The sequence below is a fragment of the Mixophyes fleayi genome, chromosome 4 (genome assembly GCF_038048845.1).
Source record: "Mixophyes fleayi isolate aMixFle1 chromosome 4, aMixFle1.hap1, whole genome shotgun sequence".
NCBI lineage: Eukaryota > Metazoa > Chordata > Amphibia > Anura > Limnodynastidae > Mixophyes > Mixophyes fleayi.
In genome coordinates, this window is record NC_134405.1 from 313,564,634 (window position 1) to 313,708,488 (window position 143,855).

The window sequence follows — 143,855 nt, forward strand, 5'->3', positions numbered from 1 at the left end:
AGGAGACCACGGGAGAGTTGAAGCGATGTAGCAAAGCTGGAAGCCGAGGAGCGTAGACTCGATGCAACAGGCGAGTTGACACAAATGGACACACTGTAGAAGCAGTAGGCAGCGGGTCAGCTGACGGCAGGTAGAATGCAGACTGGAGCGCTGAGACGAGCAGACTCTGTAGACACGCTGAAGTAGCTAACAGGAATCAGCTGGAACAGTAGCGATGTAACACAGGAGAGTTTGCAGTAATCTGTAACTGCAGATACACGGAGGCAGCGGATGGGAATCAGCTGCTGGAGTCACGATGAAACACAGGAGAGTTTGCAGTAATCTGTAGCTGTAGATACACGGAGGCAGCGGATAGGAATCAGCTGCTGGAGTCACGATGAAACACAGGAGAGTTTGCAGTAATCTGTAGCTGTAGATACACGGAGGCAGCGGATAGGAATCAGCTGCTGGAGTCATTAGGAACACGAGGAATAGAAGTGGTCTGGAAAGCACAAACGGCAAACAGGAATCAGCATCAGCTGAACACACGAGCAGGCACTGGAACACCTTCAGAGACTCATGAGGAATGAGACTCCATGAGACTCCAAGATCAGGCCACGTGGTATTGACCACAGGTGCTTAATATAGGGAGTGTTGCCTGATCAGCCAATTAAGTTAAAGGAACAGAACTGAAGGTTAAAAGGGACTGCACATGCACAGTACCTCATAATAATGGACGGACACGGTTCCTAGCTACCTTGGAAGTAGCACTCAAAGTCCGGTGAGTGACAGTACCCCCCCTTTTAAAGGTGGGAACAGGACACCTGGAACCGGGTTTGTCCGGAAATTTGGTATAGAACTTTTTCAAGAGAGCTGGAGCGTTGAGATCTTCAGCTTTGATCCATGAACGCTCCTCAGGACCAAAGCCTTTCCAATGCACGAGGAAACGAAGAACTCCTCGCGAAATTTTAGCATCCAAAACCTGAGTAATCTCAAAGTCTTCCGCCTGATGAACTTGAAGTGGCCGAGGTGCTGAAGGAGGGACCGAGAAACGGTTGATGATGAGAGGTTTGAGCAAGGAAACATGGAAGGCGTTGGAAATACGAAGACTCTTGGGAAGTAAAAGTTTGAAGCAAACTGGATTAATAACTTGAATGATCCTATATGGACCAATAAAACGGGGAGCAAATTTCATGGATGGAACCTTCAAACGAATATTCTTAGTAGATAGCCACACCCGGTCTCCGACTTTCAATGGTGGAATAGCCCGTCTCTTTTTGTCCGCAAAAGACTTATATCTGGCAGATGTCTTCTTTAAACAGGTTTTTACCTGAGCCCAAATATTTTTGAAGGTTTGACACAAAGTCTCAACAGCAGGAACTTGGGTGGGCGGGAGGGCAGGAAATTCCGGGAAAGACGGATGGTGACCGTAAACCACAAAGAATGGAGTTTTAGATGATGACTCGTGGTACATGTTGTTATGAGCAAATTCAGCCCAAGGAAGTAATTCTACTCAGTTGTCTTGATTGGCTGACGAGAACATCCTTAAGAAAGTCTCAAGATCTTGGTTGACTCTTTCAGTTTGTCCGTTCGATTGGGGATGGTAGGAAGATGAGAGTGCCAACCGTATGCCCAAGGTCTTGCAAAGGGCCCTCCAGAATCTGGAAACGAATTGTACTCCTCTATCTGACACGATCTCGGACGGACATCCATGGATACGGAAAATTTCTCTAATGAAATGTTCAGCCAGGGTAGAAGAAGAAGGTAAGCCAGACAAGGGAACGAAATGCGCCATCTTCGAAAATCTATCCACCACTACCCAAATGGTGTTGCAATTCTTACTAGGAGGAAGTTCAGTAACAAAGTCCATACTAATATGGGTCCAAGGCTTAGATGGAATGGGTAATGGCTGAAGCAACCCCGCTGGAGTTCTGCGGGGGGTCTTGAACTGGGAGCATAAATCGCATGCTGCGATAAACTCTTTGACATCTCTCCTCATAGAAGGCCACTAATAACTTCGAGAGAGGATTTCAAAGGTCTTGCGTTCACTAGCGTGTCCAGAGAAACGAGAAGAGTGAAACCATGAAAGGATTTTTTTCCTAAGAGCAGGAGGCACGAGGGTCTTCCCAAATGGTAGCACTTTAGTGGAAGAAGCAGCCAGAGAAACACATTTGGGGTCTAATATAAAGTGGTTAGGATTCTCTTCAACGTCTGAGGACGCCACGAAGGCTCGAGATAGAGCGTCTGCTTTTTTTTTCTTTGTAGCTGGTTTGAAGGTTATGATTAGATCAAAACGGGAAAAGAAAAGAGACCATCTTGCCTGACGAGGATTTAAACATTGAGCAGACTGTAGGTATGACAAATTTTTATGATCCGTAAAAATTGTCACCGGATGACGAGCTCCCTCTAACAAATATCTCCACTCCTCCAATGCTACTTTAATAGCCAGCAACTCCTTGTCCCCGATGGTGTAATTCTTCTCCACAGGCAGAAGACCCCGAGAGTAAAAGGCACAAGGATGGAACTTTTGTTGCTCCGATTTCTGGGAGAGAATGGCTCCTAAACCAACATTAGAGGCGTCTACTTCTAGGAAGAAGGGAAGCATCACATCAGGCTGTCGAAGGATGGGAGCAGAGGAGAAGGACTCTTTAAGAAATTGAAAGGCTTGGAGAGCCTCAGATGACCATTGCTTAGTATTGGCCCCTTTGCGAGTTAGAGCCACAATGGGAGATGCAATTGAAGAGAAGTCTTGAATGAAGCGTCTATAGTAGTTGGCGAAACCTAAAAAACGCTGAATGGCCCGAAGAGTGGTTGGCTGAGGCCAAAGTAACACAGCATTCACCTTTTCTGGATCCATTTGTAGACCAACTCCGGAAACAATATAACCCAAAAATGGAATCTGGGGCAACTCAAATGAACATTTTCCTAATTTACAGAATAATGAATTTTTCCGGAGTCTGGAAAGAACTTCGGCCACGTGTTGGTGATGTGAAGGCAGGTCTTGGGAAAAGATGAGTATGTCGTCCAGATATACTACGACACATACATATAACAAGTCCCGAAAGATCTCATTAATGAAGCCCTGGAAAACAGCAGGGGCATTACATAACCCGAAGGGCATTACTAAGTATTCATAATGCCCATCTCTGGTGTTAAAAGCTGTTTTCCATTCATCACCGGACCTGATTCTAATCAAATTGTAGGCACCACGAAGATCCAACTTAGTAAAAATCCGGGCTCCCTTGATCCGATCGAACAACTCAGTAATCAGAGGAATGGGGTACCGATTTTTGATAGTGATAGCATTAAGTCCACGAAAATCTATGCAGGGGCGTAATGATCCATCTTTCTTCTTCACGAAAAAGAACCCAGCTCCAGCGGGAGAAGTAGAAGGTCGAATAAATCCTCGCTGGAGATTCTCTTGGATGTATTCAGCAGTAGCCTGAGTCTCAGGTAATGAAAGTGGATAAACACGACCCCTAGGTGGAATCTTGCCAGGTAACAGGTCAATCGGACAATCCCATGAACGATGAGGGGGAAGACGTTCAGACTGAGCTTTATCAAAGACGTCGGCAAATGAAGCATACTGAGGAGGAAGTCCCGGTGAGGAAGGTGACATGGAGGTTTGCTGTATTCTACGAGGAACAACACGAGAAAGACAATGTTGGTGACATTCAGGTCCCCAAGACGTAACTTGAGTGCGCCAGTCAATCTGGGGAGAATGACATTGAAGCCATGGAAGGCCTAAAACAATCGGACTTGTAGTAACAGGAAGGATTAAAAACGAAATTTCTTCTCGGTGTAGAACACCAATCTGAAGGGTCACTGAAGACGTACTTTGGGTGATGAGACCGTTGATAATACGTGATCCATCGATAGCAGTCACCGTAACAGGAGTCTTCAGGGTAATCACTGGTAGGGACCATTGATTTGCAAGGGATTCAGAAATGAAATTTCCCGCAGCTCCTGAATCAATTAGAGCTTGGGACTCAAAAGACTTAGTAGCAAATGAAATGGTAATGTCAAATGCACAGATTTTTGATCTCGTAGAAGATGGAGAGGACTCCAGGGACCCTAACTTCACCTCTCCAGAACTAGTTAGGGCCTGGCATTTCCCGATTTTTTTGGGGCATGCCTGGAGCATATGTGTGGCATCAGCACAATAGATACAAAGTCTATTCTTAATTCTTCGATTCCTCTCTGCAGAGGTTAGTTTGGAACGTCCAATCTCCATCGGTATTACCGGAGGTGAAGCAGGACGAATCTGAGAAGTGGGACGAAGAGATGTTTCAGCTGAAGTAGTTCTTCCAGAGTCCCTCATACGAAATCTGAGATCCACACGATGACAAAGAGAAATCAAATCTTCTAAAGACGTAGGGAGTTCTTGAGTAGTCAGTGCGTCTTTAATTTTGTCCGAGAGCCCCTGCCAGAAGGCGGCAATTAACGCTTCAGTGTTCCACTGAAGCTCAGAGGCTAAGATCCTAAATTGAATGACGTACTGTCCTACTGTACGTGAACCCTGTCGTAAACGTAGAATGCTGGAGGCAGCGGCAATAACACGACCTGGTTCATCGAATACATTACGAAACATGGAAATAAATTTGGCACTATCCTGTAACAACGGATCATTTCTTTCCCACAGAGGGGAAGCCCATGCGAGAGCTTGTCCGGAGAATAATGAGATGAGATAGGCCACTCTGGAACGATGAGTCGAAAAGTTTTGAGGTTGGAGCTCAAAATGTACTGAGCATTGGTTGAGGAAACCTCTACATGTTTTGGGATCTCCATCATACTTTGACGGAGTTGGCAGGTGAAGCGTGGAAGCCGTAGACACCTGGGATGGCACTGGGGAAACGGAGGAAAGCACAGGAGCATCAACAGAAGGTGTAATATTCTGCCCAGACGTTCTTTGGGAGACTAACGTCTGGTAACATTGTAGTAAAAGTTGTTGACGAACATCCTGTTGTTCCACACGGGTGACCAGATGCTGCAGCATCTCTTTAGCTGTGGGTTCCGAATCTGGGTCTGTCATGGCCTGATCTTACTGTCATGGGCACTAGGAGGCTTTACCCAGTATCACCCGCTGATGGTCTTATCAGAGCAGTAGAGTTGGTATATGATACTCTGATGGCAGGGTGATAATGGAACTGGAAACAGCAGATGGTTAGAGAATGCTCAGAAAGTCTATGACTAGCAGCACTGGTAAACAATAGGTAACTGAACACGAGGATCTGGATGGACAAGGACACGTGAGGGTAATCAGTGGTCTGCGCACGGCAAGTTGTACCACTGCTATAGTGAGAAGAATGTCCAGGAGTAGAAAGGAGGTGGAAGTCAGCGGTCTGCGTATGGCAAGTTGTACCGCTGTCTGTAGTGAAGGAATGGAATCCAGGTGAAGGTAACGGGGAAGTCAGTGGTCTGCGAGTAGCAAGTTGTACCACTGCTATGTGAGAGGATATATGCAACTGGTGACACAGGGAAACAGGAATCAGTGGTCTGCCTCTAGCAAGTTGTACCACTGAATATATATGTGAGGAAGGACACGAGGAGATAAATGCTATGCAGAGTCTACACGGGTACACTGAACTTGCTCCCACGTTGAACTGCACACAATGATAATAATGAATGAACAGCACTGCACAGATAAACAAAGTCACTCAAATAGTCCAGCAAAGGAAACACAGTCAATAATAGCAATAGTCTCAGAGGATGGAAACTCCGGAGGAGAACAACTCAGTCCAGATGGATATGCAATACACCAGCACAGTCAATGAGAAGTATGCATACCGTGGTTCAGATGAGCAGGCTGTTAGGGATAACTGCAGGGATACCTGAGCGGCCGGGAACAGACGAGATGCGAAGTCCTTGCAGAATGGAAGCGGCAGGTAGGTGCAGCGCACTGTAGGTAGGCCAGCAAAGATGACAAATACTCAGGAAGCAGTAGTATATTGAATAGAACAGCAGGAGACCATGGGAGAGTTGAAGCGATGTAGCAAAGCTGGAAGCCGAGGAGCGTAGACTCGATGCAACAGGCGAGTTGACACAAATGGACACACTGTAGAAGCAGTAGGCAGCGGGTCAGCTGACGGCAGGTAGAATGCAGACTGGAGCGCTGAGACGAGCAGACTCTGTAGACACGCTGAAGTAGCGAACAGGAATCAGCTGGAACAGTAGTGATGTAACACAGGAGAGTTTGCAGTAATCTGTAGCTGTAGATACACGGAGGCAGCGGATAGGAATCAGCTGCTGGAGTCACGATGAAACACAGGAGAGTTTGCAGTAATCTGTAGCTGTAGATACACGGAGGCAGCGGATAGGAATCAGCTGCTGGAGTCACTAGGAACACGAGGAATAGAAGTGGTCTGGAAACCACAAACGGCAAACAGGAATCAGCATCAGCTGAACACACGAGGAGGCACTGGAACACCTTCAGAGACTCATGAGGAATGAGACTCCATGAGACTCCAAGATCAGGCCACGTGGTATTGACCACAGGTGCTTAATATAGGGAGTGTTGCCTGATCAGCCAATTAAGTTAAAGGAACAGAACTGAAGGTTAAAAGGGACTGCACATGCGCAGTACCTCATAATAATGGACGGACACGGTTCCTAGCTACCTTGGAAGTAGCACTCACAGTCCGGTGAGTGACAAAGATATAGGTAAGTACCGGTAATGACATTAAATAAAAGTGGGTTTCCTGAGTATATCAGGTATACATAGTCATAAGTATGTTCAAACGGGTCAAATATGATACTATAGGGATTTGTGTTGGTAAACTGGGTGCTGGGAGACACTTAACAAATGCTCAAAAGAGGGGGATTCGTGAGTGGCAGGAAACCAATAAGATCAAAGGATGCGGTGTTATGAGCTGTGACAGGTAATTCCTCACAGTATATGTCTTCCACCACAGACAGCCAGAAACACAATGTATGTACAGATTCAACCACTACAAGGCAGTGGAAACCATTGTGTGTTGCAATTAGGACAAAAGGCCACAAGATGACAGCAGTGAGTTCCGAACTTACAGTCTTAGAACAACGCTGTGAAAAATGCATGCTGAAGACATCCAGCAAGTGAAAATGAAAATATGAGGTGACAGGGGTTTTCCCAGTTATCACAATCTGTGTAATGGGAATCCCAATGCTGGGTAATTGATGTGATTTGACAGGTAAGGAGTGCCGATGAGTAGACTGCAGCCCTGATGCTAAGTTGAGTGCTGTGAATGTAGCCTGTGTTAATGCCAGTGGTGGTAAAGTGTCTTACCTGTCAGGCAGATCCAAAAAACGATTTCACAGGTCTGAAAAGCAGGTCTGGCACAGCTTGTATAAGCAGCCTCAGCAGCTGCAGAGTTGACAAGAGATAGTCTCACCCCGGTCCAGCCGTCGGGTGAGCAGCCTGTGTACCTGGTCTTCAGCCAGACAGCCCAGCAGGTAGGTAAGATCAGGGCCGCAGAGAGAGGAGAAGGGGGGGAGGGGGTATTAATTACCCAGGGGCCCGGGCACTTACTGCCGACTTTTTTTTGTTTGTTTTTTTAAAAACTACTTTGCCCTAGAGGAAGGATGGATGGGGGAGGAGAAGCCAGAAGTAGAAACAGAAGGAGCAGTTGGCGAGTTAGGAGGTGAACCATGAAAGGACAGTGTCTGAGAGGACAATGGTGTCAAGGGTGTGGAATAGGAGAGGGTGATCCACAATGTCAAAGGCCGCAGAGAGGTCCAGGAGGATAAGCAGGGAGAAGTGGTCCCTGGATTTGACCAAGACAAGATCATTGGTGACTTTGGTCAAAGCAGTTTCTGTGGAGTGGAGGGGGCAGAAGCCAAATAGGAGAGGATAAAGGAGGGAGTTGTCAGAGAGGTAGCTACTGAGTAGTTATTTTGGAGGCAAAATGAAGAAGAGAAATGGGGAGGTAGTTAAAAAGTGAAGTGGGGTCAAGATTGGGTTTTTTAAGAATGGGTGAGAATAGCATGTTTAAAGGATGAGGGGAATATTCCAGTAGAGAGAAACAGATTAAAGCGGTAATCAAGGTGGGAGTAGACGGCGGAAGGGGGGGGGGGGAGGGAGCAAAGGAGGTGAGAGGGGATGGAATCCAGGGGGCAGATTGAGGGTGGATATGATAATATAAGAGAATGGACCTCATCACCTGTATTGGGGTGGAAGGAGCACGAGAGGTGGTGGCTGGAGGGAGAAGAGGGTGGATTGGTAGGGGTGGAAGAAGATATTTCTTATCTGGCAGTCAGGGAGGGGAGGAAGGGGGGTAAAGGAGTGTGTTGAAAGTGACAAAAAGGTGTCAGGGATTGGAGGACTGTGATGAGATGAGAAGCTTAAAGAATTTTTATTGAGGGAGAGGGCAGAACTGTAGCATGAGAGGATTTCCTCTAGTTGTGTTCGGTAGTATATGTGAATTTTTGAAAGAACTGTGTAAATTTGGAGTGCCAAGGTTGGGGACTAGAGAGATGGTGAGGGTGTAGTTGTAGAGAGAGGCTTCCTGGTTGGGGCAGGCCAGGGTTGATATAGGGCAGAGGAGATTTCAAGCGAAGAGGCAAAATTAACAGGATCAAGAGCATCAAGATTGCATCTAGAAAGGGTAGATTTGTGCGTATGGAGGGGTGCAGGAGATGAGTAAGAAGTGGATATGGTGATCAGAGAGTGGGAAGGGAGAATTGGACAACTCAGAAAGAGCACATTGATGAGAGAAGACAAGGTCAAGGGTGTGACTCAGACAGTGGGTGGGGGAAGAGGTTCATTGTGAGAGGTCAATGGAGGAACAAAGGGCAAGAAGTTTGATGGATGCTGGGTCTGTGGGGTTGTCAACGAGGATGTTAAAGTTACCTAGGATGATGGAGGGGAGGCCTGAGTAGAGGTAGTGGGGAAGCCAGGCAGCAAAATTATCAATAAATTGGGAAGTGGGACCAGGGGGGCAATAGATGGCTGAGGCACGGAGATGGGTGGGGTAGAAGAGATGGATAGAGTGGACTACAAAGGAGGAGAATAAAAGGGAAAACTCAGGAGAAATGATACGAAATTATAATTGGGGGATAGGAGGATTCCCACTTGTCGCCTGGGTGGCCATCAGTTATTTTAGAGTGAAAGAGAGGAGCCCTTTGGAGAGAGCAGTGGGGGAAGCAGTATCAGTCGAAGAAAGCCAGGTTTCTGTGATATCAAGAAGGTTAAGAGAGTTGGAGATGAATAGGTCATGGATAGAGGGCAGTTTGTTGCGGATGGATCTGGAATTCCAGAGAACACAGGAGAAAGGCAGAGACAGAATTGGAGAGATATGGATGACATTGGTGGGTTTGCTGGTGCGTGGGGGTGGGCAGGAACTGGGATGGAGATGAGGGCAGGAACTGGGATGGAGATGAGGGCAGGGTGTGAGGATGGGTATTAGACAGGAGTAAGGAGACATAGTAAAAGACTAAGGGAGTAGGGAGAGGAAGGATAGAAGAGGAGAGGATGGACTAGCAAATGAGTGAGCGAAGTGTGTAGGGGTATTCAGAAGGGGATCAGGGAGAGTTAAATTGTGTTATGTAAAAAAACAAGTACAGTAGAGTCCCAAAGTGTTGCTTATCCACATAGTCTTACATAATAATAAAATTTAGACTAAGGGGCATATTTCTTAATGGCTGCATTGCCCCTTTATATAATAAAGCCATTTATTAAAAAATCAGTGTATCGATAAGATCTGAAGTTCCCTCTACTGCGACGCTCTCCCCATAGGGCAGAACGGCTAATGCCTTCAGATGACGTTGGCCATTGGGGTCCAGCTCCGCAAAAAGCTGGGCTTCTCGAAGCTTGATAAATTGGCCCAGACTGCAGTCCCCATTGAGAATTATGGGGACTGCGGTTTAATGTCATGCTATAGATCTATGATATCTCTGAAAAAACTGTTTCTGCATGGTTTAAGGTTTAATAAATAGACCCCTAATAGTATATTTAAAAGAGTAAAATAGTTTTTACAGTAAAGTAGCATTTTACCTGTGGTGAAGTTAGCTGCATCTGCCACACGGTGTGTGTTTCAGGTATGTTCATGACTGCAGTAAATATACATTTACTATAGAGACAGGAGTTCTTTCTACAACCACTATGTGGGCGATGTCGCTGACTGAACTGCAGGTAAAATGCTCTTGTTTTCCGGTTAAAATGTTACCTAGGGTGTTTAAACCTGAGAGGATATACTGTAAATTTATACATTTACAATCAGTCAATATTAGTTACTATTTACAACTTACACATATAATAAAAAATACATACCCATGCTTGGTGGTGCCATCACTCACCATAAAAGCAAAATAGCTTGTGCAGGAGCTATTGACTGGACTGGGAGTCAGGCACACTGACAGGACAGACAGACTGGACTGACAAAACAGACTGACAGGACACACTACCAGGAATGGGAGACGGACATATAGACACATTGGGCCTGAGTCATTAAGGAAAGTAAGGCAAAAAAAATGGAGTAAATGTTCTCCGGGACAAACCATGTTACAAAACAAGGGGTGCAAATTTGTTTATTATTTTGCACATACGTTAAATACTGGCTGTTTTTTCATCTAGCACACAAATACTTGATAGCTTTATTTTTACACTGAAATGTAATGTTGATCTAGGACATGCCCTATCACAACTATAAATCTGCCCCCACATTTTAAATTTACCTCCCCCTCCAATGCACATGGTTTTGCCCGGGTGCAAAGTTACTCCTTTTTTATGTTTTGCTCTTCTTAATGACTCAGGCCCATTGACAGGACTCCTCCTCTTCCCTCTGCATTTCAGGCAGCTACATATTGCCCTCCTCCCTGAACTGTGTGCTTGGCGTAGAGGATACACTCGGCTCCGGATTGGTCTGTTCTGCTGCTGGCTGGTCCTCATATTCAGCATCCAGGTGGGGATCTGGCCAACAGGAAACCCCCAACTAAGGGCATCCCTGTTGAGTAGTACACAACCTTTAATATATATTAATGTCAAATATTGGCTTTACTTGATCTTTATTAGCCAATTTGCTTAAAGTGCTGTAATTTTAGTATTTCACTATTTTGGGTTTTAATGAGGGTCCCAGGATAACAGAGATGTCTCTGATAATGGATCACAGCCTAGTTTCATAGTGCAGAAAACTCTTTTTACTGTGTTTGGAAACTAATTAGTTTTGGTAGGTACTCCCCACTACATACTCGGACCCCCCCCACAAGACCTGCTGTTTTGGAGATGCTCTGTCATCTAGACATCACAATTTGCCCCTTGTCAAAGTCGCTCAGATCTTTACACTTGCCTATTTTCCCTGATTCCAGCATATCAACTTCAAGAGCGGACTGTTCAATTGCTGCCTAAAAAATATCTCACCCCTTGACAGGTGCCATAGTAACAAGATAATCAATGTCATTTAGTTCACTTGTCAGTGGTTTTAATGTTGTGGCTGATCGTTACATATTCTCTAACTCATCCCTTTTTTTCTCTTGTTGGAATTGCTCAGAGGCAGTAGTAACATCACATAACCGTGGGCTCGAGTAACAGGGAACTGATAAAGCTCTGAGGCTATAACATGACTAGTCCCTAAGGAACTTGGAGCACCCAGGCAAGAAAAAGCAAATATAATAAAATAAAATCATATTTTTTTTTCCAGCAAAAATGTGTAAGAATTGAATAAGTTGTGATAGAAATGTTTGCCAGGATGGGTTCTTTACAAATGTTATTCATGGCCTCTGCCCCTCCCAGGGAGCACATTAGCTCTCTGTTCCTTGTGCAGAGTTTGGAAAGTGGTGTGGGAAAATATCTTTTCTGGACTGATCTCCTTGTTGGAGCTGACCGTAGGGGCTTGTGGAGGGCACTGGTAGGTGGGGGATTCAGAGCTGAAAAGAAACACCAATTCTGAGAAAGTCCAGCTAACTTCATGTGCCTGGGGGGTCTCTGCTGTATCCTTAGCGTGCCTCGTTCTGGACCACTCCTCTCCTCCTTATACGATGACTGCCAATCTCCACAGACTAATGCTCACAAGACGCCGAAAGTACAGTAAGTCTTTTACCTTCTGCACCTCCTATATACATTGTAGCTCTATTTTCTGGCTATGTCCCTCTGACAACTTGTTGAAATTGTTCTGTTCTGTTTTGTTCAGCTCCGATCTATCAGTATTTAGTCTTCACTGGTTTGCTATGCATTCTACCATGGTCCATAAAGCATAGATTGAGCTGGGTCAGGGGCTTTTGATGAATTTATATCCTAATCTGTCCCCATAGAGGTCTATGGTGACATTGGAAGATAGGTCAAGACCTTAACATATTGATGAACTGGACAAAATGCTGCATTGTCATTGTAATAATAATAATAATAATAATAATAATAATAATAATCATCATCATCATTATCCACAATGAATATACACTAATATTTGTAATTCTGTAGACCAAGTCCATTGCCTAACACACCTTCTCCATTATCATTTTTTCGCTGCCTCTTGGTTACTGCTGCCCTAGGCATGTGCCTACTTGATGTATAGTGTAAATACATCCTGATTTATCAGCTATGCTATGTCTAACAATTTATGTTATCACATTTTGCGTTACCTTACATAAAATATTATTCATAAGTTGCTCAGTCCGCCATTCCACATTATGGGCCTGATTCAGACGCAGCTTGCATGTAACTTGCGTGTAAAAAAACAAGTATGGAATGTGCAGGTAGTTCCCACTCTATTCAAATCCAAGAAGATCTCAAGATTCCGTTTGAATTTGGGATAAGTACACTCTGGACAAACGTTACTTGCTGTATGTTAACGGACAGAACAGAGTGCAGCATACTCGCATGCATAGGTGCAATATAAAGTCCAAACAGAATGCATGAGGAATAAACTAACAACTTATAATACTATAATCATTAATAAAAATGTGTTTACAATTTTTTTTTTTTAAGAAATACATAAATCAGGATGTTCTTAATGATTACATACAACGCATTTTTCTATTCTCTCTTACTTGGTTCCCTCCTCCCCGCTTTCCTACACCGGGCTCACAGCTTGCTATCTCCACCTTTCTTGTAGTTATTAGTACAAAGGCGAAGCTGTGACAGTCATCACTATTAATCGGCACTTACATGTGCCCTTTAGCTGGTGCAAATGATACAGCTAAAAAAAAATCATTGTTTCGAAAAACGAAGGACTTGGATAGGCCTCATCTGCACTGGCATGATCCCCGTCACACCATTACTGTACATTGCCTATGTTTGTCCACCCCTTGCCTACCCTGTTCCGTCCTTCTAGTCATAAGTGTCATTTGCGTTCTGATATGAATCACACGGAATTGCGTTCATTGGCGTAAGGTCTTTTTCTGAACATCCCCAGAGCAATGTCACACAAGATACGACACGCAAAGATACTTATGTTGAACATTAATCATGTTATTTAATTGACAAGTAGAACACAGCTTTTTTCTATCTCAGTATACTTTGCTATAATTATTGATCATGCTCACATGTATACCTTGTATAGTACAGGACATGAAGTGGGACAGTAATCAGTTTTGTGGTAAATATAATTTCTGGTTAATTCACTTCAATAAGTCAGTTGTTGCCAATGGTTTAATTGCTGTTTCTTTAACTTTTCTTCTACCAAAGAAAATGTTCTGCCCCCTCATACACAGTAACAACAAAAGAGACCATGTCAACAATTTGCTGACCATTGCGGCTTATTGCTGGCGGAGGCGAGACCTGTGGAACATTCTTAAAGAAAGGAGATTATGAGATTTGAGAAATACAGTTCGTGGCAAAGTTTGAATAGCTCTTCAGTATTACGCTGGGCTGGCTTGTTACATTGATTTAACCCCTTGCTCCCGGCTGTCCTGTTTAAGGAAGGACCATCAGCTATCCAGATGTCATGACAGGAACGGGGTAACTAATCTAACGTCTACCTGTCATATTATGATAGAGTAAATGACTGTCTAACTTAACTATCCCATAATACTGGCTGCTGGTCCAGTACAGTAAGGGTTAAGGTATTACAAATTAGTAAGTCAGGTTTAAAAGGAGGGGGAAAGGATTTCAGAATTAATTTAGAAATACTTTCTTGATCAGGACGGATCAGTGCATACATTTATACAGCCATTTTATTGGAATTGCCAGGTTGCGAGGACAAGAGTTCAACTTTAAGGTAAGATAAAAATGTCACTGTTTCTCTGTCATCATTTCACCAAATATTGTGTCACCTATTCCTTTGCCATTGATGAAAAAAAGATATTGGTGATATAAAATAGGATAACATACTATATGTTTGTAGTTACATTTACTGCTTGCTGTGTCATACTGAGCCTTACGATTCGTTCCCACAGGTGACTTTTTAAATGTCCCTTCATTGCAACGGAATGCACACAGAATTAAGCAGTCCTAGGAGGATTAAGGATCCCTATGACAACTCATTCACTCGCACAATAAAATGTGCCTGTTAAATAAATTTATCTATGTTATGTTATGGTTTCAACTTAAAGTCAGTGCTCCCATCTCAACCACCTGGGTTCATTTCTTATTACTATACTACATTACTATTATTATTATTGTTATGCAAATTGCACATCTGCTACAAAAGCAGGTGATGGGGTTTCCCCAGGAACAGTGAGGGTGGCTTACTCACTGATCCACTAAATAATTGGATTGGATGCCTTTCTCTCAAGGAATGGTCTATACCACCATAATTAGTAATAAGCCGCATTAGTGTGACTACCATTAAAGGTGGTTACCCAAAGGCACTAAGTAAAACACATGCTAATGTGATTGTGTTTGACATGTGCGGTGGTGGAGGACAATGGAGGACACTACATGGATTCCTTTGCATTCAGATGTAGAGAACATGAGTGAATAGAGCTGGCAGTGTCCAAAAGATGCTACTGCCACCATACGTGACTACGAGCGGCGTGGGTATCAATATGTACCATCGCCATCACTGTTTACATGCTTTGTTGTTAACATGCTAGTAAAACACGATTTTTAACACCAGTGTGTAACTGGCCTTAGTATGTCTGTCCCCTAGGGTGGGACAGTAAGGGGTGTGTCACAATGTGAATGAGGGTGTGGTCACATCCTGGCTGGGGTGTGACCACACCCCCAGAGGGCTGACTAGCGATGTAAAGTGCTAGGCTGCCCATTAAATACCTCCATGCCCCCAACATTCCCACCTGCGGGACAAACACAGAGCCATAAATTCAGGACTGCCCCGCTGAAATCGGGTCAGTTGGACGGTATGGCTTAGTAGTCTGGAAATTACTATTATTATTTTTTCCTCTGTGAAATTACATCAACAGATTCCTTGCTGGGGTGTTCGTTTTGTCTTCCTCTGGATCAACACAGCTAGGGGCATATTCAATTGGCCGCATTACTGTTAAAAGTAGCGCAGCCTGCGCATTATTACCGTTATTACAGTAATAGTGCGTGTAATTACCGTTATTACGGTAGTTCTAACCCCCTTGAGTTCACAAAAGGATAAACTTGTGTGTTTTCCAACTCTACAGGCTGTGTAATTGCTGTATGCAAATGCTTCTTATATGTGCAACAAGCTTAATTAAACTTCTTGGCTCACTGTATTTACTGAATACTTCTCGTACAGTTCTCCACCAGGTTATAGGAATACAATTCTAAGTTGATCATGCCCAACGGTGCATTAACCCTCCTCTAAGTATCTAGCCAGTTACACAAGAATGTTTTTGTAGTACAGTGGATTTTGCATTTACTAATAAATATAATACTATATGTTCTAACTTTATGGGGTAAATTTATCAGGCTGCGGGTTTTAAAAAGTGGAGATGTTGCCTATAGCAACCAATCAGAATTTAGCTGTCATTTTGTAGAATGTACTAAATTAATGATAATTAGAATCTGATTGGTTGCTATAGGCACCAGCTCAAATTGTTCAAACAAAGGCATAAGGGGAGGGCTGGCAAATTTTAGCCCGGGGAGAAAGACTCGACTCAGCAGCCTATTTTTTAAAGGAAAAAATGCAGGCGTCCCAGTGACCCAGCCCCAGGTTGCCCACTATGGGACGGGCCCGGGGGGCAGATTCCCCCCTGCCCCCCAACCCAGCCTGCCCCTGAAAGGAACATTAGACTTCTCTTAGAGCGTTACATTATCATTGTATCACAATACTGAATCTACTGCAGCCTTATTTTCTCTACAAGTTGTAGGTTCCAAGAAAGTTGTTTTATGTTTCAATCAACCAGTGCCTTTTATTTAATATTCTAGTCCAGTGCTGCATATGAGAGTGTGAGAAGTAACAGAGCTGTTAATCACTGCTTGATGTGAGACACATCCCTTGGTTACCAATGGAAGACTGAATCTATTAGAACCAGAACCCAGCCAGTTGTTCCTATAACTGTCTAGCTTTGCAGCTGTTTTGTTAGTACAGTTAAGGTCATTAATGAATGTGCAAAACGCGCAGAGCATTTCTGCTTGCACAAATGTACCCAGCGCGTTTATAGCATACTTACCAACTTTTTACTCTTACCCTCCAGGAGATCCTGGAGGAGAGGTGAAGTATGAGGACCGAGGGGCGCGAGGTGTGTCGAATCGCATCATTTTTGGCCCTGCAGGTGGTGGAGCCAAAATGACGAGATTCACCACGAATGACATCACTAGGAAGTGGGTAGGATGCAGCAGAATGGCCTGGGAGTCTGGGAGACCTACTTGGACATACCGGGAGATTCCTGAGAGAAGGGACATTGGGACTGCCATTATTACATGTCACTGTCCTGCACCTAGAAATGTGCTTTGTCATAAGAACACACCTGAAAGGTGTCCCATTGAAAGTATACAATGACTCCTGATTTCTGGGACCTCCTGAGTCTTTGTAAAAGTAAAGTCCTTTTGCCTGGAGGAAAATGTTGTGCAGCCCCCTATTAAACAGGGATGCTCCCCCATGTGCCTTTTCCACCCCTATATCCAATTTAAATTTCTTCCACAAAATTTAATTTCCGTTTTGAAGCTATAGACTGTAAACTTGTGAGCAGGACACTATTATGTCTTTGTCTGTTTGGTACGACACAGTGTTGTTTATAACTGTATTTGTTTCCAACTGTAAAGCGCTATTGAGTGTACTGAAGCTATATAAAATAACTGTCAATATTACTAATAATGTAGGTGGAGGGTATGGTGGCACAGCAGTTAGCATTGCTGCATCACAGCCCTGCGGCCATGGGATCCATTCCAACCAGGAGGCTATATGAGTGGAATTTGTAGATTCTCCTTGTGTTCATATATCATTCCTGTGCTCCAGTTTCCTCTAACAGTCCAAGAGCATTGTGGTAGGATAAATGGCCTCTGACAAGTGTGTGTGTTCTTTTGGTTCAGAATTTAGACTGCGTAGTAAGATAGAGCGGGGGCCTCAGGAGGGTGGAGCAGCATAGTCAGACCCCCTCCAGTCCCCATGATAGCTGCAAGTGGCAGGAGTGCCGAATTAAAGCAGCTGGAGGCCCTGAGCTAGGAGACGTTGGGAGGCTCAGACTTAATAGCATGAGAAACAAAACCCTGTTCTCTTCTTTATCTACTCAATGAAGGTAGAACATTGCTGAAATGTTAGCATTGATAAAAAGATTATTTATAAATTTAGAACCTTTAATAAGTTTACAGAAGTATGGAATTAGTTAAGACGTTCACCCAGGACATTCATGGAGGAGTCATAGCTATGTTATAACATTACACTATATTCAAAGTCAGAAAAGTTTTTTTTTCAAGCTTTTTGGATGCAAACTAATCAATTATATTGTTAAAATCAGTAAGTCTCAGTTTATCATTTTTTTGTGCAGAGAATGCTTAGAAAACAACAGATTTTGGGACATTGTTGACCGTAGATCATTCTTTATCCTGTTTACTCTAGAAGATGATCTTTTGCCAGCACAGTTAGTAACCATTAAACACAGGAACAATCTGAAACTTGTTTCCACATTTGGAAAAGCTGTTCAAAATTTCTCCTAAAATATTATTTGATACATATCTTGGTGGCTGAAATGTTCATTTTCAGTGTGAGCTTGTTTGACGTACAAGTGGAAGTGCAAGAATCCATTGACTTTGGATACTCTTGCATCAACATCTCATCCATGAGAGGATAAATGAATTGCCCTAATATTGTCTCTTGGAGAAAGTTTGTCTAAGTCTTCAGATGGTGTCCCAACATTGTTTTGTTTTTATCACACTCTCTGTCTTCTTTTGACAGTTTTGTACTCTAAATCTGGTACAGAATTTTTTTTTGCTGTTCAATTTCGGCAAAATTAGTGTTTGATATGAACTACAACAGCGAGCTGTAAATATTTAGACATCTGCTCAATGAAATTTGTGAACTTTAGAGTGCCTTGCAAGCTTGGTCTAGCAAATGTGTCCAAAGGTGAAGAACGAAAATTAATTCAAATTCTTCTATTCTCTGCAGAAGATGTTCAGCCTGTCTAGTATCTCCTTTTTTAGGTTCATCACAGGAAATATGACTGTGGGCTTCAACAATGTTAGCAACATTTTTGTTATTAGCTTCAGTAGCTTTGGCGCCAGCCTCCCATCCTGTGCCTGATAAAAGTTTAGGAACTTTTAGCACTGCCCATCTTTATGTAGAAGCTGAGAAAAAACAATAAAGCTCATTTTTTTTGTGCCAACAAATTCACTGCATCCAGGCACTAGTGAACTACGGCTTGTCCAACTTGATTTACCGAATGTCAATTGAATTGACTGATATACTAAAATAACCTGCCTGTTTGATGTCGCTCAGTATTGCTTCTCGAACTTTAGCCATCAACTGGATAACTTCTTCACATTTGGTTTTAGAGAAGTAGGATGGTTGACCAGAGCCTTTACTTCCATACTGATTTATGTGAGCTCACAGGAAGGGATCAGATTTGGCAATTAATTCAAGCAATCTAAGATTATATCATTGTTTGGTGAACCCAATGTTTAATCTTTTCCCCTAAATGCCACCAGTAATCCTGCTCTGCTTTGATTGGCTCATCCAATTTTGATGTGCGTCACGCAAGGCCCGGGCTCATCCCCGGCCTTGCGTGCCGCACCTCTCCGCCTCGTGTGCCTCTTCTGGGTGCCTCTTCTGGGTCCTTCCTTCTGCCGGATCGACCTGCACCTGTGCTCCAGCTGCTCTTCTCATTGCTCCTCCCAGCGACGACCGTCCTTCTCTCCGCTCCAGTGCTCCCCGGACTGAGCTACACTGGCCTGCTCCCGCCGGTCTCCGTTGACTCCGTCCTCCTCGCTTCCGCTGCCTCTCCACTCTTCAAGTTACCCTCCGTTCTTCCTCCACCCATGCCCGGACTGTCTCCATCGCTCTCTCTGATGCCCACGGACCCTCCATCCTCGCCCGGGACTGTCTCCATTGCCATCTCTGATGTCCACTGATGCTGCCCCCCTCCTCCGATGTCTCCTGGCTCTCCACTAACTCTCACCCATGCACTCCAGGTACCGTCCATGGTCTGCTCTTTTGTTTCCATGGACTATACTACTGGCTTTTTCCCTGACTGTTCCCTGGGATCTTGGAATCATCCCCTGGCCTGGCTTGGCACTCCGGCTGGCTCCTAGCCACGCTTAGGCAACCTTTGCTCACTGCCATTTATTGCCTGTTTTTATTGCCTCCACTTTTATTTTCCTGTTTTATTGCCTGTTTTCCTGTTTTATTTTCCTGTTTTATTGCCTGTTTTCTGTTTTATTTCCCTGTTTTATTGCCTGTTTTTATTGTCTCCACTTTTATTTTCCTGTTACCTTCTGCTAGCTAATGCTTTTCATTGTCTCCATTACTCACTGTTTTGTCTCCATTATCCATTATCCACTTGTCTCCATTATCCACTGTAATTCACTTTTGTCTCCATTATCCACTGTAATTCACTCCATTATTTTGTCTCCATTATTCACTGCTACTCACTCCATTGTTCACTGTTTTTCCTTATGCCCTCCTGCCTGGTTTTCTTTGCCACACTTTTTCTCCCTTCCACTTTTAAGCCTCATTACTGACTGTTTTTGTCTCCATTATCCACTGTAATTCACTACATTATTTTGTCTCCATTATTCTCTGTTATTCACTCCACTGTTCACTGTTTCACTCCCTTGCTCCTCTCTGCCCTCTCCCTTCCGCGTCTCTCTCTCCTCTCACTATGCCCCCCTGTCCACGCGCCATTCCCATCCTCTCCCGGGGCTCCACCTCACCCTCTTGTCCCTGCTCTCCCCAGCACTCTGCCCACCTTGCCAACCTCATCCCTATCTCTCCTCTTCCTTCCTTCCCCTTCTCCTGTGCCCTGTGGAATGCCAGATCCGTCCGCAACAAACTCACCGCCATCCATGATCTCTTCTTGTCCAACTATTTTAACCTTCTTGCCATTACAGAAACCTGGCTCTCCGACTCTGACACTGCCTCCCTCGCCGCCCTCTCCTATGGTGGCCTCTCCTTCACCCACTCTGCCAGATACGGAGCCCGTCCAGGCGGTGGTGTGGGCTTCCTCCTCTCCCCCGCCTGTACTTTTCGTGTCATCCCCCCTGAACCCTCCCTTTCCTTCTCCTCTTTTGATGCCCACTCTATCCGTCTCTTCTACCCCATCCACCTCCATGTCACTGTCATCTACCGCCCCCCTGGTCCCACCTCTCTCTTCATCGACAACTTCGCCGCCTGGCTTCCTCACCACCTCTCCTCTGACCTCCCCTCCATCATCCTCGGCGACTTTAACTTCCCCTTTGACAACCCCACTGACCCTGCGTCCATTAAACTGCTCACCCTCTCCTCTTCCCTTGGCCTCACACAATGGACCTCCTCCTCTACCCACTGCCTTGGTCACTCACTCGACCTAGTCTTCTCCTACCTCTGTAATCTCACTGACTTCTCCATCTCTCCCTTTCCTCTATCCGACCACCACCTTCTCACTTTCTCTCTCTCCTCCTCTCCTGCTCCCCTCCCCATGCCCACTCCTACTCACTCCAGGCGCAACCTTGACGCCCTCGATCCTGCTACTCTGTCCTCTACTCTTGACACTCTCCTTTCTCCCCTTTCCTCCCAGGCCTGCCCCAACCTGGCGGTCTCCTTCTACAACCACACCCTCACCTCTGCTCTTGATGCCATCGCCCCGACCCACTCTGTCAAACCCCGTTGCTACAAACCCCAACCTTGGTACTCCAAATTCACCCGTTTCCTCCAAAAATGCTCCCGTACGGCTGAACGACATTGGAGAAAATCCCGCTTCCTGGCTGATTTTCTCCACTTCAAGTTCATCCTCTCTTCCTATAGCTCCGCTCTCTCTCTCTCGCCAAACAATCTTTCTTTAAATCCCTTATCTCCTCCCAGTCCACCCTTCCCCGCCGCCTCTTCGCCACCTTTAACACCCTCCTGTCCCCCCCGCCCCTCCTCTCCCCTCCTCCCTGACCACCACTGACTTTGCCTCCTTCTTTTCCTCTAAAATCGAGGCCATCCGACTCAAAATCTCCTCCTCCCCTCCGCCGCCCGCCCCTCCCACCCTCCATCCCTCTCCCTCTAGCCACCACTCCCTCTTCTCCTTCCGCCCCACTACGGGAGAAGAAGTCCACTCTCTCACTTCATCCTCTCCTCCGTCTTCCTGTCCCCTGGACCCCATCCCCTCCCACCTCCTTCGCTCCCTTTCCCCCGCCACCTGCTCCCACCTCGCCCACCTCTTCAACCTCTCCCTCTCCACCGGCATCTTCCCCTCCTCCTTCAAACACGCTCTTGTATCCCCCATTTTTAAGAAACCTAATCTCGACCCCACCTCTCTCTCCAACTATCGCCGCATCTCTCTTCTCCCCTTTGCCTCCAAAATACTTGAGAGGCTCATCTGCAGCCGCCTCTCCACCTACCTCTCTGATCACTCCCTCCTCGATCCTCTCCAATCTGGCTTCCGCCCCCTCCACTCCACTGAAACTGCTCTGGCCATAGTCACCAACGATCTCCTCTCTGCTAAAGCTAGGGGCCACTTCTCCCTACTCATTCTCTTGGATCTCTCAGCGGCCTTCCACACCGTTGACCACCTGCTCTTGCTCCACACCCTCCAATCCTTTGGCCTCTCTGGCTCCACCCTGTCCTGGTTCACCTCTTACCTTGCTGACCGTACCTTCTCCGTCTCCACCTCTGGATCTATCTCCCCCCCTCCTCCCTTCCAGTAGGGGTCCCCCAAGGCTCTGTTTTCGGACCCCTACTGTTCTCTCTTTACACCTCTTCCCTGGGTGAACTCATCAGCTCCTTTGGTCTCAAGTACCACCTTTATGCGGATGACACCCAACTCTACCTTTCCTCTCCCGATCTCTCTCCCTCCCTCCTCTCCAGGATGTCCACCTGCCTCTCCGCCATCTCCTCCTGGATGTCCTCTAGATTCCTCAAACTTAATCTCGCTAAAACCGAACTTATTGTTTTTCCCCCCGCTCACTCCCCCTCCCCTTCCGACCTTTCTATCACCGTTCTCAACTCCTCTATTTCCCCTGTTTCTCAACTTCGCTGCCTCGGCGTCACCCTGGACTCCTCTCTCTCCTTTGCCCCTCATATCCTCTCTCTTGCTAAATCCTGCCGCTTCCAGCTGCACAACAGCGCACGCATCCGGCCCTTCCTCTCCCAAGATGCCACTAAAGCTCTTGTCCACTCTCTTATTATCTCCCGCTTGGACTACTGTAACCTCCTCCTTACTGGCCTCCCCCGCTCTCATCTCGCTCCCCTTCGCTCCGTACTCAATGCTGCCGCTTGGCTCATTTTCCTTTCTCACCGCTCCTCTTCTGTCTCCCCCTCTACCAATCCCTCCACTGGCTCCCCATCCCCTACAGAATCGTGTTCAAGCTCCTCACTCTTACTTTCAAGGCCCTCTCCAACTCCACTGCTCCCTACATCTCCAACCTTATCTCCATTCACGCTCCATCCCGCCCTCTGTGTTCGGCTAACGACCGCCGCCTCTCTTCCCTCCTGGTTACCTCCTCCCATGCTTGCATCCAAGACTTCTCCCGCGGTGCCCCCTCCACTGGAACCAGCTCCCCTGCTCCATCAGAACTTCCCCCAACTTGTCCAGCTTCAAACGGGCCTTAAAAACCCACCTCTTCCTTAAAGCCCTCCAGTCCCCCACCTAATTGACCTCCTCTCAGTCTCCCCCTACCCCCCTCCCACTCCTGCCCTCCCTCCTGTCCCCCTCTTACCTCCCTCCTTTTCATTACCTCCCTCCTTTTCACTCTCTTCTCCCCCCCTCTCCGTCTCTGCCTCTGTTCTCCCCATTCCCTCCTCCTACCACTGCATCTCTGTCCATCCTACCCTCCCCTTAGATTGTACGCTCCTTCGAGCAGGGCCTCCTCTCCTTCTGTTCTCCACCAACTTAACTCTGCTCTCCAGCTCCTTGTCTCTTCTGTGAGGTCCTCCTGCCCTTCTACCCCTCTCTCTACCCCGCTGGGGGCTCTCACCTCTCATCTACCTGTACATTGAGCTTCTGAGTTACTGTGCTTTTTGTTAACTGTACCGTGCTGTCTCACCCTGTATCGTGTTTCTGTCTGTCCCTGTACGGCGCTACAGACACCTAGTGGCGCCCTATAAATAAAAATTAATAATAATAATAATAATGTGAGTGTTTGACCACACTTTCTTGTTATGTATGTTAGCATAGAGTTTATATAATTTTTTAGAGTCTCCGTGGGTTTGATAAGTGATGCCAATCCTCAAATCCATTAGAAGCTAAAGCTGTAGTTGAGGTAGTTTGGTTAGAGAAAAGTTTGCACACAAAACAGTAGACTTTTCTTTTTGTGGGAGAATATACTAGCCATTCTCGAGGGTAAGTTCTCCAATTACTTTGGTGGAATGGAATAAATGATTTGAGCAGAACCGGGCTTGGATTTGGTATGTTCTATTCAAATTGGTTAACATTCCATCCCAGTGCCGACATTCCGTTGGGCCTTTGTCAATCCAGAATGATGTTGCCTCATTATTCAATGTGATCCATAAACCTACGTCATTATGGTCTCTGAACTCACTAGTAGCATGAACTGTTGGTATCTTGTATCTGCAATGCTAAGGCATTTAATGAGATCATATGCTTTGTTTTCCAAGTCTTTAAGACGGTAATGAGCTTGAACTGCTTTTTTTGGTGTAGCTATCTTGTGGCATGTTCCTTTAGCGCCTTGTGTTAATTCTTTGGCTGTAGGCCCTGTCACCTCATTGTCATACTGCTTAATCATTATTATTTGCACAAAAAGTTACATTTATATATTATTGTGATTCACAATGATATAAAAGAACCCTCACTTGTTCTACTAGATAGTGAAATCAAGGATTCAAGTGTGAGTGCGTTCGACACTCTCATCAATGTGTTCCTGAATTTTGTGCTTACGCATAATATTACCCTAGGTACTCCCCTGATTGTTACAAATAAAATAAGATGAATAGTAAGTTTTAAAAAAAAAAAATTGGCAGATGGCCGAGGATCCCCTAGATTATGAGCCCCTAGGCTGCAGCCCGCTCAGCCCATATGTAAATCCGGCACTGAGTGACAGCAGCCCCACCACTGCTGTTAAGCACTTTATAATACGTAGGCACACTATATATAAATGATAAGAATAATGTTAGATGCAGTAATGCACCTAGCCTGCACTCATCAAGAATTTGTCCAGCTCCTCCTATCAGAAAATGTAAAATCTTGCAGCCCCCAAAAATACATGCATTTCCCATTGAAACTGAGCAAAATAGTTTCATGGCATGACATCATACCCACTGCACTTTTTCACAATTGTAAATGAACCTTAGGGGTATATTGACTAAACTGTGGGTTTGAAAAAGTGGAGATGTTGACTATAGCTACGAATCAGATTTTAGGACCTGATTCATTAAGGTCAGTATTTAACTTATGTGCAAAACAGAATACTAATTTGCACCTCTTGCATTGTAACATGGTTTTGTCCAGGAGAGTTAAATGAGAAGTTTCTTAAGTTAAGATCCTTAATGAATCAGGCCCCTAGTTATCATTTATTTAGTACATTCTACAAAATGACAGCTAGAATCTGATTGGTTGCTATAGGCAACATCTCCACTGTTTCAAACGAGCAGTTTAGTAAATATACCCCTTAGTGTAGTTAAGCAGCTAACATCATTTTGATCCAAAATCTTACACCAGCTTCTACAACTAACAGACTAACACAGTGATGGGCAAACTTTTTCAGGAGCGGGCCAAATAAAAAAGAAAAACTTTAGGCAGGTCAATATAATTTATTAAAAAACTCAAATATCGAAATATATAATACAATTATTTTAAAAACGAATGTGGTGAATGAAGCTGTGACTGCATTTCTATAAGTTCCTCGTATCTATTTTTTTTATTTAAATATAAAAACAAATAATTATATTTTAATAATTTTATGCATATTTTAATGAAATTTTTTAAAATATTTTGCGGGCCGAATAGAACCTCAAAGTGGGCCGGATCTGTTTGCCCATGACTGGACTAACACAAATGATAGTTGCTGGTTTGATGTGGTTCAATGTAGATTTTTGCACTTATTTGCAATGTCTGTAATTTAACCCTAATGGGTACACTTTGTTCCTAGAATACTCACTTACAATGTACCATATTTGCTATTACTTGCAGATGCCGTCCTATCATGTTCTACACAGCTTCTACCACAGTCTGACCAGAACAAAGAAAGTGACGTTAGAGGGGACGGAGGGATCTGGTCTTTGCCGCTGTTTGTCGTTACTGGACCTGGTGGCGCTGGGCGTAGGAAGCACACTGGGGGCTGGAGTGTACGTCCTAGCAGGAGAGGTGGCCAAGGTGGTGTCTGGTCCAAGCATCATCTTATCCTTCCTGATAGCCGCTCTGGCATCTATGCTTGCTGGACTGTGTTATGCTGAGTTTGGAGCTCGGGTACCACTAACGGGATCCGCCTACCTGTACAGCTATGTAACTGTTGGGGAGTTCTGGGCCTTCGTCACTGGATGGAACCTGATGCTTTCCTACATAATAGGCAAGGACTAAATTGTCACCAAGAACGTTCCACACAGATGAAACAAAACACAAGTGCATACATCCCTTTCCTTCCACTTGTGTTGTACTGATTTCTTTTTGTATCTCTTTTTTCTATTATGCATTATTAGATATACACCATTTCAACATTTAAAGCATGCCTTCCAACACTTGAATAACAAGAGTCGGGACACAATGAGCCTTTCAAACGCCTTAAAGTTCTGTTCAACCTAATCCACAATCCCCACTCAACCATGTCCGCATTTAAACTAAACCAGCGCCCCATCCAGATAGTCAGTCCACTTTTAAGTCTGGAAAGCATGATTGTCCCAACAAAAGCAGGACTATAGTGATACCACAAAGTGTACCTGTGGCCGACATATAGAGGAGAGGCAAATACAACTTATAAATTCACTATAAACTATGCGCAATGTCAGTGAATAATAGTTTGCATTCTGATTACTATCGCTGCACTTTAAAGCTGTCATTTTTTACTTAAAAGGAAGTAACTGGTACGACAGATCGATGACCAATGCTCTAAAAAAAAATAATTCTGACGACCAATTTTCTGTGCATTTGTTTCTTTTTTACACTTTCTACTTTGTCCTTTGTTTTACTTACTTGTTTATCCTTCTCTTCGCTGCTTCTTTTGCTCGTTCCCTTTCTTTTGTTTTTCCACTTTTAATTTGACTCATCTTTCTGTTTTTTTTAAATCTTTCTCTCTCTCTCTCTCTCTCTCTTTTATCCAACACTGCCATTCCGTGTGTTTCACTTGTGTTTGAGAATCTATGGTACTTATTTTTTTCTATACATATCTGTGTGTAAGTAATGTGGGGCTAGGCAGGGAATGGAATTCTTTAGTTATTCATTAATTAGAATGTTTAAATGGCTTGAATAGCTTATGGCCAATTAGAGTATTTTAGAAATGTCTTTCAATATAAGTGAAAGAAAAGCTAATGTACAATTAATACATATGTGTATACATATCTTACAGCAAAATAATAAATATTTGAAATATTTTTAATATTTATTTGAATATTTGAATGTTTTCATTATTTAATAGTCAGATTTATACCTGATATAACTGACACTCAGGGGCATATTCAATAAGCCACCGGGATCGCGGCTACGCGTGGCCGCCTCCTTCCCGATACCGATACACCGCAGATTTCCCTTCGCACCCGACAGGGTGTGGCGGTAATTGCACTTTATGTGCGCGGTCGTACATTGCCGCGGTCCCGGAAGCTATCTGAATATGCCCCTTAGAATTCTAAAGACAGACATGTATAATTGACATTTATATTTTTATTAATGTATTTTAATTTTCAAATTATATTAGTGATTATTTTTTCAATTGCAAGGGAGAGTGTAGAAGGCCTCTATATAAAACACAATCCATACAGCCAACTTATTTTCATAAAAACCCCTCTTTAAGCTTTTTCTTTTATATTACCAACCCCGTTTACAGTAATTCAAAATTGTGACTGTTATATGAGATAGTCAATGAGCAATTGCCTGCCCTAGATCCCATATAAAAAAGTGAATGTTTTTAGTTCAGAAGAAGGAACATAACTTTATAGTCTTCAATATATAATAAAAGCAATGATGTAATGAGCAGAGGGGTACAGGATACACATTTCCTTCAGTTCCCTGGTGTTGCAATGCCAACATCTTGTCTGCTTAGAAAAAAAAATTATTTAATCTTGCCGAGTTCATTCAGTATACATGGTTCAGGCAAGCTGTGTCTCTTTGGATGTTGTGGAGCTAGCATATTGGGACTAGGGGGTATATTTACTAAACTGCGGGTTTGAGAAAGTGGAGATGTTGCCTATAGCAACCAATCAGATTCTAGCTCTCATTTTGTAGAATGTACTAAATAAATGACAACTAGAATCTGATTGGTTTCTAAAGGCAATATCTCCACTTTTTCAAACCCACAGTTTAGTAAATCTAGCTATAGATGTTCAACAACAGACGGAAAAACCACAGGATGCCTACCTCTGGAGAATATAATTTCAGGGGGAGGAGCTTGTTTTAAGGGTGCTTGCACCAAGACACACATGTAGAAACCATTATTGCAATAATGCCTAGAAATTGCATCTTGTCTTGTAGGCACTTCCAGTGTTGCCCGGGCATGGAGCGCTACTTTTGATGAACTGGTGGGAAAGGAAATTGGAAATTTTTTCAGAAGGACAATGCCTATGGACATACCAGGACTTTCAGAATATCCTGACATATTTGCAGTGTGTCTCATACTCCTCCTTGCAGGTATATTCTGTGCAATTCTAAAATTCGAAGAAGGTTTTTGGTGACAACTGAATTGGAGGAATTGGAGGGGGGGATTAGCAGTTATTTAGATCAAAATAGATATGCTAACCCAAAATATCCCAAATCATCTTAGTTTCTACTTAAACAACATAACTTAAAGTGTCCACACATGTTGCGATTAGACCTAATTGGCTGCATGTGTGAGCTCAGACTGACCCCGGACCTGTTCAGCATCGGAGTTTGATTGGAGCTGACACAAAATATGGTAAAATGATGACCACAATGTCATTGTGTATGTGGTCATCATCTGACCAAACTAGTAGTGCCCTATCTCATTGGATGGATCGTTCCACAGTTGTGTAGCCAAATTGGATCTGCATCGGGCTGAATTTGGGTTGAGCGGATATTTCAGACTATAGGTGCTCATGTATGGTAACCTATTCTATTGGACGCTAGTTTGGCAAATAGATCCACAGGTCACTGTAATTTTCCAACTCCTTATCAATTATTTTAATAACAGCTACATGTGTCTATCATTATCTACAATTGTCCGCCTACTTTATTGTAGTGGCCAAGACATACAGGAAAATTGGGGTCTCCAGCAAGTTGTTAGTGTATTTAAGCATGATTATTCACTAGTGGCTTGTCTTAGCTTACTTCATTTATATTCCTTGCCAGGTTTTTTCACCTCCTTGCAGCAGGTTATCTTTTTAAAAGGGAGATGCTTCTTTAAATAAGACAGCAGTATGTGAGTGACATGCTTCCAGTCTTGCACTGTATGGATTGTTGGATTCATACATAGGAGCAGGGCCAATGTTTACACAGCAGCTTAACTGACTGAAAATTCTTCACCTGTATTAGATCTCTATAGTGCACTCTCATATAGATGTAGTATGTGGCTTCAAGTGTCTGGAATGAAGTGGGATGATAATATTTGTTAACAGAGCTGCATGTTGTGATTTAGTGGTCTTTTGTTTTAACACAAACAATGTAGGATAAATTACAGATGTCCATGCAATGCAAATTGTGTCTGTCATAAATTTGGCTTGTCACGTTTTACTTCCCAGGTCTTCTTTCCTTTGGTGTAAAAGAATCAACCACAGTGAACAAAGTCTTCACCACCATCAACATAATAGTCCTGGCGTTTGTTATAGTCAGTGGGTGTGTCAAGGGTGACCTGAGGAACTGGGAGATCACAGAGGAAGAGCTAGGTGACGCGATTCAGCGCATGAGGTATGTTTTGTGTTCCTCGTCTGCATGTGTACAAAATACAAGCTTCTCCATGTTTGTGACATCACACCAACTGGTGGAACCACATGAGGTAGGTAGTGTCCCTTGTGTCTCTCACCTATTCTTACTAAACGTGGGACAAGACCGCAGGATGAAGCAGGCAGAGCTCAAGAGCTTAAAAGTCAATAGCAAAGTGCCAGTGGGTTGAAATAGAAAATTGTAAGAGAATTTCAAATCAGAGACAGCAAACATAGTTGTATTTTCATATGCAGTAAATAATACATATATCCTTTTGCCCACCAAATACATTCCCATATCCACAATATACAGAGTAATTCCAACCTAACAGTCTGATGCCTAACCATGTTCCATGCCCATTGCAGTTCTATACCCACCCAACACTAGCACAACAGCCTTGTGTCCACTATAAATAATCTAATTAACTCCTATATACAGATTTTTGTCAGAATAACATCCACAGTCTTATATCCAACATATGCAACCCTGTGTCAGCATAGCAAACCATTGCCCATGCTGAGTACTACTCTGGAGTCTATCTAGATCTGCTGCTTAGGCACCAGATCCACTGGGAGAAACGAATATGAAGGAATCTGGACAGTTATTGGTTACAGTGGATTCAGCACATTTTAGGTGTAGGTGTCAGAGCACCTGTAATATATGTTTTGCAGCTCCTGCATGTCATCTGTGTATACCCAGTTTTGAAGTGTATAAGGCTAGTACAACCTGTAACAAGGGCGTAACTACCATAGGTGCACAGGATTTTGTAGGTCGTAAAAATAAGTCTGCCAGTTACCCAGACACAGGGTCATAGCTCTCAGCATGTTAAGTGACAGCAGAGAGGGATAAAGGAAGGGGAGTACACAGTCCACAGAGCAGACAGAGCTCAGAGGGGTGTTCCAAAGCCTTCCTGCTCACTACTTCATGTGCCATGTGACTGTGGTTGTCTTGGTATTACATGACACTGTGCAGAATTATGCATTAATTAATAGCAGCCTGAAGAAACAAACCAAGGGAAAATGGTAAATTCTTCATATATGCTGCTTTAAATGGTCACAGAGAAGCTAATAAAATGTAATGACAAATTAGTGCAAATCTCCTATAAGTCTATAATATAATAATCAAAAATGACACTGGCCTATCAACATTATACTTGCAATGCCTTGTCATTTCAATGCAGAAAAAAGTATGCAGTGGTCAAAAACAAACTAATCGTACATCATTAAATCATTAATACAAAAGCACATTTAGATATTAGATATGGGAATAATGTTGTTTCATTGAAAAACATGTTTTAACCATCATACCAACAGTAACCATTCTGCAGGTGGCAACATGACTGGTAACTTTGGCGTTGGTGGATTCATGCCATTTGGCTTTAGTGGCACCATGGCGGGAGCTGCTACATGTTTTTACGCCTTTGTTGGATTTGACTGCATTGCCACTACAGGTATATATATATATATACATTTGGGAAGGGGGCTGCATGAAATTGCATTATGGGAATTATAATGATTCATGTGACCATGTAGATATGTATGAATTAAACTCAGCCAAATTATTTTTAGGAGAGGAGGTAAAAAACCCACAGAGAGCGATACCATTGGGAATAGTCGTGTCTCTAACCATTTGTTTCCTGGCATATTTCGGAGTTTCTGCTTCTCTTACGCTCATGATGCCATATTACCTCCTGGGCTCTGAGAGTCCGCTGCCAGCTGCTTTTGAATACGTTGGTTGGAGTGTTGCCAAATACATTGTCGCTGTTGGGTCTCTCTGTGCCTTGACCACAAGGTAAGATGGTAAATACTATTATTTTTCTTAGTAATCATTGGTCACATGCTGTATAACGATGTGTAGTATTAAACTCTATATACTAACAAATCTCTGTATTGTTTAAGGAGTGCAGACTCTTCCCTATTTTATTCACTGATTGACGTTATACAATATATAATTCCTTACCTGAACTTGTGTCATGATGTGACTGTGTTGGATTTAAGTAAAAATGTGAATCTTCTCAGTTCATATTTTGTCCCTCTTTTCCCCATTACTTATGTAACCCTGTCAAAGTGTGTAACTCGGGGTTCAAAGGTTACACGTGAACCTCCTTCTCAAGCCCTGGCTAGCTGATGGGCATGGGTGTTAATGGCCAGGGGGTCCCTGCACATGCAGATATTTTGCTACAAACTCTCTTTATAAGTAGTGGGACACAGGTGATGTCACTTTGTGGTGCAGGGCAATAAAAGTAAGAATAATGTGGGCGCCAGACCATCTATATCACAAACTGAACTCTTTATTTACACTCCTCTTCCTCCAGCACGATAATCATAATGGCTGCAGCAATACAGAAATATATATACAGCGCCTTACTCTCTCCAGCACAGCTCTTAATGAGCAATATGAATATGGTTGCTACTCCTGCACACATCTTACATTGATGGTGTTGTCACAGTACATACCAGGTGTTCCTGGTTATAGTAGTTCCATAGCTACTCACAGTTCAGGCTCTGTCTGTTTCCAGTATACACACAGTCACAGTGTTGCTCTGACACTTTCTCTGTGTTACTCTAAGCTTAGGCTCTGACACTCTATCTGCAGTGTACTTTAAGCTTAGGCTCTGACACTCTGTCTGTAGTGTACTCTCAACTTGGACTCTGACACTTTATCTGCAGTGTACTCTCAGCTTGGACTCTGACACTCTATCTGCAGTGTACTCTCAGCTTGGACTCTGACCCTCTGTCTGCAGTGTATTCTAAGCTTAGGCTCTGACACTCTGTCTGTAGTGTACTCTAAGCTTAGGCTCTGACACTCTGTCTGTAGTGTACCCTCAGCTTGGACTCTGACACTCTATCTGCAGTTTACTCTAAGCTTAGGCTCTGACACTCTGTCTGTAGTGTACCCTCAACTTGGTCTCTGACACTCTATCTGCAGTGTACATCCAGCTTGGACTCTAACACTCTATCTGCAGTGTACTCTCAGCTTGGACTCTGACCCTCTGTCTGCAGTGTATTCTAAGCTTAGGCTCTGACACTCTGTCTGTAGTGTACCCTCAGCTTGGACTCTGACCCTCTGTCTGCAGTGTACTCTAAGCTTAGGCTCTGACCCTCTGTCTGCAGTGTACTCTAAGCTTAGGCTCTGACACTCTGTCTGTAGTGTACCCTCAGCTTGGACTCTGACCCTCTGTCTGCAGTGTACTCTAAGCTTAGGCTCTGACACTCTATCTGCAGTGTATGCATGCTGACACTTCCAGCAATCCCCCCTACTCTCCAGGGGTCTCTGCTCTGGGGACTCTCTCCCTATTCAGGGCACACACTACTTGCCCCTTACTGTAGTTGCTTGTGCTCCCAGGCAAGGCTGGGGAAGCCTGGGACATCCCAGGTCCCCAGCTATATCACACCACCTCTCTTCTTTCACTGTCTCCTCTGTATCTCTGTATCTCCTCCTTTCTCCTCCTTTTCTTTTGCCCACTTTTTACAACCCCTTATTCTTCTCAGTCACTAGCAGACTGGGCTGGTTGTCACCATAGCAACTGGAAACACCTAACTCGCCCTCCTGGTGACCCCTCCTGTAGTCACTGGAGTGCATGGTTTACTAAAATGCCACTAGGGGTGTTACACTTATTATAATTAAAAATGCCATAGGTCAGCATAGGGACATGTACGTACTCCTACTTTTCCACTACGCAAACTGGCTTACATCCTACTCCGCATTAACTCCATAATGTATGAATATATAAAAACTCTTTGGCACATAACATTTGGCTGTAAAGTATTAATAACTTCAACATTTATTTTCAAACAATGCTCTGAGTCACTTTTGCTAGTATAATGCAGATCTGTTCTCCTTTTGATAGCCTTTCAACGCAACATAGGTAACTAAAAAAAAAATCTTACATTAAAATAGGAGATGGAATTCTTTGTCAGACATGCAATACTGATTTCAAATGGCAGGTGGTGCTTATGTGCTATGTTACTGTGTTATTGTTACTGTGCGTGTTTTACAAGACTATTGGACAGAACGTTTAGTTTGAGCTGCTATTTTTTGTTTTCTCCATCCAGTCTAACAGTGCTGTGATTTTGAGGTTTATCTCTGACAAACTGAACCATACACAGCTTTCTCCTTCTATTATCTAAATAGGGTCTGCGTGGTTTGCTTTATACAGATATTCTAGTGCTGTATCTAAGGCTCACATCGGGATCAATTCTACAAAATGTGTTTAAGAGCTGTATTCTTGACCCCTGCCCATGACGCCTAAACAGTAAGAAAGAATAAAGCAACACATATGATTCTAAAGGAAACCTTAATTGAATAAAAGACACTCCAAACCCTTGTTCACCAGTATATTAAACATAAAATAAAACCTTGTTTTTGCTCTCTTGGTCCAGATTCTGTAAGTGTTACACAGGGCTCTAACAGTAACCTCCAGCCCTTCTATTGGTCATTGTAATTACAGATAAAATCAGGACATGCATGGTAGGTGTGGCAAGGACTGTCATGGATCTAAGATTGATAGCGGTACTATATAAAACTACAGGGGTGAATGGGTCACCCAGTGGATTCATTATGCATTGCAGCTCATCATACAGATGACAGTATGGTGCGACAACGAATTGATGTTTTGTGCAACAGAACTGTCCTTGTCAGAATTTGTACATAGTTAATGGACTCACATCTCACATCCAGTCCCTCTCACTGGCTTGTTGCCTCCTCCTACACAATATTGACAAAATATGCCCCTTCCTTACTGAGGAAGTAACTAAAACCATGGTCAACATGCTCATTATTTTCCCGCCTTGACTACTGTAACCTCCTCCTCACTGGCCTTACCCTCAACAGCCTCTCCCTTCTACAATCCGTCCTAATGCTAGACTAATCTTCCTCTCCCCTCTCTCCTCATCCACTGCCCCACTCTGTAAATCCCTTCACTGGCTCCCAATTCCTTCAAGAATTCAGTTCAAGCTGCTCACCCTCACCTACAAAGCCCTCTCTAACGCTTCCCCTTCATGCATCTCTGTCCTTGTCACACCCTAGTTCAACCACTCCACTCCACCTCTCACCATCAACTCTCTTCCCCTCTTATAACTTCCTCCAACACCTGTCTCCAAGACTTCTCCTGCTCTCCCCCCACCTATGGAACTCCGTGCCTTTCTTTCCAGAATCTACCCTATCCAACAATTCTCCAAATGTTCCATCAAAACCCACCTCTACATGCTGGCCTCTCCTACTCTCTCAAAGTCCCTCATGTGCTTTACCTCTATTTCCTCCATACCCCATAATCCACTGGTGTCCCATTTGCATCTACTGTATTTCATTACCCCTCCCTCTAGAGTGTAAGCTTATACGGGCAGGTTCCTCGCTACCCTATGTCCCATGTATGTCTACCATGTATATCCCTGATGTCATGTTTTATGCTGAAGTTTTAGCTGTTTGCTTACTCACACGCATGGAATTCGCCGCACCTGTACCCATGCTTGCTGTAATTGTTAACTCATGATTGTCCATGTATGTGTTATTGTGCTGAATTGTATTAGTGTATCAGTTGTTATGTTTGCTGTATTCATGTATGTCTGTAAGATGATGGTACTTCTGAAGACATTATTTGCAGATTCAACACACCATGAACATTTGTAATGGGGACATGCACCTAAAAATGCAGTTTTTGTTGTAAAATAAGAGCAGTTTATAGCTTTCAAGAATGCACTGCAACCTCTGTTTTATATTGTATTTATTTCACTGACTAAAAAAGATAGTTGTGATGTATTCTGTTTTATGTTATAGCCTCTTGGGGGCCATGTTCCCTATGCCACGGATTCTCTTTGCCATGGCTAGAGATGGATTACTATTCCAGCCACTGTCTCGGGTCAGCAGCCGTCACAGTCCAGTCATTGCCACAATGGTATCGGGAGTAGTAGCAGGTGCATTTTTTTATTTCCAGACTTTGAAACCTTCCAAGTTCTCTGTCTTATGAAAGATAATGAAAAGAGCATGTGCTATTCATGTATGAGTGACACAGACATTTAATATATCACAGAATTGTTATCAAAAACAATTATTTAGCATGACGTGTAAAATTAAAAATGATGAAATACCTTTTGAGTAGTCTTCTCACCTATTCACACCAATAAACCTACCAAGTATAGACTTGAAATGATCTTATCTGAATTGGTAACACCAGGCTTACTTCAACGTCTGAGAAAAAATAAGCTGTGTGCTCGGTATATCTCATAGTATATATGGTGCCAGCTGCATGGCAATATAAATGCCCATAGATGTATATAAAAAAAAAAGACAGTTGTCAGCTGTTATGATTCCTAGTGAATTCAGGACATGACAATAGCAGTAGAAAAACCAAGTGTCTTTAAGTAGGCAAGAAGAAGGATTGAGTTTGTGGAATATGCAGATTTCAGGTAGCAGAATAAACGGGTGTACTCCAATACACAATTATGAACTGGTGTGATGAATGGCAGGAATAGTCCACAGAAGCAACAGGTTCCAAGCAATGACAAATACAGTTTAAATGCAGGGACAAATATAATGAGTTACCCAATTGCCAGGGGCACGAGGCAGTCCAGGGAAGCCGACAGGCTAGCTGAGTCTAGTGACCAGGCAGAGGTCAGGGCAACAAGTGTTCAAGCAGAATCCAATAGCCAGGCAGAGGTTAGGGTCACAAGCAAATAAGCATAGTCCAGTAATCAGGCAGAGGTCAGGGCAACAGGCAAACAAGTAGGGTCTGGGAATCAGGCAGAGGGTCACAACAGGAGATCAGACAGCAGCAAAGCAAAACTGGAACAGGAATAAACAGGAGACAAGCAGCAGCCAGGTAAAAACGATGAACTGCACAGAGCACAGATTGAGGCAGGTATTAGAAACTGTGAGACAGGTGCAGTTCTAATCAGAAAAGGAGATTAACTCCTACAGGCATAGTGTAAAGTTCAGGGGCAGAACAGCAGCACCTCTGGTGGATTTGAGGTACTGCTGCCACATACAAAGTATAGGCAGAGTAGTAACATCAGCGCTTATTCTTAACACTGCATATCTGTGTGTACCTACCAAAATAAAAACATGAGGTATTAGTTCATATTTTGATCAAAACATTTAGGCCTGAATTCCAGCTTCAAGGGTACCTCATTATATGCAGGTCCTACAATGACCTATATGCTTTAAACACCATTAAAATGCAGTGAAAAAACAGATGCACTCACCTCCCAGGTATAGGGGTTTACATCTTGCAAGGGCTGGCTTGTGAGCCACACCCAAATGTGCCTTAAATAGTCTTGATGGACAGCTGCTATATATTTTATATTTTGAAACAAAACCAGAGGAAAAATAAGCCTGCGCTCAGTATGTCCCATATTATATATGGTACCAGCTGTCTCAAGTACATACATCAAGGCAAGCTCCAAATGAAGCCCCAAGAGAACATCAACTCTACATTGGCGCCATATGGGGTGTAGTAGTCTACTGAACGTTCGTAGATTTCCACTAGCAGGTTTTCCCCTATACACCGCTGATCAAAGAAATGTAGCTCTTCCATTAACATTTTAGCTCTCTCATGTAGATTAATTATTCTCTGACAATGATAATGTTTTCATTATCATTTTATATATGTGTTTCTAATCTTATTGGGAATAAAATAGTAATGAATAAATAATATTTTTCCCTATGTTTATTTCCTATGTTCCATAATGAATCAATTATACATCATACACCCTTGATGTTTGATATAACCCCCATTGTTAATAAACTCAAGTCTATACTTGGTACGTTTCTTCATTTGAATTGGTGGGGACACTGCTCATAATACAGTTCAGAATTTGGGCACCTCTGTTTGACTTTTACAGGAACTGGCAAGTAATCTCTGCCCTGTCTAAAGGGGGAGAGAGACATTTCCAGCTGTGTTTTTATTAACACCAATTATTAACTTTATCATTCTTATTTTACAACCATGTGACTGTTGTAATAGTCATACCGATATTGTACACATTCTTCTTAAACCCTTCATTGTATATTACCATAGCGCCTGTCCAGTCTACCTTCATATATCTATTACATTCAGTTTTATGTAAATAATTAACCCCTTACCTCAATGACCAGAACACTTATTAGTTTTGCTGTGTATCAGATAACTAAAAGTAATTTTGAAATGATCACTTTATGTACCCTAGTGAATTTAACATTGTCTTCCTCAAGAGAGATACAGTCTTATTATGGTAGGACTGTGCAGTAAATATCATATGTATCTATTTAAAAGCACTATATAGGCAAAAATATAAAAAGTACTTCTGATGAGCCTTTAGGATCCTGTGACAGATCCAATCTACAGCACCCTAAGCTTCCCTTTACTGGGGGAAACCACAAGGAAATCTTGTGATCAGCAGGGATGCCCAGGCTTCCCCATCTGTAGAGAGATTCTGAGTATGGGGCCGTTATAATTAATTAGAGGGCTGGGAGTAAAACCGGGCAACCATAATCAGTAATCTACGCATGTAGGTCCTAAAGGGGCTGAAGTGTATTTTGATTTTTTTTTAAAAGGATATTTTCTAAAACGGTAAAGTACAAAGTGTGATGATCTTTGGTTCCTCAGCAGTATCTAAAAAAATTGTGTAATTACTGTAGTCGAAAAGCAAGATATGTAGAGATGGTCAGGCCAATTATTCTACATCATGTTGTTACAAAACTAATTTTCATCTTGTCTAGAGTGAACTTTCCCCTGTTTAAATATTCATGGTCCTACTATCACTGTCTGGTAAAATATGAAAAATAACATGTTTCAATGAAACAATGAGAAGTGTTAGGGAGAGGTTTACGTTACTCCCATGTGACAATGTCTATGCAGAACAATAGATTTCTGGGTAATGCCATTTACATAGCAGCCATTGCATCACTGTTTTACCCACTATAGGATGACATGGGCTTGTGATGTCTTTATGGCTTAATGTGTTGACCAGAAGAACTTATCCTGCGCTGAGGAGTCTGAAGAAGGTGGAAACAGTCTGTCTGTACATGGATAGTCAGTGTTGACTCAAAGGACTGCCATGTCAATAGCATTCCCAGATGTATATTCTCCTTAATAGGAGTACTTTATTAAATAACAACACTATCTGTAATCAACAACAACCAGACATGTGTGGTCAAATTGAGCAATGATATTCTTGCTTGACTCTTGGGGTTTGCAAAAGAATTGTCCACATCTACGTTGCTACACTAGACTGATCAAACCTACAGTCTGATTGCTTACAATGTGTTGAAAGATCTAATCATGCAAATAACATAACTACAGTAGTTAGACTGTAAAATATAGTACTGGTACACATACATAAGTCTCTTTTATGTGCCTTCTGGCCTACAGCTGTCATGGCGTTCCTATTCGACCTGAAAGCCTTGGTTGATTTGATGTCAATCGGAACCCTGCTCGCCTACACCCTGGTGTCGTCTTGTGTCCTGCTGCTGAGGTACACCAATAGCAAAATTTAAAATCTGAGTGCCAGTATATATTGTACATTTTAAATCATTTATAAATTATGTTATTGGTTCATGATTTCAATAGGTACAAGATAGAGACAGAAATTACACAGACAAACAACGGAGAAAGTCACGAACATCACGATCTCGGCATACGGAAGCCACCAGTTACCAGACCAGCACATTCCTCGATACTGGTGACACGGAGTGTACTAGCATTAAGTTAGTGTCAATTACATTTTATTCAGAGAGGGAAGGTTTGGGTGAAGTGGATGTATGTGATGTCATATAATAGTGTGATATGGTTTAGCAGTCTGAAGTAGCCGCTCATTCTGCCATATTAGTTGGTGTGCCCACCATGAGTAACGAGTGTTAAGTAAATATAAGTCATTGCTGGGCACAGCTTAATCTCTATAGAGCCTGCCCACCTCTCCAATACTACTGATTTAGAATGCTGACTCAGGAGACACAGTGCCCTGTCCAGCCCCGTTATTACAATTCTAATTTTATCCAGATACTTCATGTTAGTATAAAATGGTAAAAAGTGACCCCGTAGTTGACCGGTACATTGTTTGAAAAAAGGGAAAAATGTTAAAATGGCACACAAAAAAAAAAACTCTTTGCAACCAAATGTTATATCCCAAAAAGGTTTTATGAATTTAGAAATTATAGGACTCATGTAGAGTTGGATGCATGTGGGCCCTGAAAAGATGCACATATTATAAAGCATTGTTAGCATTGTAGAGGGTGGTAATAGGGTAATCTATGGAGATTAAGATGGTGGTTGAGGAATATCATAAGCTTGTCTGAAGAGGTGGGTTTTCAGTGAACGTTTGAATGTTTGAAGACAAGAGGAAAGTCTTAGGGCTAGATTTACTAAGCTGCGGGTTTGAAAAAGTGGTGATGTTGGCTATAGCAACCAATCAGATACTAGCTTTCATTTATTAAGTACCTTCTACAAAATGATAGCTAGAATCTGATTGGTTGCTATAGGCAACATCCCCACTTTTTCAAACCCGCAGCTTAGTAAATCTAGCCCTTACTGTGCGAGGGAGGGAATTCCACAAAGTGGGTGCAGCCCGGAAAAAGTCCTGTTACCGAGAATGGGAGGATATGATGAGAGTGTAAGAGAGACACAGATCTTGTGCAGAACGGAGATGTCGAGTTGGGAGATATTTTGAGACAAGTGAGGAAATGTATGTCGGTGCAATTTTGTTGATGGCCTTGTATGTTAGTAGAAGAATTTTATATTGGATTCGTTGAAATACAGTCAACCAATGTAGAGACTGACAGAGTGGCTCAGCAGAGGAAGTACGGTTTGCAAGGAAAATCAATCTAGCCGCTTCATACAAAATAGATTGTAGGGGTTCGAGTCTGACTTTGGGAAGACCAGTAAGGAGGGAATTGCAATAATCGATGCGGGAGATAATGAGTGCATGAATTAAGGTTTTTGCGGTGTCTTGTGTGAGATATGTACGTATTCTGGAAATGTTCTCCCGAATGTCTCCCTTATATCTTCCATGTTACCCTTTTTCTTTCCCTTATCTGTTTCCTTTCTCTGTTCCAATGTGCCCCTATCTTCATTGCAGGTATCCCCCTCTCTCCCCTACCTACCTGCTCTCCCCTGAGCCTCCATTCTTCTTCTATCACTCCTCCCTTACTCCTTGATCCTATCTATCATTGTTCTGGCTCCTATTATTCCCTCTTACTGTGCCCCATTCATCACTGTGCACCCTTCATTACATTGCTGCCCCATTCACCACTGTGCACCCTTAATAACACTGGTGCCCCCTCATTCTTTACTTACCTTCTTATGACCTTCTTTTCGTCTATTTTCTTCTCTGCCTCTTCTGTCTTCTTCTCTTCCATGTTACGGCAACCTCTCTCTGCTGCTCCTCACTGACAGTGTCTGGACGTGATGATGTCACTCCCGACAGTCAGTGAGGAGGGCACCGGGCGTTGTCGGCACCTAGTATGTATTTACAGGGCCAGTGGACAAGCGTTGCCTGCAAGGAAGGGGTGTGAAGAAGTACCAGTATGTCATATCGGTACATACCGGCCCACTTCAAGCACTGGGTAGAACCATATCCACAGCCATGTATGTGACCATGATAATCCTGGAATTGAATCATTATATATATTAGTATTTTGATAAAAAAAAACACATCTTAATTATCTCCAAAAGTATTACCATTGAATGTTAATATTGTGGTGGCATTATTGGGTTGTTAAGACATGATGGGAATGCTTAATAATTCACACTGTCATTTGGTTTCCAACATAAGCACTTACAATGGTTATAATGCCAATATCCAAGAATTAGTCGTATGTGATTGATGCAAAATAAGATGGTAAAAAAATAAAAAAACAAAACCGTAACTACAGAGAAAGTTATCTACTTTCAGCCATCCTGGTCTGCATAGCAAGCGTGGTGTCTACGGCAGGATCAAAGCATGTGCTCTCCGGTAGATTTTGGTGTATTACTCCGCTTGTCCTGGCTCTCTTTGGAATAGCTGCCGCCACTCTCTTCATCTGGAAACAGCCACAGAACCAGAGTAAAGCAGCTTTCATGGTGAGTGCTAATAACCACACACATACATTGTGCTATTATCATTAGTTATATATCAGCACTTTCACTGTCATTATATCCAAATTGAATTGTGAATCATTTATATTATTAAGGGCTATGTTGACCTTTTGTAGATTTTTTTTTTTTAAAGACAAGAAAGTATGGGGGACAACGCATTGCTTTCACCTTAATATTCACCATAATGTAAGAACAGAGTACATATCTTACATGTATCGTACAATGTGTTACCTGTCCAAGGACTGAGTGTACACAAGTCTTAGACAGGTGGTGGGGCCCACTCCTCATTCCCTATTACATATGGCAACTTAGCCCACCTAGTCCAAACACGTTCACATTTTATTACACAGTTTCTACCTGTGTGAACACATCCCTTGTGCTAACAGTGTAAATCAGGGGTCAGGGAACTTTTTTTTAACCTTTTACCCCCAAATATATTTAGATACACCGACGTTACCCCCTTGATTTGAAAGGAAGGAAATCATATATTATTAATTATTGGAATTCAAAATTTTATTGAATCTAGTCAAAATTCCTTTGAAGGCTTCAACTTCAAAACTTCAGGTTTTGGAGAAATGATGTTGCTTCATTTTTGATATGAGAGCATCAATATTTGATGTCAGAGCAACTTGGATACAGTCTTCAGCGTCCAATCGATTTCTCTGCTTTGTTTTTATATAATTATTCGAGTGGAAAATCCTTGTTCGCAAAGGTAGGTTGTTGCAAAAGGCAGCAACTTTTTGACTGTCTCCTCATGTGCAATTTTGAATGCCTTTGCAGCTGTTGACACAAAAATATGACAGATCTGCTTTGTTTTCAAATGCAATACGTGCTTCATTATTGCATCGAAGCTCAAGAAGTGCCTCTGCCAACCCTTGAGGCTCTTCTGGTACAACAGCAATTTCACATTTAAAGGGACTACACTCCAACTGACAGCATGTGAATCGGCAGCATTACCCCCAGGAATTAAATTTTTACCCCATTTGGGGTCATTTACCCCTGTTCCCTGTAAATTAACTAGTGACACCCAGTTCTAGAAATTGGGCACTTCCCAAGCCATCCCTGATCTCGCTATACTTACTTTAACCAAAATATCTTTATTATATATTGCTGTATTGTTTCATCTACAAGTCTCTTTAATGTTAATGCAAATATACAAACCCCAGGGGTTAGTAAGGGAATAGAGTATTGCTAATACAACATGTTACGGCATACATAAAGCTGCCAATTAACCTACCAGTATGTTTTTGGAGTGTGGGAGGAAACCAGAGCACTCGAAGGAAACCCACGCAAACACGGGGATAACATACAAACTCCACACAGATAAGGCCATGGACGGGACTTGAACTCATGACCCCATCGCTGTGAGGCAGAAGTGCTAACCACTCAGCCACCGTGCTGCCCCATAGACAGCACATCACTTAATCGCACGCATCAGCTAAGACAAGCAGCATGCCATCCACTTAAAGGGCTATAGTATCAGCCTGGTCTCTCACTACAAGCCCATGTATATTTGGGTAGCTACTGGTGAGACAGGTCTACAGCTCCACAGCCAAGAGAAACAATGTCGGGGATAGCGGATGATCCTTATACCAATGTAACACAGGAGCAGATAACAGCAACCATAATGGATCTATACCCTGTAACTCCCCTCTAGCGTCCAACCAATCACAAGCAGCATGCAGTGTGCCAGTGTATTATTTCTCCTTTGGTATAACAGGCTGGTGTCTTGGGTGTTAATCTGACAGTGGGGTGATTTACAGTGTGGCAGTGGCACCCTACGCGATTGGTCTCCGTTATAGCGGAAACCAGCTCAGGCTGTTTAGCACTGGGGCTGGTGGAGGATTTATGGAAAAGAACATAGTGCTTTGTTTTTTTGAATAATTATATTTATTTTATTTAGTAAAAAAAAAGTAAATAAACTATGCATGGGATCAGTCTTTAAGTTATATTATTACTCTGTACCTGCAAATGGGTGTCTCTACTGAATTGCAACATGCAGGCACCGGGTCTTGTTAAAAGTACTAGATTAGACACGATCTCCACCAGCTCTGAGTTATTGCACAATTCAGGCTCCTGAAAATGCTCTCTCTCCACCTCTTTGTCTGGCTTTTGCACTGCTCCATGGGTGTCTTCTCCATAGTCCTATAGCTACTTTGCCCAGGTCTTCCCTTGTGCCTGTGCAAACTGCTGCTCCTGTGTAAATGTAGTTGTCCTTCTCCAAGGACCTTAGTGCCCTGCAGAAATAAAGGTGCACAGCAGTTTGCCTCTTTGCACTGTGAAGCCGTTGTTTTGCGCTCCATAAATTACAGCCTCTGTTCTTAAAGTGGTATCCAGACTCATACATCCACGCATCCAAAAGTGTGCCATTAACTCAATATCAGCAGCTTAAACTGTAGATGATGAAGGTGGACATAGCCTTTAATACATGTAGCTATTTAATACTATAGACGATTCATAGTATGACATTCACTCAAACTAGTTTTCGGCATAAAATATGTGGATATAGACCACTTTCTGCCATAAGTTATTGTATTGAAACACTGCTTCAATAATTGTCTTCTTTGTAGGTTCCATGTCTGCCATTTGTACCTGTGCTCAGCATCCTAGTTAATATATACTTGATGGCTCAACTGAGTGTAGACACGTGGCTTCGGTATGCCATCTGGATGGTTCTTGGTAAGTTAACCCTTCCCCATTTGCTTATAGAATTAAAAATTAAACCAAAAATTTTGCTTATCAGAAGAAACATGTATAAAGTACACTTAATTTTCAGGAAAGAAGCATCCCCTGAAAACTAGAATTTACAGGAGATCTCCAATTTATTGATTTATATTTTCTGTGGCATACACAATTCCCAATTACCTACATTGTTTCCCTTTAAAATGTTTGGAATAGGCTGATTCCAGTTGCCCCCCCAGGCTAAAATTTGCCAGCCCTCCCCTGGATCCATACTTAGGAGCCCTCTTGTTCAATAAATACTCACTGCCACTGGCAACAGCATCCAATGCTTCTTGAAGGCTAACATTAGGGGAAAAATTAATTGTAAGCAGTACAATAGCTAGCCCATTATTTGAGTTCAAAATGGGGGCGTGACTGCACGGACCAATAGCACAGACCTAGCATCTTCCTATTGGTCCATGCGCCCAGTCTCTTAAGCTGCATACACAGCATTGGCTTGTTCTTAATACAGTAGTAGAGAAGTTCCTGGGGACATCTGCCTCGGTGTGCATGCTCCACAGACACAACATACATGCATACATTAGGTGGTGAAAAGCAGCAACACGAGTCAATGGGGACTGGCAGAGCCATTTCTGCACCAGGGCCCAAACTCCTTTTCCCAGCTTCCACCATTATCAGACCAGTAGTTACAGAATTAAGTGACTTTTACAAAAATCTTCTGCATCATTCAAATCCAATTTTTTTTTTTTTTCAATCTGTGTTCAATTAGATTATTGTGTTAATTATCACTGGAATAGATTTTGGGAACACACTGATGCATTCTTCTGTGACCTATTTCCCTCACTTTCTGTTTGAATGACTGAAGGATTTGTGCAAGCATTCCGTGGGACTGTACAATTATTTTCTCCAGTTCAGAAACTACAAAAAAAATAAATTACAATTTCCCACTTGTAGCGTATTAAACAGATATATTGGTTGCAATCATAATGCATTAACTTCATTCCCATACTCTAGTGGTGCTAGTACAGAAAACAAACAATAAAGTGTAGTATTGTCTCTACAGCAATGCATAGCAGCAGATACATTGGATAAGTGTGACTACTGGTAGCCCATGCAACTATACACTTATAGTGCCCGAGTCATTAAGGAAATTAAGACAAAAAAAAAAAAAAAAAAGTGCAAATGTTCTCCAGGACAAACCATGTTACAATGCAAGGGGGTGCAAATTAGTTTGAGTTTATTGTTTTGCTATAAGTTAAACTGTTTTTTCTTGTAACACACATACTTGATAGATTTTTACACTGACATTTAAAGTTACAGCTAAGACATGCCCTATCCAAACTATAAATCTGTCCCCACATTTTAAATTTACCTCCCCCCTCCAATGCAACATGGTTTTTGCCCAGATACAAAGTTATTTTTTATGCATTACTCTCCTTAATGACTCAGGGCCTCAGAGCAGCCATATATCTTCCCCAGCACAATCCACGAAGGAGGGGCTCCATATAATGGTTTAGACATCTGACAGATGGTAAAGGCTTCAGACAGGGGCGGATCTAGACTTTGTTTAGGGGGGTGATTTTGCATAATCATGCCCCTCCTTTGCCCTGATTGGCTGCCCCGCATTAATCCCCGCCTTCCGCCCACAATTGGCCCCACCCCCTCCCAGTGTGATCACCAGCTGGGACCTAGCTTTTTGCTGCTAGGAGGGGAGGGGGGGGGGCACGAAAGCCCCGATCGCCCCCCCCCCTGGATCCGCCATTGGCTTCAGATTGGTTTCTTCATGTTCCATGCACTGTGATTGGCCCAATTCCCCAGGTTGTGCTATTTATGTAGCAAATTAGGACCAAGCTGGAGAGCTGCTGAAGTTAGGACAAATTAATTTGTCAATTTGTACTTAATGGGTGTTCTATTGACTTTATTACCTAAATATGTTTTTTTCCATACTATATTCTCTGTGCTATGTTATCTCTTGCAGGTTTCATTACATATTTTGGCTATGGTATCCACCACAGCGCTGAGAGGTTGAACAAACCGAGTACAGCGATTCATGAAATGGAGCCCACTGCTGAGCATATGGGATCTAAAGCACAGTTCTTTGATGTTCAGCTTGCTCAATAATTATGACATCAGTTAGTAAAACAGACAGCAGCGCACTTCCAGCAAAAACCTGTTTCTTATAAATAAATCATTTTATTAATCTTAAGCAATGCTTAAGATGTAATATGGGAGGGGCCACCAAAAAGCATTCCACGGGCTAAAGTTTTTTGGATTGTATTGTTCTATGTACCGACAAACATGTTGTGCTTAGCGATAAGTGTTTCATTCCGCTATCCAGGACAAGGAAGTCAAAGGGCATTTGCCCTATGGCCACAAAAGAGTGGTGAAAGTGGGGGTGTATACCATACCTCCAATTCTCCTAATGCCTTCATTGTGAAACTATCATTCCATTCCCATTACATGTTCCATATTGCAACTTCTAAATTTCTACCATGACCACTACAATTCATGAAGAATAATTTAGAGTAAGAAATTTGACAGAAAAACCATTGGTGTTAAAACCCTGCTTCAAGTTCATCATGGAAACCAAATGAAGGGTAGTGTCTTAACGGAATATAAAATGGAACATTGCTCAATAAATGGGTTTACTTTAATTGTCTAACTTAGTTTTTAATGGACTCTCTAGTTAAACATTTTCTACAAGCTCTTGACCATTCCCAAAACCATCTTGATATTGGAGATAATGGTGAATGGAAACTAGGGCACATATTTGTTACTATTCTTTTGAGCTCCTGTTTTGTGGTGTGATTTGGTTGACAAACTTCAGATATTAAGTTATTTTGTACAAAGTAATTTTACAATAGTTTGAGCCACTTTTAAGCATGGATAAACCCCATATCATGCAGATCTCACTTGCGGCTATGAACATCAAATTAAGTGGACATCTTTAAAGTGGACCACACAGTTAGTGGTCCATTACAGGTTGATTTAACACTTGTACACAGTATTGTGTTGGTAATAAACACCTTTAAAATCAGTCAGACCAGAGACCAAACATCATTCAGCAGGTCCTAAAGTTTGTTTAATGAGTTTTTAAAACCTGTTCCCCCTGTCAAACTAGCTTAGAACTACTTGTTGGACACATGTATGTGTATTAATGTCTGACAACAATCTATGGCTGTCTCTTCAGTCTGACATGGCCAATAGCAGCCGGGGGCTACAAAATGTGAATCCATTCCACTGCTGGTCTAAGCACCTTTCAGCTTTCATGAGCTGCAGTCCATCTCTTCTGCCTGATGTGACTTCCGTAGTTGAGCTCCTAGCCAAATACAGTTCAGGAAAACTAGATAGAAGCATCTCTTTAACATGCCAGAGCACGCAAATTTTTCTGGCCCATGGGAGCCAGAGTCCTGCTAAATTTATAATGAATATATATATATATATATATATATATATATATATGTCACCAATGACCTCCTCTCTGCAAAAGCCAGGGGCCACTTCTCCCTTCTCATCCTCCTTGACCTCTCTGCAGCCTTTGACACCGTTGACCACCCCCTCCTCCTTTACACCCTCCAGTCTTTCGGCCTCTCCGGCCTAGTCCTGTCCTGGTTCACCTCTTACCTTACTCACCGTTCCTTCTCTGTCACCACCTCTGGGTCTCTCTCCCCCCCATCCACCCTTCCAGTCGGGGTCTCTCAGGGCTCTGTTCTGGGACCCTTACTCTTCTCTCTATACACCTCCTCCCTGGGTGAACTCATCAGCTCCTTCGGCTTCAGCTACCACCTTTACGCTGACGACACTCAACTATACCTCTCCTGATCTCTCTCCCTCCCTCCTCTCTAGGGTGTCCGCCTGCCTCTCTGCCATCTCCTCCTGGATGTCCTCTCGATTCCTCAAACTTAACCTTGCCAAAACTGAGCTCATAGTTTTTCCTCCCTCTCATACCCCATCCCCTTCTGACCTCTCCATCACTGTCGACAACACCTCTATCTCCCCTGTGCCCCAACTTCGCTGCCTTGGTGTCATCCTCGACTCCTCTCTCTCCTTTGGCCCCCACATCCTCTCTCTTGCTAAATCCTGCCGCTTCCAGCTGCGCAACATTGCTCGCATCCGGCCCTTCCTCTCCCAAGATGCCACCAAATGCCTTATCCACTCTCTGATCATCTCCCGCCTGGACTACTGCAACATCCTCCTCACTGGCCTCCCCCACTCTCATCTCGATCCCCTTCGATCCGTCCTTAACGCTGCAGCTAGGCTTATTTTCCTCTCTCGCCGCTCCTCTTTTGTCTCCCCCCCCCCCCCCCTCTACCTAGCCCTTCACTGGCTCCCATTCCCCTTCAGAATCCTCTTTAAGCTCCTCACACTCACCTACAAGGCCCTCGCCAACTCCACTGCGCCCTACATCTCCACCCTCCTCTCTATTCATGCTCCATCCCGCCCTCTCCGTTCTGCCTCTGACCGTCGCCTCTCTTCCCCCCTTATAACCTCCTCCCACGCGCGTATCCAAGACTTCGCCCGCGCTGCCCCCCCTCCACTGGAACAAGCTCCCTCCCTCCATCAGAACTTCCCCTAATCTGTCCAGCTTCAAACGGGCCCTAAAAACCCACCTTTTTCTTAAAGCCTTTCTGTCTCCCACTTAACTTCCTACCTTATCTTCTGCCTCTGTCCCCCTACTCTCACTCTCTCCCCTGCGTCTCTGTCTGTCCACCCCTCCCCTTAGATTGTACGCTCCTCTGAGCAGGGCCATCTCTCCTCCTGTTTCCACCACTTCTAACTCTGCTCTCCAGCTACTTAGCCCTCCTCCTCGAGGGTCCTCCACCCCACGTCCACTCTCGCTCCCTCCTCCCCCCTGGGGGTCTCCCTGTCTTCCGCGCCCTCCTCCCCCTTCCCCGCCCTCTCTAGCTGTGCATTGAGCCTACTGAGTTGCTGTGTTTACTGTACTGTGCTGTCTCCCATTGTAATGTGATTTTGTTTGTCTCTGTACGGCGCTGCGGATGCCTTATGGCGCCTTATAAATAATAATAATAATAACTCACGTTTTCAAGACAGTTATGTTAAGCTGTAATCCCCTCCAACATAGTATCTAAAAGGAAAGTTAACATTGTCGGGTGACAAAGCTGATTCTGTTAAAGTTTGATACCATCTGATTCTATTAAGCAATTTATATTTTTCAGAGTTATGCGATTATTGGAGCAGCCTCTGCCCCATCACCTGACCAAGGAGTTTTCTGACAAGCAGCCATATAGTTTTACCCCAAAGGGAACTTATGGAAAGTGGTTTTATTCAGCTGTATGTTAAAGGGGTACAAAACATCCTATTAAAATAAATCTCTTGATCGCATCTTTAAATAGGTTTAGTATAAATGACTACACACACACACACCTTGTCCTGGACCCATCAATGCCTTAACACAGCCCTCTAATCAACAAGTGTAAAAAAAAACAAAAAACATTATCAGACTTAATAGGCAAAGCTTGCAAGCCAAGTCACCCAACTCAGTTTATCTGCAGCCAAACCACCATTTAACTACCATAGAATAAGTGACAAACATTACAGCAGAGTTGTGAAAGCCAGTTTATTCATTCAGTAATTTACATTGTGCTTTTTACAATGTTTATTCCTATGATGAAGCCAAAGGCCTAAAATAATACCAGTCACGAACACAACTACTCCAGCAGCACCTATTGCTCTGACCAAGTCCAAAGAAGAGTATTCTGATTGATGACCTAAACGAGAAATGAAGTTGAAACAAGCCATTTAGTAGGCTAGTTGCATGCATCTAAAGGCAGCTCATAATTTGTTAGTGTATACGTCTAGTTTATGCACACTATTCCCTATTGCACACATTGGACAGTACGATGTCGATTACCTTCCAGTTTAATTGTTTCCTTCTCAATGGGAAGAAACTTCACTGGTCCATTTGAAGTCACCATACTGGTAAGAGGCTCCAGACTATGATGTTCTGCCATTCTCCCTGAGAAGATTAGGACAATTCAATTATTAGCAGACTTTTTTTTTTTTTAGCAAACATGTACCCCCTCCTCAAAAAAAAAATAAAAAAAAAAATTGTCATGAATATACCTTCTGGAGTAGAACAAAATACTCACGCTTCTTCAGGCCACAATTGGGCATGCAGTTATCTGTGGTGGATGGGACACATACAGAAGCACTACAGTGAAGATAGACCTGTGGAAAGGTTTGTTAAAGTCAGGACATTCACTGGTTAGTTCTACACAGGAGAATTTCAGGGCAGCACAGAGTATTATTTCAGTTTACCAATCCCCCAAGTGCAAGCTTGGTGCTTGGGTCCACAAAGGTGAAGGTGTTGAGGATAAAGCGCTTGTAGTGGGTTGGGAATTGAATATTTAGTGTGGGGCCTTCAACAGAAGCCAGCCGGCTAACATAGTTGTCTCCATCAAAAGGGCATCTGAACACAAAAAGATTATACTAGTCAAAGGCACATATGCTCCAAGAGTAGTTCTAGTATAGCTTGTTCTGTTCGCTTGTTACCTATTCAACAAGATGGGCCACTGGGGATTGCTTGTGGAGTCTGCAGAGTTGGTGGCCCAACAGCTATTTAAGATCAGGACAAGGCTTGGGTCTGTTCTGTGCAGAAGCTGGACCTCCACGTAGACTGGCTCTCGAAGCACTTTGACCACAGGGTACTCATCTTTAGAATAATATGATTCATAATCCATATCTGCAGGGAAGATCAAACATCAGGCGTTCATTATGCTGACAAACGTTACAGCTAGCCAATATAACTAGAACTTCAAAAATGAAACTCAAGAACTACTTAGGAGACGTGTACATTTCTGAAGGTTTTTTTGGGGAATTACAGTACTAAGCATTTTAGTCTTAAAAGGAGACATGAATGAGCAACATAAGACTTGGACAGTATAATAAGTTTTGGAACTGTGTCTTAAAGCCCAAGAAACACAACGGTCTAACTTTTTAAAATACAATCACCTCGGGCAATCCTCATTTCTAGAAACAGAGGCCCAGATGTTGTAACAGGAAGTGGTGGCGGCAGAGTCGATACTTGAACTTGGATTGGTACAATACCTAGATGGGAATAGCTGCAACGTACAGTCACCCTGGGGAGAAAGATGTACATTGTATTAAGAACAGCAATACTAGCTTAATACTACATATGCAAGAATGACAATGTATGTTTGCTCACCTCATTGTACTATCACGTGTGATGGAAGATCCTTGCCATGTGACAATGTTCCTTACAGCTTCAATTGTATTCTCATAGATTATTGGACTACCAGACACCTGTGAAAATACATTTTACGCTATAGCATTTGCATGTTGGCATATAGTTAAAGAAACAAAATCTCAGAACAGAAAGTATTAATTCTCAGAGCTAGTCAATAGATCTATGCAAATCTCTTATTGAGCTTCATGTGCTTTTTGCAACCTTTTACTATCCATCTGTATCTGACTGTATCCATGCTAGAAAGACAATAATCTGATGTATGGTGAGCCAATAGGGGCAAGAAAGGAATCATTTACATCTTAAATAAAATTTACCTTAGGAATCCAAATACACTCTAGTTGGGAGAATACTGGTAACCAATACTAGTTATTATATTGTTTTTATTGATCTGTAAGGCACCACAGTGTCAGTAGGGAAAACAGGATGTGTATATAAAAATCAATGTAGACATGAAAATAAAAGGTAGGGAGGGGTCTGTTCACAAGAGCTCACATTCTAATTGGAAGAGTGCACAGCTGAAGTAAGGAACAAGTGTGGCTCAGAGTGGGGACTGGGATACGTTGTGATGGTAGAATACTGTGTTTAATGGTTCTTTCAGTATTTCTTAGTGAAGTGTTCTTAAGACCTTTCTGCTCACCTTACTATAACCATAGTGTTTATTGCATGGGCATACACTTAGAAATCCAGCAAGCTATCGTATGGCCCTCAGTTATTTAATGATAGTATCGCAGTGTCATCCGTTTCAATCATGACATTCTTTCAATTCCTCATTTCTAGTGTGAAGCTAATGGACTTCACTAGAAGCCGACTGCTTTAAATTACAGTAGGGCATCTCTGAAGAATGGACAAGGATTGATTGTCTGCAGACCTAAAATGGAGCTGGTCAAACAGAGCTTAGTAGCTGGATCTGCATCAGACAAGTCAAATATACTTTACATCTGGCCATTCTGCACTAGGTCACAAATTCACATGGTCAGATGTTCTTTTCCCACCAAACTAGGAACAACTAGATTTTGAACAGTGGTTTTGAGCCCATACAGTTGGCATGTGCTTGTGAACCAATTCACTGGTACGAGATGCAGGACAGTCCACCCTATGATTTTTACCTACCCGATTTCTTCCTCCACAAGACAACGGGAAACTGAAAACCACAAAGAAGTTACTCTTAGTCACCGACAACCCTTGGCAAGAAGAGTCCAAGCCAACCACATGGACAGAGTCCAGAATTAGAGATGGCACGGTCAGATCTTTAGAAACTGCAATCGCCATGTAGTTATCACTTGTGCATTGTGTAGTCACTGTAGGGAAGAGAGAAGTCTGCACTTTCACATGGGCATAAGGCTCAAATTATAACGATCCAACCCAGGATCAAGGAAGGAGCCAGATATGGAATCCTAATGTAATTATTACATTCTTGGCTATTCATGATTGCAGAATATGTCAAAATATATGACTGCACAAATCAGACCTAATCTGTCCAATAGAGATGTGAAGATAAATCGAACATAGAGATCATTGCCGCTTCTTGATTAAAAACACTTCACCAAATGAAGGACTACCCTATAAAAGGGCATTGTAGTTTAATATTCTTACTAGGAAGCAACCTGGGAGTTTGCCCATATCAAAGCTTTACATACATTCATGAGGGCAAGTATCAAGCTGAGAGTTTTCTGGCGGGTTTGAAAAGTGGAGATGGTGCCTATAGCAACCAATCAGATTCTCATTTTGTAGAATGTACTAAATAAGTGATAGCTAGAACCTGATTGGTTCGTCAAACATGCCGAAAAACTCTCAGCTTGATACATTTACCCCATGGTGTCATCTAGAGGTATCCTAATCTTTTCAGTGCAGGATAGACTATGAACAAACAAACATTTTAATTGCAACCTCCATCCTTTTCCTTGCACCAGTAATTTTATAAACTGCACACAAACTTGTATGCAACCATAACCACACAAGAGGGCAATATATAGACAGACATGTTTTACCCTTATTCCCCCTCATGTTTCCAAGCCCCCTTTTCGTCCATCCAGTCACTGCCCAGTTGCCTCTACTCAAACCTCACTACCGTCTTCCAAAGCATATTCCTGACCACATCTAAGGCCTAGACCACATAGGAGCAGTAAGCTCACATGGCAGATACATGGACAATTAGTGATGGAGCTTACTTCAGAATATGGTCAGTAGAGAAATCCATCACTTACAGGTTGGCAGCCCACTAGTTGAGATACAGTTTACGCTCTTTAGCCCTGTTTGTACTTCCCACATGAAGTTGGGCAGCAGACAGTACTTACATTTGTTTCCATAGTAACAAGGCATTGTAGAATCAGCCGGGGAGAAGCAGCAGCCAACTTCCTCACAGATGTCTTTTGATACCGGCATATTAGCACAGGATAGCCGGTCTGCTTGCTGGATAGCAGAACACACGCTTGGGCTGGGAGCATCCATGGCTATAGTATGAAGAGGGCATCATTTAGTCATGAAGCTTGTTAAAGTACAGAACAATTACATAAAAGCCATGTTGTGGACAGAAGCAGTATTCATGACATAGCAGCCTCACTAGGAGCCAGTGCCTCAGGCCCTTAGGGATTTGTAGGCTTCAGTCTCATGGATATTTGTTCAGCCCCCAAAATGGCTGCCCACACTGTAGTCAACAGGTGTACTTTAAAGGATCATAATAAAACATCAAAGCATTCATTTTCTAGAACCCCTGTAGCCCAAATGTCCAAAGCTCTGGAATGCTTAATATCTGGCTATGGCATTCATGTGAAGAATATTCTATTTAATATGTGAGAAATACATGGTAAATCAGGTAAAAACACCAATACCAGGAAACTGGAATGCTCACGTTATGTGTTAGGATAGGGATGACCAACAGGTAGTCTGGATGTGGACCTTAATTGTATCGCTTCTATTTAAATAATCCTAGACAACTGGATTGAGTCTGTTTGGACAATTAAGTGGTCGCATAAACATATGAAGACAAGCCATGGGATAACTTCATGTGTCTCATAGCTCCATTAAATAGTAGTAGTATGGCACCCTGCAAAGGCATTTTATAGGTTAAATTCTGTTCTATACAAGACTAGAGTTGGAGAACCATTCTATGGACAATTCAGATAAAGTATGAAGGCACCAAGCTTAATGGTATAAGTGATAGGCAGTGACAATTAGATTACATTACCTGCCAAAACTGGACACTTATTTTCCATCTTATATTGCTCAACCTCTCCATTTACGCTCTCTTCTAGAAGCAGAGTCATCACATAGTCTCCATCCTGTTAAGACAAAGGGACAGGAAGATACAAGAGTCTCTACATTTACCTCCAACACAAGTGTTTTTTGTGCAATTTGAGAAAGTATGAAGTTACTTACTGCAGTGGGTCCTAATAGGATGTATTGTATATCTGACAATAAGGGAAACAGGATTTAGGAAGCCACTTGTGGTCTCAGCCATTTAGGTTACACACCTCTGCCTAGGGCTAGAGCAGGCCTGGGCAAGCCAGGGCTGTCCAGGGGTTGTGAAACTACAAGTGCCAGCATACCTTGCCAGCCATCTGCTGGGAGAGCATGCTGGGGTTTGTAGTTTCACAACACCTTGAGAGCCACAGATCAGCCAGACCTGTGCTAGTGGGACACTTCCAGCTGTGGCTTATGGTGTTTAGGAGTTTCATGTGTATTTGGTCATGTACGTAGGAGGATGGTTCCTGAAATCACTTGAAGGAACTAGGTTTCTTCAGAATTAAAACAATTCAGGAAAGGGTTGTGAAATAAATATTCAATTACTTGCCATAGAAAAAAAAAAAAAAAAAAAAAAATTGGGGACCACAAATTGATCATACTACAAATCTCTATAGGTTTCATTTTTATTACACATTCGAGTCAATAGACATTTCAGACTACTAAAAGGGACATGTGATTTTGGAGTTTACCGTGTACACAGCAGTCAATAAATACAAGAGGCCAAAGCATATTTTATCTGCCGAGTGATTAGCCAGTAATGCAAGTTAAGGCGTCAGATCTAGATTTTGAACACAAGTTAGTTTATTTAGGTCTACTTTATACCCAAATGATGTACACTTTTGAAGCAAAGAACAGATCAGAGGCACAAAATATTACATTTGAATTCTAACATTGTCCTACTCGTCTTGTATCTGGGGATACTGTAACTTTGGTTTCCTGTCTTCTACAGTCAGTATTGCCTGGGAAAAATTAACGCTAACCAAGTTGTTTAACAGTACTGCCTTTAATGGCAATATTAGCCTGAGCAAGGATGTAAACGCGAGAGCAGACGAGCCTCCAGCGGTGTAGGAGGAGCGATTGCCACCCAAAGTGTTTGATGGTCGTGTTCTGCTCAACTGAATGCTCAAAAGTCTCAAGAAAAGATCCATAACAAAAGTCAAGAGAAAACCCAATGAAGCAAGGATGACTGAGGTCAGAGCATATGGAAGCTAGCTGCAGGCAAGTATTAAGATGCTCTTAATACTTAAGAGCATCACTCAGAAGTGCCAAAAAGCTTCAGGAGTGCACTTTTGAGTCTCGACTGCAGTTGAAACAACTAGGCACATATATGTAACAACTATACAGCAGAAATCAGAGTGCAAGCAAGCACCACTGCGGTTAAGTGTCAGCTCTTCCGCCACATGCTGGGTTCTACCGTGTACTGATTAGATAAAGTGATGAGACCACAGTCTATTTTAGCAGAGAACTATGCAATAAAGTGATTAGCACCATGAACTATACAATGTTTTCTTACCTCCTCAGTTACATAGCACCCATCATAAGCAGCACCAATGACCAAGGTGTCATTAAGTCTCTGTCTTACCAAGAAACCACAAGTAGATGTATTGTCAAGGCTGTGAGGCTCTCCACGGAAGTCTAAAGGGAAAATAAAAAAAATTGACAACATTAAGGGTTTTTATTAAAGAAAAGTCACATCTGGAGGTAAAGTAAGACTTGTACTATTTAATGGTAAATTTTATGATGTAGAAAACATTCCTATGTTTTGGGAGGAACCTACCATTATGGGCAGAGATTGCAGTCATGGAGAACTAACATTGCCCCCTACAGACTTCCCAACATCATTTCCTGATAATATATATTCCTGCTCTATTAGCCATACCTGCCAACTCTCCCTGAATGTCAGGGAGACTCCCTGAAATAGGGGTGATCTCCCTCACTCCCTGAAGAGTCTGGCATTCTCCCTGATGCTGAGCCAGTACAAGACACGGTTGACTTCACCATCTGTGGCATGATGACAGTTCAGAAATTGTGTCCTATGTACATGTATCAATGCCTATGGAAGTGGCCATTTCATGGAGACCAAGATTTAATCAAAGACTGACAGGTAAGATGACATGACTTCAGTAATGGAGACAGAAGTGTAAGTTAAATTGGCCAGGGATAAGTTAGTGGATACTTTTCTTTCAAGTCAGTTACCCATTCAGGTTGTAGTAGTTGAAAAAAAAATGGAGCAGAACATTACTGCATGTTAGCGTTTGTTGAACAGAGTTAATATGCTCAAGCTAAGGGGATGTGGTTTTTCTATGACACCAAGAGGTGGAGCCTAGCATTTAACCCCATCCAGGAGAAGTTATTGTGGTGCTAGTGGTGGAGGTCCTCCACACAAACAGGGAAAGCCCACACAAAATACAGGGAGAACAAGTACCACACATTTAGTGTCCTGGTCAGGATTACACCCATAGCGCCAATGCTGAGATACAGCAATACTTACCATCGCGCCAGCCAAATGTCCCTCTTTTCAAAAATATCCATCCCATAATCCCAATAGTAAACAGATATATACCTATATACTCTAGCCGCATTTGTGAACCAGACCTGAGCCAGTTATAGGAGGATAAAAAAAAAATATATATAAAAAAAAAAAAAAAAAAGTTACATAACAGCCCTCACAACAAGGCAAAGGCAATCTAGTATATTGCATTTACCTGAGCAAATCTTTTAGTCAAAACCAGAACATACACACCCAGTATAATAAACTCTGCTCTGGAGCGCAGTACTTCATTTACTAATGTAATTACCAGAGCTCAATTAATTGAAGGTGTGTTGGGTTATTTTTGAGGGAGGAGGGGGTATTGTAGAACTCCTTCAGTTAATTCAGCCTAGGTAGCCACTTACAGTAAAGGATTTTACCATGCAGTTCAGGCAAGACATGGTGCTTATTTTCCAGTCATTAATATATTAAAAAAAGAGCCAAGCTTTGGTTAGGCAGCTGAAGAGACATAGATAACTAACTACAAGAAGTCCATGACTGAAAGCCATCTCTTTCATACACTCACCTAGCACAGACAGTGAGAAAGGAACATCTTCTAATGAAGAAGGAATAGACAGTTCCATCTTTTCAGCACCACAGTGGAGGTGTGTGGACCCTTCCCACAGAGCCTGTTTATCACACATCAGCCATTGTAAGCCACAGCTCCAGACCAGCAGTACTAGTCCCAACACTGCTCTGGAACAGCCCATTTTACCAGAAGAACACCATTATCCAATCAAGAGCCGGTCAGACATTTATTTCATGTGCGGGGAGCTGTGATTGGACAGTGCTATTGTGAACACATGTGCCCTGCATGTTATTATTAAGCTATTAAGGCTGCATATATATATATATATATATATATATATGTATGTCTGTCAATTAAAAAAATCACCGTTGTCCTGCCAGTATTAGTAGTTTAGTATGTAATTTCCATTACCACCATTGTTGACCTCAAAAGCCAAGAGTTTATTAATCATCCCCTGATGTACAGAACCCACATGTCAGTCTGATTCATCAAGCCGCACATTCTGAGCACAACCCACGTTGCAGTGTTTTATACGCACTATATTGCAGTATTATACGCACATATCTAGGGTCTGCGCACTCCGGAATTCAGCAAAGCATGGATCTCAGGGTAAGTGCGCTAATGAATCGGGTGTAGGATTGCTCTATTCTCTGCTCTTCTACACAGGACACTGCAGGATAGGTACCTGTCAGCTCCTGTAGCATCGGTGGGTCCAGCGACTGTAATGTAACCTGCAGGATCTATACAGTGTTAAAAGATAGAATTTAAAAAAAAAATTGTGTGGGGTCCCCACTCCCAACAATATTAACTATTGTGCTGCCAGCCTAGTGAGGAAAGTCACAATATCAGGGGGAAAACAAGCATGGGGTCCCTCTGATTTTAAGATACCCAGCACTAGGCAAGCTGGCACTATAGCAGGGGAACCTGCAGCATGGGGTTCCCCTGCCATAATAACAAACCAGTCCTTTGCTGTTCAGCATGGGGCTGGATCCCCTAGGGAGTAGGGGTCTGCAAAAAAAAATGTACAGGCCCCCCACTCTAGGGATACCCAGCCCCTTGCTGAAAGCACTAGAGCTCTTTCCACTCTCCTTGGCGTTGGGTGTTCGGTAATAAGGTGGTTAATAATAGTGTAAACACAATTTTTGTTTGTGGAACTACAGGTCCCAGCCAGCCCAGGCTCCATTAACAGTCTGGGCATGCTGGTGCTTGGAGAACCACAAGCACCAGCATGCCCTGACACCCAGGGCTCGCTGAGCCATGTAGTACCACAAACTAAAATTTATATAAAATACACACCTCATTCATACCACATCATTAAATGTATTATTATTTTTTATGATATATATAAATATATATATATATATATATATATATATATATATATATATATATATATATAACATTTAATTATACATATGTGTTTGTTTATTTAATTATTTATTTATTTATTTATTTAATTGAAAGAAAATTACTCATAGGCAATCAAACGTCTATAGAAGTCCTCGGTTAAGTTATGGTGGATAATGGGTTATGTGCTTATTGCCCACCTGAGTGCCCTTGTGACTTACACCTGGGTTGACTATAGCACCTGCCCTGTCCAATCACACTGCAGCACCTGCCTGCTCATAATGGTATAAATGACCGGCCTGTGGTTAGTTGTAGTATTAGCGATTGCTAGCAAGATGGTGTTTTCTAAGGAATGGGTGTGGTTTGTTGTAGTGCTGTGGAGTTGTATTTTAGTATTTAGTACAGAGGGGTTTTTAGCAGATGTGTCAGATTTGCAATGTGGGTCCAATAAGATGCAGTTTTCTTTTTCCTCTGCACCTATAGCATTTATATCTGCCTTCACTGTATTGGGTGAGTAGATTTGTTCTGTGTTTTGTAACTTAAGAGAAATGATCTCTTGGAAACACTCTACACTTACTTGCTGTCAATGGATCAATGTTCCTAATTTACATATCTGATGCTTTGTGGTGAAATAGAAATGTATAAACATTTTTAACTATCTGTGAGCTGGCTTCACTCCTTGGACAGTGATGCGGCTTTTAGCTATGATTTCCTCTCTGCTGTCATCAAATGTTAAATGACACAACAGGATTGGGGGGGTAGGAAATGCTATTGTAAAAAAAAAGCATTGAAAAGTTTGGGGAGAGTGCATAGATAAGATTGAGATATGAAATGGGAAGGGGGGGAGGTAGAGGTACCAAAAAAAAAACCATCTTCTATTGATATGTGGGAGTAGTGTGCAATGGATTTGGTAAAGATTCCTACATTAGCAAATGTAACTGAGAACCCATAATACTGTATAGTGCCAAGTATAAATATATTTTAGCCATAAGACAGCAAGTGTGTAAAATGTGGAATATGAATTTAAAAATAACATTTCACAAACTCGTTTAAAAATGAATGTCACTGAGCTTTCTATGTATCTGGTAAAAGTTGTTGTAGTGCATATAGAAACCAATAGGCCAGTTGCATGTAACAGGCCATGTATCGCTTTCCTGTCTTTGGTTGATATGCTACTCTATGATCATTTCTTTCTTGGCTAAGGGCAGCAGTAATGTCCAAACAGATTACTGCTGTACTCTTTATACAATTCTAAAACAATAGAAAATAAGTCCTGTACTTGATTAGACTCTCAGGCTAAGTAAAACAGTTTTGGCTGCCTAAAGAATTGTCATTGATGGTGAACTTAAAACCAGTTTATAGAAACCAAATAAAGGGCACTATATTTAACTACTTTAACTATTTTTTTTTTTTTTTTTTTTTTTTTAAATGGTACTTCTGCTAATGACAAAGCCCATCGGGTTTGGTCTTTAATAAAATTGAAGTAATTTTCTTCAAAAGGCAAAGCACCAGGAACTTCCACATAGTAAATATACCCCCAGATCTATTTGTCAAAGAATAGTACGACACTGGAATCCCTCATGGGCCAAATGTGAAATTGACTTGTGGTCAGATGGGGGCAGGTGTCTTCGTTTTGTAATTAGATGCTCAGGCTCTGTTCCCCTGAGAACCGTACTTGGCAGATCAGAGTACTGAGCCGGCTTAGTACTTTCGTGTTTCCTCGGAATTGAAAACGAAGCAAAACGTCATCGTTATGTCTCATGAGTTTTGGACTCTAAGTACCGCCCTCCATGGTGATCCAGCGCCATTTCACAGAGGGGCACTGAAGTGGTAGCACAGTTCTTGGCAGTCTGTAGGGCAGCATCATAGGTAGAATAGAAAGAGGAGGGGTAGCAGTGTTCTTTAGACTCCAAAAATTGGCAACCAAAACACGGGGGGGGAAGGGGGTCAGTGAACATCTAATTGTAATCGGTATATCAGATGTAATGCCCAATAGATCTATTGTAGCACTCCATGTATATGTAATGTCTGCTTAGCTACTGCAGTAAATTTGGTATTGGTTATTAGAAATCCATGTACAATGTCATTGTGGTCCTATCCTTTACAGATTATGAAGGAAAGTTTCAGAAGCTCCATAATGACTCTACTTGTGGTATCTGGGTAGGAGAGAAACCAGATGGCTCAATGATCATTGGTGCTGCCTATGATGGATGCTATGTAAGAGAGGAGGTAAGGCAAACTACAAACCATGTCTAAAACCCATAGCTTTCAGTGGTGTAATAGGTTGGAATAGTCAAGTCTATCAACTTATTGTGATGGGCTCAATATATAGGCTCCAAATAGTTACAGCCACCCACTGAGATCTGATGCATTCCAATACTGTAGTGTACAATCTCAATCTTGTCTATGTACATCCCAATTAAGTATAGTCATAATTCAGTACCCTGGATTGGCTGCTATGGCTTGTCATGACTTGGATTTCACTCTTTGGTGGCAAAATGGTCTGCCAATCTTGCCACTTGGTGTTCCTCCTATTTATACTAAACCAAAAACTAAAGTTCATTTAGTTCTTGGCACTTATAGACTAGAGATGAATGAAATAAAGCAAAACACTTCTGCAAAATGCTCCATGTTGAATTTAAGGATTTTTTAACCTTAAGTGTTCCCGGACCTATCCCACTATACAGTTGAATGCACAGGCAATTGTCAGTTTTATTTTCAGACTATAAATTCTGAAACATCAGAACTTTCATAGTATGGAATAGCAAAAGCAGAACGAGGACTGGATCTAGAGAGATTTGTCTGCAACAAAACTAAATTCATGCAAAAATTTAGTGCTACTCTAATTACTATCCTGCCAGGCTGTGCAGGAAACCCCCCTATCAAACTTCACTCTTACAAATTTGCTGGTTGGTCTTGTTTCACAGAAGGGAGACTACAAGATGACTCTGGTAGCAGAACATATTGTCAATGGTCAAGTGGAATATCATAAACGAGATGTCCAATGCCCCGTCATGCCAGGTAATGCTTAATTTCCAGCAAGTGATTTCTTGGCTTTAAGGAAGCTTGCAGTCCTGAAATGGGGATGTGCTTCAGTTTTAGAAACTAGGAAACTTGCTGTAACTAGTGTATGTATATTGACCAGATGTCTTCACTGGGCCGACTATACTAATTTCTAATGTATTATAAGGCGGTTCCCTATTCTGCTGAATATGGAAACCTGAAATGTAGTACCTGACCCTTCAAATTGCTTGTTACTAGATGCAGATTTGTCTGTTACTAGTTAGGACACAGCAGCTTTTGCGACTACCTCTTTCATTCACACTCCTGTTTCCTGTGAGCAGCCAATGACAGAATTCAAGATTTCTCCTGCCCCCCCCTTCCCCCTTCCTCCACTGGAACAACCTCTCATGCTCCAATTGTCCTCTAACCTGTGCACCTTCAAACGGGCACTTAAGTTGTAGGCTCTTATGAGCAGGTTGCTCTTCCCTCCTGTCTCTACCATTACTTCTCCAAGTTCACTGTACTAGCTATGATTGGAGTTTTGGTCTCATTTGTTTATCATTCTGTACGGTTTTACTCTGTATGGTCAACTGTTTGTTCTGTATGCTGCTACAGAAATCTTCTGGCACCTTATAAATAAAGGATAATACATTGTGGATGATCTTTCACAGCTATGGATGCTCCGCGCCCCAGTGACTGTGCTGCCATCCAGCGTAGTGACCGCTTGCCTTGTGCCAACTCCTCTGTGTCCAGGGATGTCTGTGAGAGACTAGAATGCTGCTACTCTCCTAGTGACTCCATCCTTCCCTGTTACTATGGAAACAAATGTAAGTAATTCCATATAAGGGGTCATAGAAATAAAACTGGGTAAACTCTTATGAAGGGTATAGGAGACTACAATGAGATATTGTAGTCTCCTGTACCCATTCAGATACTGCTGAAGCACCTAAGTGGCCTTCTTTTAGAGGTGACCCTTTAGAAGTAACACAAGAGTCACAGTGCAAACTGACTGGTTGGGGTCACAAGGGAGTGACTGGGGCAGGAAATGGCCGTAACCTGCATATAATATAGGCATGTTTTATGGGTTTCTTTCTGGCTGAGTCCCCCCTCCCACAATGTTTTTCCACTTGCCTGAACAGAATGATTACTAAAGATTGTCAGGCAAACCCACTGGACTGAGTACTACATTAAAGTTTTGCAACTTGTTCTCCAGTTGCATCTAAAAACTAGGACATGCATTTAAGATGTTCACTCTGAAGGTTGTCACATTCTACTAGGTGCAAATGTGTGGATGGTAATATAAGATGTTCAAATTTGTTTTCCTAGTATTGAGACAACAGTATTAGGAGTAAATTTCCAAATCTTGGCTGGGCATTGACTACATCTAATACTGTAAATAAGTTGTCTTCTAATAGAAAATGCATTAAACACTGCTTGTATTGAGTTAATCAAGCAAATTGATAGTATAAAGAACTAATTTATGTAGCACAAGGATGCTCTGCCATACCAGTGATGTATAATTCTACAGTAGCTTTATTGGCATTTGTACTTTGACCGTAGAATAAAAGCCTCCAAACCATACAGGACGGTCTGTCGGTCCTTAGCATGCAAGATCTGGCTTCATCTGTGAAATCAGACTAACTAGATAAATTCATTTTAGAATTTGAGGCAATCCAATTATAATGCAGTCTCTCTCTGACCCTGAACATTGGCCTGGACAAACCTGGCTTTGTATTACAAAACGTGATATGAATTGACTTCTTTACACCAAGCTGTTTCCATTGTGTCAAATTTCCCCTCCAGTGACTGCCCAGTGTACAGATGGTGGCCAGGTTCTAATCGCTATCTCCAAGGATCTGACTGTACCGTCCTTGCTCTTGGATTCAGCCGGTGTCCTCAATGTGGACTCCACTTCATGTCCCATGATGAGTGTTGCTAAGACTTCAGCTTTCATACTGTTCCAGTTTCCTCTTTCTTGTGGAGGAGCAAGTCAGGTAAGATTGCAGTGGAACTGAGCCTTAAAACTAAATAAACCAAGGGTTCCTACTTGTTTATGAACATATGATGTAGACCAGGTTGAGTCCTTGTGACTATCCCTTCAATTTTCTAATTTAATATGCTCCAGTCCAGATCTAGAGTATCAAATTTACTATGTATGTGTAGATGGAGATCCAGTGGCCTCTATGCTCTCCATAAAAACCTCACTTGGTGGTTGAAAGCTTCCTACACTCTAGGAATGTTTCCGTCTGCACTAATTTAGGTACTTAAAATGCTTAGTACCCCTATAAGTTATTTAAAGTTGGGTGTGTGAGGCTGCCAGCTCTTGGGAAATACCACATGTAAATGGCAACATTGTTTGGACTTGGGCTTTTACCAAACTCTGATGGCTGCCAGGTACACAAGCAGACTGGCATTGACAGTGTATTTTGTAGGTCTGACATGACTACAGGCCATTATTTCCACCAAACAAATTGTTCCATACAGCAAGTAGCAGCTGAAGGGGTTGTCTACATAGTAGATGAGTGGTGTCCCACGTGTCTGTATCTCCAAATTGGTTATAGTACTACAATTAAAAGACCGTGGCACTGTTATTGGAAGTTGCTATAGATACTTGTCTGTATAGGTCAGGTATTTATGTAGGATGGCAGGAGTTTAATATATATAGCATGATGCTAATCTTCGCCAGGTATCTGAGAATGCTATACTGTATGACAATACAGTTTATGCCACCAAGGATGTAAGGACATGGCAAGGCTCGTCAATCACCAGAGACAGTACACTGAGGTAAGACACACTGGTGTGTGCATTGGGTGATGCTGTACACAGAAACAAAAACTAATATTATTTTGTTAATCTAGGCTGACTGTCCGCTGCAGCTATTCTCAGACTGGTGTGGTCCCGCTACAAGTGGAGGTTCTCACACTACCACCACCTCTTCCTGTCTCCACCTCAGGACCTCTTCTCCTGGAGATGAGGATAGCTCGAGGTAATGACTTGTGTATCTTCCATGCTGTAGGACACTGGAGAAATGTAATAACTAATTCATATGAGGCAGAGGAGCTCGTCTACAATAACACTTCTATAATCTGAAATTAAGACCTCAAGCTACCCATAATCCATGTTCAGGGCAGAAAAGTGTAGCTATTAAACAGTAGCTAGCATGTGACCTGGCTGCTGCCTGGTACATTGTGACTCTCATAGCTGCATCCAGGGTGCTTTTAAGAACTTCAGCTAGTGATTGTGCCCCTTGTTTCTTGTTGATGGGCTCAATCCATAAACCACACACTGGTCTTACCAACTATGCATCTGAGGCAGGAAAGGAAGTATGGAGCATGGGTTTGTTAATGGGAAGCTTTCATGTGTTGCAGTTCAAGAAGGTCAGAGATGGATGTGTGATCCTCAGTATGGGGATATTACTGTGGTATTTGGGAGGTCTGTCTACACATACCATGCTGTTGGCATAGCCTTTAACTTTCATTCAGCTTCAGTATTAAAAATGTCAGTGTGTAAAACAAAATTTAAATGAATGCCTATTGTATAGTTGTTAGATTTGCTTGTTTAAATGTTTGGGATGGATATCTTGCTTTGAAGAAACTTGGTTTCTAGATGGTTGTGGCAGGATAACACCATCAGTGTAGCTTCCATGACCTAGGCATCTGTCTGGTCTTCTGCAGTAAACCTGGGGAGTGTTGCAGCCTGCAAGGAAAGGTTAGTAGAGTAGTATCAGACAGTTAATAGGAGACTGAACTGACAGAGATCAATGTTTAAAGCTCTAATGCAAAGCAATGATTCCAGTAACAAAGTACTATAAACATGATCACATAAAGGGTTAGGTCTCCTATAGGCATGAATAAGATCTTTCACACAAACTTTCCAGTAAGCACAATTGCAGCTGCTGACAGTTCTGTAATTTGGCCTTGCACCATTTTTAGGCTGGGTAGAGAGACAAGCTAGCATCTGAGTTTGTGTATCTGCCCAATGTTAGAGTCTATTAGATATATTGTCTGTCTAAAGGTGACACGTCTAAGGTGTGCATGTACAAATTGTAACATGTAATTATTTTGCAGACATGCAGTATGCTTCATACTACTTGGATACAGAATACCCTGTGATCAAAGTACTCAGAGATCCAGTCTACTTGGAGGTCCGAATCCTACGAAGAACGGACCCAAACCTGGTCCTGATCCTATATGACTGCTGGGCTACTCCCTCTACAGATTCCACCCAACAAATCCAATGGCCCATACTCGTGGATAGGTAAGGCTGGAATACAAACTAGCACCATTCCTAGGCATGAGAATAAGATTCTTGTTGAGCTTGACTAAATGTCTTCCATTTCAGATGCCCTTTTGTTGGTGACAACTACCTCACTCAGCTGGTCCCAGTTGGGGCACCCTCACAGAACATGCCTTTCCCAACCCACTACCAGCGCTTCATTGTCAGCACCTTCACATTTGTGGATCAGAGTACCCAGACTGCTCTTGGTGGACTGGTAAGCCATTCATTAGATCTTATGCCTTTGTACCACTTCCTGGTCTATAGCGTCTGGTAAATGACCAAAGGTAGTTATGTCCTGATGTGTTTGAGCAGGTTTCTTTGCAGTAACTCTGGTTGTGGTCCTATAGGTCTACTTTCACTGCAGTGCCTCAGTGTGCATCCCATCTGCCACAGACTCGTGTACGGTGAAATGTGCTTCAAGGAAAAGTAAGTAGTATGTTCTGTATGAATCGCCACTAATGTCCCCAATATTAGGAATTCAGATGTCCCATTGGCTGTAAAAATATAAGCTGGATCAGCTTCTATTCTCTAGCAACTTGTGACTCACAACTGGCCTAAAGTCTTGAAATACAAAATTCTGCCTTCAACATTGTTATATGCTGCATCTTATAAACACTCTAGAACTACTAAATGAAATAATTGTGACTTATGCCAATTAAAGCTGCAGTTATCCCCTCTTGAGATGAGCTTAGGCCAGGTGTATACAAGAATCCCATGAATGAGTAACCCAGTTTCTGATAATAGAGGATCATCTGACCGTGTAATCACTAAATAGGCACTTGCCAAATCTAACATGGTTTCTCTTTGCAGAGAGAATGGCTGACAGATGGGCACCTGAAGATTCATTGACAACTGTCACTTCCAATGGACCTGTTCTATTTATTGCTGATGAGCTTGAAACAAGCCAGGACTTCAGTCGGAAGGAAGAAGGTAACGTTTTAAGAAAATTCTGCCATATTAAATTTTTATATAAACTCCTGATCTTGTAGTGTTTCTATCCAGTTGCCCTTCACCTTCTGAACCTGTAACTTACATTAAGTGGTATCTTTAACAGTTTACTTTATTTGGGAAGTGTGGCTTTATTCTATGGCCAGAACTGAGGTCACTGGTTGTGCTGGAATTTCAGTTCTTTTATGGGGCCTTCTACAGAGCATAACCTAGTTTCAATCAAATTGAAAAGGACACTTTTGTGGAATGTTGATCTACCACATCAAGTGAAATTTAAGTACCCGTGCAAGCTTCCAGTATAATAATAGTGGTATATATACCAGACTTCTGCACAAAGTCCTTGCCTATTTCTTGTACTACTATACTCAAACAAGGTGAAGCACATGGCTTAACTGTCCTAGTGTGAGATCTATTCGCTTACTCATAGTCTAATGGGCTCAGGTAATGCAGGTCCTTCAGAACATCATCCCTTTAGACATGTGCTAAATAACTGTAGGACTAATCAGTACATTCTTCCTACAGATCACCTTGGTTCCAGCTCTGACTTGACCTGGCTCAGAGGAGCAACGGCTGTGGGTGTCATCCTGGGAGTTACACTTGTCGCTATTTGTCTGTATAGAAGACAGAAAGGAGACGCGCTGTCCATTGTAAATGCTTAAATAAAATGGACTTTTCAAACCTTGTAGTGTATTTGTCAGCTGTAACCTTTCTGTAGCTTCCAAGATGACTACAATCATGTACTGTAAAAGCTACATTTAAATGAATACTACAAATATAGTAGTGCTCAAAGCACTGGCTATGAAGGTAACTCTTGGTGGCTGTTGCAGGCCTCCTTCAATCCCCCAATTAAGAAAAATAAATAAACTACATCAGTGCACTGTTTTAATTTTATTTAAAATGAACCTACTGCACTGAAGACCTTATTCATTTGTATGTATTTTATTTTGTTTCCTCTTATGTAGGGATAAACATTCTGCATTAATCCTAGGGCTAAAAACTGGTTTTGCTACGGCTGCTCCATCCTTAATGGTAAAAAGGTTTTCACTTGACCTAATTACACCATGGAAATGGAAATGGTAAATGTAGGGTTTAAACATTCATGTGCTAATATAGCCGTATTCAGAATACACTGGATGAATGCCTGGCCACTATTGGTGCTGTTACATTGTCTATGTAACAAACATTCTTCAGTAGAAATACTTGTCCAAAACTAAAGACCACTGTCACTATGTCTCATGTAGAGGCTATAACACTTCACTGTGCAGGGCATTGTCAATGTAACTTCCTGGTGTCTATGATCGTTCTAAACCTCATTGCCTAGCTCCTCTGGTAATCTTACAATGTGGGTTACTAGCAGTTAGGCTCCATTATTCTATACCTTAATTGTTTTTACCTCCATTGTCATGCTTATTGATGTGAGTCTTCTTGCAGCAAATGGAGTCTGGGCATGGCCTAGTCGTGACATTTTGGGTATGTCCCAAACATGGGATTTCACAATACTTGGAAAGTACTGAAAATGAGGCAGCAGGCACAACTGGGGTGGTTTAAAGCCTGTACAAAGGGTTAACTACTGAAGGATACATCCCTGAACTAGGCACAATTAAAGGACCACAGCACTGAATAACTGATCCTCTTGTAACAACTCTAAAACTGGAAACCGTTAGTGCAGTGCAAGTGGTATAAGAATATCATTTAAAGCTAATGCAGTGTTTAGCATGGTGTCTACTAAACATGTGCATGTGTCCTAATAAATTTAAATGTCACTGTAGGTCAGAACAGATAATAAAGTAATATCTGCAATGCAGATACAGTATATGTCCCCCTCTCCTTCATGGGCAGCACAGTGGCCTAGTGGTTAGCACTTCTGCCTCACTGTGCTGGGGTCATGAGTTCGATTCCCGACCATGGCCTTATCTGTGTGGAGTTTGTATGTGCTCCCTGTGTTTGCGTGGGTTTCCTCTGGGTGGTCAGGTTTCCTCCCACACTCCAAAAACATACTGGTAGGTCAATTGGCTGCTATAAAAAATTTACCCTAGTGTGAGTGTGTCTATATTAGGGAATTTAGACTGTAAACTCCAATGGGGCAGGGACTGATGTGAATGGGTTCTCTGTACAGCGCTGCGGAATTAGTGGCGCTATATAAATAAATGATAAGACCTGTTTGCTCCAGGAAAATACTCATGTTGGTGTCTGACATGCTACATTTCATTTTCTGCACGTACTGCTAGCAATATGTACTGTTTGGATTGTTTTTGGGGTAATGTACATACTGCTGTGTGTTAACCATGTTGTATTAAGGAGAAGTGTCTTCATACCACTGATGTACCACACATGACTTTTCTGGGGTCAGTTCCCCATCACGCTGTAGTTTGCCATAACCATCAGCAAATCTCTAGTGCAGGCTGGGATAAACGTAAGGCATCTACATCTCACATGGGATTCGAACAGCTGATGCAGAACTGTCCAATATACAGATTACTACCGGAAGAACTTGTAAACTTGTTACAAAGAAGCATCAATATTATATATTGATGGGGCAGACTGGTGGCACAATGGCTAGCATTGCTGCCTCACAATGGGTTTTATTCCAAGAAAGGCCTTATCTGTATGGAGTTTGTAAATTAATACTCATATGAGTTTGGGAACAGTGTAAGCCCCACAGGGGTAGGGATGAATTTGAATGGTTAAATATTCTTGGTAAGTAATGGGTAGGTACTATCCAAATAACTATATAACCACACGTTTTAAGTGAAGCAGAAATTTAAAGCCATTAAAGTAGAACACAACATGCTAATCTGAGTTTTAGGAAATATCTGTCTTTACATTAAGAAGACTATTAGGAGTCCTTGAGGACTTGGTCTGCAGCCTTGTGCTTTTTGTTGTGGAAGTCCTCAGTGGCATCTAATATTTTTATACATTTATGGAATAGTGTAATGACCTATTATATAATAGGTCCCATTACAGTTCTGGAATTATTGATGTATCCATACATACTTTTTTGATTGAAAAAGTAACTTTATTTGTATAAAGGTACAAAAAAACACAATAAATTACATTCAAGTGCATGCAATACACTAACATAATCATTCATACATTTTAGCACAATACAAGACATAAGATATGACCTACACTATACATCGAGTACTGCACTAACCATGAAAACTTTAACGATATAACCTCTTCAAAAATCAATGGATGTGAGGGGACGGCAGGTGAGACGTAGGGAAGTCACAAGCCTGAAGCTTTATTGAGGACAGACACAAAAATAGGGAAGGCAAGACATGCAATAAAACTTCAAGCAGTGATGGGGGAATGGGTTGGAGGGGGAGACAAGCCCAAGGCTTTATTGAATGGACAGGCACATAGGGGGAGAAGGAGAAGAGGGAGACAGAAAAATTAATAATCTTTCTCAGGACTGTCCATGGTTTTATAGTCCCTTAGAAGGATGTGGATCAGCCTGCGACAGTCCTGGATGGTCATCTTCTCCTGCTTCAAAATGAGGCAGTACACATATATTACACTTGGTGGCCACGTCATTGGGTACTCCTTTCTAGTACTGGGTAGGGCCACCCCTTTGCCCACAGAACAGTCTGAAATGTTTGTGGCATGGTTTCCAATATGGTGCTGGAGACTTATTTTTTAATGTATATTTTATTGAACTTTTTCATAGTAATTATCTAAGGAAGAGAAGATGTACAGAAAGAGAGGAAGAGGAGGATTGGTTGGGGGTAAACAGTTCAACAGCATAATACACTGTACAGTACAATGTTTGGGGTTTTTTTTTTTTTACCAAATGTTCAATCTGCCGGAGAGGTATGTGTAAATATATACTTTTTTTTTTTTAGTAAGGCCCCTTGTCATTAAGTCTATTGCAGACCCCAGCAAATGTTAGTAATGTTCCATTACTAATGCTCTCAGCAAATGGGGACTGAGAGCTTTAGCAATGGAATATATAGGGTAGAAAATAAATAAATCTATATTGGTTGTATTGTCTCATCCGTTGCAGTCCATCCAAGCCAGTTAAGATGCTTAAACCACACAGAGGAGGAGATTAATCAGGGCAGGGGCCTCATTATAGCTAAGCCCGGGAGCCCAGGTGGATTGAAATGTAATAGGACGGTCATGCAGTGTACTCATATAGTTGAAAGGGAATATCTGCCAGATTTTATTAATGACTGCAGTTGTAGCAGGGGGTTCAGTTTGCTTCCAATTAGCGGCAACTGAACAAGGTGCTGGAAACCTTCCTTAGAGATTCTGGTCCATGTAGCGTCACAGTTACTGTAGAGTTGGCGGCTGCAAATCTCCTGTTCTACCACATCCCGGGGTGGCTTCATGTTGCTTCTGACTCACCCATCTGCATGGCGCATCAGAAATCGAGATTCATCAGACCAGGCAACATTTTATTAATCTCCGACCCTCCATGTTAATAAGCCTGGGCCCAGTGTAGCCTTAGTTCCATGTTGTTAGCTGACAGGAGTGGAACCTGGTGAGGTCTTCTGTTGCTCAGCCCAAAACCCTAATTTAAAGCATATTTGTGACCTTAGACAAGACACTTTACTCCTTGTGTCCACACACCAAAAACGAACTTAATTCTCAACTGGGCAACAATATATAAAAAAAATTCTGTGTACAGTACGTGACTGCAGGTTAATAATGGTATGCATCATATAAAGAGGAATAAATAATATAACTCTTGTGTACAAAGTCTATCACTAGGTTAGTACAGGTGGCAACAAAAATGTACTTTAACATGAAAATGATAATTTCAAATATAACAAAATTACTACAATGGATGTGAGGATCAATCCTATAATTTTCACAATATTATGGACATTGTCTGAACTGTTCTTTTTTTAATATGAGCAATGTGAAAATATTAAACCTGAATTTGGGGGTGAAATCCATTGTGCTGGTTTGATTCTCCATGCAGTCCTGCACAGTTGGGTTCTTAACATATTTTTTATATCCAAAGCACTCATCTTACAGTAAACATGGTGGGTCTGAGTCCGTAAGGAAGGTAAGGCAAAAAAAGGAGTAAATGTTCTCCGGGACAAACCATGTTACAATGCAAATTAATTTATTATTTTGCTCATAAGTGAAACACTAGCTGTTTTTTTTTTTCATCTAGCACATAAATACTTGGTAGCTTTATTATTACATTAAAATTTAAAGTTGATCTAGGACATGTCCTCCCCCAGATATAAATCTGTCTTCTCATTTTAAATTTACCTCCCCCTCCAATGCAACATGGTTTTGCCCAGATGCAAAGTTACTCATTTTTTATGCTTTGCTCTCCTTATGTTTCAGGCCCTCTGTGTGCTCCTGTTCTATCATTGTTTTCTAGCTTTAATATTTCATTCTAGCTCAGCAGAGCACAATATATCATGATTGTCACTACTAAATGCAAATATCAAGAGGGATATGATTCTAGTGATGGTATAACCGTTGTCCATGTGTTTTTTTTGTTTTTTTTAAACAAGTGTTTATTGACGGTCATAAAGAATTAACAATGCAAAAGTATACATAGTATATCAAACAGAATATATTCAAATCGTTGTCCATGTGTTTTATTGGAAATCTATAATTGGAGGAAAGAAAATTATTCCTAGGCAGTCAAAGGTACATAGAAGTCCTAGATTCATTTATGGTGAATAATGGGTTATGTGCTTATTGCCCACCTGAGTGCCCTTATGACTTACACCTGGGTTCACCATAGCACCTGTCCAATCACATTGCAGCACCCACCTCCTCATCCTGATATAAATGGCCTGTGGTTAGTTTCAGTATTGGGAGCTGCAGGCAAGATGGGGTTGTCTAAGGAATGGTTAGGGATTGTAGCAGTGCTGTGGAGCTGTGCATTAGTGTGTTCAGTGCCTGGTACAGAGGAGTTTTTAGAAGATGTGTCTGATTTACATTGTGGGTCCAGTAAGATGCAGTTTTCTCTTCCCTCTGTGCCCATAGCGTTTATATCTGCCTTCACTGTATTGGGTGAGTAGTTCTGTCCTTTATTTCCTACCTTAAGAGAAATGACCGAACTGAAGTAAACTTCTCATTTAGTATTGCTGTCCCTACAAAACTGTTTCTAATCTAATGCTTTTCTGGTGGGGACAAAAAGTAGAAATGTATGAAAGGCTTTCTGACTGTGTAAGCTGACTTCACTGGCTATACATTAAGTGTTTGAAAAGATAGTGTTCTGTCTCTTGCAGCTAGAACTACTCTGCTCTATTTGAATTTAAATAAAATGGGCTGAGAATGGGATTTGGGATGGATCAGAAATATATTCTATGAAAACAAAAAAAACCATAAGGTGGGTGAATAGATGTGAGGTGGGTGGAGTGATGGGAGTACCAATGACTACAGCCCCCCCCCCCCCCCCCCGGTTGGGGGAGGGGGTGCCATGGATATGGTCCAGGGTGTGGCTTTTGCAAAGGTATCTGAAAACTCAGTGCCAGGTGTAAATATATTTCTGCCATAAGGCAGAAGCTTGTAAATATTAAATGTGGAGTATGAATAAAGGAGAACCATTTAGAAACTTGTTTAACCAAAGTCCACTTATCATTCTATAAAATAGATCACTTTAACATCTCAATGTGTTTGCATCTTCAGCAAGTCTTGGCTCATTGGTATGTACTTGCTTTACAACAATCTTTTTCACAAATTACAATGCTTTATTACCCTTCTGTCTTCTACCCCTCCTGTATCTCCGCAAGGACTTTGGCTACAATGTGCTTATGTCTATTCATGGATGTAATACAAAATCATTACTTGTCATATTCAATGCACTGGGCTATGTTGTGTCCTAACAGTAGACTCTGCCTGTTGGATATAAGAGGTTTGGTGACAAACACATTGCTTGGTCTAGCTTTTATGTATCTGGTGAAAGCTGCTGTATTGCCTATAGAAGCCAGTAAGCCAGTTGCATGTAATAGGCCACTTATCACTTTCCTGTGTCTTCTGCTGACATGCCACTCTATATGCTCATTTTTATTTTTTTGGCTGAGGGTGTTATTAATGTGAAGGCAGACTACTGCTATGCTATACTATATATCTGTAAAATGACAAATCAACCTTTTTCTTGCTTAGTCTTTCAGGTTGCGTAAAGAATTGTCCTCAATGGCAAGCCTAAAACCGGCTTATAGCAATCAAATAAAGGACACTATATATAATTAAACTCTAGATCTGTTTCTAAAACTATAGTATGACTCTAGAATCCCTCATGGGCCAGAGGTAAGATGTAGACCTACTGCAGTACCACTTGCGGCCTGATGGGGCAGAGGTCTCCACATTGCATTCAGTATATCAGATATAATGCCCAATGGATCTATTGTAGCACTCCATGTATATGTAATCTGACTACTGCATCAAATGTTGTATTATAATGCATGTATGACTATATTGTGGTCCTATCCCTTACAGATCATAAAGGGAAGTCTCAAGGGCTCCATAATGACTCTACTTGTGGGTTTTGGGTAGGACAGAAACCAGATGGCTCAGTGATCATTGGTGCTTCCTATGATGGATGCTACATAAGAGAGGAGGTAAGGCAAAATACAAACCATGGCTAAAACACATAGTATAGTGGTGTAATAGGTTTGAGTAGTCAAATCTATCAATTTGCTGGGATGGGCACAATATATAGCCACCCTCTGGAATCTGATGTATTCCAACCCAATACAGTAGTGTTCAATCTAAATCTTTGGATAAAGAGGAATGTAAACCTTGGTTAAGACACCATATTGCCAAGTCCCAATAGCTTTTCTTCTAATGTACAAATGAGGAACATGAGTAAAATGTGTACATAAATGGTAAGCAGGAGAGTTGCTGATTATTGAATAATGCACACAATATAACGCATCAAATTTTCAAAAGGGGAGAAGTAAAGAGTACACTACCTGCTAGTTGGAGGCTCTAAGTAGTCAGAGGGGTTGTGCAAACATCAAGGGCTCTAGAATGCAAGGTGAGAAGGGGATCTGTGAAACTCTGCCCGGGCCTCTATACACAGCTACATTGGACAGGGGTATAGCAGAGGATGCTCGTGATGTATTCCATATGGTAAACCTGCCTTATGTAACTGATAGATGGAAGAGGAAGTGGTTCTGGATTCCTTCAAAAAAAGCTATCTGATGGTTCACAGCACTTAGGATATGTGTAATGAATCTTTGTGTGTTTTAGGGACCCCAGGAATGGAGCATAAAAATAAGGAATAGGAGGGAGAGGCAGCTAGGGAAATTTAATGATGTTGAAAATGAAATGGTGGATAGAGGCCCAGAAGGGAGTTAGTTATGGGTAGTGCCACCAAATGTGGGATGGTGTACCCATGTGTCCAAATAGATGCCAACATAGCTGAGAGGTGCCCAGAAAACATAGCATGGAGGCGCTGGGGAACTAAGTACCAGCAATGGAAAACTTTTTGTTAATTTTTATGCAAATCAAGTTTTGGAAAGGTTCAGATGAATTTTTGTCCCAGTCTTCTGTGGTGAGTTTCCCCCATGTCCTCCTCCCATTTAATGTCATGTGGATCCTTGAGTAGGTGCTGATATTTTAAGACGAGACAATAGAAATTAGATACTAGTCCTCTAGAGAAAGTATCGTTCTGTTCCCTCCGCTCTAATGGGGAGGTCAGGAATACATTGAAGCCAGAGCCATGGATAGTCATACAGGTGGTGAAGTTGGAGGTAATTTGTGGGGGCAGAATGACAGGATATAATATTGTTTACTGACCTACAGATGAGGGAAAAATTTGAAAGGGGGCTAGGTCTGGGAGCAATTTAATGTTGCTTATTGTCCAGTGTGAGAATTGAGTCAGGCGTAGGACAGGGCGGGAAGGATTGTTGCATAGAGGGGCCATATGCCAGGCTCTAGGTGATAGGTCATAGGAGAATACAGTACGAGACCAGGAAATGAGCGAAAAGGCCAAAGGAAGAGTCTGTTTCATTTTCAGCCATAGGAAGGAGAATGACTATTGGAGAGGGTGACCTTACTGTCAACCAAAACACTATCACTGGGTGGGTAGTGGAAGAGAACTTATTGAGTAAGATGGGTAGCCTGGTAATTAAGTTTGGGGGGGACTCCAAGCCCACCCTCCTGAGTGGGCTTGTGGAGAATGCTCATACGGATACACAGCTTCTTAGCCGACCAAATGAGCTAGTGCTGATTCTATAACTTCAGACTGCTAAAGGTAATGTCATTAAGTAAGTTGGGGAAATGATGTGTAAGGATTTGTGATAGCTAGGAGAATGTCCCAATTTCTAAATTAGTCAGTTATACTCAAGAATCTTGTTTTGGTTGCTGTGGCCCTGGATTTTACTCTTTGCTGGCATAATTGTCTGCCAACTTTGCCTCTTGATATTTATACTAAACCACAAACAGTAAACTTCATTCATTTTTTAGCATTTACAGATTAGAGATGAGTAAAATAAAGCAAAACATTTCTGCAAAATGCTTTATGTTTAGAACACTTTTTAACCTTGTGTTCCCAGACCTAGCCCACTATACAGTTGAATAAATTGACAACTATCACAGCTTTAACTATACACTATAAATTCTGATACATTTGCATATAGTGTGGAATAGCAAAAGCAGACCTTGAGGACCAGATCTCCAGGGATTTGTCTGCAACAAAACTAAATTCATGCACAACTTTAGTGCTACTCATCTAATTACTATCCTGTCAGGCTGTGCAGGAAACCCCAATCAAGTGTCACTCTTACAAACTTACTGAACATGCCTAATGTTGGTTCTGTTTTACAGAAGGGAGACTACAAGATGACTCTGATCTCAGAACATATTGCCAATGGTCAAGTGGAATATCATAAACGAGATGTCCAATGTCCTGTCATATTGGGTAATGCTTAATTTCCAACATGTGATATCTTGGCTTTAAGGAAACTTGAAGTCTTGATATGGGGACTGTAAAAACTGTATCACAAGAGAATTTTCTGTAATCCTCTAGTAACTAGTGTGTATTGGCCAACAATGTCTTCACTGGGCAGTCTACAATAATTGATGTATTCTGTGAAGATACCAGGTCTTCTGGCCCAATTTTACCCACTTCACTCTGGCTGGCCACCCATGGGTGCCTTCCTAAGCCAAGGAAGCCTACCAAGTACCTTCTAAGGATCTTATTAGTCACTCGGGCAAATGCAGTTAGAGAAGTACAACAGTACATTTATTGTAATAAAAACACTAGTATATTATGTACACAGTAAATTCCAGGCAGGGTTACCACAACTGTCCCTTACCCCACTAAGTCAGGACATCCAGTTGACTAACTCCTTAAGCTAAAGACCATTAGACTTCTCTTGGCTGCGGCTGTAGTCCATTGGTAGAAAACAAAAACGCAAAACCAGCTACATTGCACCTTCCATGAATCAATCCTCAGAATGAATATTCCCCCTCCCCCCAGAGTGGAAATTTGACCCTAGATATAAGGAGCCACAGTGCTTTCCCCTATCTGAGCAACTCCCTGGGCCTCTCCTTGTTAAACATTGGTGAGTCATTGACTAGGGGGAAGTTGGCGTGGGGAGTGGAGATGAGCTGTACTTCCACAAACTCCCCTGCTAGATTGTAGACCAAATGTCAGGACTTGTGAGAACAATGGATACTTACTAGCCTTCCCCCTCACCAGTATCTTGCAACCTGATCCCTACCCATAACCCACCTGGCTTCACTTTATGGACAATGAATAACAACCTCACTGCCACGTCATCAATATATAATGCATATTTACAACGAGCTACAATGTCCCCTTATTCACATGTAATTAGACACTGCAGTTGTACTCTGAGCTGGGGAATAAAAGCAAGGGCTACAAAAAGTACATGCTATAATCCACATTTTGTGAGAAAAAAGGGACAGGCTGGTTAGGGTGATATTAATACCTCGTTTCACCATACTCCCTATTTTGATTCATTGTAACAAGCTATAAGAAGATTCAGGTACTATATTTTAATGTTGGATGCACATCTGTACATTACTAGTTGGGACGCAGCAGCTGTTGTCACTACATTGTGGATTTTCTTTCACAGCTATGGATGCTCCGCGCCCCAGTGACTGTGCTGCCATCCAGCGTAGTGACCGATTGCCTTGTGCCAATTCAACTGTGTCCAGGGATGTCTGTGAACGACTAGAATGCTGCTACTCTCCTAGTGACTCCGTCCTTCCCTGTTACTATGGAAACAAATGTAAGTAATTCCAGATGAGCAGTCATGGAAATAAAACTGGGTAACTTCTTGTGAGGGATTCAAGAGACTACAATGGGACATTAACCCAGAATGAGTGATCTAAATGCACTTGGTGCTACTTATAATAGGCTGCACTGGCGTTTCAGATTCAGACACTATACTGGGATACATGGAAAAGGCAGAGCAAGCAATCTTACTGTTCCTACGCTTGTCTTTCATGGCCAGTTCACTCCTATTTGTGGTTGCTGAAGCGCCTCAGTGGCCTTTAGATGTGACCCTCCAGATGTTGCATAAGGGTGTACCAGTACAAATGGATAATGGTTGGTCACAAGGGAGTGACTGGGAGAGGAAACAACCATAACCTGCATAGAATATAGGCATCAGTTTTGGGTCTCCTTCTGGCTCTGAAACCTTCTCCCACAATGTAGAGCCACTTGCCTGAACAGAATGATTACTGAAAAGATCTGGTCACAGTACTACACTAAAGTTTAGTAAATTGTTCTCCAGTTGCATCTGAAAACCAGGACAGGCATTTAAGATGTTCACTCTGAAGGCTCACATTCTACTAGGTGCCAAAGGTGTGGATGGTAATCCATGATGTGCTAATACTCCAGTTTTGTTTTCCTAGTAGAGAGACACCATAGTAAGTTTCTAACTCCTGGTTGGACACTGACTGTCTAATACTGTAAATAAGTTGTCGTCTAATAGAAAATGCAGTAAACATTGCTTGTATTGAGTTGTTCAAGAAAATCGACCGGGTAAAGAACTAATCTATGTAGCACAATAGTACTGCTATACCAGTGACATATTTATCTAAAGCCGTACTTTGGCTGTCCTGTATGGAAGGGAGTCTTTATCTTGCAAATTCTGCCAGTCCTTAGTCTGATTTTTACTGATGAAGCCAGATCTCACAAGTAAGCTAGATACCATGTCACTTGAAATTTGAGTTAATCCAATTATATAGACTAAACATTGGCCTGGACAAACCTGGACTTGTATTATAAAACGTGAGATGAACTGACTTTTTTCCACCAAGCTGTTTCCATTGTAAAATATTTCCCCTCCAGTGACTGCCCAATGTACAGATGGTGGCCAGGTTCTAATCGCTATCTCCAAGGATCTGACTGTACCATCCTTGCTCTTGGATTCAGCCGGTGTCCTCAATGTGGACTCCACTTCATGTCCCATGATGAGTGTTGCTAAGACTTCAGCTTTCATACTGTTCCAGTTTCCTCTTTCTTGTGGAGGAACAAGTCAGGTAAGATTGCAGTGTAACTGAGCCTTAAAACTACATTTAAGAAAAAAAAAGGGAAGTAGGAACCCTTGGTTTGCTAAGATTAACATAATCTGTAGACCAGGGTGAGTCCTTGACTATCAATGCCGATACCCAATCTAATATGCTCTAGAGATAAATGTAGGTCGATCCAAGTAGCAGAATAAAATGTTATGTTTGTGTAGAAATGTATCCAGTCATTAAAAACCTCACTCTGGTGTTTAATTTTAGAGTAGCTAAGTTAGCACAAGCAGGTAAGTGTTCCTACAAGCTTTACAGTGGCATTAAGCATTTTAAGTTTGGGGGGGGGGGGGGTGCTGCCTGCTTTTGGGGGAAAAATGCTGCCGTATGCATGTGGCACCATTGTTTGGGCTTTAAACCTGGGCGCTAACAATCAGTTTGTTAAAACACACACCTCAAGAAGTTTATGTGCAGTTCCAGATTGGTTATCGTTGCTAACTGCTATAGAAGCTCAGGAGTACTTATGTAGGATGGCAGGAGTAATATACAGCACGATGCTCATCTTTCTCAGGTATCTGAGAATGTAATACTATATGAAAATACAGTTTATGCCACCAAGGATGTAAGGACATGGCAAGGCTCGTCAATCACCAGAGACAGTACACTGAGGTAAGACACACTGGTGTGTGCATTGGGTCTTGCTGTACACTGAAACAATAAACTAATAGTATTGTGTTCTCCTAGGCTGACTGTCCGCTGCAGCTATTCTCAGACTGGTGTGGTCCCACTACAAGTGGAGGTTCTCACACTACCACCACCCCTTCCTGTCTCCACCTCAGGACCTCTTCTCCTGGAGATGAGAATAGCTCGAGGTAATGACTTGTGTATCTTCCATGCTGCAGGACACTGGAGAAATTTATTAACTGTATTTAATAAGGGAGGGGAGCTTGTCTACAACAAAAAATTTCTATAGACTGAAATGAAGATGTCAATTTACCCATAATCCTTATTCAGGGCAGGAATGTGTAGCTATTAACAGTAACTAGCAAGTGACCTGGCTGTTGCCTGGTACATTGGTACAATTCTCATAGCAGCATCCAGGGTGTTTTTACTTATTTAAGCCAGTGATCATGCTCAGTGTGATGTGCTCAATCCATGGCCTACACATTGGTATTGCGAACTCTGCACTGGTCTTCCTTGTCTGCTTTAGATGCAGAGTTTGGGTTTGTGAATGGGAAGCTTTCTTGTGTTGCAATTCAAGAAGGTCAGAGATGGATGTGTGATCCTCCGTATGGGGAGTTTACTGTAGATGTAATATTTGGGAGGTTTGTCTACAAAATCAAAGCTGGCTACAGCATGGCATAATTCTTTGCATTCAGCTTTAGTAATAAAACTTGTATAGTTTTGTCATTTAAATATTTTACTCAATATTAAGTAACCCAATAACTATTTGAGACATCTGGGATGGATATCTTGCGTTGGAGAAACTGTTGGGTGTTATCCTTCCACAATCCTGCCACAACCATCTGGAAACCATTAGTGTAGCTTCCATGATCCAGGCATCTGATGTTTCTGCAGTAAACCTGGGGAGAGTTGCAGCCTCCACGGAAAGGTTAGTACAGAGTAGTGTATCAGACAGGAAAAATAAGGGTAGGCTGGTTCCAAATTTTAATACCTTTTGCCTGAACCGACTTAAATATGTCAATGTTTAAAGCTCTAATGCAAAGCAATTCAGTAACAAAGTACTATAAGAGTGATCAGATAAAGGGTTAGGTTTTGTATAGGCATAAATATGATCTCTAGCACTAATGGAAAGTCATACCAGTAAGCACAACTGCAGCTGCTGACAGCTCTGTAGTTTGGCCCCACCTCACTTGGGGACTGGGTAGGGAAAGCTTTAGAGACAAGCTAGCATCTGAGTGCATGTGTATACAATGCATAGACCTGAGCAGAAACTTAATACATGCGTTTACCTAATGTAATGGACAATGTATCTAACAGACTGCCAAAAAAGTGACCATCTAAGGTGTGCATGTTTAGGTTGTAACATCTGCTTATTTTGCAGACATGCAGTATGCTTCATACTACTTGGATACAGAGTACCCTGTGATCAAAATACTTAGAGATCCAGTCTACTTGGAGGTCCGAATCCTACGAAGAACAGACCCAAACCTGGTCCTGATCCTAAATGACTGCTGGGCTACTCCCTCTATAGATCCCACCCAACAAATTCAATGGCCCATACTTGTGGACAGGTACAGATGGAATGCCACCTAGCATCTTTCCTATGTAGGACAATGGTCAATAATTTTGATGCACATGATCTCATTTCAGATGCCCTTTTGTTGGTGACAACTACCTCACTCAGCTGGTCCCAGTTGGGGCACCCTCACAGAACATGCCTTTCCCAACCCACTACCAGCGCTTCATTGTCAGCACCTTCACATTTGTGGATCTGAGTACCCAGATTGCTCTTGGTGGACTGGTAAACTTCTACAATCACTGTTCCATTGATTACATGGAATCAATAAGCTAGTGGCTTATTAAAAGGGTTGCTTTCATATACTCTGAACAATTCATGTATATCAAGGCATATAGCAATCTACTACACCTGAGTAACTGCAAGCTGATCAGTCGAAAAAATAAGATAGAATGAAGTTACTTAAAGTATTTGCTTTGATAATCCATCCTCTTCTGGAGCTGTGGAATGGTGCTGTACCAATATTGAAGTGTGGGATCACTTCAGGGTTAAAACAGTAATATGGAACAAATTGGCTTATGTAGTTGTGACCATTCTAATCAAGAATTAGTAGTTGGTTATAGATGCTCTTAACACTGTGCCATCTTTAAATCTGTTCCCCAGGTCTACTTCTACTGCAGTGCTTCTGTGTGCATCCCGTCTGCTACTGACTCCTGCACAACCTCATGTGGCCAAAGAAAAAGTAAGAGCTATTTGTGTAATGAAGATCACTCTATTTAGTAGTAGAAAAAAACACTGATACTAATGTTGTGTTTGCAGAACGAGCACCTAAAGAACCAGTGGAGAAGATCACAGTAGGCAAAGGCCCAGTTGACTTCATTGATGGTGAGATTCCATAAAATAGTGGAAGTAGTAAACCTACATGAAATAATTACCTTGAACAGACATAGTGACCTTCCATAACAGGAAAGTTGCCATTGCTTGAATCACTTAACCTAAATTCTAATGGAATACACCATTGCTTTCCCTATGGTTTCTTTTCCCATGGTCAACTTGTGCCAGTCTGTAAGGATCTCTGCCATATCTCAAAGCACTAAAAGCCCTCTTCAAACTCCTATAAATGTATCTTCCTACAGCTGTCTCGGATATTGAAATGCTGAATGAAACATCTGTACCAGGTTTCATTGCTGCTAAAAAGGAAGGTCCCCTGAATACAGATGGAGAATTAACTGAGCTTAAGGATTTACCCACAAGAGTGGAAGGTAAAATACTACACGTCAAACTGATCTACAAAATGTTGATCTAAATGGGCACAAATACAAATCAGATAATGGTGTTGTAATCAGTAAACCAACAACCCCACCCTGAAAAATTAGCTGAACATCTACTTCCTAAGCGAGGAGTCTTCCTTTTAATCTATACCTGCCTCCAGTCTTTATGTAGCCTAAAGATGTGCTGACTTCAAGTTACAATGTGTTTAGCTTCTAATCTTCTAGTAACCTGTTTTGACGGATGTTTACCATTCTCAGGTACCTCTAAACCCAGCTCTTCTACTCTGATGTGGTTGAGGGGAGCGGCAGCAGGAGGAGGCGTCCTGGCGGTGCTTGTTACGGTTCTAGGTTTGCGTTGGCGTTGCAGGAGTTCAAGCCCCACTATGAACTAAACGCACAAATAAAATGGGTCTCAAACGAACTTGTTCTTGTGTTATTTGTCAGGTCCATTTCTTGGTTAATACTCTACATGTATAGTGTGGAATCTGCATGTGCTTTAACCCACTAATTAACTAACTGGCCTTTCAGGTTATCTTGATAGATTTTTATTAACTGTTCAATACTGTAATTCATAACCTGTTTAAGGTATGACAAAGGCAGTAGTTGCCCTATTATCCAACTAGGCACAGAAATGGGCTTAGGGTATTTTCAGAGTGTTGCAGCTGTGACAGCACCATGTGATAACACGGTAATGGAAAGTACATCCATGTAATTGTGTTGAAGCCCAACTGTTGGTGTCACATGTACATGGAGGGGAGAGCTTCAATCTCCACTATAAAAAAATAAATAAATTCTCAACAGTCTTAATATCTACTCAAGTTTCCATTCTGCCACCATACTCTTGTGTATTATACATTCTTCCACCACACTACCTGTTAGTTTGGTTTGTCTCTGCGTAGGTCAGAGATGGGTGCAAGAAACTTAATTACTCCACACACCTCCAAACTACCCTCCCATATCCTTTGCCTATCTTCTCCTGATTATGGCAATACATTGCCTGGCCCCATTAACTCTATTCACATCTCTTGTGATTGTGAATTCTATAATATAAGTGCATGTTTAATACAAACAGATCTTGTGTTCCACTCTTTAAACCACCTTAATATCTCTAGCACTACATACTGAAATTCACACCAAATTCCACCACCTTACTTATTACACACATAATCCCAAAGTGGCTACTTTATTGCCTGGCTCACATTTCCCATTCTTTGTTCTTTAGTTGACATTAGCGAGTATTTTGGGTTAATCTGTATTTTATGATGTAAACTAAATGTGAAAAATGCCGAAGGGGTAAACACAATTTAAAATCCATTTTATTTGCATGAATACAAGTATTATATTACTGTGATTCCAAAAGCAAAACTAGGTATCTGTATTTCCAAAAGTTTGCACCTATGACAATTCCAATGCTAAACTATTAGTGGGATATTTTCAGCAATCCCTAGCCAACAATGACAGGCTGTCTTCACTGGCAGATACTTCCTAGATATCCCTCGTTAAGAGTTGTCAAAAGGAGCAACTGGCTATTAATTTAAGGGGTGTGTAAAATTACATATATATATTTTAGTGTCTGTCTTAATATATGGTACAATCTGGTGATGCAATTATCAGTTTTAGGGGCGTATTCAATTGCAATTTGTGGCTGAGCATATAAAGCATCATTATGGTAGCGCAATATCGTGGATTTCTGTGTGCGTTCCTATGGGGTGGGCACAGAAATCCACAATGTTGTGGTACCAGGACCTGTGCAGCTGCGAATCCTAATTGAATATGCCCCTTAATGTTAAACACTGTAGTGGAAATATGCTAACTGTGCTTAAAATTTGCTGCTACTAGTATTTTAGTAATTTGGAAACCACTTGGAGCTCCCTGTAAACTTCCATAATGCATGTAACCACAGAAAAAGCATGGATAGAACGAGATGTGTTCTGAACACAAACAGAATAACTCAGCGGGCCTGAGTCATTAAGGGAAGTAAAGCAAAAAGAAATTAGTGACTTTGAACCTTGGCAAAACTATGTTTCAATGCAAGGGGTGCAAATTATTTTGCACATAAGGAAAATACTGGCAGTTCCCCCCCCTTCCCCATGCCCTATCCCAATTATGAATCTGTCCTTATATTTTGAATTTACCTCCCCCTCCAGTACAACATGGTTTTGCCAAGGTTCAAAGTCATGCGTTTTTTTTTGTTTGTTTTTTTGCTTTACTCTCCTTAATAAATCAGGCCCAGAATATCTAACAGAGGTAATGTGTATGCTGCCACTAGAAACGATGGTTACTAGTGTCACCCCCACTTACATATGGTTACTAATGTAAATAACTATCATATAATTAAGTCCTCTGACCAGCATTGAGAATATCAACTCTATCCCAAGAAGTGCAAGCTTAAGGGTCACATGTGCCTGGGGCTGAATATGATTAAGGGCTGTCCCACCAGAGATGTGGGAGTGTGGTTAGCACAATTGAGCTCCTAGCAAGTGTAAGATGCAACAAAATCTGCATACAGATGTAGTAATATTAATGCCATACTTCCTACTTTCCTGGAACTTCCAGGAGTCCTCCCTCGAGGGCAGGCATTCTCTCAGACATTATGGGGGTGGGGCTTAATGATGTGATTTTAAATGCAGTGAATTTTAGCATTTCTTAATAGGGGCAGAGGCTACGGCCCCTCCTATCCCCTGTCACGTGACCTCTGCTCCAGGATCTCCCAGTGCAGAGATTTAAAAAGTTGGCAAGTGTGGTGGTCAGGTACTGATGGGAAATCCTTCCCTTACCTTGTCCTCCAGACACGAGTCAGGTTCTTTTCTGTTCGGATATCCAGTGGCCAGGAGATAAATACTTCAATGAAAGGGGCAAGGATTGATCAAACAACTAGGGTTTAATGAGAATGCGGTCAGGATAGTTTTTGTAAGCCACTGCACCACGGACCCCCTCAGCTCAATAGTAATGACAAAATAATGCGTCTGCTCAGCATAGAGCACAATAGCATTTAACATATAACATACACCTGGTGAGTATAAGGCACAATAGCGATAACATCTACAATGCACATTGTCTAATAAGCCACACAGGTAATACTCAAGTTAACGATATCTGACTGGTGATGATGCAAGTAATCATCGATAATAACCAATCAAGACTCTTACGGTCACTACCGTGCCAACTTAGAGGGCTACTTCCAATTCTAGTGTTTGGGGTACCGTGCTATTCACTCTGGGTCAGGTGCCCCACTCTTATCTACTACGGGGTTAACTTGAATCGCAGCGGTACCACTAACGCTGAATGTCACACCTTCAATATCAATAAATCAACTCTTGAGTAAATCACATAACATTAACATCCCTCTAAAACATTTGGTGCACCAATATTATCCCCGGTAACGTCACCATATTTTCCACTCAGTCCTGGGCTGATCTGTGCACAGGAATTTGGTAGTGTTCCAATATCCTGCAGAGGTTTCCAGAAGGGTTAACAGTCCCGGTTAAATCGCTATACTTTCTCTGAAAAGGGGAGCTGTTGAACTGTAGGCTGGGTTAAGTATTATAATAAAAAGCAGGGCTGTTGCTCAGTTCAGTCATGATGGCGCTGTTCTCTCAACAGTCAATGAATCTCTATTAGCACATGTGCTCTGCAACAGGGGATAGTGTCCAGATATCAGCCACACATGGGATATAACTGAAACGACAGTCTTAATTGTTCCCTGCAGCCTGTGTATGCTCTGGGGGAAAAGCTCTCACAAAGGGAACAGTATCCTTCCTTGTACAAGAATGCAATGGCAGTTTTGGGTAGATTCTCTCATCACTCTTCCCTCTGACACTGGGGTGTGTGCAGTACACTGCAGGCTATGGTTTTACCTTGAGAGGGTTCTGCAGTTAGTGGAGACTGTCTTTGGCGCCCCACTGCGTGTCCCCAGCCGTTTTCCGTCCGCTTTGCTGGCAATGACACCAGTTCCGGCAGCAGCTCAGTCTTCTCTCTGCTTGGCTGCACATCAGCCCCCTTGTTCCTTCTACCATGCTACACCTAACTCTGCATTAGCCCCACTGTTTGTCTATTCATAGCAGACAGTGTAAATGCCTAAACATAGGAAAGGAATTTTTTCGCCCCCCTTAAATTGTTTGCTGCCTTGCTGGGGTCGCACTACTACTGTGGGTCACTAGCACTGAGGATCTTCACTTGGGATCATGTGAACCACCAGACAACATCAGCAGAGCATGCCAGCAGTAGGAGAGACAACTAATAATATTTAAAGCAGAAGAGGAAATTCCTATTAATATATAGAGCAGTAGCATAAGTAGTAATGTTTGTCAATCAAAAACAAATAGTAGTAGTAAGTGGTACATAGTAAATAGTTTTAGTGCCGATTAATATGCTATCAGTGGTTAGTGCCCATAAAAATGCCAGCTGTGTTTTTAGTGATCAGTAACATACTCATAGTGGTAGGGTAGTAGTGTCCCAAAATATATGCCAGTAGTTCCAAATAATAAACCAATGCACAATTAAATGCCTGCTGTGGTAGTGGTACCCAGCAACATGCCAGCAAGTGTCCAGCAATATGTCACACTGTGGTTCCTTCATAATACTGTACCCCTTTCATCACACTGTGCCCCATAGTCATGTGGTGCCCCCTTAATCCCACTTTGTACCCTTTTCACACTGTATCCCTTCATCATACTGTGCCCCATCATATGGTGCCCCTTTCATCAAACTGTACCCCTTCATCACACTGTTCTGTTCCCTTTAATCACACTGTGCCCCTTCATCACTACCTTTGTGTTTTTCTGTCTATCTACAACTCCTTAGATTGTATGCTCCCTTGAGCAGGGCCATCTCTCCTCCTGTTTCCACCACTTCTAACTCTGCTAACTCTAACTCTGCTCTCCAGCTACTCAGTCCTCCTCTTTGAGGACATTCTGAACTCCGACTCCTCTCGCTTTTCTCTACACCCCTCTATGGCTCTTACCTGTCATCCACGCCTTCGCTCTTGGGCTCAGGCTACCAGTGTATGCGGATTATCCCTCTCCCCCACCCTCCCTGCCTCTCTCTCTGGCTGTGCTTTGAACTTCCTGAGTTACTGTGCTTATTGTTAGTTGTACCGTGCTGTCTCACCTTGTACTGTGATATTGTTTGTGCCTGTACGGTGCTACAGACACCTTGTGGCGCCCTATAAATAAAAATTAATAATAATAATAATAATCACTACACTGTGCACCCTTTTCACACTGTGTCCCTTCATCACACGGTGCTCCCTTCCTCATTGTGCTCCCTATTACATTGTGTCCATTTTATCACTGTGCCCCCTTCAACATACTGTGCCCCCTTTCAGACTGTCTGTGTCTCTTCATAAAAAACAGGACTGGGTCTTTTTAAATAAATAAAACAAATAAAAATGAAGTCCTGGACTGCTATGGGCCTATTTAACTAAGGAGGCCTCTTGCTGCAGGACCATCAGGCTTCTTGTCAATTCTGCCGTGCTCCTAAATACTCTCAGCAACTCATATTTTAGGAGACGTTAAGACGACCGTTTAATCAGCATACAGATTGAAACAAGCAAAACACTGTTTGTGCAAATTCTGACTGTGATGGGAGCAAGTTACTTTGAATATCACACTGGCCTGGGGATCATTGGTCTGCAAGTCTCTGCTGCTCAGCCCAAAATGCTGAAAAATGGAGCATCCTTATGACCTTGGACAAGATATTTTATTTCCCTGTTTCCCAGCTACTAAAATCATGGTCCTTGTCTCATCTAGACAGTAAATCAAGGCCTGTAGAAATGTGTACATCACTACTGGGTAATAAGTGTATGCACCATTTAAAGAGGAATAAATAATATGATTATATTTTGTTTTATATAGAGAGTCTCACTGGATCAGCACTGATGGCTCAGCCAGGAGACATCAAACATTTACTTGAAAAAACTATAACCTTTAATAATAAAAAATTAAAGTAAAAGGCAATAATATTTTTTATATACAAAGATACTCCAAAGTGGATGATGAACAAAATGCAAATATAAAGAGAGAAAAAAAGGTTCTAGCGATAGTAATATAACATTTGTCCACATGTTGTTTGGGGAAAATAAAATATATGGGTTTATATTCCTTCAAATATTCCCTGAAATAACTCCTAAATGGCCAAATGGACAGTCATATAATAGGTTATGGTGAATAATGGGTTATGTGCTTATTGCCCACCTGATTGTCCTTATGACTTACACCTGGGTTCACCATAGCACATGTCCAATCACACTGTAGCACCCGCCTCCTCATCCTGGTATAAATGACCAGCCTGTTGTTAGTTGCAGTATTGGGAGCTGCAGGCAAGATGGGGTTGTCCAAGGAATGGTTAGGGATTTTAGTAGTGTTGTGGAGCTGTGCTTTAGTGTGGTCAGAGTCTGGTACAGAGGGGTTTTTAGAAGATGTGTCTGATTTGCATTGTGGGTCCAGTAAGATGCAGTTTTCTCTTCCCTTTGTACCTGTAGAGTTTATATCTGCCTTCACTGTATTGGGTGAGTAATTCTGTCCTTTATTTCTTAACTTAAGAGAAACTGCCTATTTAAAGAAAACTGTTTGAGGTAACATCTGGCAATTAATACTCTAAGTTGCTTGGTTAAAAAATATATATTTAGTTGTGTATTGGCCAATAGTCATATATTAAGTGTTTGAAAATATAATGCTCTAGGTCTTGCAGCTTCAATTACACTCTACTGCAGTGATGGCTAACCTGTGACACTCCAGGTGTTATAAAACTACAAGCCCCAGCATGCTTTGCCAGTAGATAACTAGCTGGTAGCTGGCAAAGCATGCTGGGGCTTGTAGTTTCACAACACCTGGAGTGTCTCAGGTTAGCAATCACTGCTTATGCAATAGTGATGCACTGTGCAAAATACCTATCCTGTAGAGCTAGGTAGAAATCTCTCTTAACCTTAAGGCAGCAGGAAGTTTGTAGATTGTCTGATGAACATAAAACTTAAAATGAGACTCTAGTTCCTGTGAAATAAACAATGGAGGATCTAGTTGGCCCTTGGCAGAAATGCAGCTGGTGCCTGCACCTTCAGACTACTCTAGTTTATTGTATGAACATGTTCTCTAACACAATGCCAAGTCTTCCATTGGTGTGGGGTGTTTTTTTATATGACTGTCCCCCAAGGACCCAAGGCATTTATACCTACAATGTTCAAGGATATGGTCCAACATGTTTTGCATAATGCTAAATTATATTCAATGCACTGAACTGTTGTATTCAAGGGTCAAATAAAGAAAATCATACAATTTAAAGTGAATTTTTTTTAGGAAAAGGTGCAAATAGAAACAACCCAGTAATTCCCACTTCTGACACCCCATAATGCTCCTGGTAACTAGCCCTGTAGATTAAACAAAAGTTTTAGCTGCCTAAAGAAATATTGTCATTAGTGGGTTTTGCTAAGAACAAAGATACTGTAGGTGCTAAGCTTTTTTGTTTTTGTATAATTTTTGAAAATTAAGTGCATGACTTAGTTTTAGTAAATAAGAACTTCCAGGAGTATAATATGACATGATCCCCATGGTTCACTGTTAAAATGCACACCAACTGCAGTCTCCATATTGCATTCATTTTATCATTTCCAATGTCCAATAAATCTATTGCATTACTGTGTGTTGTCTATATAGCTGCATTAATGACTTGGGAATACACATTCAACTTTATTGTGATCCATATCCCTTCCAGATTATGAAGGAAAGTCTAACTGGCTCCAAAATGACTCTACTTGTGGTATCTGGGTAGGAGAGAAACCAGATGGCTCAATGGTCATTGGTGCTGCCTATGATGGATGCTATGTAAGAGAGGAGGTAAGGCAAACTACAATCATTGCTTTGAATTTTTTTGTTCAAGGGGCTCATAGAAGTTGCAGCAACCCATTGTGATCCAAAGTGTTCATCCCAATACTGTAATGTCTAACCTAAATTTTGGCAATCTGGTATAATTAGGTTTCATTTGGTGCCTATGTTATATATGTTAATGTTGTGCCCTGGATTACATTCATGTGATCAGTCATGTGATCTTGCGCGCAAAAAACTGCACCACATAAGGGGCAGCTTAAGTCATAGAATTGTTCCTTTTACTGAACCATTTGGTTATGTTAGAGTTGACTGTTCACTATCATAGATGTTGGTTAATGTCAGGCTGTGGTCTGACCAGGAAACAGGGGTACCAAAATGATATAAAGTAACATTATAGTACTTGTTACATAATGTACTAAGTAACTATGGACTAAATGATTTGGCACATTCTAGTATTTCATTTGAATGTGGGGCCCCTCCTGTTCTGGTAGCATACCTAGGGTTCAAAAGCATCTTGGAGACTTCACACTATGTATAACTAACCTAAGTATTTCTGTAAATTGTAATGCTTGGCAATTGGGTTACCACTAGAGATGACCAAAATATTTGCCTTGTCCCATATTTAGCTGCAAGTTTTTGCCTTAAATGTTCCCTGTCCTACCCCCAACAGTCTCTGATCTATTCATAAACTCCAGTAAATGCAAACTTGCAATTCCAGAGCGGAATGGCAGTGCTCAAATATTATAACTCTGGAACAGGGAGTCTCTGCAGAACTCTAGTCATGAGGACGTTTATAACTCTGCTCCCTTCTAATAATCTCGTCATGCTATACAGGAAACCCTTTACAAGTGTTTGTCTTATCCCATAGAATGGAGACTACGTGATGACACTGATTGCAGAACAAGTTGCCAACGGCCTAGTGGAATATTATAAACGAGATTTCAAGTGCACGGTCAAGCCAGGTAAGACATTGCATGTTGAAGTAACTACAAGAAAACTGAAGCCTTGATGTCTATAGATGAAACTGGGAGAACTTTATAAAAACAAGAGAACCTGCTGTAATCACCAACATAACTAAACTGGTAGCTGGTGATTCTCCTTCCCAACCCTCTAACTTCTCATCCCTCTGTGTTCATGTGAGGAGGCTTAAATGTATCCCTATGTCTACCACATACACTATTAGCCAGCTGTCTTCACTGGACAGTCCTCATTAATCAACAATGAACTATATGTTGGGTGCCTATTAACTGGCTGAAGACTGAGACTTGACACTTAAATATAACTAGGAAAAGAATCTGAACCTTCAAACTGCTTGTTGCACTGTTCCTGGATTTACATTTGTCCATTACTGGTTGGGACAGAGCAGCTGTGACTACATTGTGGATTTTCTTTCACAGATATGGATGCTCCACGCCCCAGTGACTGTGCTGCCATCCAGCGTAGTGACCGCTTGCCTTGTGCCAACTCCTCTGTGTCCAGGGATGTCTGTGAGCGACTAGAATGCTGCTACTCTCCTAGTGACTCCGTCCTTCCCTGTTACTATGGAAACAAATGTAAGTCCAAATGAGCGGTCATAGAAATAAAACTGGGTAACTTCTTGTGAGGGTTTCAGATGACTGCAATGGGATATTGGCACTGAACCAGTGTTGTAAAAGCACTTGGTGCCACATTTTCCTTTTCTCAGATCTCCCAGAGATCTGTATCTTCATACTTGTCTTCCATGTACAGTATTCTTCTTGTGACAAGCACTAGAGTGGCCTGAGTATAAGACTCTCTAAAGTTGACATGTGGAAGGGGCTTGGTTTATTAAGCACTCAATACATTTACCCCCATGGTCTTTATTGTTCTAAGCTCCGGGTTCTTCAACACCCGCGAGTTCGGCGTTTACATTTAAAGCGGCGCTGCCTTGTAAATGGAAACTTCCCTTTACAAGGCAGCGCCGCTTTAAATTTAAACGCCAAACTTGCGGGTGTTGAAGAACCCGGAGCTTCATACATTTACCCCCATGGCTGTGCTCACAAAGGAGGGGGAGTAGTAACAGCTCTAAGTCTGCATGGCATCTAGGCATCGGCTATGAATTTATTTCTAGCTGAATCCCCACCACAAATAACGCTAGATCACTGACACAAATAGAGCAATTACTGCAAGAGCCTTTATGGTCGGTGAACTATATCCCTGAAGCTGAAAGCCAGGACAAACATCCAAGATGACATTCACTCTGAAGGACATCCCATTCTCCTGGGTGCCAAACATGTTTATAGTGGTTAAGGTCTAGTAGTTTATGTACATGTTGGCTGCTGTACACAGGGCTGCCAAGGGGGATAATGACCAATGATTTCCTATAATTCTTTGGGCCTCAAGCAGATTTACATCATAAATATGGTGGCTACTAAGAAATATTCAGGTTCTCTTGGCTCTGTCCATCAGACTCTGGTAGGGAAGATACCCAGGGTGCACATTCCATGTACAGTCACTTTAAAATTACTGTGAGCAGAGAACATTTATAGTGAATCCCTGCACCTGTTACAGTGATGGTAAGCTATATACTGGCTAATCCCAGTTACTGCAGGTCAGAAGATCAGACCTACCCTGTAGGTGGCACTGTAACTTTTCCGTAATGTAAAACATCTATAGGAGTTATATTAGGAAGCAGCACTGTATATTGGTGCAGGGATATCCTCACTTGAGAGGACAACACTGCTCATCACATTACCTGTATCATGACCATGCAGTCATGGGGCTCTGGGACTAGTTTGGTTGAATGGTACAGTATGGTTGAATTCTTCCTTGTGTCAAAAAAATTCAATAGCCACTGGCGCTATAATGGAACTCCCCCATGGGTGGCCTAGCTCATCCCTTTTTGAGGACAGACTTGCTGCACTCTGTCACGAAAGCCAAATAATGGGAATGGTCTTGACCTCTGCTTGAGAGACAGCTTAGACTCTGCACCTCTCTGAGGGTAACAGAGGAGAGGTATTCACCAGGGATTCACGCAAGGGAATATATGGTCTTGGCTGCTCTCAACCACAGGTCGTAGTCCTCTAGGGGACACAGATCAGATACCGTGCAGGACCACCAAGCAACTGTAGGGTAGAAGGGAAGTAGTGAAGAGATAACTGCAGAGAGCTGGAGCACTGAGATCCACACAGGTGTTATAACTCTGGAACAGGACCGATGATGAGCAATGCTCTGCACAGGTGTTTGCTGGGAAGCAGTGAGCTGCACCCTCCATGATGTCAGGAACCACAGGAGTAGCTGAACAGGAGTCAAAGGAGATGCTTTCTATTGGGTAGAGACATGATGATCTGACCCCTATTAAACGGAAGAGGGCCCTTATAAAGGGAACTGGCTGTAGATGATCCAATCACCGCTGAGCAGAGGCTTGAAGGTTCCCAGGATTGCGCATGAGCAGACTACTAGGCAAGATGGTGTCCAATGAGAGCGGAACTCCAGACTGAACAGCAGATAGCAGTACCCAAGGGAAACCAATGAACCACGGAACTAAAATGGTGCAATGCGTGATAATATTGCTTGTATTTCATAGGTGTGGATAAATGGGTTGGTTTTGCAAGTGTGGAAATGTGAATTACTAGTTTTCTACAAAAAATTACATTCTATCTAGGGTAATGTGTGGTTTAGCCATGAGCTGGCAGGTGTACATCTCTAGTGCTGTAGACCTGATGCAGTTGCCCAACATCTTCCACATTGTGGGACTATCATGGGTGACTTGGCCTTGTAGTCATTCAAAGTAACAGCATCCACACTGACATTGCATTTTGGTGTTTTTATAGTTGCTGTAACCACTAAACTGATATGGACTCTTCTAAAAGTGGTTTATCAGAAGACATTCTAGTAGACTGTCTAGACACATGTGGCTTTAGCTTGCAAAGCAATCTTTCAACAAACCTGTAAAATATTTCTATTTTCCCCTCCAGTGACTGCCCAGTGTACAGATGGTGGCCAGGTTCTGATCGCTATCTCCAAGGATCTGACTGTACCGTCCTTGCTCTTGGATTCAGCCAGTGTCCTCAATGTGGACTCCACTTCATGTCCCATGATGAGTGTAGCTAAGACTTCAGCTTTCATACTGTTCCAGTTTCCTCTTTCTTGTGGAGGAGCAAGTCAGGTAAGATTGCAGTGGAACTGATGGACCTGAGCATTAAAACACCATAGAGTTGTCAAATGGTTTCTAAAGGTTAGATGTGGAGTCTACCAATGTGACAGCTTTACCTTGAAAAGTTGACTAATATGTAGACTGGATGGAAACTTTGTGAGTAACTTAAATGGCTATGTAAGATGTTCCAGAGACAATGGCTGCATAGACCTAGAATTGGAGTATATTGAATGACTATTTTAAACTTCTAGCATGGAAGAGGTTTCCACAAACAAGCTAAACTGCTTTAAATGTGAGTAACCAGTTTTCCCTCTGTCTGCGAGGATTTGGATGTGGCAGACCTGTCAAATGTCATCACCAGTTGAGATGACGGCATACATGGATAGAGCTCCTATAATCCTGTACTGTTAAACCAGGACACCATGTTACCTTAGGTTTGCACAGGTCCTAAAAGCCACACCATGCTGCTTGGGTACTGAAATTTCATTATAGGAATGAATCCCTAACTAAACTAGCTTTGTGCATGAGTGACTTGTAGAGAAATGATGCACTGTATATTTTGCTTTCAGGCTGGTATAATTTTGATGCACTAGCCATAATTGATGAAATGGCAGTTTATAAAAATAAAAACTCTGTTGATGAACTGGAATATAGGATCACTAAAGTAATGGTGTCATGTTGCCCACTGTAATGGGCTACCTTGGAACTGTCTTAGAAAGACAAGATGCTTGTCAAGATGCTTTGGATCTCAACTTGGTAGAAGTACTGCATCAAACAAATGAGCTGCTGCTTGAAATGCATGAAGCATAATACTGATCTTCCTTTGCCAGGTATCTGAGAATGCTATACTGTATGAAAATACAGTTTATGCCACCAAGGATGTAAGGACATGGCAAGGCTCATCAATCACCAGAGACAGTACACTGAGGTAAGACACACTGGTGTGTGCAATGGGTCTTGCTGTACACAGAAACAATAAACTAATAGTATTGTGTTCTCCTAGGCTGACTGTCCGCTGCAGCTATTCTCAGACTGGTGTGGTCCCACTACAAGTGGAGGTTCTCACACTACCACCACCCCTTCCTGTCTCCACCTCAGGACCTCTTCTCCTGGAGATGAGGATAGCTCGAGGTAATGACTTGTGTATCTTCCATGCTGCAGGACACCGAACAAATGGTGATCAATAGCTGTGTAACCATATAAAGAGGAGCTTATCTACAACTGATCTTGCTCCTTGTTTTGCATTATGATCTTGGCAGCATCCAGGGTGCTATGACTTGGCCTGATTGGGCATACCTGTGCTTAGTCTTTGAAGTTTGTAAATGAGCAGGCTTGGAAATGGGGGATAAAATGGTTTTAATCACAAAAATGATCTATGACTATGTCTTCAAAGAAACACTAATATTACACTTTGGGCCAAGTAAAAGTATAGAGTAATTCACTTGAGGCCCTGGTCAGGGTAAGACATGTCTGAGCCACTCATGAATTTCTTTTTTACACTGCTCATGCTCACAATATGAACACATGCAACTACAGCTATTAAGGCCTGTGTCTTGGTTTTTTGGATTGTTTTTGGCACTTGTAACACCTGAAGAGGCATAAAGGGGAAGGGTAGGGGTGTTCTAATGTAGGCAGTGTGTGGTAAGGGTGTGTTTGAGCAATTGCATATGGATTCAGTTTGGGACATAGTCACAGGTGTAAGTAGAAGATCACAATTAACACCCAAACTAGCAAACTGTCTGTAATTAAAAGTTTGTGGATGACTTGCAGATGCTTATTGACTCTAGTAGCTTGGCCATAGCTTAGGATTTGCTGAGTGTGTAGAAGCAAATTAAAAATATTTCTAAAATTAGAAAGCTTTTCACATGTATTAGCTAAGCAATTGATTAAAAAATGCTTCTTGGTAATCACATTCATAACATGTGTACATTCTTATACATGTCTAAGGGGATGTCTTCTCAAGTGGACACATCAGCTGCTCATACACCCGCTCCATACACTTGCATATGACTTTATCCATATCAAGTTAGGCCTGCATTTAATGCTGAATAAGGGCCTTCATGTTTAATGACTAATAACCAGCTGTTTGGTTGGATACATCAACTGCTCCAGTGTAACTATAACTGACTTGACCTCTTAAGATGTGTGTAACTGACAATGGGTTTTGCATGTGAAGCTCTAGTTGATAACCTTGCACAACAATGCAACACTTCAGTGTAGCTTCCAGAACACAGGCAGCTGTTGGGTCTCCTGTAACACTGGGGAATACTGCCTGTAATGAAGTTGTGAGTACATGGTAGCACATCACGGGTAAGGAGCAGAATCATGGGGCCAAATTGTTAAGCAAATGAATGGTTTGAATGCAGGAAATCGTGGCGACCTCCACAGTTCTGGGGAGTAGAAACTGGGTAAATGCAGGCTATTGTCTTGCGGGCTTATATTTTGTTTGTACATATGACAAGTGACTGGGTAAGTTGTGAATGTTCACATGATATCCCATGTTCCCATATCAGACATGCAGTATGCTTCATACTACCTGGATACAGAATACCCTGTCATCAAAGTACTCAGAGATCCAGTCTACTTGGAGGTCCGAATCCTACGAAGAACAGACCCAAATCTGGTCCTGATCCTAAATGACTGCTGGGCTACTCCCTCTACAGATCCCACCCAACAAATCCAATGGCCCATACTTGTGGATAGGTGAGGCTGGAATACAAACTAGCACCATTCCTAGGCATGAGAATAAGATTCTTGTTGAGCTTGACTAAATGTCTTCCATTTCAGATGCCCTTTTGTTGGTGACAACTACCTCACTCAGCTGGTCCTAGTTGGGGCACCCTCACAGAACATGCCTTTCCCAACCCACTACCAGCGCTTCATTGTCAGCACCTTCACATTTGTGGATCTGAGTACCCAGACTGCTCTTGGTGGACTGGTAAACTAACTTCTACAGTTATACTTCTCAGTTTATTACATGGGATGGCTAGAAATCTATTAAAATAGACAATGGCATCTTTCTACCCACATTCAAATATCCTCTGCTACTAATGTAGATTGGGAAGGTTGGCATCAGTATTTAAACTGTAACATTGAAGAAACTGGCTGTTACAGATGCAGAATAATTGGTTAGATCAGTCTCTTAAATAGATTCTATCCCAAACAGCTACTTGATAACCATCTGTTCCACAGGTCTACTTCTACTGCAGTGCTTCTGTGTGCATCCCATCCGCTACTGATTCCTGCACAACCTCATGTGGCCAAAGAAAAAGTAAGATATTTGTGTGATAAAGCTCACTCTATTTAGTAGTAGAAAAAGACACTGATACTAATGTTCTGTTTGCAGAACGAGCAGCTAAAGAACCAGTGGAGAAGATCACAGTAGGCAAAGGCCCAGTGGACTTCATTGATGGAGAGATTCCATCATATAGGAAGAATTCCATGTCTGTTCAAGGTAAGCCACATGAAAATATAAAACTGCCATTTGTCATGGAAAGCTATACGGAGCTGCCTTATGTTTAGATACTTGCTTGTCCTTTTGCCTAAATCCAAGTGGAGAACACTATTGCCCTGAGCTTCATCTGGCCCTTGGTCAATTTGTGGCTGTACAAGGAGGGACTCTTGCTTTGTTCTGTATGGAATACAGTTGCCATGATCTATAAATGTTCCTACAGGAGATGTCTGGACTTCTGGTATGCTGAATGAACTGTCTGAACCAGGTTTGATTGGAGCTGGACAAGAAGGTAACCTGCTATTCAGTTCATATTGCTGATCTAAACTTTACATGGACCTTACTGACATCACTACTTGCCAAACCTGGAGTCTTTCAACCTTACTCTACCCAAACAGCCAACCATTCAGCTGTATTCAGTGAGGCTTAACCTGTCCCTCAATTAAGCTAAATGTCTTAAAACCCCACTATGACCTTTAGAGAAGCATGAATCAGTTGAATACTTGTCTTTTGGCAAACTCTTTGCTTTTCTGTTTCACTCATTATGTTGCTTCCCGTTCGCAGGTACCTCTGACCATAGTTCTTCTACTCTGATGTGGTTGAGGGGAGCAGCGGCAGGAGGAGGCATCTTGGTTGTGCTTGTTGTCGTACTGGGTGTCTGGTGGTGGCGGCACAGGAGTCAGAGCCCCACCATGCACACTGTAAAGATTTGAATAAAATATCAGTCTTAAACAGAGTTGTCCCTGTGCAGTTAATTTGAAGATTGTGGGTTTTATGTATACATTGACACTGGTAGTTTACATGGGTGTGCTTAATTGGGGGACTTTATAGACCAACCTTGCCCAGCTGAGCATCTGCTGGATTACTCCTGTCAGGTCTGGCTGTACTGATTGATAAGCTATTGCAAAATATCAGTAGCTCTTGGCATCCTATCAAATTTCCCTTTTTTTCAGTTAAAGTTGCATACAAAATTCTCAAAGCTCTTAGTCCTAAAGAATGTAGCCTATGAAGAGGTAATGTTTAAATTAAACACCAGAATACACATGAGCTGTGGGATGTGGTTTCTGCAACTAGATATGAGGGGATGAAAGCAGACCACAAACTGGCTGATATAATCTATACATGAGACCTGATTAATAACTAAAGCTGTATTGTCCAAAAACAAGAACTCCTAATGGGCACTACCCAATAATACCTCCTAATAAGATATTAGTATAAACATACTACCACAAATAATTGCTGCTTCTTAATGGGTGTTTAGTGGATACACAAGCTATAACACACATCTAAGTGCAGTCAACTATTGCAAACAATAGGATAACACATGTGAGTCTCTTCCATTTGTAATTATTCAAACATATTTATTAAATGAATCAAAGCACATATAAACAGAAGAATGATGCACAGTATAAACCAATATTACAAATTCAATTTCGCTTGCAATCAGGACAATTCACTACATTGTTTTATTGCTCCTCCCCATTGTGCACATAGGGGAAAATCCTGCTGTAAGTATTGTAATATTGACAGTTGGTCCTTTTGTCATGAGTGATCAATTGAACATAAGTATTAAAGGAAATATACTTGCTATTAAAATTTAAATATCTGCTTCCCAGAAGGCCTGTTTGTTTATACCCCAATCTGTTGCCAGTTTGATACCCCACTGACTGCAGCTGGTGATTAGATTCACCTCCAACACTGTTCTTGTCCTCTGTTTGCAAATAAAGCCTCCTATAGACCCAGGTCTACGAATTCCTAGGTTCCTTATGTAACAAGCAGTCAAAGTGAAATCCTATAGTCACATAGATCAAGCCTGTCTTATATTCTATTTATATAGCACTCACATCAGTCCCTTCCCCACTGGAGCTTAGTCTCTGACATACACAAAGAGATTGGGGTCAATTTGATAGCAGCCAATTAACCTACTGTTTTGTTTGTTTTTTGTTTTTTTTTCTTATGTGTTTCTCCACGCGTTTCATCAGACACTTGTCCCCATTGTTTGATTTGCAATTAAAAGTCTTGATTTGCAGTATTCTAGTGGGGAGTGCCAATGTAAGCAATTTGGCTTAATGAGTTGCTGTAAAACTTTAATTGTGAATCTTTTTGCTGTCCTCCTATGCTGACTTATGGAGAGTGCAACATCCCCCATTGATGACCCACCTTCCAAACTACTCTCTAGCTGCCTCACTTGACCTCTCCCAGTGGATTGAATCATCTACTCATCAGGATGGCCACTGCCTTGATCTTGCTTTCTCTTGACTATGCTGAGTTTCTAAATTTTCTTAACACACTTCCCCCTCTTGGATCATCACTTATCAGCTACATGCTCACCCCCACTGGTTTGACCTCTCTACTGTCTAACTCTTCCAAGCCTCCTCATACCTTTTAGAAAGACTAATCGTCAACAATTTTCCACCTCTCCAACACCTTCTCTCCCCTATATCTACAATCTCCTCGCCTGAGATGGCAGTACTTCATTTTCACCAAACCTTAGCAAGGGCCCTTAATCAAGTGGCTCCAGCGACACTACATACTACACGCTGACTTTGAGGTTGGCCGTGGCACACTACAGCAACACAATCTTCAAGAACTTTCCGGTAAAGCAGAACCTCACTGGTGTAAATATTGCACCTCTAATGACTTCTTCACATATACTTCTATTGATATGCTCTGGACAGTGCAAAACAAACATACGTCCAATCGCCTATCTATGTTCAGGCTTCTAACCCCAAACGCCTTTTCAATACATTTAAATCTCTTCTCAATACTCCCACCCTGAACACTGTCTACTATCAGTGCCCAGGATCTTGCCTCTACTTCAAAGACAAGATTGATAAGACTAGAAATGGTATCCTCTTCCTCGACAAGCAATCGGCTCAATTACTTCCCACTACCCTCTCTTCATTTGACCCCACAAATGAAGAGGACAGTTCTATGCTTCCTACTCTACTGCCTGTCCTCTTGATCCTATTCCTTTGCAAATTGGTAGATCCCTGTCTCCTGTACTCATTTCACTTCTAACTAAAATCTGTAATCTCTCGCTCTCTACTGGCATCTTTCCATCACTATACAAGCATGCAGTGATTACTCCTATTGTAGAAAAAACAAGATTCTGACCCACACTCTAAAATTATCGTCCCATTGCCCCTCCAAGTTTTTACAGAGACTTGCCTACACTCGCCTCACATGCTTCCTTCAGTCTGGCTTTCGTTCTCAACACTCCACAGAGACTGCTTTGACTGAGGTTGTCAATGATCTGATCACTGTTAAAATTAAACTCTATACCTTTCTCCTCATGCTCCTGGATCTCTCGGCTGCATATGACACCGGTGACCACTCTCTACTCATACAATTGCTGCAATCCCTAGGACTTCAAGACACTGTTCTATCCTGGTTCTCATCCTACCTATCTAATTGCTCTTTCACTGTTAATTTCTCTGGGGCCACCTCTGCTCCGCTTCCTCTATCAGTTGGAGTACCACAAGGCTCAGTGCTAGGTCCTCTGCTGTTCTCTATCTATACCGCGTCTCTTGGTAATCTAATAAGTTCCTTTTGGATTTCAGTATCATCCCTATGCGGATGATATCCAAATTTATCTATCCTCTCCTGATCGCTTGACATCTGTGTTGTCCCGTGTTACTGACTGTCTTTCTGCCATATCATCTTGGATGTCCTCTCGCCAACTCAAACTTAATCTTTCTAAAACAGAGTTAATATTATTCCTAACCACCAAGAGCATACCTGACATTTCTATCTCTGTTGATAACATGACCATAAATCCCACCCCACAAGCTCGTTGCATAGGTGTAATCCTCCACTCACACCTATCCTATGTTCCCCACATTGACTCTATATCTAAATCATGTTACATACATCTAAAAAACATTTCCAGAATTCGCACATATCTCACGCAGGACACTGCAAAAACCTTATTTCATGCACTCATCTCACTCATTAACTATTGCGATTCCCTCCTTACTGGTCTTCCCCAAAACAGACTCAATCCCCTACAATCTATTTTGCACGCTGCGGCAAGATTGATTTTCCTTGCAAATTGTTATTCCTCTGCTGTATGTCTCTACACTGGCTGCCTGTTTTCTGCCAAATCCAATATAAAATACTTTTACTAACCTACAAGGCCATCAACAAAGCTGCATCAACATACATTTCCTCTCTTGTCTCAAAATCTCCCAACTCGGCAACTCCGTTCTGCACCTCTCATCCACCCTCCATTACATCCTCCCATTCCCAGTTACAGGACTTTTTTCGGGCTGCACCAACTCTATAGAATTCTCTTAAGCGTTCTCTGAAAACCCACCTCTTCAGACAAGCTTATAATATTCCTCAACCACCATCTTAACCTCACTACCTTACCCTATTACCACCCGTTACACAATTTCACACAAAACAACTACCCCCTGACCAACATTTTTTTGTGACCGAATCAATTAGCCTATGAGTCACTTTTACCTTTGCAGCCTGGCTGGGCCGAAATGCAAAATGTAAACTTAGCCTCATGTGTCAAACTCCCATTGTCCCATAGATTGTCAGCTTGCGAGCAGGGCCTTCTCACCTCATTGTCTGTTGTACCCAGTTTGCTTATTAGTTTACTATGTTTGTCCCCAATTGTAAAGTGCTACGGAATATGTTGGCGATATATATAAATAGATGATGATGAGAGTGCACTTGCACAGATGGGCATCTACCAGCCTACAAACTTTTAAATGTTGCACTGACAATGCTTAAGGGCATCGTATGGTATGTTGATTGGGAGGGTTTGAAGGCCGATGTCTTGTACGCTTTATTGTGGCCTACCTGAGACAGGAGTAAATTCTAGAACTAGTAAACGCATGTAAAGAGTATGGTGTAAGCACCTCAGAGCAAAGACCCCTATGTCTATCACTGTTAATACAACACCAGTAGCAGTTGGCCTTAAGGCTTATGCACATTTGCAAATGGATTATTTTACAAAATATTTGCAGTGACAAACGTTGCACTAAAATGATAGTTTGTTTGACATGCAGCTGTATTTCTATCTAAAAATGATTCTATTAAAACAAGAGGGTCAGTGTTTTTATTTTTAATTAAAAAAATGTTTTAAAGTTATCTTGCTTTACTTGACATTACAGAGTATTTTGTGTTGATCTGTGGTACAAATTCCATAATATATACAAATTTTATGATTATTTTTTATTAGTAACCTTTATAAGGTGCCACATGAGGTCTGCAGCACTGTACAGAGGGCAAATGACAAGACAGTACAGGGTATAATAGTACAATACGGTAAACAAATAACACTACAACTCTCAACACAGCTACAGGGGTACAAGGGGTATTTTCAGCACAGGCTGAAACCTGTGCCCATTAGCTTGGGTACAGCAAACAGGTTTACAGTCACTGAAAGAGGGGTGAAGACAATGGAGGAATGGAGTCAATGGGCAGAGAGACCAAGGAGTAAGTAGCTGCTGAGCAAATGTTATAGGTAATGAGAACAGGGGGAAAGATGGCCCTGCTCACTAGAGAAAATGGAAAGGGGCAGACAAATGGCTCACACATTGCGGTAAAGAAATGTATGGGGATCTGAGGGCAAGAAGTAAGAATGGGAGAGATGGAGAATGACAGAGGGGGAGGTTTACTACATGGTGAAATGGTTAAGTGGAGGACTGGTAGGCTTTTATAAACAGGTGGGTTTTCAATGACCATTTGAAGGTATACAGGCTAGGGGATAGTATAATAGATCAAGGGAGATCGTTCCAGTGGTGGGGGGCAACATCTGTGAAATCTTGGATATGGGAGTGAGATGTGGTTACCAGAGGGGAGGAAAGGCGATGGATATTGGCCGACCGGAAAGATCAGGAAGAGATATGTATGGAGATGTAGGGAGAAGTAGATTTGGAGAGGGTCTTGTATGTGAGGAGTTTGAAGAGGATTCTGTAAGGCAAGGGGAGCCAGATGTGGAACAGTGAGAGAAGAAGGTAAGTGTAGCCGCAGCATTAAGTATAGAACACAGAGAAATGAGATATGAGCGGGGGAGGACGTTATGGAGAAGGCTGGAGTAGTCGAGATGATAAATGATCATTGAATGGATAAGAGTTTTGGTGGCATCCTGGGAGATGAAGGTCTGATACAGACAATGCTGCGAAGCTGGAAGCGACAGGATTGGGCAAGAGATTGAATGTGAGAGACAAAAGATGGGGAGGAGTCAATAATAACACCCAGGCAGCATAGTCGGGGAACAGAGGAGATAGCGGTATTGTCAATATGATAGAGAGGTCGGGAGGGGAGGAGACTCTTGATGGAGGGAATACGATGAGTTCACTTTTGGATGTGTAATGGAGATGAGCAAAGAGTTAGGGAGAGGAGATGGTGATCAAAGAGTGGGAAGGCTGAGTTGGGGTAGTCAGAAAGAGCATATTGATGGGAGAAGAAAAGGTCTATTATGAGAGGCCAAGGAGGAAGAATGGGCAAGAAGTTTGATGGATGCTGGGTCTGTGGGGTTGTCGATGGGGATGTTAAAGTCACCTAGGATTATGGAAGGGAGGACTGAGGAGAGGTAGTGGAGAAGCCAGGAAATAAAATTATTAAGAAATTGGGAAGTTGGTCCATGGGGGCGGTAGATGACTGACACATGGAAATGGATGGGATAGAAGAGACAAATAGAGTGGACTACAAAGGAGGAGACTAAAGGGAGGGCTCAGGGGAGATAATATGAAAGGTACAATTGGAGAATAGGAGGATGTCCCCCCCACTGGCTGGCCGGTCATCAGATTGGACAGCAATGGTAAAGAGAGGCCCCACAGGAGAGAGCCGCGGGGGGAGCAGTATCAGTGGATGTAAGCCAGGTTTTTGTGATGGAGAAAAGGTTAAGTGAATTGAAGATGAACAGTTCATGGGTAGAGTTCAGTTTGTTTTGCGGATGGATCTTGAATTCCAGAGAGCACAGGGGAAAGGGAGAGAGGGAAGTGTGGAGATATGGATAATATTTCGGGGTTGCTGGGGCTTGGGGGGTGGGCTGGATCTGGAATGGCGATGGAATGGAGATGAGGGAAAGGTGTGAGGATGGGTATTGGATGGGTGCAAGGAGAGGAGACATGGTGAATGTCTAAGGGAAGAGGGAGAGGAAGGATGGAATGTGAGAGAATGGACTAGCAAATGAGTGGGCAGAGGGTGCAGTGGTACTACGATGAGCATCAGTGGGAGAGAAGAAAGACAGTATGAAAGATAGTAGGATATGATATGGATCAAATTAGTTACTTTACAGCCATATAAAATATGGCTGTAAAGCTATTTCCACACCTCTGTGGATCTAGGAACAGTCCGACAGTTAGTAGTAATTAATATTCATGCAAAAGTTGGTATTTGTATTGCTGAAACTTTGCACCTCTGCCAAATGGACAGTTCCTCTGCGAATCTATTAGTGGAAGATTTTGCGGAAATCTCAAGCCACCAATGACATGCTGTCTTCACTGTCACATAGATCCTTCCCGCTTCCCAAATATCTGAAGTAAAGAGTCATCAAAAACAGCAAATGGCTATTAATATAAGGGTTATATACAGGGAATGTATAACCCCTTTTAACATAAGGTACCCTCTGGTGTTGCAATTAATTTTAATGTTAATAAAAACAGTAGTTGAAACATGTTAAATGCAAACTTGCTTAACATGTGCTGCTACTAGTGTTTTTAGTAATTAGTTTGGAAACCACTTGGACCTCCCTCTTTCCTTCCATAATGCATGTAACCACAGAAAATGCATGTGGATAGAAGGAGATGTGTTCTGAACACAAACAGAATAACACAGCATCTCTAACAGTGGTAGTGTGTATTCTGACACTAAAAAGAATGGTTTCTATTGTCACCCTCATTTACATAGTGTTACTGGCGTGAACAACTAACCTAAGCTAACATATAATTAAGTCCTCCCTGCTCAGCCCAAAATGCTGAAAAATGGAGCATCCTTGTGACCTTGGACAAGATATTTTATTTCCTTGTTTCCCAGGTACTTAAAACATGGTCCTTGCCTCATCTAGACAGTAAATCAAGTACTGCAAAAATGTGTACATCACTACTGTGTAATAATTGTATGCACAAAAAAGTATTCCTTCTAATATTCCCTGAAATAACTCCTAAATGGCCAAATGTACAATCAATCATATAATAGGTTATGGTGAATAATGGGTTATGTGCTTATTGCCCACCTGAGTGCCCTTATGACTTACACCTGGGTTCACCATAGCACCTGTCCAATCACACTGCAGCACCCGCCTCCTCCTCCTGGTATAAATGACCGGCCTGTGGTTAGTTGCAGTATTGGGAGCTACAGGCAAGATGGGATTGTCCAAGGAATGGTTAGGGATTGTAGTAGTGCTGTGGAGCTGTGCATTAGTGTGTTCAGTACAAGGTACAGAGAGCTTTTTGGAAAATGTGTCTGATTTGCAGTGTGGGTCCAGTCAGATGCAGTTTTCTCTTCCATTTGTTCCTATAGAGTTTATATCTGCCTTCACTGTATTGGGTGAGTAGTTCTGTCCTTTATTTCCTAATGTAAGAGAAGTTACCTATTTAAAGAGAATTGTGTTTTGAGTTTAATATGTCAGCTTTTGTTTCAAAGTTGCTAATTTACTACACACACTCTCTAACCATGTTTCATTATCTGGGTGTCTTGCAACCTCAACTATTCTTGAATTAATTATTTTTAAGCAATATTGATGCACTGTAGAAAATGCCTATAGCTATACCTATGGAGCTTGGTGGAAATATCTCAACCATAAGGTAGCAGAAGCTTGTGGATTATGTTGTCTGAGCATGAAACTTAAAATGACAATCTAGTTCCTGTGAGACAAACAATGGAGGATCTAATTTGCCTTGTGCAGCAATGCTGCTGGGGGTTGCATCTTGAGACTGCTTTAGTATATTCTATGTAGGTATTCACAAAACACAATTCTGTGTTCCACTTTTTTTTTTTTTTTTCCTCTATATAGTGCCGCTAATTCCACAGCGCTGTACAGAGAACTTGCTCACATCAGTCCCTTCCCCATTGGAGTTTACAGTCTAAATTCCCTAATGCAGACTAAGATCAATTTATTAGCAGCCAATTAACCTACTAGTATATATTTGGTGTGCAAGAGGAAACCCACACAAACATGAGAACATGCAAATTTATAATCCAGAATATGGCCCAGCATGTGTTGCATAATGCTAAATTGTATTCAATCCACTTAACTATGTCTTGGTTAAGGATCTTAACAAAAAAAAATAATCCACCACAGAAGAAACCTGTCAAAGTAACTTAAAATATAGTGCATATAGAAACCAATAAACCAGTAATTCCCACTTCTGACACACACAGCTCCCCTGGAAACTAACCCTTTTGATTAAACACAAGTTCAGCTACCTAAAGAGAGATCAATACATTTTGCTAAAAATGTGTTGCTAGACTGGAAACACAAAGCCAACATTTTTTCAAAAATTAAGAGAATGATTTGCTTTTTATAATTTTAAAGTATAGTATGACATTTAAATACCTTATTGATAAGGGTTCAAATGCACACTACTGCAGTATTGCTTGTAGCCAGATGGGGGCAGCAGTCTCCAAATTACATTTATAATACCAGCTCCAATGCCCAATATTTTTTGCAGTACTGTGTATCTTGTCTATATAGCTGAATTAATGACTTGGGAATACACATTCAACTTTATTGTGATCCATATCCCTTCCAGATTATGAAGGAAAGTCTAACTGGCTCCAAAATGACTCTACTTGTGGTATCTGGGTAGGAGAGAAACCAGATGGCTCAATGGTCATTGGTGCTGCTTATGATGGATGCTATGTAAGAGAGGAGGTAAGGCACACTACAAACCATGGCTTTGAGTCTTTAATATACTGGCTCATATAGTCTGTTGGAGGGGCTCAAAGAAGACACAAGAGATTATTGAGAGTTGAAGCATCCATCCCAACACTGTAATGCCCAATTAAAATCTTGGTAATCTGGTACAAGTCTGTGGAAGCATCCCAATAGTATCCTACATATATGGTTAGTTTTCATTCAGTGCCTCCGTTCTATATGTTAATGTTGTTCCCTGGATTACATTGTTCCAGGTTCAAAATAAATGCTTGTGATATCTGGCACCACATAAGGGGTAGCTCAAGTCATAGAGCTCTTCCTTTCACTGTACCATTGGGTTATAATATAGTTGACTGTTCATCATAGATGTTGACTAATGTCAGGCTATGGTCTGACCAGGAAACAGGGGAACCAACATGATATAAAGTAACATTATAGTACTTGTTACATAATGTACTAAGTAACTATGGACTGTAATCTATTTGGCACATTCTAGTATTTATTTCTGATTATGTGGCCCCCTCCCATTCTGAATAGTTTTCCTAGGGAGGATTTGAAGTTGACCCTATGTATACTAACCTACAGTATGTCAACTAATTAATACTTTGCAATTATAGATTACCACTAGAGATGAAAATATTTGCTTTTTTTTCCATATTTAGCTGCAAGTTTTGCCTTAAATGTTCACTGTCCAACCCCCACCACACAGCAGAGTGAATTGATGTTCATTGTCCCAACTTAAACTCCAATAAATGCAAGTTTACAATTCCAGTGCAGAATGGCAGTGCTCAAATATTGTATCTCTGGAACAGGGCACCTCTGCAAAACTCTCCTCATGAAATCATGAGGAATTATACAGTTCTGCTCTCCTCTATTTACCCCCTGTCAGGCTAAACAGAAAACCCTTTACAAGTATTTTGTCTTATAGAATGGAGACTACGTGATGACTCTGATTGCTGAACAAATTGCCAATGGTGTAGTGGAATATTATAAAAGAGACTTCAAGTGCACGGTCAAGCCAGGTAACCATTTTTCAACATGCGATGTCTTAAATACAAGGAAATCAAAGCCTTGATGTGTATAGATGTAACTGGGGAACTTTATACAAAAGACAACTTGCTGTAGTCACCAGCATTCCTAAACTGGTAGCTGGTGATGCTCCTACCCAACCCTCTATCTCCTCACACACCCCCTCAGTGTTCATGTGAGGAGACTTAAATGTATCCCTGTTTCTACCACATCAGTGTTTCCCAAACACAGTCCTCAGGAACCCCTAACAATGCAGATTTTCCAGTTCACAGGTGAAATTATTACCACTTGTGGATCTCTCAAAATGTCAGTCAGTAATGAATACACCTGTGCTCCAGGAAAGAGATATGGAAAACATGCACTGTTGGGGGTCCCGGAGGACCTGTTTTGAGAAATGCTGACATACAGTTAGCCAGCTAACTGTCTTCACTGGACAGTCCTTATTGATTGACAACAAATATGTTGGTTGCCCATTAACAGGCTGAAGATTGAGACTTCACAATTAAAAGTGGAAAAAAGAATCGACTCCAAACTGCTTGTTACTAGACACACTTCTGTCATTACTAGTTAGGACACAGCAGCTGTTGTCACTACATTGTGGATTTTCTTTCACAGCTATGGATGCTCCGCTCCCCAGTGACTGTGCTGCCATCCTGCGTAGTGACCGCTTGCCTTGTGCCAACTCCTCTGTGTCCAGGGATGCCTGTGAACAACTAGAATGCTGCTACTCTCCTAGTGACTCCGTCCTTCCCTGTTACTATGGAAACAAATGTAAGTAAATCCAGAAATAAAACTGGGTAACTTGTGAAAGGTTCAGGTGACTACAATGAGATCTTACACTGAACCAGTGATCTAAAAGCACTTGGTGGCACATTTTGCCTTTCAAGTCTTGTGTATGTTCATACTTGTCATCCATGTACAGTTCACTTCTCCTTGTGATTGAAGCACCGTGTGGCTTGTGAGACTTGAGAGTTTACATGGAGGTTTTTATGGAGCATTCAAAACAATAAAGGACACAGTTGTGCTCATAATGGAGGGGGAGTAGTAACAGCCCTAAGTCTGGACAGCATCTAGGCATTGGCTATGGGTTTATTTCTAGCTGCAACCCCACCACAAATAACACTAAGGGTATATTTACTAAACTGCGGGTTTGGAAAAGTGGAGATGTTGCCTATAGCAACCAATCAGATCCTAGCTTTCATTTGTTTAGTGCATTCTATAAAATGACAGCTAGAATCTGATTGGTTGCTATAGGCAACATCTCCACTTTTTCAAACCCCCAGTTTAGAAAATATACCCCTAGGTCACCGACACTAATAGAACCATTACTGCAAGAGCCTTTATGGTCAATGAACTATATTGGTGGAGTTACTTTCTATACCTGTTTCACCTGATATCCCTGTTGTCCTAGCTTTCAGATTCAAACATTCAAGTTGACTTTTGCTCTAAAACCATCCCATTCCTCTGGGTACCAAATATGTTCATGGTGGCTGGAGGGGGTATTAGAGTCTGTGTGGGGCTATCGTGGATGTATTGGCCTTGTAGCCCGGCAAAGTAACGTCATCCACACTGGAATTACATTTTGGGGTTTGTAGTTGCTGTAACCACTGATCTGTTATTGACTAAGACTTCTAAAGGTGACAGAATTAATCCCGGGTAGACTGTCTAGTCAAATATAAATTTGGCTAGACAGAATTGAGTACACCTTCAGCAAACTTGTCTTCATTGTAAAATATTTCCCCTCCAGTGACTGCCCAGTGTACAGATGGTGGCCAGGTTCTGATCGCTATCTCCAAGGATCTGACTGTACCATCCTTGCTCTTGGATTCAGTCAGTGTCCTCAATGTGGACTCCACTTCATGTCCCATGATGAGTGTTTCTAAGACTTCAGCTTTCATACTGTTCCAGTTTCCTCTTTCTTGTGGAGGAGCAAGTCAGGTAAGATTGCAGTGGAACTGATGGACATGAGCATTAAAACCATAGAATTGTCATATGGTTTCTAAAGGTTAGATGTGGAGTCTACCAACTAGGCAGCTTATCTTAAAGTTGACTGGATGGAAACTTGTGACACTTAAATGGCTAATATAAGAAGCTTGGTGACAAATGGATGGGATGCATAGATCTAGAGTAGCAGAGTATGTTGAATGACTACTTTAGCATGTTTCTGGCAACCTCTTGCATGCTAGAAATTCAAACTGCTTTAAATATGAGTAACCAATTTCCCCTTTGGGTCTGTCAGGATATGGATGGTGGCAGACCTTCTGTCAAATGCCCTCACCAGTTGAGATGACTGCATACCTGGATAATGAGCCCATAATCATGCACTGTTGAACCTTAGGTTTGCACAGGTCATAAAAGCCACATCATATTTGTGGGTTCTGAGTTTCTTCAGTTATATAAATGAATGCCTTATTAAAGTGGCTTAGTACATGACTATGACTTAGAGTAATGATGTATCGTATAGTTGGTTGGATGAGGCCTCTTTGTAAAGCAGGACCTAAAAGTCAACTTTGAATAGACTTGGTGTTTTGACACACATGGGATAATTTGATCCCAGGGACAGTCGGTCAATTGCCTTTTAAACATTTACAGTCAGCAACTACTGAACATGTTCATTTCTGGCCTCCAGTTACAAAAAATTGTATGTTGCCTGTAGTAGCTAATTGGATGTTGTAGTAAACTCTGAATATAATCTCTTTATGATGCATCATATATGCTCCAGAAAATGTCTGTTAACAAAAAACTGTTGGTGAGCTACAATCACTAAGTAACAGGGTCATGTTGGATGCCTTAATGGATTAAATTGGAACTCTGATGTCTTGGACAAGTGGCCCCATGTTTGATGCTAGTTAAGAAGATAACTTTGGTTGATCTTGACTAGTAGTAATTTTACAAACAAATGAGCTGCTGCTTGAAATGCCTGGACCTGCTCAATACAATACTGATCTTCCTTTGCCAGGTATCTGAGAATGCTATACTATATGAAAATACAGTTTATGCCACCAAGGACGTAAGGACATGGCAAGGCTCCTCAATCACCAGAGACAGTACACTGAGGTATGACAAACTGGTGTGTGCATTGGGTGTTGCTGTACACAGAACCAAAAACTAATATTATTGTGTTCATCTAGGCTGACTGTCCGCTGCAGCTATTCTCAGACTGGTGTGGTCCCACTACAAGTGGAGGTTCTCACACTACCACCACCCCTTCCTGTCTCCACCTCAGGACCTCTTCTCCTGGAGATGAGAATAGCTCGAGGTAATAACTTGTGTATCTTCCATGCTGCAGGAACTTGGAGAAATGGGGATTAATAACTGTATGAGGGAGATGAGCTTGTCTATAACATACTTGAAGACCAGGTTCCTCATACTCCATATTCATGGAGTTAACATGTAGCTATTAAATGGTAAAATCATTGGGGGTTTTTCCCCACTGCTGATGCTCAAAGTGAACACAACTATAACTGTTCAGACCTGTGACTCTTTGGGACTTGTGACTCCTTACACCTAAAGGTGTGATAGGAGTATTCTAATGTAGGCAGTGTACAGTAAGGGCATATCTGAGCAACTGCATATGGAGTCAGACTGAGATAGTCACAGGTAGAAGTAGCAGATCATTAACATCCAAACTGTTTGCAAGTGATCCGCAAACCTTCAATTACAGACTTATTGAGACTCTAGCAGCTTGGCCATAGATTAGGATTTGCAGAGCGTGTTGAAGCACAGTAAAAATGTATTGTGAACATTGAAGTTTTTCAATTGTGTTAGCTAGATTATTAAAGTTTAAGTGTCATAGCTGTTGCATTCATAACATGAAATGTCTGTACATGTTTGCAAGCTGGACAAAAATGTGGTGGGGGAGGGGGGGTTCAGTAAGTGTCTGCCAAGCGGACGCACCTGCTACCCATTTAGCCTTGGACCCATCAACTGTAAATGCAGCCTACATATACTTGCATTGGATAAAGTCACATGCAAGTTACACTTGGTATACACTCATAGGGGCCAATTCAATTTGGCCATGTTCTAGCAATAACGCGGCCTGCAGTGTTACCGTTGGTACAGTAACTTAAACTGATTTAGCTCTGGCCACAAGTAAAATTCCAGGTTAAAATTACCGTATTAAAGGTAATGCTACTAACGCTGAGTTCGGCCTAGACTAACATGGCAGAATTGAATCATAGGGTTTTGATGTCTAATGACTGATAACCAGATGTTGGATACATCAGCTGCTTCAGTGGTTGGTTATAACTGATGACTTTGCTTCCTCTTAAGATGTGTATTGTGTAGAACCCAAACTGGAAATGGCTTTGCATGTTCCTTGTGAGAAGCTCTAGTTGATCTTAACCTTGCACAGCCATGTGCAACACTTCAGTGTAGCTTCCACAACATAGGCATCTGTTTGGTCTTCTGCAACACCAGGAAGGCTGCAGTCTAAACTTAGGAGTAGCACAAGTCACAGGTAAAGAGCAGAAGCATGGGGCCAAATTTTAAAGCAAGTGAATGGTTTGAGTGTAGGAAATGCAGTAACCTCAGCAGCTCTGGGAGTAGAAACGGTATATAACAATAACATGTCTAGCACACTGCAAGACAAGTGACTGGCTAAGTTGTGAATGTTCACATGACATTCTGTGTTCTCATATCAGACACGCAGTATTCTTCATACTACCTGGATACAGAATACCCTGTGATCAAAGTACTCAGAGATCCAGTCTACTTGGAGGTCCGAATCCTACGAAGAACAGACCCAAACCTGGTCCTGATCCTAAATGACTGCTGGGCTACTCCCTCTACAGATCCCACCCAACAAGTTCAATGGCCCATACTTGTGGATAGGTAAGGCTGGAATACAACCTAGCACAATTCCTATGCATGGGAATAAGACTCTTTTTGAGCTTGACTAAATGTCTTCCATTTCAGATGCCCTTTTGTTGGTGACAACTACCTCACTCAGCTGGTCCCAGTTGGGGCACCCTCACAGAACATGCCTTTCCCAACCCACTACCAGCGCTTCATTGTCAGCACCTTCACATTTGTGGATCTGAGTACCCAGACTGCTCTTGGTGGACTGGTAAACTAACTTCTACAGTCATACTTCTCAGTTGATTACATGGAATGGCTAGGGGTCTATCAAAATAGATTAAAATAGTGGAATTTTATTATGCCATTGTCTATCAAATATTGTTTTGTAACAGTCTGATATAATCACTAGGGATGTAGATTACTGTAGGAACCAGTCATCAGCTTGCGGTTCCCAACATAATGCATTAAAGACTAAATCAATTCTGCTTTGCTAGGCCATATTTTTCCCACATTCAAATATCTTCTAGTGTCATTCCAGTTACACTGTAATATTGAATTAACTGGCTGTTATGGAAACAGAATTGATTAGTTTCCCAAACAGCTACTTAATGACCATCTGTTCCCCAGGTCTACTTCTACTGCAGTGCTTCTGTGTGCATCCCATCTGCTACTGACTCCTGCACAACCTCATGTGGCCAAAGAAAAAGTAAGAGCTAATTGTGTGATAAAGATCACTCTATTTAGTAGTAGAAAAAGATGCTAATACTAATGTTGTGTTTGCAGAACGAGCAGTCAAGGAACCAGTGCAGGAGATCACAGTAAGCAAAGGCCCAGTTGACTTCATTGATGGTGATATTTCATCCTATAGGAAGGATTCCATGTCTGTTCAAGGTAAGCCACATGGAAATAGGACTACCAGTTGTTAGGGAAAGTTATACTGCATTCCCTTATGTCAAGATACTTGATCTGCCTAAACCAGAGTGGAAAACAGAATTGTCATCAAAATGGGTTTCCTCTGGCCCTTGGTCAACTTATGGCTGTATTCTATACAGAACAAAATGAAATTCTCTCCTTGCACAGTTATCATGGTCCTTTATATAAATGTTCCTACAGGAGACGTCTGGGCTCCTGGTATGCTGAATGAACTATCTGAACCAGGTTTCCTTGGTGCTGAAAAAGAAGGTAACTTAATCAGTTTCATATTGCTCATAGCCTAAATTGTACATGGACCACCCTGTTATGCTTGGTCAACTAAGGGTGAGCAGCAGCACAGTGGTGGTAGAGCCTGGTAGGTGAATAACATCTGTAAGTCTTCTGTGGCTTGTAGAACATTGCTACTTGCCAAGCCTGGAGTTGTTCACCCTTTAGTCTACCCTGATATCCAAGTATTCAGTAAAGTTTAACCTGTCTCAAGCAAGCTAAACATGTATGATAAAACCCTGTCGTGACACTAGAGAAACTCTAATGAGTTGATGTCTGCTTGTGTTTTAGTAGACCTTTTGCTTTTCTGTTTGTGGGTCTTCTCTCATTTTATGTTGCTTCTTGTTCACAGGTACCTCTGACCATAACTCTTCTACTCTGATGTGGTTGAGGGGAGCAGCGGCAGGAGGAGGCATCTTGGTAGTGCTTGTTGTAGTACTGGGTGTCTGGTGGCGGCACAGGAGTTGGAGCCCCACCATGCACACTGTAAAAATATGAATAAAACATCAGTCTTAAACAGATTTGTTCTTGTGTGAGAATTATATATATGTAATGTATATCTATATAATCACATGAACTGGTAGTTCATATGGGTATGTTTTTAATTGGTGTCCAATCCTTAGGGGGGGGGGGGGGGGGGGGGACAGTAATGAGGCCACAAACTGGCTGATCTGTACAGAAGACCTGATTAACTAGTTGGCATTGGCTTAAACCACAAATGTCCTGTCCTGCTTCTGTAATGGGTTGGGTTTATAGTTACAACTGCTCACCTGGACTACTCTTGCAGCTGTCTTCTTCATCTTGGTCCACAACACTGTTCTAGGATATGATCATGGTTCTATCACTCCTGTGTAACAAAACAAGCCATCAAGAGTCACACACCAAATGAGTCTATGCCACAAGGTTGGGAATGCTGGTGTCTCTCCTTCACATCAGTCCCTGTCCTCCATAAAGGAGACAGAGGTGACCACAGAGCCTAAAATCTTAGTATATGTTCTTATAGTTGATGGGCAATAAATCTACAAGTTTCAGTGTGTATAAATACTATCACTAGGAAGCTAACAATGGAGGGGAAGTGTCATTGGAAGCACTTGCTAAGTATGCATATTAAGGCTGGTAGTTTGTCAGTAACTCTGCAAAAAACACATTAAGGAAACTTCCAAGGGTCTGGTACGACTGGCATAGATGTTTAACATAAAGTGATATCACTGAACATTTCTATTAAGCACCTTAACCACTGGCACTCAAATGCATCCTCTTACTAGCAGTAGTAAATTGGTATAGAACACATGGACTCCAATATACACCTTAGCACATGCAGCCGGGAGTGTTTGCATGTGGTGCATTGTAATCAGCCATAAGGTTTACAAACTGCAACTTAATAGTTGTGTAAAGATTTTCATAATGACAAATATTACCATTAACATAAGCAATTGCAACATGAAAATATATTGTGCAATATCAGCAGTTACTTCTGAAATGGTATCAACTTCACTGATCAGAAGTTGTAATATTGCAATTTTAATCTTCACCTGGGTAGGAGGTGTCCTATTTCCATTCTAAATAGTTTTGTTTTCACAGATCCTCTTCATGACTAATCTAAATGGCACATCTCAATGCTGTTCAATTATCATTCTGTGCTTTAGTCATAGTGTGACAGTGGTCTACTTAATGGTTAAGGAGACAGAGGTCCAAATTAGGACAAAGTATGACAAATGCCACTGAGTGTAATCCTCCTCTGTAATAATGAGTTTGTGGCTGTAGGTTAGAGTACGAAGGCCAGTATGGTAGAATACTGGGTAGTGGAAGGCAAAGTAGGGGGAGGAGGATATGAGAGCAGTAGCAAGAATACTAGGGGGAGTTAAAGTTCAATGTAAGTTAAGTAAAAAGAAAAAAAAAATACTTAATTTTGACCTTTAAACCAATCTTGACCAGTTTGTCAAATGAATAAAATGCTACAAAATGAATAGTAATCTCCAATCATAACCAATTAAAAAAAAAATCACTTTGTGTTACTCGCCTACTGCCCAATATCACTCAGTAGCCAGGAAACTGCAGCGGAGCACAGGAATCATACTGCAAATGTCTTCCCTAAAGCCAAAAATAAGGTCCATACTGGTGTCCATTTTGTTGAAGCCATAGTTCATTAAAACAAATCCCTTCTATGTCAATTGAGTGTAGGAGTTTCTGGTCAACGAACTCTGCCCCTAAAGCACCCCAGAGTACACAAGAGGCAGGTCAGCTGTACAGACACAAAAGGGAGGGTTTGGCAGCAGCCAAGTTGTGTACTAGAAGGTTGCAGCTGTGTTGTATAGACTTGCATGTAAGTTGGAATAGATAGGGGCAGATTGTGTACTGTGCACCTGCAAGTTTCCCTCTCAACCACAACCAATGTTATCTTCACATTACCATACTTCCCTTTTCAGAAGGTCCAAAGATGGAGTAGGTCATGCAGAATCAATAACAAAACACTTTGGGCCAGAACAGAAGTGTAATTTGTCCAACTTTTTTTTAAACACAGTTAAATGCCTATGTAGGCCATACTTGCCACCTTTTAAAAAGACCCAAACCAGGCAATATGTCACTGGGGAGGGGGGCAAAATGGCACAATTTGCAGAGCCCTACCAGCTCTCCTGGGAGACCTACCCAGTCTGAATAAGTAGTAGATGCATCTTCTTGACAAGGTACATCCTTTAGACACATGCGTCCAAATTGTGAACATGTTTAAAAAAAAAAAAACAAAAAAAAAAAGAAACTTGTAAGTGTGATGCAGGCACTGCCATGTAACTATGCATGCACCAGGATAGGAGAAAAATTACATCTGCTCAAAGGGAGAGACATCTGAGGGAAAAGTCTGTGGAGACAGAGAAGCTGAAGGAAGAAGACACCAAGTTTGTCAGGAGAGAAAACAGAACTGAAGCAGAGAGACTACAGTAAAAAAAATTCTGTGAAGAGGAAAAAAAAGCCTAAAACTGCCATTTGGGACAGAGTGGAAGACAGAAGCCGTTGAAGGAGATTTCAAACAAAGAGCTTTGGCCTGAAAGAATTGCAGAGAGGCTCTTAGTTAGCAGCTCAGCCACTTATGACTTCCGGCAGCAGCTGGTGGTATCAATTGGGGTGCATGTATTTGAGTTCTGGCAGCGCTCCCAGCAGTTCCAATTTAGGCAGTGTTTCCATGTGGGGTGTTGGATGTATTCTCTCTGAGTTCCAGAAGCAGCCGCTGATGGTTCCAAGTGAGGACTCCTCATTCTGTGCTGTGCTGTGCTGTTTCTTTCTGGTCCTCATTAGGAGGGTTAGCTAGGACATGGTCTCACCTGGTGACAAGTGGTTTGGTATCTTTGGTTGGTGTATTTGGGGTAATGTGTATTGCAGACAGCTTCAGGTAGATTAGTACACTATACCCAGGTTCAGGTTAGTTTGCGCTGTGGCGGTCAGTTAGTTCTGAAGATCTCCATGTGTACTGTTAGTGTGGGACATACTGTGGGTGGCCTACTTCACTGGGGCTAGAGTTAGGCTGAGTTGTCTTAGAAGGCTGTTCTGCTTTATCCCATAGGTAGTGATCAGTTGAGGACATGTCTGAGTTCTGGTGGCCCTCACGTAGTGAGTAATGTATTCACAAAGAAAGGTTTCTGTGGTGAACACGGTAGTCCCCACTCATAGGCCAGAACAAATTTGACTGCGGAGGTGACTGTTGCAGCTCCCTCCTGGTCGATAGTTGGTGCATTTCTGTGGTCTTTTCACCCAGGATGAGTTTGGACCAGTGGAACTCATAATGAAGTACGTACGGTTTCCCCATAGTCATCCCTCAGGATCTGGTAAGTATCTGGGGTACATGGAAGGGATTTTCTGATGTGTTCTGTTTCCCTAAAGCACCCGTTACAGAGGCACTGTTCTAAATAAGAGAGGTGAGGGGAAATCCTACACCCATGCCATTTACATACACCAATTGCCAGGAGAGCCTGGAAAAAGGGTGTTACTCAAATAAAAATGCTATGAAGTATCATTTAGACTTCAATAACCCAGCTAATAATGCAGGAACAACTTCCCATAATGTACAAAATATTTTCTTTGCTACAACAAACCCAACAAAGCATTATCTAAGATAAAGCAAGAACTAAAGTTTCAATAAGCATTTGCCAATCATTCGGAAACCTCTAATTACTAACATACAAGGCCACCAACAAAATTGCACCGACATTCATCTCCTCACTTGTCTCAAAATATCTCCCAACTTGACACCTCCGTTCTGCACAAGATCTGCGTCTCTCTTCCTCTCTCATCACATCCTCCCATTCCTGTTACAGGACTTTTTTTTGGGCAGCACCCACTTTGTGAAATTTCCTCCCTCGCACCACAAGACTCTCCTCTAGTCTTCAAACCTTCAAGCGTTCTCTGACAACCCACCTCTTCAGGCAAGCTTATAAAATTCCTCAACTACCATCTTAATCTCAATAGGTTACCCTATTACCACCTTCTACACAGCTAACACTGGACGACAACCCTCTGATCAACATTGCTGTGTGACTGATTATACAGCCCACTCAATACTTTACCTTTGCATTCTAGCTGGTCCAATGTGAAATATGATGTAGCACATGCCCTTGAGTTTCAAACTCCCATTGTTCCATAGATTGTAAGCTTGCGAGCAGGGTTCTCTTACCTCTCTGTCTGTATGTATACCCAGTATTGTTTTTTACTATTTGTTCCCTATTGTAAAGCGCTACGGGATTTGCCGGTGATATATAAATAAATGTTGATGATGATTACAAGTGGTTCACCAGTTCGGGTATTCATCATCATCAGAATAAATTGGGCACCAGACCATCTCTATGACAAACTGAACTCTTTATTTACAATCCTCTTTCTCCAGCACAATAATCATAATGGCTGCAGCAATACAGAAATATATCTACAGCGCCTTACTCTCTCCTGCACAGTTCTTAATGAGCAATATGAATGTGGTTGCAAGTATCTCTCCTTACTCCTCTATCACAGTACATACCAGGTTCTGCTGGCCACAGTAGTTCCACAACTACTCACAGTTCAGCTTCTGTCTGTTTCCAATATACACAGGCAGGAATCACAGCCCGTCCTCCTTCTCACTCTGTCTCTAGCAGACTGGACTGGGTTGTCACCATTGCAACCAGTCTGAATCACTGCTCTTTCCACAAACACCTAACTTGCCACTAGGGGGCGTTACAGGTACACTACACAAGAGGATGCACTTCTCACTCTGAATTGGGTCCCTTTTTGTTTAGACAAAATGTTGCCGTAAGAGAGGAATATTTATGTTTTTTATATATAACATGTCTTCTGCAGACTAGTTTCAGCAAGGCAGGAAAGCACTGCACTCAGTGGCCTATGGGTAGAGGAAGGGGCAGTCATGGGGACACCCCCTTTCAGGTTGCGGTCAATGCACACAACATTCTTGTGGAGGGGGGTCCAGGTAAAGGTGGGTGAGATCTCCAGCGTCTAGTGCTTAGGGAGCAGAGAGATTATAGTATGGCTAAAGCTGTCACCATTCTGAAGTTTATTAAATAAAATTGGTGACCTATTTTTTCACCACATGTGTCTCCCTGTCTTTATTGGTGTTGAAGGTCATGTATGGATGTGATGAGCCATAGCATTGTCACTCACCAAGCATCTCATTACCTCTGGGGTTGAACCACAGCCTGAACCATACCAGGGCCTTCATTAACGAGGCACTAAGCACATCCAGAGCTGAACCGCAGCCCGTACTATGCCATGGCTTGATTTCTTTGCTGGTCCATTAATACCTCCGAGGCTGAACCACAGCACTCTTACCATACCATGGCATTTGCTCCCTGTTGTAACATACCTCTGGTGTTGAACCACAACACACGTACCATACCACAAACCCGTGCCTCAGTTGGCTCCTCATACCTCCGGCCTGCACCTACACTCCCTCGTCAGACTGGCCCCTGCATACCCTGGCTATTTGTACCGAAGCATTAGATTCTGTACCTTTAGCAGTAAGCAAACACTTGCACTAGGACTCAGAGATGGGCAGGAGAGATTGCTGTCCTGGACCAAGAGAGTGCGCTAATTCCACCCCCACTGATGCCTTAACCCTGCCCCCTCATGATACTTGTTTGTACATTACCACCTACTCCTTTTGTTAACCTTAGTAATCCAATTGGTTATGTACCCACACCAAAGCTTTAAATTTCCCTCAGGCTTAATCCATCCCTCAGTTCTCATTACTGTGGACAAAAAACAAAAAACTCAAATTCACAGCAGAACAGATCTTCATGCCCAGCAGAAGGGGAAGAGGGGGGCACAGAGTTTGCACTCCTGCATGAATTGAGTATTGTTACTCCACTGAATGAGTCCAAGTGAATCGTCCTGGTAAGTTTGGAAAGACCATTTTGTGATCCAGAGGATTGAATTATTCCCGATTTTTGGTTTCAGAGAATTAAATGATTTGACATACTGACTGGATTACAGTTACACATTTGGAGAAATAGGTTTATTAAAAAGGTACCATTCTTTGATTTCTGAACACTCGTGTGTGTTCACTGCATTAAAGAAACAAAAAGTGGGAAATAGAAGATATTTGCACTATTACACAGTGTGGGGTTTGTTCTCTAAGACTTCTACTGCATAAGATTTTTGCTGTAAGTGTATGAAAGTTAAGATTGCCAGTTTGATATATGTTACATCAGCTGTCAAAACCAGAGTTGGTAGTGTTCTCAGACTTTGTGCTCTACTTAAGAGTAAAGAGCCATTTATTCACAATTGAAGCTTATACATCTTAATTGAGAAGAAGTTCTAGGCAGCAGATTCAATCATCATGATGTTCCCCAGAACATAACAGCTGCATGTTTTTACTGTTATATGTACTGCAGAGGCAAACGCAGGATTTGTAGAGGGGTTTCCACACCATGCTACCAGTGGGCGTGACCAGCATGCATGGGAGCATTGCTATAATATTAGCCAGTGCTTGGCTGCTCTCCAACTCTTTCTATCTATCGACAGACAATGCTGTGTGCACTACCGTTAGGTGCACACAGATCTCCCTTTTTCAAGCAGAGCCTTATGAAGTGGGGGCAGGGTCCAGTCACCTCAATTATACAGTGCTCCAGGCTTGGAGGGGGTTTCCGGGCACTAGAAAACCCCACCTCGGTTTGCCTATGTACTGTAGTTTGCACTTGTTTTTCCCCTGCAGCTTTATCATACTCCATAAATATGAGACCATGTTGCTTTAATATCAGCTCTGCATTGAACTTTTATTAGGACACATGTATTGGGAGTTATAAAAACCAAGCCAAACCCTGCTTTATCGTCAAAAGTCTTATACTACTTGGTTTGATGGGGGGGGAAGCATTGTAATTTACTTTACTAAAGAGGCCTCAACTCTATTGTAACTGGACATCAATTAAAACACAAGGCTAAACATACCACTAAGGAAACCATCTTCTGGTATATATGCTGTATAGGTAACCAGCCACTAGAGAAACATGCGTGACATGTATTTTGGCTCAGGGGACTAGTTCTAGGTTCAAGTTGTACAGGACTTTTGCTTCTAGAATATTACAATAGACTTTTCAAAACAGCTGGCACTAGAGGCAAGGTTACAGGGTCTAGAATGCAATAAGTTTTTGCTTTGTGCTAAAATCTTCAATGTACTAAATCTTCAGTAAAGATTGAGATCCAGTGTAACATACATATGACAATTCACTTAAGGGTTACCTTGCCTTTAGTGCTAACTTGAACCAGGTGGCTACATTGAGGTGCTAATGGTTAAACCCTTCATTTAGAGTTTAAAGATCTATAGTTTACTTCAGGCAAATGAAGACCTTACTATTAAGGCTGAAGTGTCCGTAGTAATTGATGAGTTTCTAGTAGGTTCATTTTAAATAAACAAGGATAATAGTTACAACGCTGCAGGACCATTACAGCTGACAAAGCCATACAATACAAGTTTTTGAAAGTTCACTTTATTTAAGCATGTATATTGGACAGAGTGTCTCCTTTTCGTTGTCTATACACACAAATAGCCACAAGTACAATCACCAGGACTGCACCCACAACTGCAGGTCCTCGAAGCCAGATCAAGGATGAATTGGAACCAAGGTGATCTGTGGGAAGAATGTAGTTGTTAGTCTTTCAAAGTCAGTTACCTAGCAGAGAGCTATAGAGGGATGAACTGATGGTTCAAGGTCATTTTTGGTCAGCCCGACAGCACTGCTATAGACTAAATTATGGTTCTTAGGTCAGAACAGTTATATTTTGATCACTGAACTTCAATTTCTTTCACTGTCATCATATTAATAAGCGAAACAAGAAAGCAAGTATCTAAGACATAACTAGAAAAAAGGAAACCTTACCAAGGATGAGGATATAGGAGGTATAGAGGGCCAAACTTGTGAGCCAAGATTCAAGAATAGGGAAGTAAGTTGAGATGGAGAGAAGAGAGAGGAAGAGGTAGGCAGAGCTAGTAGTTCATCATTTGGTAGCAAACAAAGGTAATACAATGAAGTAGAAAGGGCAGTTTGTGTGTTAGGAGAGAATGAACCTCGTATGGTGCTGGGGTAGGCAAGGGTGAAAAGGAGTTTGAGGGTGCACTTAAGACTCAAGATTGAGGGGGGAGTGGTCAAGGCATTTCAAAGGTGGGGAGCAGCGTGGGGAAAGGGCTGAAGGCAGGAGCGAGATGGTACTAGGAGGGGAGTGGCAAAGGGTATTGACAGAACATAGTGGGCAAGTATTTCTTAACAAGCTCATAGATGGAGGCAGAGCCGTAACTTAGCATTCTAGTGCCCTGGGCGAGAAAGACAAATGCCACCGCCCTAGCCCTCAATTTTAACCAAATTAACCTAAAATATTCTTAAAATGTGCCCCCCTTCAGCATTGCGCCCTGGGCAGTCGCCCCTGTCGCACAGCCCTAGTTACGGCCCTGGATGGAGGGGTGGGGTGTGTTAAAGAAAGTAAACGACTTTAATGGTATTCTGCAGGGATTGGGGAGTCAATGGAGGGCTTTGCATAGAGGCACAGCAGGAGACAGATGTGTTCCACTAACATATTTTGCTCCTATTTTTAAAATACACATATTGGGTATGCGCATGCCCCTATTCAACAAGGAGCGAATCTGAAGATATGCGTGTTAAGAACTATGGGTCTGGTTCCACTCTGCTCCAACAGATAAGGCACTGCAGAATATGTCTAATACATATGTGGACCATCAAGTCACGAAAGAATGCACAAAAAAGATAATCCAACAAGCAGTTAAAACAAACAGAATATTGCATTGGATGTTTTATAGCATACACTACCTTCATCATCTGCACTGAAGTCCAGGCTTGTTGAAGTTGCATCAGTATTAAACAGAACTGGTCCATTGGAAGTGACAGTTGTCAAGATCTCTTCCGGAGAAAGTGTGTCAGCCATTCTCTCTACAAACAAGAACCATGTTAAGTTGTAACTGCTCTTACCACATCTGTCCAAGAGCCTGCTTAGTATTTATATAGATAGAAACTGCTGTTCTGTACAGAACAGACCAGGTGTATTGAAGATTCCCATGAAGGGTTTACAACTTTGAGGGGGCCAGGAGTCCCATAAAGTGTTCATTCATTTGTAGTATATGATAAGCTATAAAGGTGATGGCCACACTATTGTGAACATTTAGTAGTTACATATATAAAAATGTAGTTCTGCAGTGTTTAACAAGATGAGAATTTCTACATTTGAAGACTTACTATATAACTGTGGTGCTTCTATAGAGCATGCAGTTGTGAATGACAAGTTAGAGATACACAAGTTGATGAATTCTAGCGTAGAATATTTACAGCCAATAGTAACACATTTGGCAATTCCTAAAGCATAATGCTTTCCATAACATTCTATTACTTACTTTTCCTTGAAGCACAATTCACTGTACACGAGTCTGTGGCAGATGGGACGCACACTGAGGCACTGCAGTGAAAGTAGACCTGAAGGGCCATAAACAGAGTTACTGCAAAGAAGCCTGTTCAGACTGGCACAGGCTTCAAGTAGACATCTATAGTAGCTGCAATTGATTGTAAACCAAGCTATTGGTTACAATAGCTTGGTTTACAATCAAATGATTGGTTACAGTCATGATGGTTTACAATCATGGCTTACCAGTCCACCAAGAGCAGTCTGGGTACTCGGATCCACAAATGTGAAGGTGCTGACAATGAAGCGCTGGTAGTGGGTTGGGAAAGGCATGTTCTGTGAGGGTGCACCAACTGGGACCAGCTGAGTGAGGTAGTTGTCCCCATCAAACGGGCATCTGAGAAATACAATATCAGTAAAATGTGAAATGCGTAGATCTGCTACAGCTGCATTATTAAAGTCTGCTTGTGTAGTTTTTGAATGCTTTATCTTCTGAAAACACAGGAGTTCTTACCCAGTGAACAAGATGGGCCATGTTGGATCCTCAGTTGGGGTAGGAGAGTGTGTGGCCCAACAGTTGTTCAAGATCAGAGCCAGGTTTGGATCATATCTGCGCAGAATTCTAACCTCCAGGAAAACTGGTTCTCTGAGTACTTTGATTACAGGGTAGTCCCCATCAATATAGTATGAACTATATTGCCCATCTGCAAGAGAAGCATGATTGGCACAAACAGTTGTGAAAACAATTACTTGTGTAATTACAAGGAGCAGACTTGATGGTCCCAAACTTAATGCCTAGTTGAGGGCTTGATACCACCAAGTGTGATCATGTCAAATGCCTACACCAGGAAAGTAATGACAGTGATGTTTAGGAGGAGACTTCTTAACCAAAATTCTAATTTCAAAGATTCATGTTATTGACACTACAAATAAGCCGGACAGTTGGCATGTATCTTGTCAAGATGGGTATACAATAGGGAATGTTGTCACAGATATTAAGAAGGAGCATCTTCTACCAAGAGACTTAAGCCATTGCCTACAGCTAATGGAGCTTTGTTATTATAGTAACCATTTTTCTTTTATTCTAAGAACTGCTTTGAGTGTACGCAGTGCCTGGTAGTTAATAAACTACAGTCCAAGACAATAAATCATACTACCTCGAGCTATTCTCATCTCCAGGAGAAGAGGTCCTGAGGTGGAGACAGGAAGGGGTGGTGGTAGTGTGAGAACCTCCACTTGTAGTGGGACAACACCAGTCTGAGAATAGCTGCAGCGGACAGTCAGTCTATATAAAATAAATTATAGTGAGGGAGTTTCATATGCCATAGTCAAACTTGCTGTGAAGTATAAGGTCACTCACCTCATTGTACTGTCCCTCGTGATCGAGGCCTTCTGCCATGTCCTTACATCTTTTGTTGCCACAAAAGTGTATTCATATATCATGAATTTGTCAGTGACCTGTTAAAATGTGTAAGGGGGGGGGGCAAAATTAAACTGTCAGTACACTAGTATTTAAAGATGGACATGTAACTGCTGCACAATGAGAGCCATGCAAGTATTTCACATAGGTACAAGTCCAGCTACATTTGTGTATTCAGCAAGGGCTGAGTGGTATTATTTGAGACCAGACTAATCCTTAATATTTATGACAGATGGGCATTTGGACAAGTACAGATGTCTAATAAAAGTAAAAATCAGACAAAGGATAATTACAAAGTATAAAAACATGAATTTATGTCGGTAGCCATCAGTGGTCCCCAAGTGGTTATATTCAGGGGTAAGTTCTGGCTAGAAGGCACTAGATAAAAATAAACAAAAAAGTTGAATGTATAGCAATATGAGCAAAGTGTCATGCAGCAGAACAGGACCGTTTACAGAGAAGTCCCATTAATAAGCGAGTCACACAATGAGTAGAACTGGGACGAGGGACAATTCATTCTGTGTCGACTGGTAACATGAAGTAATAATTCCACCCAGTAGAACATCAGTCATACACAACAATGTGAATACTTCAGGGAATGGTCATGACAGTGTATTGACCAACATACACCCAACCTCACTCTACTAGGAATACTGTAGTAAGTTAATCTCCCTGTACAAGTTAGCTTTATTCCAACTCTATTGTGGCCAACTGGTTTTAGTTTTCCCACCAATAAGTCATTTCTACATTGATCCATTGTGCGATACATCAGATGCCCTGTCTTACACTTCTATAAAAGTATCACCTCAATGATCTTCGGGAATAGACTGCAGCCCGTATGGGTTACAAGTTCTTTTTATTGAATTTACCCAGGTTAGCAGATGGGAGGTTTAGTCTCACCTTATTTGTGCCCCCACAGGACAGAGGAAACTGGAACAGAGTGAATAAGTTAGTCTTTGACACACTCAGCCCGGGACAGGAGGAGGAGTCCAGACCAAGAACATTGACAGAATCCAGAATTAGCGATGGAATGGTCAGATCTTTGGAAATAGCAACCACCATGTTGTTATCATCTGTGCATTGTGCAGTTACTGGATGGGGGAAATCAAGAACAAGGTCATTTCTATACATGAACTAAACTCCGTTTCTGGCTCCATTGTTATATGAGCAATTTTTATCTACAAAGTTTAGATAAAGTTTAACTAATCTTTTGCAGTTGTAGAAGACAGCCTACAGTCACATAATGTTGTTTTCACCCACCAATATCTACCAACTGCAAATTGTTAGATTATGACCAATGTTTTGTATCAGTTCTGTTACAACACTCATTTATAAACCCAGTCAGGACTAGCATCCTAGTGACATGATATTCTGGCATTAAATACATTATACTGGCTATTAATCAAGGGTGGCATGGAGAAAGCAGTGCCAAGCATTGGTACAGTAACATTAGTTAGAGAGCTCTGAGTAATACAGGCTAGCTGCCAGCCATCATGGGCTATAACAAGATCTTTTAGAAGGGAGATCGTGAAGGATTATTTGATGGGCATCAGCTGATTTTTTGGACAAAGAAACATTAAGGGTAAAAACTGAAAGTGCACAACAACCATTAGTGTGTACTGAACTCTTGACATTTTAAAATGCGAGTTCCATGTGAAATAATGCATATAAAGATGTGTACCCCAGTTCTTTATTTCTACCATAAGGCAAAGACAGTAACTGCTATTGTCTTATCAACTAGGGGCATATAATATATAACCAAAGTAGTACCTGCCATTGTGCCTTGGAGGTGTGGTTTGATACTGCAACTATAATCTGACAGCTGGTCTAAAGGGATCAATAAATAAATCTAATATCTACCAGTCTGGTGTCAGTAGTAGAAATAGTATCAGTTTTCTGGTTAAAGTGATGCTGTATGAGGTTTGAAAATTGAAGATTTGACAAAACCCCAAGTTCAGTAAATATTCCATTGCAGCCTTCAAATGTTTACCTAGACAACCACACATGCTGAGATACTCATCGCCAGAGTGTCCATGAAAACTTAATATATAGTCACCAACACTTCAGCTGCACCTGTGCTGAGGACTTTTACATCCACCCCAGAAGCTGCTCAGACAGACCCTGCACTAGATATGGCCCCAAAGCAACCTTTAAATGTGTCGGAATGGATTCTAGTATATGGCTGTAAACTTATTTATGTTATCCAGTAGTGTTTGGTGCTCTAGCCTCAGTCAGTGGTCCCAGCTATCTATATTTGCACTTTCCAAACTTACGTGTGTTTCCATAGTAACAGGGCATTCCAAAGTCATTCGGGGAAAAACAGCATCCAATTCTTTCACATAGATCTCTGGATACAGAGGCTTCAGCACAAGACAACCGATCCGTCTGCTGGATGGAAGCGCAGACACTTTGACTGGGAGCATCCATAGCTACGGAAAACATATGCGTTACAATCAGGAAAACCCCAAAACTGGCTTAGGGAACTACAAAGCCAATGTTGTCCCACTAGTCTGTTACAACTGCTGGATTGAGAGTGTCTACTTCTGCCCTAAATGGTTGTTCTTTATTTTGCTGGGGGTTTCGGTGTTAGACCAAAATGTGATTTATGATTTCCCCCCCCCCCCCCCTTCCCCTCCCAAACAGGTTGTCACCAATTGCCACAAGATCAGATTTTTCCTCTGTCAGTAATTAAGAGGTCCTGGCAGCAAAGCATCCCATAATAAATTGCATTTATAAATTACAGTTTGTGGTTAGTTAGAAGGCAGAAAATTAAGGCTACGTTGTCAGCCCTAGTCAAAACATTAGAGAGAAATATATTGCTGTACACTATGTCCACTCCACTGTGTAAAGGACAACAGCATTTTCAGCTGCCAGAGTGTCGTTGATTGATTGTACTTAAATATTAAGGTCACCTGGAAGAATTGGGCACTTCAGGTCCTTCTTGTGGTATTGACCTTTCCCATTACGGAGAAGTTCTTCCAGGCTGATAGTCATCACATGGTCTCCATCCTGTGAGCACAAGTCCAGTGTTATTTTGGCTAAACACATTTGTGCACAGGACTACCAGCTTCTGCAACGTTGCATAACATCTACTGATTGATTAATAATGATCCTTAAGTCTACATGTTGCCCACAGAGTTAATCAATTTCCTAAACAGCAATATTAAAGCTCTGGATCCCTGAAGACAAATTTAAAGCTAAGGAACGGACTACTCCTTTCATTACCATCTACTCGGTAGCTTGGACTGTTGGCAAAAGCTGTACCTTTTACTTATATATTTATAATACCCATTAGGCACTCCAGTCAGTCATCTACAAATGTCCTAGGAAAAACCATTTGCAAATAAATCCAACCTGCTTACCTCCTCTCTTACGTAACATCCATGGTAAGCAGCACCAACCACCATAGAGCCGTCTGGTTTCTGTCCTATCCAAGTCCCGCAAGTGGAATCATTGTGCAGATAGTGAGACTTTCCAGCAACATCTAAAAGCAGTAAATAAAGCAATTCAGTTTATAGCTTACCAGTAAGACTGCAGTATCCACAGGGACTGGTTAAGATCAACTAGTTACTAGAGATACCTACAAATATAGGCAAGTTATTCTAGAAGGCATCTTGGATTTTAGGTTTAAGGGGCAGTAAAAGACACATGTAGTGTTCCTCACTTGGATACAGGAGCAGTTCCAGCATGGTTATGAGTCATGCCATAGGCCCATGCAAGTTAATATACAGTTTTGCATATACCCTTGTGTTCTGTTGTCCTATGTCCTAAAGATTCACATAGTCATTACCGATTCCATAGTGTAATAAATCTAGCCAGGTGGTAACCTTGGCTTACTACATTATTGAATCATTAACCCTTACTATGGAGAAGCTGATAATGTTAACAGGTTGTAGAAGAAATCATAAATTGCAGACAGTACAGAGTTAATTGACAGTTTTATGGTTAGTTTGGTAACCAGAGGCCACTGCATGCTTAATAAATGGATGAAAAGCCCTATTGTTGTGCCCAATATACTTACGTTTGCCACAGTGAGCTCCCCAATGCCTTTGCTTGAAGCTTATTTAACAAGCCACAATACTTATTCTGTATTCACTATCTGGGTCAGTATCGCCAGGGAGACAAGTATTGCTCAGCTGCCCGGCAATACTTTATTGCCAAGTTATGGAGTTTGTTTCTATCCACCACATTTTGACAAACAGGGACTCAAGAGGCTACTTCTGTAAGTTTTCCATTTTACCTTTAACACAAATATTGTATATCGCTGCATACTAAGGCTCCAGTTATTAGGAGTCTATAGTCACTATAATATATAATATAGTATAGTATAATACTATAGTGACACCGGAAACAGATGTTCTACTATCCAGAAGTTACGCCTATGCAGCAGCTGTAACAAAAGACAAAAATCTGTCCTCTTGATGCAAAAATGGTAAGTTATTGGTATTTAAAGATGCATTATCTACTAGGAAAAAAGTGCCAACCTCCTCCCTACCAGTGATTGCTTCTCATCACAGCCATGGCAGAAAGTTTTGGATGAAGGGCGCCCAATCACAAGCTGTTATCAAGAGATTGCAGCCTGCAATAGATTAGCACACTCACCCCCCTCCATAAAGTGGCAATGGCATTGCCTTCTATACAGGATAATTTGTGTTCTAGAGTGCACACAGCTCATATACAAGTTTTTGGAAGTTAGGATGAGAACACCAGCCAGACATTTGAATGACCACATCTAACCCTCTATAGAAGAGTGTACTAGAGTTATACTTGCCCCTCCAATTCAACTTTTTTTTTTTAAACTTTGACCAAACAGTTTTAGAAGTCATGTGAATCTTCTTTAACAGAGTATTGGAGACTCAGACTAGTGGTTTTGCAACAGCATCACTCATGCAATGAGCAATTGCTCCTTATAGCAGCTGCAGCAGCCGCAATAGATTACTGCTACCTAGTGCATTATATTATGGTCATAGTCTTCTTAAAAGTAAGGCTCTCCTACATGGGGATATTTCCAAACTATTTATGTCAACATAAAGGTGAAGTATAGGCCTTGGGAAATAAACAAATGCACATGTAAGAAAATACAGATTACATTTGAAGTTACAATAGAGGGGGGGGGGGGGGAGGGAGGATTTGGGGGACCCACATAACATTAATTTCTTTGCAAACAAGGATACAATGTTTAGAGATCTGTGTGGGACAGCCTTTCACAGAAATATGGTAGCATGCAATATTCAGTTTCTGAAAGATCCTGAGAAAACAGCTAGTCTGATAGCACATAAACAGTATAAGTCAGGCTCCAATGTGTCCTGGTTTTCCAGGACAGCCCCATCCCCCACACATATCTTTAAAGACAATTTTTTTGTTGTCCCATAGCTTAACAATCTTAATTAAGTGGATAATTTGGATTAACCTCCTAGAACAGTTTTACATTACTTGTCACCTAAAAGTATAGGTTGGATTCTTATGGCCAGTCACCTGGATGTCTCAAATTTTGAGTTTTAAAATTATAGAGAACCTTATATATAAACCTCAATTCTACATTAATCTGCTCACCAATAACAGTCAAGGAGAAAGCAGCATCCTCCAACAAGTAAGGAAGATTAAAAACCATTTGTCTGGATCCACAGTGCAGATGTGAGGACTCATCCCAGTAATCCTGCATTACACACATCAGACATTGCCATCCACAGATCCAGATCAACCCCAGCAGCTCTGCCCTGTAATTGCCCATCTTTCTAGCAGCTGATAAGTTAACACTCCTCCTAACCACAGAGGAGTGTTTTTATACCATAGGGATGAGCCGGGAGCAGCACTGGGATAGGACCAGTGCTAAAGTGAGCTCAGGTGCACTTAAATCCAACATTAATCAGTATGGGACAAATTAGCATATTCATATTGCTCTGTTATTTTACATCTCACAATAAGCACGTGTGTCCTTTATATAGCAGTATCCTTCATTCCCATCTCTTTTATGAGCTGTATAAATAATACATTGTTGGTGCAGAAGGAAGAGGGTGAGAAAAAATTAGGAAACCCCCTGTATAAGGTTTATACCATGACAGTCACCATCATATATTTAAGCAGTAATGGGCACCCTTTACTACATGCCCTTTGTGATTGTTTAGCAAGTGCTGTTCACAGGCCAGAACTTCAGGATTAACTAGATTAGCCACCAGTGAATTAATGGGGTGCAGGCTGCAGCCATTCTGATTGATTACCTTGTTTATTTTTCTGCAGGGATATCCATAAATCCTGTTATTTTAGGGGACTGAGAAGTAAAACTGACAATGAAGGCAGTTATATGAATCACTGCACAAATATTATAAAACTATAGCATCGCTTATTGTCACAATCAAGGTCCGCCAACCAAAGCTCCCTCTGAGCTGATGGATCTGGCAATGAAATTATTAAAAACCTAATCTAACTGGAAACTCCATCTAATAAGAAGTCTGTTGGCTGCATTGAGAACTCACTGTTCAGTGCAACCCTGTATAAGAGATTATTTTTGCCAGAGTGAGATTGTTAACTGTCATTTCTATATCACTCTGCTTAGGGAGCACCGTGCTAATATTCCTTCTGTTAGGATTGCCGGATCAGCTGTTCATAAGACATTTGAAATTGACAGGTTCCATGGCTGCATTACATTTAGTTCTCATGTATTTTGAATGTCGGCAACTTATAATCAAATACACAGCATGTGTGTGAAGTATTACATTATATCCATAAAGAATATGTATGCGATCCGACAGTATTTTTATTATTATTATTTATTTGTATGTCGCTACAGATTCCATAGCGCCTATCATAGTAATACAGAGATAACATACATGAAAGCAGTGAACATGACATGCACATAACAGGGGCAAACGGGATTTGTAGAGGGGGGTTTCCACCCTACGCTGCCAGTGGGCGTGACCAGCATGCATGGGGGCGTTGCTATAATTTTAGAGAGTTCTTCCTATCCCCATAATATACATGGGCAATGCTGTATGCACTACTGTTAGGTGCATGCAGCTCTCTCTTTTTGAGCAGAGCCATCTGAAGCGGGGTCAGGATCCAGAACCTCAATTTTACAGTGCCCCAGGCTTGGAGGGGGGTTTCCAGGCACTAGGACCACCCCCCTCGGTTTGCCTATGCATAAGTACATAGCAGAACAATAAATGCATGGATGTAATTAAAAGAGCAATTCTCATGGACTACAGAAACAATTCAGCATCAAACATGACAAGGACACGGACCGGACAGACGTCAGATATAGGGTTACCTTGCATCGCTCTGTTCCTGACTGTGGTTACGCCGTATGTTTGCCTGCACTGGCATAATAGAAGGATTGTGGCACTGCCTGTACCGCGGGGATGCTTGTTAAATAGACTTCCCCAAGCTTTGCATGGGGAAACTATCGCCAGAGAGACCCAACCATTCCTACCACCCGCGGGGTTTACCGCCAGTGATAGCACCAGTTTTTGTATTAATTTACTGGAACTTTACCCAGCTCCTGTTTATATAAATGCACCCCATTTTATGTTCTTCACAGTGAAACAGATTAATACCAGTGTAGAACTGTAGATAAAGCTATAGGTATTTACTAGTGTGTGCATAAGATCTGAGTTGAGTTTTACATCCTACTACTGGGGTCTATTTCCAGACCCTCCGACATGGCCCCTTCCACCTGGTAATAAAGGCACTGCCCCTGAAGTAACGTGAACTCTGAATTTATCCTTGAATACAATCCCACCTCTTCATTCCGTCTGACCACCTCCCTGCCATGTCCCCTCAGTGCACCTCCCCTCTTCCCTGGCAGGAATGCCGTGTGGATTCCTGTACTGTACACAGTAATTCTCACACTCTGTAGTGGAATTTTCAAGATTCTACATTGCAAAGTCATGGATTACAAAGTGCTGCTGATTCTGCTGCCCAGCCTCTTCATTCTAGGTAAGACCTGTCTGTCTGTCCTTCGTTTTCCTGATATAGACTATATGTACCTGGATCTCAGTCCGGTCTCCTAACTTTGGGCATATTCCAAATGTAGCTCAATATACAAAGGGGGTATTGTATAAAGATAGAACTCTAGATTTACCCTCCATCTCTTTCTAAAGCTCTGAAGTAAGAGTATAAGTAAGAATGTATTCTAGTGCCGTGTCCATACTACAGATCTGGTGCCTTAATATTTAAAGGGTTTACCATAGTGAATACTTAAAGAGATGTATGAAACATTGTTAAACATAATAAAATGATGCTATATGCACACGTGCTGTAAGCTATAGCAAACAATCAGATTCTAGGGGGTATATTTACTAAACGGCAGGTTCGAAAAAGTGGAGATGTTGTCTATAGCAACCAATCAGATTCTAGCTATTATTTATTTAGTGCATTCTACAAAATGAAAGCTAACATCTAATTGGTTGCTATAGGCAACATCTTCACTTCTTCAAACCTAGTGCAGTTTACAAAATTAGAACTAACGTCTGATTGGTTGGTATAAGCCACTGAGACCAAATAAACAGCCGCACAGCCCTTAGATGATATACACAGTGATTGTGCACCAGTTGCAGCACTGAAGTAGGCCTTAACCTTCCCTCAGTGTCGGTGATAGCTTGCCGTGCCTTTACATGGGCAAGCCTATTGTGATTACTGTGATGGCACATGTTCCCAGTATGGCGAAAACATATGAAAATCATTTAAAAATGGCTTTATTCATCATCATCTATTTATATAGCGCCACTAAATCCGCAGCACTGCACAGAGAACTCATTCACAGCAGTCCCAACCCCATTAGAGCTTACAGTCTAAAGTCCCTAACATACACACATACACAGATAGACAGACTAGGGTCAATTTGTTAGCAGCCAATTAACCTACCAGTATGTTTTTGGAGTGTGGGAGAAAACCGGAGCACCCGGAGGAAACCAATGCAAACACGGGGAGAACATACAAACTCCACACAGATAAGGCCATGGTCGGGAATTGAACTCATGACCTCAGCGCTGTGAGGCAGAAGTGCTAACCACTGAGCCACCGTTATTCTTTCCATCCCTGAAGAAACTGGCCTGGTGATGTGGTAAGTTAACACTTACCGCTCTGGGCTAGTATCCCTGGAGGATCAATCAGCTGTCCCAGCGATAATTTTTTGGTAAATAGAGAATTTTCCATCAATATAAACCCAGCCTTATCGGCGGAGAAAGAGGCCTGCTGCTAAATAGGTCCCTAAGTTGCTTTAAAACACCTGAGAACAATGTTTTCTCTGTCGTTAGGACCAATATATCAATAACCCTGATATCGGCTATAAGGTTGATTTATTTGTTTTTTATCGCCGCCTATCACAGTGATAAAAAAAACCTGATGTAGAGATACTGCTGTTTTTTGAGTTGGATGAATCTTGAACTACATGTACAACATATGCAAGTAAATATAACAGTCGTCATTCACACCAGCCCTGCAGTGGGTGCAAATGGTACAGATGAAAACAAGCGCATTTACCAGAAACACTTCCAAATCTAGAGAAAATAAGCCCATCCCATAACCCACACCCCTATCAACATAAAACACGCCCAGATCTACCCAAACCACGCCCACACTCTCGTAAAGCAACATTCCTTGTTAAGGCAGATAATCTGGACTATTAGGCGGTGTGATATAACTGTTCTAGATAACATTCCTGAAATAACTGGAGTGCTAACACGCAACTAATATGTCCATCATGCTCGTTGTTCACATGTCTATCATGTTAATGGAGAAGTGCTTCTCTATCTGTGACAGCGCTAAATATTCATCTAGCGTTGAGGTTTAAGATAAGTGCACACATGCAACTTCAGACTCAACGTGCACCTAAATTTGCACAAGTGTACCTAGATTTGCTCCAGGTTTCTGTAGCAAGATGGCTGCTTGGCAGAGGAGCAATAAGTTTACCAGGAGTTGGTCACAGTGAAGGCACTCCTAGAAAAATACCAAACAAGAACAAGCAGCGAGATTTTTGTAATGAGATAAAGGGGGAGAGGGTACATTTTCAGGGGTGCTCCGCGTCTTCCATGTCGAAAGGGCACACAGCCATATTCACTCTGCATAAAGGACTTGAACTCAGCACCACCAGCTCACAGTCGTGTTTTGTCCTATACTTTTAATGAGACACAACAGTGTCCTGTGTAAAAAATAAAATACATAATTAGGAAAATCCTCAATTAGCCCCAGTGGTAGACTGCACTATCCCTTTATCTTATTACAAGAATCTCCCTCTCCAAAGTGAAATCTCGTTTCTGCAATAAGCAAGTATCATGGCAGTACTTCAGGACGCTTGTTGTTCACATGTCTGCAGCAGATGTCATGTTAATGGGGAGGTGCTTCTCTATCTGAGACAGCAGACAGTGGGGGACGGCAAATGTGTTCTGCAGATATGTAGGTTGGTTAATTCTTATACAGGGGCAGGTCCCATGGTGTCACATCAGCTAAACTGACTGCATGAGATTCAGTTACGGCACTATTATAAAGTTGTGGGGTGTGGCTTAATAGAGATAATAAACTGGCTTGTGAGGAATAGTGAAGAGGCAAATACTATTAAACATATTGAGCCTGATTCAAGTCCGAACGCAACTTGCACGTAAGTTCCGACCGTATTCAAATCCAAACGTATCTCAAGATAAGTTTTCATTAGAATCTGGGTGTAAGTACACTCATCCTACACAGTACTTACAGTACAGCACCATCCAATGTTTAGAATCACGAAACCTGGACAAAATAAGCTCTGCCCCTCTTCTGCTTACATTCTGCCTACAAATATGCCCATTTTGAACTCCACCCACTTTTGGTTAAGACACACCCATTTTGCAGCGTGCAAAACAGGATGTGGCGCCAAAATTGGGACAAGTGTGAGGTATACAGTATGTAGACACACAGAGCAGACTGCAGTATACCCATAAGCACAATATGTACAATAAAAGGTCAGAACGCAAAAAAAATAACAACTGCTTTCAGCATAGTCATTTATATAAATATTATAAATATCAGAAATAATAATTATTGTATTTATTTTTTGCATGAATTAAATAAATAAAGGTGCTTTCAATGCATATTGTACAGACAGTGTGTCTGAGTTACTTACATAAAGATGTTCTCCTGTGCTATCTAGTCGTACGCACACATGTACTTCTTTTTAAATTAAAGACTCTCCTGTGACAGTCAACACTATCAGTCGGCATTTACATTTATATATGGAATTGGAAATGTTCAAGGTTTTAGTGCCCTTTAGCTTGGAATATACAGTAAGTTATTTTCTGCTACTTAACAAGTGCCAAGCATTCGTGACATTGTCCTACACCAAGGGGGAGATTTATCAGACCTTCTAAAAGGAAAAAGTGGAGGTGTTGCCCATAGCAACCAATCAGACTCTAGCTATCAGTTGTCTAGTATGTTCTAGAAAATGATAGCTAGAATCCAGTTGGTTGCTATGGGCAACACCTCCACTTTTCCGTTTTAGAAAGGTTGATAAATCTCCCCCCGAATGTTTTTCTTTATCGTGGTACCTTACATTTGGGGCAAAGAGTTGCGGCAGCCATATATGATTTGTTGAACTTAGCACTAAGTGAAATTGCTTAGTAATTGCATGTAACACAATTTACTACATATAATTGTATATGTACTTGCAGCTGAAAGTGATATCAAGCAAAGACCAGACAAGAAAGTAGCAAAACAAACAGCTGCCGGGGTGTCCACGAAATCTACCACGAAGAAGCCCAAACAAGACGTCATAAAACATCAGTCGAAGGCTAAACCCCCTACAGCGTCAGTCCAGAGGCAGACAGCAGCGTCCATTCTGTCCCAGGTCCTGCAGAGAGGGAAGTTTCAGCAGCTGGGTGACACAGTGACAGTGAAAGCTGGTCAGACATTGGATCTCCGCTGCAAAGGGACGTCTGTACGATGGAACTATCCCCATTACCTGCACGAGGATGATGAGGGAAGGCTCAAGTAAGTGCTAGCAGAAAAGGATATACAAAATGACATTCTAAGAACTGGGATATAACCATCCCTCCATGTATAAGCACCTTATAAATATGGTATTTAACATTATACATTATTTGGGCAGCACAGTGGCTAAGTGGTTAGCACTTCTGCCTCACAGTACTGGCGTCATGAGTTTGATTCCCGACCATGGCCTTATCTGTGTGGAGTTTGTATGTTCTCCTAGTGTTTGCGTGGGTTTCCTCCGGGTGCTCCGGTTTCCTCCCACACCAAAAACATACTGGGGCAGCATGGTGGCTAAATGGTTAGCACTTCTGTCTTACAGCACTGGGGTCATGAGTTCAATTCCCGACCATGGGCCTGATTCATTAAGGATCTTAACTTAAGAAACTTCTTATTTCAGTCTCCTGGACAAAACCATGTTACAATGCAAGGGGTGCAAACTAGTTTTCTGTTTTGCACATAAGTTAAATACTGACTGTTTTTTTCATGTAGCACACAAATACTTGATAGCTTATTTGTACACTGAAATTTAAAGTTGATATTTGTGTGCTACATGAAAAAACAGTCAGTATTTAACTTATGTGCAAAACAGAATACTAATTTGCACCCCTTGCATTGTAACATGGTTTTGTCCAGGAGACTGAAATAAGAAGTTTCTTAAGTTAAGATGCTTAATGAATCAGGTCCCATGACCTTATCTGTGAGGAGTTTGTATGTTCTCCCCATGTTTGCGTGGGTTTCCTCCGGGTGCTCCGGTTTCCTCCCACACTCCAAAAACATAATAGTAGGCTAATTGGCTGCTAACAAAATTGATCTTAGTCTTTGTGTGTGTTAGGGAATTTTGACTGTAAGCTCTATTGGGGCAGGGACTGATGTGAGTGAGTTCTATGTACAGCGCTACGGAAGTAGTATATAAATAAATGGTGATGATGATGATACTAGTAGGTTAATTAGCTGCTATCAAATTGACCCTTGTCTCAGTCTCTCTCTCTGTAAAGCAGGATACACACTACAGAAATTTCGACCAACTTTTTATACCGTGCAATTTTACATGCGACCGATGGTCCGATCGCTCGGTCCATGGACTGCATACACACTAGCCTTGTTTAGGACGATAAAGGGAAGAGTGGACGTCCCTTTAGCGACTTTTTACAGCCATGTTGTCGTGAGCAATGACTGTACTCACTGTTGTGGATTGGTCGGAAGTTTATAAACACTACACAACGGAAACGAGATTGGAACGAAAATATTAAACTATACGACCAACCAAATGAGGCGATAATTGTCCATTTGGGCAGACTTTCGACCATTGTGTCACTGTACACACTGACCCGACTTTTGAACGAGCAGTCGTATGTCGGCTGATTTAGCCGATTATTGGATGAAAACTGTGTAGTGTGTACCCAGCTTTAGTTAGGGAATTTAGACTGTAAGCTCCCCTATGCACTTTTCCACCTTCCCACAAACATACATGCTGAGTGCTCACTCCTCGAGTCTTAGACACAAAACCAAACTTGCGCGCAAAACCAACGCATTGTGCCCGGCGTATACAGCGCGTTCTATAAAGTAGGTCTAGTGTATGGGAAATGCATAGTTCTACTTTTCGCTCATTGGCATGGATGAAGCATGTCCAAAATGGATTTTGTATTGGGCAAAATTATCTTCGTCTGATAATATGACAAAAGTAAGGACACAATTTACAGTTGTCCTCACTGGTCTTCACACCAGTCATGAGTTATAAATCTATACTGCTTGGTTTATAGTAAACCAAGGATACAAACACCACACTATATACCAGCGTAAAGCAGCCTGACACGTGTGCCTGCCATGGAGAGTTTGTGTTGCCCATAGCAACCAATCAGATTCTAGCTTTCTAGTACAGTCTAGAAAATGAAAGCAAACATCTGATAGGTTGCTATGGGCAACACCAATACTTTTCATTTTCAATAGTTTTGATAAATCTACCCCATAGTCTGGGATAAGAACATGTCAGACAGTATAAAGCTTACATATATAGCTATATATTCATTTAGCATTGAGGTTTAAGATAAGTGTTTCCATTTCATCAGATTTAGCTCCACTTTGAATACACTGTTTTGTAATACTATGGACAGCTGAGAAAAAAATAGGTGTGGGCTTTTGCGTGTGAAGCTGATATACCAAGTGCCAGATGCCCACTCTGCAGCAAACATGCAACTTCAGACTCCCCGTGCACCTAAATTTGCACAAGTGTTACCTAGATTTGCATCAGGGCATCCAAGTTTCTGTAGCAAGATGGCTGCTTGGCAAAGGGGCAAAGAGTTTGCCAGGAGTTGGTCACAGTGAAGCCACTCCTAGAAAAATACCAAACAGAAACAAGCAGCGAGTTTTTTGAAATGGGGTGAAGGGGAGAGGGTAGATTTTCAGGGGTGTTCCTCGTCTACCATGTGGAAAGGGCACACAGCCATATTCACTCTGCATAATGGACTAGAACTCAGCACCACCTCACAATCGTGTTTTGTCCTATACTTTTAATGAGACACAACAGTGTCCTGTGTAAAAAATAAAATACAAAATGAGGAAAATCCTCAATTAGCCCCAGTGGTAGACTGCACTATCCCTTTATCTTATTACAAGAATCTCCCTCTGCAAAGTGAAATCTCGTTACTTCAAAAAGCAATTATCGTGGCAGTACTTCAGGATAGTGATAACAGACCTTTTTAATATGTTTTTATAAATAGCAGGGGTAAGGGATTTATCTTAAAATCATCCTTATTGCCATAGAAAGAGGCCTATTGATAATAGGTTCCATAGTGCCAATACCATACTACAGGCTTCTTGCGCACTCTGCTGGTGTACTTTGTTACTACAGAAATCTCCAAATTCATTCTTCTATGACCATAACTAGAGATTTTTTGTTACCATTTGCCCTTTTGTCTCCCAAACAAAGCAACAGGTTCTTATATATATATATATATATATATATATATATATATATATATATATATGGAATCAATTTTTAGTTGGAGACTTAGTAGTATTCTTCCCAGCAAGCATTGATTGACAGGATCCCCATTGTTCTATTGCTCTTCACACTGCTTCCCACAACAACCTGTCCTGCACTGCTGAGACTAAAGAAGGGTAAAACTGACCTGTCTGTAGGTGGATGTTCTGTGTCCAAAGCATGTGTCATAAAAATAAATGTAAATGGCATATTTATATATTTGACAAGTGAGGGGGGTGTGGCGTCATAATTTGTGTCATTGTGGCTCATCCCTCATGGCATAATGCTGTATTAGCATAGTTGTCTACTCTCCCGGAATGTCCGAGAGGCTCTTGAATTTCTGGAAGTTCTCCTGGACTCCCGGGAGAGCAAGTCATTGACCACTAAACCATTAGTTTAGTGGCGGGGGTTGGGACTTATGATGTGATTCGTCATCGTGGCCCTGCCCCCTGGTGTAATTGGCTAAACTGTGTGATGTAATTTAGGGGGCGAGGCCAATGATGCAATTCCCGTATGCCAGCTTACCCAAGTTGGCAAGTATGTGCAATATAAATCTCGTAGACGGTGCCAAAATTACATGATTTTCGTGATTGCTCTCCCCAGAAATCTGGGAGAACTACCCGAAATTTGGGAGTTTTCTGCACATTCCAGGAGAGTAGAAAAGTATACATATTACAGATGTTCCTTCTTCTTTTAGAGATGCCTACTTAAATATATTTCACAGGAAGCACAGACTCAATGCCTCCCTATTGCTACTGTTCTAGGTAGGCTAGTTGGAGGCTTGTACGCAATAAAAGATTACACACTATACTGCAGTTGCAGTTGCTCCAGGAAAGTCTATATTTTTATTAACTGTCTGTCTTATTGTGTACTTTAGTTATTGTGTAGTTTGGTTATTGTGTACTTTCGTTATTGTGTACTTTAGTTATTGTGTACTTTGGTTATTGTGTAGTTTAGTTATTGTGTACTTTGGTTATTGTGTACTTTCGTTATTGTGTACTTTGGTTGGAATTCTTGTTATAATACTGATCTGTAAGTTCTGGCTCTTTGTAAATGAGGACAGATTGACAAACTTTTGGAACAAGAGCTTGGTTGTATTCAGTGCACACAACACAGGATAAATATAACAGAGGAACAACAAGGAGTATGACACAGGAACAAGAAGAACAATACATAGGGTCACAGGTAACATAGACTCACAGTATTACCACTTAAGGAGTAGGGGTGTTCCAAGGTGTGCAGGAACTAGTTTGGGGGCAGGGACAGAAAATTCTGTGGCCTGATACTTACAACTCCTTGGTATCTTGAAATCAATATAAGGGCTTAGTCCTTATAATGTTTATTCTCTATTTTATTTTGTCTAGCAATGGAAGGTTCAGCTCTAACCTGACCAATCATTTTATTCCAGGATAAAACATTTTGGCCGATACAGTCAGCTCATTCTAGTGAACACCACAGTGGCCGATACGGGTGAATTCAGCTGTGGAGGGTACCAGTGCACCGGAGAGCGCTGCCAGGATGGAGAGGAGAAAACTGGCAAGACCTATGTTTTTGTCACAGGTAGCTATTATTATAGTGCTAGCATGTTGTGAAAGGATCATTATTATCATCTATTTATACAGCTTGGATATACAGTACTATGCAGTGATTATTAATGCTGGGTGGTAATGGTCAAAAACACCCTTAATTCTCTCTCTCTCGTCCCATGTAGATCCTCAGGAACTCTTCGTCCCAACTGAGGACTATTATGTAATTGTCCAGCTGCGCACGAGGCAGCCAGCACTGCTCCCCTGCCAGGTCACCGACCCACTAGCCAAGGTCACTCTGCACAGAGAGTTCCCACCTGAGCAGATCGCTGTGGACGGGGTAAAGATTTCTTATGACCTAAAAAAGGGATTCATCATATATCAGCCACAGCCATCTCTGGCAGGATCACTGTACTGCATTGCAGAGCTAGGAACCCTTCGGCAGATGTCCACCAAGTACATGCTGATATACGTACATTGTAAGTGCTATCACCATGTCAGTGACAATGAGTCTGTTTGGGTGGAGTTCTCATTGGACTTACTGTAGAAATATACACTATATGGACAAAAGTATTCGGACGCTTGACCATTACACCAACAGGGACTGTAATGACATTGTATTCAAGTACATGTACTTTAATATGGAGTTGGTCCCCCTTTTGTAGTGATAACAGCTTCCACTCTTCTTAGAAGGCTTTCCACAAGATGTTGG

At 41.8% G+C, this 143,855-nt stretch overlaps 8 protein-coding genes across 11 annotated transcripts in view; 6 read left to right on the forward strand and 2 right to left on the reverse strand.

Moving 5' to 3' along the window:
* Window positions 1-11,790: 11,790 nt before the first annotated feature.
* LOC142152927 (cationic amino acid transporter 2-like) lies at window positions 11,791-46,791 on the forward strand. 2 transcript variants are annotated; one of them, XM_075210078.1, is made up of 13 exons: window positions 11,791-11,977; window positions 14,078-14,105; window positions 25,519-25,894; window positions 28,006-28,161; window positions 29,229-29,394; window positions 30,723-30,859; window positions 30,978-31,200; window positions 35,185-35,321; window positions 38,756-38,858; window positions 38,954-39,090; window positions 41,274-41,440; window positions 44,026-44,134; window positions 46,116-46,791. In XM_075210078.1, exons 1-13 carry the CDS (start codon window positions 11,859-11,861, stop codon window positions 46,256-46,258), a joined length of 2,001 nt encoding a protein of 666 aa, XP_075066179.1. In that variant the 5' UTR covers window positions 11,791-11,858; the 3' UTR covers window positions 46,259-46,791. The 2 variants fall into 2 exon arrangements, with proteins under 2 accessions (XP_075066179.1, XP_075066180.1); XM_075210079.1 differs by lacking the exon at window positions 14,078-14,105 and having other exon boundaries at window positions 11,896-11,977.
* Window positions 46,792-49,701: 2,910 nt separating this feature from the next.
* On the reverse strand, window positions 49,702-57,851 carry LOC142152936 (zona pellucida sperm-binding protein 4-like). Of its 2 annotated transcripts, none has more exons than XR_012691414.1 (12): window positions 57,665-57,851; window positions 56,122-56,243; window positions 54,550-54,643; window positions 53,660-53,815; window positions 52,476-52,663; window positions 51,324-51,421; window positions 51,110-51,237; window positions 50,651-50,840; window positions 50,417-50,567; window positions 50,222-50,326; window positions 50,010-50,114; window positions 49,702-49,866 (listed from the first exon to the last, which is right to left on the reverse strand). XR_012691414.1 is itself a non-coding variant. In XM_075210089.1 (12 exons), the coding sequence occupies exons 1-12, from the start codon at window positions 57,846-57,848 to the stop codon at window positions 49,724-49,726; spliced, it is 1,638 nt and encodes a 545-aa protein (XP_075066190.1). In that variant the 5' UTR covers window positions 57,849-57,851; the 3' UTR covers window positions 49,702-49,723. The 2 variants fall into 2 exon arrangements, 1 of the variants encoding a protein (XP_075066190.1); XM_075210089.1 differs by having other exon boundaries at window positions 50,248-50,326.
* A 1,495-nt stretch (window positions 57,852-59,346) lies between these two features.
* Window positions 59,347-67,921, forward strand: LOC142152931 (zona pellucida sperm-binding protein 4-like). The gene is made up of 12 exons (XM_075210085.1): window positions 59,347-59,524; window positions 61,122-61,243; window positions 61,942-62,035; window positions 62,689-62,844; window positions 63,821-64,011; window positions 64,704-64,801; window positions 64,876-65,003; window positions 66,085-66,274; window positions 66,359-66,509; window positions 66,643-66,721; window positions 67,106-67,225; window positions 67,766-67,921. Exons 1-12 carry the CDS (start codon window positions 59,350-59,352, stop codon window positions 67,900-67,902), a joined length of 1,641 nt encoding a protein of 546 aa, XP_075066186.1. The 5' UTR covers window positions 59,347-59,349; the 3' UTR covers window positions 67,903-67,921.
* Window positions 67,922-73,043: 5,122 nt separating this feature from the next.
* On the forward strand, window positions 73,044-83,552 carry LOC142152929 (zona pellucida sperm-binding protein 4-like). The gene is made up of 13 exons (XM_075210082.1): window positions 73,044-73,231; window positions 74,660-74,781; window positions 76,994-77,087; window positions 78,271-78,426; window positions 79,494-79,684; window positions 80,232-80,329; window positions 80,405-80,532; window positions 81,726-81,915; window positions 81,995-82,145; window positions 82,524-82,602; window positions 82,680-82,745; window positions 82,997-83,122; window positions 83,390-83,552. The coding sequence occupies exons 1-13, from the start codon at window positions 73,048-73,050 to the stop codon at window positions 83,521-83,523; spliced, it is 1,719 nt and encodes a 572-aa protein (XP_075066183.1). The 5' UTR covers window positions 73,044-73,047; the 3' UTR covers window positions 83,524-83,552.
* Window positions 83,553-89,454: 5,902 nt separating this feature from the next.
* On the forward strand, window positions 89,455-99,248 carry LOC142152928 (zona pellucida sperm-binding protein 4-like). The gene is made up of 13 exons (XM_075210080.1): window positions 89,455-89,639; window positions 90,839-90,960; window positions 91,820-91,913; window positions 92,349-92,504; window positions 94,887-95,077; window positions 95,896-95,993; window positions 96,069-96,196; window positions 97,579-97,768; window positions 97,853-98,003; window positions 98,258-98,336; window positions 98,412-98,519; window positions 98,740-98,808; window positions 99,081-99,248. The coding sequence occupies exons 1-13, from the start codon at window positions 89,456-89,458 to the stop codon at window positions 99,227-99,229; spliced, it is 1,719 nt and encodes a 572-aa protein (XP_075066181.1). The 5' UTR covers window position 89,455; the 3' UTR covers window positions 99,230-99,248.
* Window positions 99,249-106,841: 7,593 nt separating this feature from the next.
* On the forward strand, window positions 106,842-115,907 carry LOC142152930 (zona pellucida sperm-binding protein 4-like). Of its 2 annotated transcripts, XM_075210083.1 has the most exons (13): window positions 106,842-107,027; window positions 108,233-108,354; window positions 109,286-109,379; window positions 110,002-110,157; window positions 111,134-111,324; window positions 112,346-112,443; window positions 112,518-112,645; window positions 114,030-114,219; window positions 114,304-114,454; window positions 114,814-114,892; window positions 114,970-115,077; window positions 115,300-115,368; window positions 115,739-115,907. In XM_075210083.1, exons 1-13 carry the CDS (start codon window positions 106,844-106,846, stop codon window positions 115,882-115,884), a joined length of 1,716 nt encoding a protein of 571 aa, XP_075066184.1. In that variant the 5' UTR covers window positions 106,842-106,843; the 3' UTR covers window positions 115,885-115,907. The 2 variants fall into 2 exon arrangements, with proteins under 2 accessions (XP_075066184.1, XP_075066185.1); XM_075210084.1 differs by lacking the exon at window positions 115,300-115,368.
* A 7,305-nt stretch (window positions 115,908-123,212) lies between these two features.
* LOC142152934 (zona pellucida sperm-binding protein 4-like) lies at window positions 123,213-132,897 on the reverse strand. Its single transcript, XM_075210088.1, has 12 exons — window positions 132,236-132,897; window positions 130,045-130,166; window positions 129,595-129,691; window positions 128,956-129,111; window positions 127,583-127,773; window positions 126,623-126,720; window positions 126,420-126,547; window positions 125,777-125,966; window positions 125,509-125,659; window positions 125,258-125,336; window positions 124,680-124,799; window positions 123,213-123,488 (listed from the first exon to the last, which is right to left on the reverse strand). The coding sequence occupies exons 1-12, from the start codon at window positions 132,411-132,413 to the stop codon at window positions 123,352-123,354; spliced, it is 1,647 nt and encodes a 548-aa protein (XP_075066189.1). The 5' UTR covers window positions 132,414-132,897; the 3' UTR covers window positions 123,213-123,351.
* A 1,546-nt stretch (window positions 132,898-134,443) lies between these two features.
* LOC142150183 (platelet-derived growth factor receptor-like protein) overlaps window positions 134,444-143,855 on the forward strand; it is a 14,393-nt gene continuing 4,981 nt past the window's right edge. The window contains exons 1-4 of the mRNA XM_075205387.1: window positions 134,444-134,614; window positions 138,319-138,637; window positions 143,026-143,177; window positions 143,329-143,622. Of these exons, the coding sequence (XP_075061488.1) occupies window positions 134,566-134,614; window positions 138,319-138,637; window positions 143,026-143,177; window positions 143,329-143,622 (814 nt within the window). The 5' untranslated portion in view covers window positions 134,444-134,565. The remainder of the gene's footprint in view (window positions 134,615-138,318; window positions 138,638-143,025; window positions 143,178-143,328; window positions 143,623-143,855) is intronic.

Coding starts and splice junctions, on each gene's coding strand:
- LOC142152929 (XM_075210082.1), top strand. CDS start 73,048: ATGGGGTTGTCTAAGGAATGGTTAGGGATTGTAGCAGTGCTGTGGAGC. Junction 79,685..80,231: donor CTTGTGGAGGAACAAGTCAG/GTAAGATTGCAG, acceptor CATCTTTCTCAG/GTATCTGAGAATGTAATACT. Junction 82,146..82,523: donor AGATTGCTCTTGGTGGACTG/GTAAACTTCTAC, acceptor TCTGTTCCCCAG/GTCTACTTCTACTGCAGTGC.
- LOC142152930 (XM_075210083.1), top strand. CDS start 106,844: ATGGGATTGTCCAAGGAATGGTTAGGGATTGTAGTAGTGCTGTGGAGC. Junction 109,380..110,001: donor CAAGTGCACGGTCAAGCCAG/GTAACCATTTTT, acceptor TTTCTTTCACAG/CTATGGATGCTCCGCTCCCC. Junction 115,078..115,299: donor GGATTCCATGTCTGTTCAAG/GTAAGCCACATG, acceptor ATGTTCCTACAG/GAGACGTCTGGGCTCCTGGT.
- LOC142152936 (XM_075210089.1), bottom strand. CDS start 57,848: ATGGGCTGTTCCAGAGCAGTGTTGGGACTAGTACTGCTGGTCTGGAGC. Junction 53,816..54,549: donor TAAGTGTCCAGTTTTGGCAG/GTAATGTAATCT, acceptor TTCATACTATAG/CCATGGATGCTCCCAGCCCA. Junction 49,867..50,009: donor GGAAACAATTAAACTGGAAG/GTAATCGACATC, acceptor TTTCTCGTTTAG/GTCATCAATCAGAATACTCT.
- LOC142152931 (XM_075210085.1), top strand. CDS start 59,350: ATGGTGTTTTCTAAGGAATGGGTGTGGTTTGTTGTAGTGCTGTGGAGT. Junction 64,802..64,875: donor ACCAGAGACAGTACACTGAG/GTAAGACACACT, acceptor TTGTTAATCTAG/GCTGACTGTCCGCTGCAGCT. Junction 67,226..67,765: donor CTTCAGTCGGAAGGAAGAAG/GTAACGTTTTAA, acceptor TTCTTCCTACAG/ATCACCTTGGTTCCAGCTCT.
- LOC142152928 (XM_075210080.1), top strand. CDS start 89,456: ATGGGGTTGTCCAAGGAATGGTTAGGGATTTTAGTAGTGTTGTGGAGC. Junction 91,914..92,348: donor CAAGTGCACGGTCAAGCCAG/GTAAGACATTGC, acceptor TTTCTTTCACAG/ATATGGATGCTCCACGCCCC. Junction 98,337..98,411: donor CTCATGTGGCCAAAGAAAAA/GTAAGATATTTG, acceptor TTCTGTTTGCAG/AACGAGCAGCTAAAGAACCA.
- LOC142152934 (XM_075210088.1), bottom strand. CDS start 132,413: ATGGGCAATTACAGGGCAGAGCTGCTGGGGTTGATCTGGATCTGTGGA. Junction 126,721..127,582: donor CCTGTGGGGGCACAAATAAG/GTGAGACTAAAC, acceptor ACATTTTAACAG/GTCACTGACAAATTCATGAT. Junction 125,660..125,776: donor TGGCCCATCTTGTTCACTGG/GTAAGAACTCCT, acceptor TGTATTTCTCAG/ATGCCCGTTTGATGGGGACA.
- LOC142152927 (XM_075210078.1), top strand. CDS start 11,859: ATGTGCCTGGGGGGTCTCTGCTGTATCCTTAGCGTGCCTCGTTCTGGA. Junction 30,860..30,977: donor TGACTGCATTGCCACTACAG/GTATATATATAT, acceptor AATTATTTTTAG/GAGAGGAGGTAAAAAACCCA. Junction 41,441..44,025: donor AGAGTAAAGCAGCTTTCATG/GTGAGTGCTAAT, acceptor TCTTCTTTGTAG/GTTCCATGTCTGCCATTTGT.